The following is a 138,917-nucleotide window of genomic DNA, read 5'->3' on the forward strand; positions in this document are numbered from 1 at the left end:
AGCGGTTCTTTTGTATAGCATCCTCAATAGACATCCATATGTTGTTTTTTGCTGTTGTTGTTTGGTGCATTGGCAGCCATAAAAGCAAAGGATAAAGTCCATGCAGACCTGCCAAAGGCTGGTTCAGGGCTGCAGTGTACAGTACATTACGTCACCTGTTTTTCTCTCAAGCATTACATCAGAATTTTTTATCTGACCCGCAGCGATGCAAACACGCAATAAGCTGCAAGATATAAATGTGAACATACATTAAAAGTAACACATTAAAGAGGTCAGAGTTATTCACCTCATCAGTAAGCATTATATTTATTCTCATACTAAAGTGTTGATGATATTTTGACACACTGGTTTCAGATCTTCAAACCAATAAGACAAAGGGAACCAATGTAAGTATAAAAGGTAGTTTTCAAATTGACTTTATTTATGAAGGGGAAAACTATCCAACCTGGCTCAGTGTCAAAAGGTGATTATTTTTCTTTCTGAAGTCATAAATTAACTATGATTACCACTAAGGCATAATTACTAGTAGATCTGCATAGTGCAGATATAACTTTTAGATGCTAACAACATGAAGTAGGTTTAAAGGTCTCAAAAAGCAGCATATCATGCCTCAATATGCTGGTAACCAGGCTCCCAGTTTGCATCAACGACTGAGTCAGGAGCCGATACAAAAAACCCAAAACATCCAAAGCAAATCTCACTTGTGTTAGTAAGTGTTCATCGTTAAACAGTAAAAAGAAACTGTGCAAAAATGGCAGTGTGACAATCAGGGGCTGCTTTGTCGCTTCAGACCTTGGACAGTTTGCCATAATTAATGGAGCCAGGATACTCCGTAACACCACAAAGTCCCAAGGGAGAATTTCTATCAATCAGTTTGTGATCTTAAAGTCGAACGTACATTGGATAGAATTCAAAGCATGGGCGTAGGTTTGGGTATGGACGGTCGTGACATGTCACGACCAATATTCAAGGGATATAAAATAGTCCCGACCAATTTTTGCCATATAAATTAAAAAAAAAAAAACATATGTATTTTTTAACAAAAACAAAATAAATAAACGAAAATCTACATTGATTAGTTTAATATTTCAATATACTACGCAGTGGTAGCATTCATTTTAAATGCTGGTGAGTTGGTGAGTAAGTTGTAAGGTCCCACCAAAACTTAGACCAAACCTACGCCCTTGATTCAAAGCACAATAACAAGCCCACCTCTGAACGAGTCACAAATGATAACCTCAAAATTAAAGGTTTGGTATGCTCTAGTCAATGTGTAAACTTATTTTTATGGAGATACTGTGCCTATTCTGCACAGGTCATTCATGCTCAAATACATCCTAATGTTTGAATTAAAACTATTCTGCCAAGAGAATTATACCAAAGATCTTCCAAAAGAGTATAAAAAACTGTTTTAAAACTCAGTAACAACCAGGTTCATGGGACAATTACTTTGTCACATATAGCTTCATTCCCCTCAGTGGATATCATAATCACTTGAAAATTGCCATTTGCTCAGGTTAGCTGTGATATTAAACGTTCTTTGACGGTTCTGAACATTTAAGTGCAACAAAAGAAGCGAAAACAGAAGAAATCTGGAGGAGTGAAACCCCCACAATACTGTAGGACCAGATCATAAAAAGATGAAATGTGGGGAAATGGATGTGGGTGCAGAAATGTGTGCATGAACACATACAAGCAACACAGAATAAGAATTAGGTGTTAAAAAGAAGCTGTGTAGCCTCAGTGCAAAAATAATTGCAGTTGTGTCACTCCCGGGTCAGCAAGCTGCGCATATGCAGTACAGTTAGATCATAAAATTCTGGATAACCGCCAGACCTATGCTATGCTGTTTCACGTGCGTAGGCGTGGAATAATGTGTACTTTGCAAGAGAGGAAGTGAAAGTCACATGTAGGCATATGGTGTTCCGAAATAGATGTTTTGAATTATGCTAATAAAGCCAAAAATTTACACACAAAAAAAGTTACGTTTTCATACTTGAATAACGTGAAATGTATAAAAAGACAAAGAAAACTATCCAGACAACAACTGTGAGTGCGCTCTGGATCAAGCTCCTTGTAGATAAAATCTAACCACCAGCTGGAGGCGTGTCCTGCACTGGCCAGGGCCGGGCCAAAGGACAGTATGTTCTGTGCATTCCCGGCCTTCATTTGGATAAAAACAACCGCTTGGAGTGATCTGCGTGTGCTTTCTCGCTGTAAACACAGAAAGCTTCACAAAAACAACAGCGGTGCTGTACGTCAAACTTTGGCACGTTCGTGAAGCAGGAAATCACAAGGAAATAAGTTACCAGTTGAGGTAGAGCTTAAAACTCAGTGACAAGTATTAATAAGAACAAACTACAAAACACCAAGCATGTCAAGAATCACTTTTATTAGTATATTTGAGATGAAAGACCTATTATGACTATTAAATAATATTACAAGTTGAGTAGCTATAAGATTAAGCTGAAAGATATTTTAGTTTAGGTGGTACACATTATTGAAAATAGGTTTAAAAAAGGTAAACACAAAATTGTGCAAAATATAAAACAAAAGCATCTTACGTTCAACATGTTGAAATAACCTTTAGTTCTGTGTTACAGTGTAAACTCTTACAGAAAAAAAAGATCACATGTGAGACAGAATAAAACATTTCCTTTTGTCTTCATTCTGTTTGGCTGATTTATTCCACAAAATGCATCCGAATGCCTTTGACTAGGACGGTGTGAATCCTAGTAGCTGCTCTATTGGTTTGTAACGCCATTCGTCTGCTTCTAGCTCTTCCACAAGGCTCGCAAGTTTCTCCATTCTAGATGCTTGTTGATCTGAAAGAACAAACAGGTTACTTTATTACCATATCAAGTTTTATTAGGTTAATCTGAAAGAAACCCAAAAGTAGTATGTGAAACCAGTGGAAAATAGTGCTGTTGCCACATTAAACCAAATGTTAAGACTTGAAAATTCGATGCCCACTGTATTGACTCATGTTGGTTGAATACAAATATACGTCACATTTTTCAAAGTTCTACTTGTACAAGAAAGTAGAAAAAGAACAGGTTAAACATTTTCTTCCATTTCATAATTGTGCACACTAGTTTGAGACAGACATAACCAAACAGGAACACAGATGTTTGTGGTTTTAATAAGTCAAAATACGGAAATATGAAAACGTTTAAGGAGTATGAGCCAGGGCACAGACTTACCTTGTTTGACCTGCTTTAGTGTGGAGGCAACTTGGTAGCTGAACACAGACTCGCATAAAAATCTGTCAGAGCCATCTGAAAAAAGAAATAACTTTAAAAAGGGGCAGCATGATCAAAATTTATATTTTAAGGGCTTTGTGATAAATGAGAATCTGGACTGCAGTCAGTTCAGATTATTTATTTAGCACCATTTTATTTATGTATATATTTTTTACTTTTGTTTATTATTGAAAAATGCAAGCTCTGTAATCTTTAAGGCTGTATAGATTTTCAAAATCTTGGGGGGGGGGGGGGGGGGGTTAGGCGAACGAACAAACCTAATGTGTGTGTGTGGTTGGGGGGGGAGGGGGGGGGCTATGTACCATCACAAAACGGTACATAACCTTTGCCCATGGCACTGATGCGATTCTAAAACCCTGAGAGCTTTGCTTTTGGACGCTTTTCTGATAATGGTCAAGCTGATCTGTTTTGTATTTGGTCCAGAGAAAACTATGTCTATTTCTTCAAAAGAATTGTTGCTCTGATACGAAGATGTCTTTATTATGCAATTTTCAATCCAAGATAAGCTTAGAGAGACTGATAACTTATCTGGACAGGGTTAATGTAAAGCTTTTTGGCCGAGTAAACTTTAAAAGTAAATTTGGTCACTTTGCAACCACAAAGCATGCCTCTACCAGGTTTGCATACCTGGAGACTGTCAATTTGGTTAATTCTTCTTTGCAAAACAGATGAAGCTCAGTCAGAGAGTGTCTGTTAACATCAATCTTTAAGTCTTGCTACAGATTCTTAGTTGGATTTAGAGTTTTTACGAAGCCATTCAAGGGGCTGTTCCCTCCATATGGCTTGAGGCAAACTTTCAACAAAGTTTCTAGTGGCTTACTTCTTACCACTGCTCTGGATAGGCCAGAATTGTGAGGTGCATGACTAATAGTTGTCCTGTTGACAGATTCTCCCACTTTGCAGCTCTTTCAGGGTGACCTTGGGTCTCCTTGCTGTTTCTCACATTATTGTGCCCTATCCAGTCAGATTTGCAGCTGTGATACACTTTTTTTTTTTTCATTTGATGGATTTAACAGTGCTCTCTATGAGAAGCTTAGAATTTGCATGCGTTCTTTTAATTGCAAATAAATGAATTCCTGTATCATGTTCCTTGTTCTATCACATATAGACAACTTTGTGTTGAGGAAATACCCACTTTGGCTTAAAATGTGGAAAAGTGCAAGGGGGTGTTGTTTCAGGGACGGCAAATCAAGCAGGTCTTTGTTTATGAATGCAACTTTCTCCTCTGCAAATAATCAGTTGGAAATCATTGAATTGTTATTATTTTCCCAGTAGAAAGAATCTATCTCCCTGATTATATGAAAATATATTTCCCAAAACAGTGCTTATTTTCCATCAGGATCAGTCCATGCTATCATACAGCTAAAAAAAAACCCCAACAACATACCTTCCATCATTTCCCCTGCTCCTTTAGGATAAGTGTAGAGAACTTTCCTGGGAGGGATGAGCTCTGAAGCGCTGAATCCAGAGCCTGTAACCGAGCTACCGCTTACACCTCCCGCAGAGGAGGACGAAGAAGACGCTGCCATTGCCTTAGGAAGCTACCAAACACATACCAAAACGTCAGTGACAACTTTTTTCATCACGGCTTATGCTAAAGTGTATGCAGAGAAACAAGGAATAAATCACAGAGTAAGCTAAAATCAGTTGAACCATCTTTATTATGTCTATGAGTCTAACCACATCACAAACGTAAAACCGTTTCCTGTTTTAGTTTAAAAAATGTATTCCGATTCAGCTATCAGAACAGCTGGTAGGAAAGCTAACTGTAGCAATGGAGCGAATGACCACTCGACCTAGGTATTTCTCCACACTATACAATCAGCTCAGATGTTCTAAATAGTAAAACCCTACCGTAATTTTCCAGATTGTTCGGCTTTATTCATACGCAGTTTAGCCCTCGGTGTTTGTTTAGCCGTCTGTAATGTACGTCAAAAAGAGGGTTGCCATTTTGAAAGATGTCACAACAATCTGAATGGTTCATGTCTATAACGTTCCAAGGAGCTCGTTCCGCTTACATGTTATGTAGATCTGTACACAGGTTACCGTAAATTAACGGAAAGTGTCGTAACGCGATTGGCCAGCTAGCATACGTGCATGACTTGCTACTTTGAAGCTGTAAACAAAATTTTAAGGTGACTCTCACGAAATTTTACTTGTTTTCTGTCACTTTATGTTGGTATTTTAACAGTTTTAATTTAGGTTTGGTAGCAACCAATGGATGTTCTACGCCCAACGCTTATCAACATAAACGGCAGAATATATCGAAGAAACATAGTTAAAGAAGAACACTATGAAGAAGAAGAAGATTTCTCGTACATGGGGCCATCTGGTTAGTAAGCATTTGACAGGTTTAATTATTTTGTCGTGCTTCACCCACAAACAAACGTGTATTTTATTGGGATTTTATGTGATAGACCACCAGAAGCAGAAAGTACTTTTAGACAAGTACTTTAAGTATTCTCCAGCTGTAATTGCAGCACAAGTTTCTTATACATAGTATTAACTCAGGAAGACCAAATACAAATACGTGCCTCAGCTTTATTGTCTTGAATACTATATTTTGTGTTGGTCCCCACATGAATATCAAAAAAGTACGTGAGTGATTTTAACTAGAACAAATGTGAAAAAAGTTACCCATGTATACATATGGGTTTTGCAAGGAACTTCACATTTCTACTGTTGCCACTAGTTTGTTTTGCAAAAACCAACTCCATGTTTGTATGATTGAAGAGAGTGAAGCTCTGGAAGAGGATGAAACCTGTGACAGCCACTTCATTGAACAAACCGATAAGGGATACCGCTGTGCCATTGATGTCCCAAGTGTTCTTTACAAGTAAGCTGTGAACAAAATAGTTTCCCCCGTCCCTAAACTTGAAAAGAATGACATTTTTGTGTAAGCATTGGTGTACTGTGCGTATGGTGAGCATGTTTTAATTTTGTTGTTGTTATATAGATATATCATTGGGAAAAAAGGAGAAACTCGAAGACGTCTTGAGTTTGACACCAAAGCCTCAATCAGCATCCCGAAACAAGGAATAGAAGGACAAATCGGTGAGGATAAATGTCAAATCAGGTCATTCTGAAACTAATTTACCTGCAAAATATTTCCTTCTTATGCATTTCTTTTGCTTTTAGTTATCACTGCTGCCCAAAAAGCTGCAGTTTCCTCTGCGGTCACTCGAGTAGAAGTCCTTGTGGAGAGTTTCCGAAAGAAACAGCCCTTCACTCACTTTCTGTCTTTGCCTTTGAATGACTCCAAAGTTCAAGAAGGATTCCAGACATTTAAAGATGAGGTGTTGCGACAATGTTCACAGGTGCTCTTGACAAATGCAAACAAGATTGGGGACCAGTTGAAGTAGTTTTAAATTATTGCATTGTATAATAACGAATAAATCATGTGTCACCTACTTTGCAGGATCATGGAGTGGACGAAAGCATCTTTCAAAACCCTGCAAAGCTTCATTTGACAATTGGCACTCTGGCTCTGTTAAATGACACAGAAGTGAGAAAAGCATGTGCACACCTCCAAGAATGCCAAAGTTTTATCAGGTAGAAGCTTAAAAAATTACTTCATCATGTGAGGCTTGACACTGTGATGAATTTGGAAACACAAACACATTTCATATAACAGTGAAATTACTCTTTAAAAGATTAATTCGATTTTTATCACTGATTTAAAGCTCAGAAAAATGAGTTCAGATTTAATCTTAAATCTGAAAGTTGCTCTATAGCATGTGTAAATCATGCCATGATTTATTTGTGCTGTAGAAATTTGTTTTTCCAAATAATGCTTAAAAACGGACTAACAGGCATTGGCTGGTATGAACTCTTGGTATGAAAACATTAAAGAAAATGTAAAAACCAAGTTGCATATAGTGAACTAATTGGCTTTATTGCAACTAGAAAAGCAAGAGTTAAAATGAAATCATACAATATATTGATTATTGTAGCTATATTTGTTGTGTATACATTTATTTCTTGTTATTCTGAGTTTAATACATAGACTTAGGCAAAATATAGTATAAACACACAGGAAATTCAGTGGTTTTGGTCACTACAACATGTTCTTTGGCATCTAATTAAAAGGTATCTAAAGAGGTGAAATGACTTGACAGAAAATGTAATCTCTTTTGAAACTAATGCCTTAAAGCTTTTTATAGATGTTGATTTTGGAAACTTTATTAATTCATTTTTGCATTTCATCAGGGACATCACTGAAGGAAAGGCTCTGCCGTTGGAAGTGACCGGTATAGAGTACATGAATGATGATCCAGCCATGGTGGACGTCTTATATGCCAAAGTCAGTGTTAAAGATGGATCTGACAGGTTGGTGTTCGAAAGAAAAAGTGCTTTCAGTGACCTTCTGGTTTTATTTATTTATTTAAAGTTTTACCTTTACTTTTTCCTCTCCATAGGTTGCAGATGATTGCAGACCGGCTGGTGGAGCATTTTGTCTCTGTGGGGCTGATGGTCAGGGAGTGGGACAGAGTGAAGCTGCACGGTACTGTCATGAACACACTGTTCAGAAAGGACACCACAGGTAAATATGAGCACCATTTGGTGACAGCTTGATTCTCTCTTGGTCATACAGTGCTCTCCATGAGTAAAACGGTTTTAGAGTGTGTAAATGTGCAAAAAGGTTTGAAATTCATTCTTCTTTCTGTGCATAACTTTTTGCCACCAGTTTGAAATTTGCCATGGTTCAGCTGAGATTTTCTTTTGCTTTCTTGTTAAAAGTTTCGTCAGAATCTGTTTGATTGGCATCTGGGAAGTTTGGAGACTTCTTTCTTTATTTTATCCACATTTTAAACTTCTCTCGTCCACTATATTTTTACCTCAATGTTAGCAAAGTATGTTGGATACATCTGGGTGAGGTGGATATTAAAGCTCTGAATTCAGCCATAGTACACACTTTGTGAATGTACCCCAACAATTTCTTAAATGGGTGCGTAGTCAGGTATGTGCACGTTTTGTTACCACACTTTGACCTTCCTCTCAATTTTCCAGAGATGTAGTTGGATACGAGTCTCAGAACATCAGGCTTTTTTTTTTACAAAGTCTTTCCCAGAATTAGTTATAACATGTCCATAACATTCAATTTCTATATTTAAAATTATTTTTCTATTAGTCTCATGTAATATAAAATTTTCTAAGAAACTTAATTTGGGGTTTTCATTAGGTGTAAGCATTAATCACCAAAATAACAGAAACATTTTTAAATAATCCATTTATCTGCAATGAATCTATAAATGATCTTGACTTGTTGAACTGAATTACTGAAATAAATTAAATCTTTTTTTAAAGATAATCTAATTTATTCAGATGCTCCTGCATGTAGTTTGTTATTTTAGCTTGATGTGAATCTTAATTCATAAAGACATGTGATTAAAAAAGTGTTTGTTCAAGAGTTATTTTAAGATTTTTGTGTGATTTTTGTTGCCCCAGGCTTTGTGAAAAGCAGTGTTTCAGGAGATAATGTCCTCAGGATGTAGATCACATTTTCTCTACTTGATAACAGCTGTGCAGAGGCTTAATAAAATTGGTCATGAATAGAACAGCATCTTTTCAATAAGCTCAGATGTGTAGAAATAAAATGGTATTTTTAGGTCCCACATGAGGTTTTCTACTTTATCAGTTAGTGTTACAGATATATCCAAATAAAATTGTGAGAACATTCACGAGAAAGTGACCAAAAATGTTTAGCCACCTTTGATTCATAAAAAGCATATTTGTGATTCATCTTTTGTCTTAAGAGGCATCGGCTAACCATGAACAGGAAAAAGGAGAACTGCTGGGATCGTTATATTTGTCCTTTTTTCCGGAACATACTTTTCCAATGTTCCCTTATTATCTTTTAGCTCAGATTGGAGCTGCAGTGACCACAAAGCTGAGCCTCAAAACAATTAGAACAGCTAAATTGCCCAGAGAGGAATCAGGGAGGTACTTCTCTGTTTGGCCTCAGAGCTGTGTACGTGCACAGAACAGTGTGCTGTTTTCCAGCTACTCTCACAATGCCTTCATTCATTTTGCTGATGGATCCCGTCCAGCAGCGGTTCTCACATTCGCACCGGACTGACCGACAACAACACCGCACAAGCAAAGTGGTATGCCACTGCTGATCATGTTTACAGCCACAATGTACAAAGCTCAATGGCTGTGCTCTCCTCAGTCCTCAGTTTCGCAATATCATTTAACAAACGAAGTTACCTTGACATTTGCTGGGTACTGTTGGAGCTGCAAGTAAACATGTTTATTGCTTCTCTGAGATAACTTATCAAAGTGTTTTTCCTTTTATTGTGTGTTGGTCTGTGGTGTGTTTCCAGTTGAGAACAGGGGTGGAGCAGGAAAACCAGCCACAAGTGAAAGAGAGGCTTTTGATGCCAGGAGCATATTAAAGGTTAGACCCCTTTTACATCCAGATTAATAGACACATGCTTGTAATGTAATATCGGATTTTCTTGAAGTTATACTAAGTCATGTGAGTGATTGCATAAATTCCTGTTTTAAAACCTATAAAGACATGAACCACATACGAATGCTATATTTCAGCACCTGCAGATGTGTGACACTTTAATGTATTTGGATTCAAAGCATTAATGGGATTGACATTTTCAGAGTCCCATACCTAGCTTCATAAGAGCTAGGTAATGAACAGCTCTATAAAACCTGATTTTGTTGTTTTGGCAGAGCAGCTCGTTGCCCTGCCTCACTTCTGTCAACTATTTCAAAATGTTCTCTGATTTAAGGCTCTGAGTGAAATAATACTCCCAGATGTTTGATCGCTTTAAAGGTCACAGTGTACAGTTGATTTATTACCACATTTTTCCTTCTTGTACCGTTTTCGATGGTGTGGAGAAGTATACAGACCCCTTTTACTCTGATTCTCCTGAAAAAAATAAAATTTAATCAAGTTTGTTAAAACATAAATGAATAACGGCATCATGAAGACTAAAGGACATGGCAGACTGGTCAGGTATAAAGACGTGGAAATGTTTAAAGCAGGATTAGATTCTAAAATAATAATTCAAGCTTTTAATGGTCTAAAAGAGCACTGTTCAATTCAGGTTTGTGTCTGTCATATAAAATGTAAATAAATCCATTGTAACACAATGAACTATGAAAAAGCTTAAGGAATACTTTTGCTAAGCACTGTAGATGGCAAGAAATATTTTTGTTTGACCTCTAACAAGTCTGTTAAAATAATTGTTTTAAACTGAAAATAATGATTTTTAAATTCTGAAAACATGTTTTTTTGTGTTTCAGAAATTTGGTAATTACGGTTTTGGAGAGTTTGAGCTGAACACTGTCCAGCTGTCACAGAGGTACTCAACAGACTGTACCGGATACTACTCATCTGCTGGGAGCATAAGCTTCTCGTGACCTTTATCCCAGCTGAGGCGTAATATTCTGAGGTGGGTGAGAAAATAGTTCTGGAGCAGCAGAAAAGTGCAGTTAACGACTCTGACCGCTAGGTGGCAGCATGTATTTGCTGTTATTGAGCCCAGCTTTTCAGGCATAAATTTGTCAAACGTATCAAATGTAAAATATTATATTTTTAAATAAAACTCAATCAGAAGAAAACATGTGAAAAGCATCTACATAAAATATGTACTTTTGTATTAATCATATTTTTTGTTGTGATCTTCAAGATAGAAAAGATGAATTTTTGCAGAATTAGGGTTGTTGTTGACAGTAAAGTGATTTTATCCTGAATGGGCCCCATCTTTGTTGTTTTACATTGTGACACATTGCCCTAAACAGAATGAAATAAATACTCAAGCATTTTGTAGTCAATGAAGGTGACACACTGAATAGTTAGAAGAAAAATAAACATCCTGAGTCGTGGCAGAAAGCTGTTTATAGTCGTTGAAACAGTCTGACTCAGTATAATGTCATCCTCACACCACTGAATGTCATAACCCCTTGTAACAAAACATCCTTTCACCTAACTGAATGTGTTAATGCTTCACACATGACTTATTACACTAGCCAGTCTTTCTTTTTATACCCCATCTTTCTTTTTAAGGAGCCCTACCCACACAAGCTGCTGCAACTTTGCTCCCTGTTACTTCTGTCGAATGTGTCATTGAATACCAACGTCAGACAAAGAGCAGGGCTTCTTGTTCGTTCCATTTTTTTCCTCTCGCCTTCCCCTCAGCTGGTGGTTCTCTCTGTTTAGCATGCAGGAGCGTGATCGCCAAGCGGGCAAAAGTTACACCAGTAAAGTCTGAGGGCTCTCTTTGTTCACTATGCCATCCTGTGCTGCCCATTTTAGCAGTGGTTTGACTAGTTTACCTTCTCTTCTTCTGTTCTTCTGTCCACAGTCATGGTCATTTTGTCTCTTTTTTTTGTTTGTTCAGTGGTGTAAAATAAAACATATTTATTCAGACCAACAACGAGACCTAATTATGCACACTTACTTTCCAGACAGGATGCTTGTTTCTGGTTCAAGAGTGCATATCTAGTGTAGCACCACTTCCAGGTAACACATTCATAAAGGTTTTTTCACCTAGGGCTGAGTAAATAGAGCTCAGCTGTACACAAAGGGAAAAGAGGAGCGACACGTGATTTGCAATTTGATTAAATGTTTGAGGACTGTGTATTCTTGTCTGTTTTGGCAGGAACATGATTAAAGATGAGTTGTACAGATGTCTGCACCAACGCCGTATAAGGGATTGTGTTGTGCTTATGTAATGAGGCAGGAGATGTTACTATTTTATTAAAAATATCTGTTATGTACCGAATTTGTAAGGACTGTAAGGATCTTAATCTACTATTTTTGAGCAAAAGCTACAAAGTTTTTCTAAATGCCTGCCTCATCTAGATGTGCAGTAGTGCTAGCATGAACTTGTACATAAATTTCCCTTACTACCCCCTTTCATATTAGGGCTATAGTTAACCTTGCATATACAGTATTTGATTTTGATATATTTATATATACATATATATATATATATATATATATATATATATATATATATATATATATATATATATATATATATATATATATATATATATAATTGTCACAATATGGAGTTAGACAGCAATAAACTGCAATTGAAGTAGTACTCACTTTGCTGAAGGTCAATGGGTACTGACCTTCAGTGCTCACTGAATATATTTTTTTCTGTTTTATTAAGTAGCTGTACCCACCAGGCACCACAAACATGTTATTCCCTCTTATTTTTACACTAGTGGTAGTTTCTGTATACAACTCATGTATTTGCAGTACTGTAAATAATTAAGGTGCTGTGAGTACATTTCGTTTTACTAATGTACATTTTACAACGGGTGATTATTAAATGGAGAAATAGAAAATTTGGCTTTTCAGATAATGTTGTAATTTTATTTCCTAGATACTTCTTTATTAACTTATTTAGAACACCAACAATTTTTAGGCATCTGTGAGTTCATTTTCTCTCATTACTGCAGATATTATGTAGGTGGGATGGTTACCAAAGGGAATGACAGCAATTCAGGGTTTTCAGGAAGTACTGGCCAAATAATTGTTTTGCACCAAATTAGGTCTTGTTTTCGTCCTTGTGAGGATTGTAAGTGAAAAGTACTCGTTCCTGTGCATACATTTATACAAGTACGCACTCAGACATAATGACCAGCTCCTTAACATGTCATTATTCCTTTATTTGTCACCAGTGCAGATGGTCGTGCCAAGAATATTACAGTGCAGTATGTTAAGCCTCATGTCTGATCTATTACAGCAGGCACTCACTCACCAGTGTTGACAACACAAGTCTTGCTGTTTCTGGAAAGCTCTGACTCAGTAGACTGTAACGCGTTCTTCACGCTTTTCATGTTTTAATACATTCAGCACACTGATCTGAACTAGTCATTACGTATATAATATATTTAATCCTTCAGTGTGATTTCTGTCAAACATGAACAGTGATATCACTTTATCTGTGAGTTTTTGGAATATTTTGTCTCATCTGCGAATCTGTTAAAATGACTAAATCTTGTCATCGGCATCTGTGTGATTGCGCTTGCTTGTGCACCAGCCAAGATGCGTAATTTCTGTCCCTGACACGTCTCACCCTAATTAGTCAGTTTTGTTCTTCCTGCAGTGTGAAGCTCCACTAAGACCTACAAAATCTGAGGACAAGCTTGAACAGCTTTCAAAAAGCTGTATAAATTAGATCTCTGTGTACTGTGCTTGTTCCTTTTGATCTACATCCCTTTTTTCTGAAGTTTTAATGAGGTGGAAGATGTATCTTTTAATAAAATATTTGTTTGTGTGGGAATATGTGCAAAAGCTACTGTACAAACTCCTTATGCCTTTTGAACTTTTCTATTTTTTTTCTCTTACAGTCACAGTGATTTGAAAAATGTAAGTAAAGCAATTTAACAAAATAGGATTACTTAAACTATTTACATTTTTCTGCTTATTTTCATAGCTATGCTTTTATATCAGTTACTTTGAGAGGAAACGCTGTGTTCTGTTCTTAAGGCATGTTTCACATAGGAAGATTATTAGTGGCACACCACCTCCAACCTTTATTTCCTGTCTAAACATTCATCAGCTTCTGTGTAAATTAAAGAAACTGTATAAATGTACTGAAAAAGCTGCGCTACATAATTCCCAACCTGGCAAAAATGATTGCAAATCTAAAATTCAAAAACACAAATGTTCATAAACTTAGATGTGATCAGAAAGCTGAAGTTCACTTTGGTCTTGGTTAAATCCTGAAATATCCCTTTCACTGATTCATTGCAACAGAATCAAAGGTTTTCCAATTTGGATGCAACAAAAATACAACAGTGCTTCATTTTTAACAGCTTACTTTATTTTTTAGATTTTATTCTCTTGTCATCTTTTTCTACCATTTGAAATTCACGCTAACCGCTGTGTCAGTAACCGGTGTTACAGCCTTGATTGACAGAGAAGGCGAGAGGGGTGAGAGGGCAGGTGATTCATGCAGCAGCTTATCATTCAGAGTGCTGAATCTGAATTTCATGCAGAGGCCTCCTGCAGCTGTCCGCATGCGTTTTATGCTGCAGTCATGTTTACTGGAAAGTGTTTAAACACAAAGTGCAGTAGCTTTGCTATAATTCATTCTTCACAATAAGAGTCGAAAGCAATCAATTTGCAACTAAAACCAGATTCCAGCTTCAAGGTTTAAACATTTCTCTAAAAATGTTCTTACATCTCACAGTGAAAAGTCTTTGTTAAAGAGTAAAGTTAATCATACCTGATTAACTTTTCTTGAAAACAAAGGACATTTTGTTACTTTTAGCCAGCAAGCTGAAGAGCATTACCTCAAAATTCTTATCTAGCCTTGAAGTTTAAAGACATACCATGTAAATGTTTTTTTTTACATGGTAAAAAACTGCAAACTGCTTCACATTTGAACCAGTTGGCTTCAAATGTGAAGCCAACTGGCTCCCTATCATAGTTTGTTACTTCTGGGTTAAGCGTTTATGCTTTGAAATGTTTGCAGTTCTGAAGATAAATCAGCATTTTGCATCAGTTTTGGTTCAGAATAGAGAAATCTACTTTTCCTCCTGCAAACTCTCAGATCAGACGCTGTAAAGTTATACACATTTTATTTCCTTTTACATACTTTTTATTTATTTTATCATGAAAACGTTTCACACAACACCTAAAATCGTTCACCATCATTACAATGGTGATAGCTGGTATCAGGTGCTGATGCAGAGAACAGCCCACTCATCAATTCTGAGCTTGTTTCGGACTGCTGGGAGTGTTCTCTAACGGGAAAGCTATAAAAACACTTCAGTGCAGGAGTTACAGGGCTGTTACTGGAAAAGAAGCAGTGCCTCGTGAGGATCGTCGTTTTTATCCTTCAGTTGAATTTTCTTTTTACTCTTTCTGGCAATATGCTTCAATGGTGTCCTCGGCTCTGCAGTTCACCATCAAATAAAAACAAAAATGTTACTCCAGCAGGTATTCCCACAAGATCAGCAGTTGTGTTTTTACTCTCACAAGCAAAGTACTAAACCGCATGGCAAGGAGGGGAAACAATCCGAATCTGTTGTTGAATATGTTGACGTATTTGCATTATGGTAATTAAGCTCAGGCTTGAAGCACAGTTTTGTTTCTTTGTAATCCTAAAGTAAAAGTGCTGTGGCTTTGTCACACGTAATGCAAAAGAACATTTCCCAGAGGTGATCATGTTTAGCAGTTCAAGTGTAAGCGAGCTTCTGTTTACTCTGCGTTTAATTGGGGAAACTGCTGCACTTTCTCCCACATCTGCTGCTGTAAGCTGCCTGCAGTGCGAAAAACAGCCGCTTCAGTGCTCAACCAACAGTGGCAAACTGCTGTCACACTCCTCTCAACTAACTTTGCAGTCTTAATAGCTGTGTGACCCAGTTTGAATCCTATTGAATCGAATCCATATGCATTTCTAGCAGCTTCATTTACAGTTCTAAGTCACTTGAGATTACTTATTAAATGCCTCCAGATGTGGCTTATTCACTCCCCTACATTCGGAATAACCTCTGATGGGATTTTGGATTGGGGATTTTCATCTCAGGCTGGTCTGACTTTTTTTCATGCAGACATTTTTGGTGTTTGGGTTCAATTATCAGAATGCAACTTCCTCAAATTGAGAGAGAAATGAGCACTCAAACTTAGTACGTCGTAATTGAATATGTACCTTCATCCTGCATTCTGCAAAAGTATTCCTACCCCTTCAACTTTCATTTCATGACATTATGAAACAACCTTTAATGAATTTTAGTTGATATATCAGTAAGGAATCACAATGAAAAACTGAGATTACTTGTAGATTAGTGCAAATCAATAGCTTTAAAGTGCAAACGTTGATGATTTTTTTTTTGTGTTCCAGGTCTTTGCTGGACACAGCAGGACAGAAAATGATGATGAGCAAGTCCCAACAGATCCAAGCAACAATGAAAACATGCAGCCAAACCGTTTGCTTCCCTGCATTGCATTCCCTTCTGTAATCATCTGCTGTTTACCAAGAATTCTTGAAGACATCCTCAGAGCTCTTTCATTGTGTGACAATATGAGCGGCTGTGATAAGCTGCGCAGCTCATCAGGACTCTTTAGACTCATATGTGTTGTTTACATTTGTAATACGACGGGAATATTTCCAGATAAGAAAGCCTTCAAATTGTGCTGCGTACCGCCTTGTCTGATGTTAATAAAAAAAAATATTTTCCCAGCTTCTGCTGCTTCTGTGAAAACTCAATTAGGTGGACTGGGTTTATTAATGTGCATGAGTTTGGGGAGATGAACTGGCATCAAGTCAATCTCTTTATTCTTGGAGTCTGACAAACATGACTCCTATCTGCAGATGTAAACCATGCAGTGCTTTCATGACTAAAATAAAAAGCAGCCGCAGTTCTTGTTTTGATGGATGTGAGCAAAGTTTTTGGCAAAGATGATCACAGACCAGTTTGAGACTAACATGAACATAAAAATGGTTGAAATTACAGAATTTGGACCATTAAAAAACTGATGGCTTATCCACACATATGGCTCAGTTTGATACCCATATTATCAAAGAGTAAATCTGATAGCTGCTTTTATTGCACTGATGTGCAATATCAACAAAGTTGTTCATTCACTTTGACTTGAATATATGACAGTGACATGAAAAGTATGACATTTAATAGCCATGTGGTTCTTAATCATGATCTGTTACATTTATCTTATGGATGTACTGTCGGGTCACAACAAATGTGAATTGGTTCCTATTTATAGGAATGTACAGTCAGATCAATCACATTGGCAGATTTAAATTCAATTACATAATTTATATTTAGCTCCCTATGGTATGATACAGTGCAGCCAAAATTTTGAAATTGGTAAGCAGATTTCTATCTGAGGAAGCCCAGCCAATCGCATTAAGTCTTGGTACGTAATGCGATAGGATATAGTTCTTTCAAGCAAGACTGATAAACCTATTTTTTTTTCCAGATAAAGAATTTATAAAAATGTTGCCATTTTGTTAAGACTCTGGATAGTCAATAAGGATTGCAGTGTGGAATTAACCACTGTTTTCTAGAGATTATTTTATATCTGGTTATTTAATTTGACCTGATATGAATAAATACTTTAATAACCTGAAAATTCACCTTTATTGTTGAAAGCATAATAATCTTGCAAAAGTGTTAATTAGCCAATATTAAAACATTTGCCTCTAGGGTAATATCTATATGCCTCTAAAAAATGTAATATGTTGAAACAGCGCAAAACCGAGTTACTAAATCAAACCTGTGAGTATTTTTTTAAAATTATTTTTTAAACATCTTTACCTTGCATTCAATAATGAAGTAGTGATTGCAATAACTGCATTGTTTCCAAAAATCTCTTTTTGCTGTACTCAACTGATGTGAAACTTGCAAGTGCAGCAGAAGCTATTTATTGATTAATGCAGTGAAAACCTAGTCATCACTTTACTGCATTTTGAAGTCCTTGTGACAACATTCCTCACAATATTTGCAAACTAAGCAATTAACAGTGAAAATAAAGATTTTTTAGGTTTCATACAAAATGATTTAAGAGGAGCTGCAGTATTATTTTACCCAAATGGTGCTGATTTCATTTTTGGTATCTGAAAACATTTATCATACCCCTTGAGCTTTTCCACGTTTTGTCACCTCATTAGTACCACCACTTTCTTATTTTTAAAGATTTAGGACACCCAGATCATAGTTGAACTTATGAGTCTGGGTTTAGCCTTTCTTAGAAGTCAGTCTTCAAGGAAAGTAAAAACATTCCCCTGTTGACCAAACTGGTAAACTTGTAAGAGCCCTTGGCAATATTGTGTCTTCTCATTCCTAAAACCTGCTTTGTAAGATGATTTAACAACCTAGAGTTGATCATAAAAATGTTTTCTCAGCTTTTCTTGCTCTGAAGAATTTCCCTCAGGAAACATTTATTACTACGGTCAAAACAGAGGTTTCTCGGTAACATTTAAATTCACAAAGTGTAAAAAAAAGCCCATGAAAAAGTGACCTAATTCAGATGTGTGATCATTAATCATCAACGTTTAGCATTATGCTTTGGTTAATGCACCCTTTTAACTTGTCACGTTATATTTTTCATGTACATACTGCTTTACACTTGGAGATATTTCTCCTCTTGTCCTTGCCTCCCTGTTCTGCGGCTCTACATGCTCGTATAAAAGAAGCACACATTTGCCACATCGACAACTTTGATGCAAGTGTCAAGAGTTTGTTCTGCCAGCTAAGCAGCATGACAGAAATGTGATCCTGCCCCTGGCTACTCAACCTTGGCCAATACTGGTAACCTTAAACTTAAATGAATCCGAACAGGGAGGGTGCTGGATTAGGTTTATCGTCATAGGGGATGAAACGCTGAGAAGAGGAGAGGGCTTGCAGAGTTAATAGAAGCAGCGGGAATGATGTGCAGGTACAGTAAATCTCCGTGGGTCATAAATTCTGGATAAAAAAAAACCCGGATATAATAAATTTTTTATTCGCTCAGGCCCATACTCTAAATCTCAACGCCATTTGGTACAGTGCAGTGAAATCCTAATCAAACATTGCTGTCAGACAGCAAATGCAATAAACTTTCATTCCCCTCAAAATTAACTTTCAGCATAGTGTCAGTAATGTGTATTTTAGCTGTCTTCTAGCTTGTGTCCTCAGAATTTAAATTTAAAGAGCCACACTAATAACAAAAGTAATCTCATATGTGGTTACATTTGAAAGTGTACATTCTAAATACTGATGAGATAGAGCGACCCAGATTGGGTCAAATATGGGCCGATCCAGTCCTGAACGGATTTTACACCACAAGATTAGGTTCTAGGTCTGACCCAACATACAGAACCTAAACATAGGTAAGTAAAACAAATATAATCTTCATGAGAAAAGAAGTAATATGTTGGTTAAATTAAGTTTAATTCAGTGTTATTTATTTATTTTTTTTAAGGTTTTGTTGGCTCTAGTGGCCTTTATTTGAAAGTAGTTTGACAGGAAACAGGGTAATCAGAGAAGGGGAAGACATGCGGCAAACGTCGCCAGGCCGGGAATCGAACCTACGACCACCGCTACAAGGACTAAGGCCTCAACGTGGGTCATGCTTTGCCCCTGCGCCACCACAGCACCCCCAGTGTTATTTATTTTTTAAATGAACCGTATAATGTTTTATAAGCCTTTTAAAAATAAACAGCTGAATCTGAATACCAAAATTCATCCTCGGTTTAAAATGCAGTATGACATAATGCATATTTTTGCCGTGGTAGACACATCTTTGCTTATAACTAAAAAAGTGACATTAATAAACAATGCAATGGAACTTAAATTACAATAGATATAGCTGCTTGATTTGTAAATGCTGATTTTAATTGCCAGCTGCTACCTCTTACTAATATACACAATAAGATGTTAATAAAATGTTAAGTTTAGTAAATAACATTGTTACTTTATACGTAACACTGCATAAATATTGCAGTAAATGTAGTCTATTCTGAGTGTTTGATCCATTTTATGGTCAAAGTGTGAATATTGAACAGATTTAGCCAGTTATTGAGAATGAATTTTGATTTAAAATCCAGCTGAATTGACAAACAAAGCACTAATCAGAAAAACACCCAAAGGGACCCATTGTCATTTTGGACAAGCTGCATATATTTACTGCTCTCAAATGGATGAAAGACAAATGTTAGAAGTGGACTTTACTAGATTTCTATCAGAAAGCTAGATTTTAAACAGCATGCTACCATTTTCTGGAAAAAAAAAAAAAGACATTCCCACTGTGTTTTTGTTTTCATTTGTCCTTTTAAGGCCAGTATGAACCACCACAAATAAAACATTGTATCCCAACACTGAGTGTTTGACTCAATTACTAATCTTTAAATGATAGTCAATTTATGTTATAGTAATTATGAGGTCTGAATTTCCATTCCCAAAATAGCCATATCACAAGCTTTTTCCCCAGTGCCTGTTAAAGTCCTGCTTGTCAGTATAGTTAGCACAAAAATAATGATAAGGATTACTTTGAAACCTCTGTAGAGAAGCTCTTATATTTCTTCCTCTCCTGCTAATGAACACAATTAGGAATGAAACTGAGCTCATTTTAAGCTAAATTGAACCTCATTTGCCTCTTGGCCTCAAGGGAGTCTCGCCCCTCAGCAGTGTGGAAAGACCAGTTTGGACATCACTTCCTCACTTCCCCCATATTTTCTCTGCTCTTTGGCTGAGCTATAGAAATCAATTCACCTTCACATGCATAAGGATTTTATTGAATATTCCAAAGCATTAGCAACATGTCACTCACTGTTCCATGTTAATGATTGTTTTGCAGATTAAGATTCCGCTTGTTTAAATACATTTAAATAATCAAGAAGTTCATTATTTCTGTTGTTCTTTTCAAAATGTTAAATTGACGTACAAACAACAATATTTCAAGTATTTACTTTTGTGCATTTTGACAAAACTTAAACTCAAGAACACTAGGATTATGCAGCAAGATAATAATCCAGACCTCATCAGCAAGTCTACCTTTGGGTGTTTTAGAGTAATCTAATCTGGATTAAAGCATGACTGAGTTAATGTATTGTGACATCCAATTGAGTTGATTTAAAAACAATTGTGCAAGGAAGAGTGAGCCAAAGTTCTTCCACACGTTTCTCCACACAGATTTAAGAGACTCATTGTTCATGGAAATGCTTAGTAGTAGCTGCAAAAGGTGGCACAACCAGGAATTAGGTTTAGGGGGAAATTACTTGTTTGCATGTTTTGATAGTTTTTTCCCTTAGTAAATTAAATCATCATTTGAAAACTACTTCTTGTATTCACTAGGAAAGTGTGCAATGATACAAAAAAAGTAAAAAACAAATCTTTAACGGGGCAAATACTTTTTTTCACTGTCTTGTACAAGATCGGACTTTTATTTTTTTAAATTGAACAACTGAAAAAAATCACCTGATGTTATTCAAATGGTTCAAGATCCAGTTGTGTGCTTCACATGCAGCTGAAGGTTCCGCTCGTAAATAAACCTTTGAAATAACGAAACCAGCTCAAATAAAGAATCAGTATTGGAACTCTTCGTTACTCTCCTCCCTCCCTGCCTCTCTTCCTCCTCTCTCTCCTCTCCAGTCAATGCGTTGAGGCAGCAGCAGGAATCCTGCGTGTGGTTCAGTGGCTGGAGGACAGCAGCGGCAGAAGGAGCAGGATACATCCCAAACCGAGCTGACCTGACCAACATGATGGAGACTGTGAGAACCGTGGCTTGCCTGTACCTGCTGGTGGGCGTCTCGCTCCAGGTGGACGCGAAAAGTGGGAAGGAGACGGCGAGAGTCGGGAATTTCATGGAAGATGAGCAATGGCTGTCAACCATCTCTCAGTACAGCCGTAAGACCAAACACTGGAACCGCTTCAGAGATGTGAGTGCCGTATTTTCTTCTGCCTTTATACCTCCGCACTGGCGCTTTGGATGCACCTGGTGGAGTAAAGCCGCAAAGTTAACTCTCACCCCAAACTACATACACAATGCTGCGTTTTAATCCGCATTAGTCGCTACGAAAAATGTTTTAGAGAGATTATAATTTTCATCTTTTTAGACAAGACTGCAAGTCCGAATAAGCGCGCGCTCTCATGTCCGCGCCCCTCCGAACTAATGAATGTGATGATTTTACACACTTTTACCTTTTTTGCATATATAAAAAGGCATATATATATATATATATATATATATATATATATATATATATATATATATACATACATACCCTTTTGTGTGTAGGGGTGTGTGGGTGTGTGTGTGGGTGTGTGTGTCAGGGGGGGGGGGGGGGGGGGGGGTATGTTTGCCTTTTTAAGACTGGCACAAAGTGTGATAATTGTAAACTGGAGACATCATACGCATTTTTCCTCATTTTGACATCAGAAGATGCATTCTCCCCCTTTAAACCTAGATTTTCTAGAACCACCTTTAGTCCTAAGTTGTAAAGCTGCCAGTCTTTATGTCTCTGCCAGTTAAGGCCATACACGACTGATATTTTGTTCATTCTTTGTAAAATCAGATTGAAAGATCAGTGTCTTTAAAAAGCACGTTCAGGTCTTTAAAAGATAGACCTGATTCCCAATTGAATTCCCAATTGGGTTTAGTTTCAGGCTTTTCCAACACTGATATGTGTTGGTGCTGAGGATGTGGACCCAAATGTGAACAGGACATTAACATCGCAAGGAAGCACACGAGAACCAGGACGAGAACAACAGTTCTGGGGAAAATCTAAGGAGGAAATGAAGGGAGGGATGGCTTATGGTTACAGGAGATGCTGAGTAGGGAAACAATGGATCTAACTAACCAAAACCTAGAAATTAATAACAAGATCAAAACCAACATACACAAAGAACAGAACTTCAGAAAGAGCTAAGAGCTTCCACACTAATTAATTGAATAATATGGAAATACCTTAATGACAATAATGAACAACCCAAAATAGACACAATCCAAAAACATTGAAACATAACATTTAGCGATCATGACAAACACATGAATCTGCTGTTATCTCACCACTGGCTGTTTGTTTAGGGCTGTCCTCCTACTTGAAGGTGAACCTCCTCCACATTCTTGGGTCACTTTGCAGCCACACATGTTTCTTCCAGTATTGCCCTGCATTTTGCTCCTTATGTCTTGTTATCAATTCTAAATTATTTACCTGTCCTTGCTGAAGTACAGCATTTTCGAGAAATGATGCTGCCACCACCATGTTTCTCTGTAGCTCACTGTGTCTCTATGGTATGAAAATACTCAAAATACTTTTCATGGCTTTCATTGATCAAGGACTGTCTTCTTGGGGCGTGCTGTGGTGGCGCAGGGGGTTAGCACGCCCCACGTTTGGAGGCCTTAGTCCTCGACGCGGACGTCGCGGGTTCGACTCCCGGTCCCGACGACCTTTACCGCATGTCTTCCCTCCTTCCTGTCTGCCTACTGTACAAAAAATACGAGCCAGTAGCGCCGCAAAAACTCTTTGGAGAAAAAAATGGAAAAAAAAAAGGACTGTCTTCTTGCTATTTTTCCATAAGAGCCGTATTTGTTGTCCTGTTGGTAAATTCTTCTACCTGATCAGTGGATCTACTGTAACCTTAAATGTTTTGTTTTCATAAGTGAAAAATCATCATAATAACATAAATTAAGGCTTGGAAATATAATTCTGGATGTTATTAATATATATATATATATAATGTGTTTCACTTATTTAATGGAGCTACTGAAGTAAATATACTTCTTAAGACTTTTAATTTATTGAATATGGCTGTCTTGACACAGAACATTTAAGAAAATCATGTTATTAATGTTATTGTTACATTATTAAAAAACAATGTTATTAAAAAACAATCGAAAGGTAGAAAGATTGTATATTAAATATTGAAAAGTGAATTTATGCCAGGTTAAGTTATGCTGTCACTTATTTTTACCTGAAATCTTCTAATGTAATGACTGAATTGACTTGTACATGTATGTTACTGTGTTTAAGTGTTTGACAGGAGCATATTTTTTTCTTAGGAACCATATATTAAAAACTTAACTATTTCAGGGTATATAGTCTGATGTAAGGTGACCTTAGTGTGACAAAAGACAGATAAATCCGTGGCATAAACTTCATGTTTAAGATCTCTTTGGAGAAGCTGGTGAGCAGTCTGAAATCCATGCAAGCCTCCACCTTAACATCCAGCAGCTGTTTGATCTCACTGCTGGGAAATATCAGCTCAGGCAGATAGTCTTATCAGTGTCGGCCAGAGAAAATTTCCAGCGTCTTTTACCGCCTTCGGTGCTACGTGAGGGTGCTCGCGATGTCCGCACAACTGGATCTCAAGAGAATTTGTAATTGAATCGCAAATCTCAGCCACCAAGCAAATTTACATATCACCCCTCCTGGAGCTTGAAGCGGTGTGCCTCACCTGTCTGTTTGGATGAGTGTTTGGCGAACTGAAGGGTTGAACAGATTTGGGATGAGGCCTCATGGTGGGGGCTTCTGGCAGTATGCCCACCTGCAATATCCTGAGTACATTTGTTCTTGGCTATAAAATTTACCTTCAGTCCTCTACAAATTACAAAAGACAAATAAGATTTTTTTTGGAACATTTTGGATCGAGGCTGAGTGGGTCAGACCATTTATTGTCCTTAATGAATATTGTAGGTTTAAGAGGGGATGCTTGTACAGCTGTATCTCAACAAATTACAATATTAATAAAAAGTTAATGTCTTTTAGTATTTGAGCTCAGAAAAAGTGAAACTCATCTATACACTCATTATACACTGAGGCCTATATTTCAAGTGTTTCATTTAACATTAAAATGTTGTAATGAGTTAAATTTCGAGTTTTTATTACCTTTAAGCCATAATCATTGAAATTAACTGGAATGAAGTGAAATTATGAGTTTTCTGTTTTGAATTTTGTCACTGAAATAAGTAAATATCAAATTTCTGATTATATCTTAGTTTATTGAGAAGCTCCTTTGTTTTTGAATCAGGATGTAGTTAGCAAATATCAGATATCCTGGTCAAGATATTCTTTATACATAATGTCTGGTAGGACTTTAACTTACAATTTACTTTTTAGTGTTTAAAAAAATGAGAAATATTTTAAATAGGTGTGAAATTCATCAAACTAAATGTTAAATAAAATTAATATAACACTTAAGACCATGAAAATTCTGTTTTAACCTCATGATTTTTGTGTATCTTGCTGGATAATATTACACACTCTATGGCAATTACAGAAAATCCTAACGATTTTTAAGAGGTTGTCAGATTGAATTGACTTTAGTACATCCGGAATCTAACACGCTCTCCTAAATGTCAAATAATAATGAAAAAGAAAAACCTTTGTAGATTAGGTTCATTAAAGTTTTATTAATCTACAGTGAATTTCCTTTGAAAAGTCATGGTTGTGATAGGTTTTTGAATGTCAATGTGTTTGGTAAAATGCTGCACTGTAGCATCATGACCTCTTGTTCAGGAAATGGTGGCATTTCAGTCAAGAAAAGTCAAAAAAAAAAAAAATCCATCTTCGTTATCAAACAAAACGGAAAGGAAGAAAAAAGAGAAGGATTGACTGCAGCATATGTGAAGATGTGATGCTGTGAACAGATGGGTGTGCTAGCTTGTGCTCAGACAGGACAGTAATCTGCTGTTCGGGGCATTGAAATACTCCATCTGAAATGTGAAGGTTGCATTTGTTTACCTTCTCGACAAATATGAGGTGTGAAAAACAGATGGATTTGTACCTACATGAAATAAAGACAGGATTAAAAAAAGCCTTGTTGACATGACATGATGAACAGCACATCCGGCCGTCTGTCCATCCAAAACTAGAGCTGCTCTGCCTCTCTACAATAACTCTTCACTCAATGGCAGTTACAGGGTCTCATAAGGAAGACCTTATAGCTGTCATTAAGTGCCTCGTCTTGCACAAAATATACTTGAATGCAGTCTCATTCATTTATATATATATATATATAATTTATATCAATCTGCTAAGAAGCTCATGCCATTGCTCAAATAAATTACTGTGTACTTTTTTTATTCAGCCAGATTTTCCCATCTCTCTGAGCATTGCAGATAGGGACCTCATTAAGAAGCTCTGCAGAGTCTTAGCCCACTATAGAGCACTGTTTAAGGTTTCCACCTGCCAGAGCTGAGTCCTGGCAAGTGGACTCAGCCAGCCATGGTTTTACTGATGGAAATGTATAAGATGTTTTTCAGCTGGCTACTCTGTTCTTTTAGATATTAATATTAATTACTGATGTTATTTCTTTTATTGGTGCATGGAAATAACTTGATTTGTAGTTTTATTAACTTTACTCTGGTGGTTTCGTTAGCCTCTTGGCAATGTGAATATTGTAGCATAACATATTATCTCTGCATTGTCACTTGTTCCAGGCTTATATGGATAATAATAGTGCATTGATTTTGGATTAAAACAATTTAAAGTACATAGGCTTTCATATACCTCAGCTACATGTTGAGATATTTGGAAGATGCATCAGCAAATTCAGTTTCTCTTGTCCTGTTTGGTTTTTCTACAACAGTTTAGGGCAGGGGTGTCAAACTCCAGTCCTTGAGGGCCGGTGTCCTGCAACATTTAGATGTGCCTCTGCTGCACCACACCTGAATATAATAATTAGGTCATTAGCAAAGCTCTGGAGAACTGATCTACACAAGGAGGAGGTAATTAAGCCATTTCATTCCAGTGTTTTGTACCTGTGGCACAACTAAAAACTACAGGACACCGGCCCTTGAGGACTGGAGTTTGACACCTCGATCAGAGCTGATAAACTGATTCCATTAAAACATTTTGTAACATTGAATTGCTTTTCGAGCTTGTCTCCATTCCCCTATCAACTGTTATTTCTTCTGGATCAGCAAAGACCTGGCATGGTTTTTGAGTCCTAAAGTTAATACTAGACGAAACAGATGGTTATTTTTTTCAACAGACCAGTTCCAGTTCTTTTCCAAGGCTTGCTGTGGAGCAATTTCTGAACTCTGTAGTTGAGCCTTTCTTAAGCTACTGAAGAATTCCTACCAACATCAAATTAAATTATTAAATTATCTTATTTCTATTCCATTCAAATTATGGAATGCCAGTATCTAAAGTTTAGTCACGTTGTTTTGTCTCATTTTGTTAAGTGTGTTTCAATCTTAATTTGCATATATTTGCACATGGCTTACTGCTTAGTCAGTCAATTATTTCATAATGAAGACTGTAGGGATTTTGAACTTTTGCAACAGTTAGACAGCATTGATAACCTCAATTATATAGGTTGCCTGCCTGTGTCCAATGGGATAATTTTATTTACTTTTGCCCTTGTTGCATTTTAAGGTCGAGAACAATTTGGCTTTGGGTTTTCATTGGTGCCTCCATCTCCAGATTAATGAAATCCTAAGGTTGTCCAATTTTATTATATTTTTTAGAAAATAAATATACTGTGAAATATACAGTACAGACCAAAAGTTTGGACACACCTTCTAATTCAATGGGTTTTCTTTATTTTCATGACTATTTATAAGGCAAGAAATCCCACTTATTAACCTGACAGGGCACACCTATGAAGTGAAAACCATTTCAGGTGACTACCTCTTGAAGCTCATCAAGAAAATGCAGAGTGTGTGCAAAGCAGTAATCACAGCAAAAGGTTGCTACTTTGAAGAAACTAGAATATAAGGGGTATTTTCAGTTGTTTTACACTTTTTTGTTTAGTGCATATTTCCACATGTGTTATTCATAGTTTTGATGCCTTCAGTGTGAATCTACAATGTCAATAGTCATGAAAATAAAGGAAACTCATTGAATTAAAAGGTGTGTCCAAACTTTTGGTCTGTACTGTAAATCAAGCATTAATGTTGTTTTTTAATTAAAAAAGGCTTGATTCACTAACTGATATTTAAACTTCTTAGGAAACAGAAATTACTCGTTATTATATTCATTAATGCATTCCAGTGAAAAGCCGCTTCAAAGCTAAAGTGTTGTGCCAAACATTATTCCACTGAATTCTCTCATGTCCTGTGAAAGTCACTAATTAACTTCCAATTAAACTCCCATAACCAACCTGCTTCATATACATTATTTATGGCACGCTCCTATAAATGAGACAACATCAGTGGCTTGTTCACTGACCCTTCAACAGGTCGCTCCTGATTGAAGTCTTGATAAATGGAGGACCAGGGAAGGCTCTATTTTTCAGCAAATAAGATGCTGCTGCATCTTGACAGTGAGCTCATTCAGCTCAAAGAGCCGCTGTCAGTAGAGGGTTTTCAGCTCCTGTAATCATCCTCCACCATTTATTAGCTTCCCGCAGGATTTATGCTTCAGTGCTAATGGCCACTGTAATTACAGATATGAAAAGTTAGAGCACGGAGGATGTATGCGATTATGTGAATATTATGAGGCCTCTTTCCAGTTTTGATAGAGTGCCACATCGCTGGGTGGAAATTATGTTTGGGAAAAAACCGTGACACTTAAATAAGCGGATAGTTATCTGAAAATCGACCCGTCAAATTTTCAGTTTTCACAAGCAAAAGAGAGGGAGAGGAACGGAGATGCTGTTGTCTTTCCACCACAAGTGTGGGTGGCTCTTAATTGAGTGTAAACAATGCTTTGTGTTGCTCCTGTAGAGAAGTTCCCCCCTCCAGATACTAATTTATGTCTCTCAAAATAAAAAAATAAATTAAAAAAACTTGTAAAAGTATTCATACTCCTTAAACTTTTCCAATTGCTGTCACATAACATTTCAATTTATGTATTCATCCAATTATCATAAAACTATTTGTTGTAATAGGAAAAAATGTTTGTAGATTAATATGTTTCCTAATTGAGCCTAGCCGTGCTGACATTAGTGTGGAAGCACACAAATCAGCAGCAGAAGTATCAGCAGCAGCAGTGATGGCCTGAGTTCCATCTTTTTCAGCTGTTAACTTCGATGTGAGTTTCTGAAAATGTCGGGCTGAATAATTAGCTGTTCCAAGGCTCTTCTTCTGGCTCCATTGTTCATGCATTATTTATAGTGGCATCTGCCTGAGTTGTCTCTGTACTCATGAAGCTCCCCTCTATGCCTTGCTGCAGGCAGAGTGATAAATACTGCCTCTCCGTGAATCTGTCTTCGCTTATAGCTGGCATGACGGCACACCCAAGATTCGATAGATGATCCAGAATTTTGACAAACAAACAGAACTGTTTTATTGCTTTTTCACGAGCTGGTGATGAAACAGTGGATTATTTTCCAGCCTTATTCAGGAACTTTGCAGGACTTTCTGAGGGGCAGTCAGCTGAATGCTTAGCATTGGGAATCACAGCACAGAGCTGAAAATAAAGTTTCAAAAAAATTGAAACAATGACATTTACTCTTTTCACATTTTGTTCTTATTTGTCTCTTAACTCAGTAAAACAAAATAATTACTGGAAGTAATTCTAAATGCAATATATATATATATATATATATATATATATATATAACAATAGAATCGCTCAAATACAGCAAATGAGAGCAAAATTTGTGCAAATGGAGAAACTAGGAATAAAAAATATAAATTAAGCACCACCCAGTTGTACTTGGCTAATCGCTCTGTCCCCAGGCACACTACATTTCATTCATCCACTCTCAGTCAGCTTGATCAGTTGAGCAAGTTTCTTCTCGATAAAGATGTTTATTAGTTTTCATACATCATCAAAGGTTGCTAACAGACAAAAGAATCATCCATCATACAAGAGGAAGCAAAGAAATCTAGTTAATAAAGCAATATTGGCTGCATAGGATGGACATGTAATCTGAAATAATATTCTTTGACATAATACATAATTTTAGAGCCATTAATATGACCCCAATGCATCATAAGAATGAGGTAAAATGAAACATACAGATTTGCATAAAAGGTCTCACAGTTTATCCTCAGGTGAACGTGGATGATTGTTATTAAAGGTCAGTGCAGTCCTCCGGTAGGCTGTTCCCTGTATTTCAGGAGTTTTTATTATTAGCTTTCTGATTTGAAGGTGCCCTGCACATATCTATGTTCTGATGAATTCCCCTTGGGTGAATGTAATTTAGAGCAGCACAGTTGTACCTCCTTGGAAAAAGGAGATTTGTAGGAATTGTGGTCTGTGTAACTGTTCTGTCTGGGTGCAGTCCACATGCGTATGACTTTAATGTAACGACACAGAGGAACATCACCTTTAGAACTTCTAAAAAAGCTGAATTTTGTTTGCGTAAGCATACAAAAATTATTATATCTACTGCATTCTGATGCAGATTCTCTGGTGTGACCTTAAACAGGCCTCATCTGTGCCTGATTTAAAACAAATCTTCAAAGAAGACTGGGCCATAATTCATCCACAGCTAACCATAAATCATTGCCAGTCTATGCAAATGCTTGATAGCAGTTGTTGCTGCCAGGGGAGGTACAGCCTGTAATAAGCTTTAGGAGGATTTAACTTCTTTACATAGAGACAGATTGACTTAGACTGCTTGTTTTTGTTAATAAATGAAATCATCATTTCAAACAGATTTTCTTATTTAATCAGATTATCTTTTTTTGTTTGTCAAATTTGTTTAATGATTTGAAAAGTGTTGATTATGTAAAACAGAATATATTTATATATATATCAGACTTTTATGACACTAGTATTGTCATGAAGTGCGGTGGTGAAGGTGGTGAGGCAGATGCTGTAGACCCAGGTTGAAGTGAAAGATGGTAATTTTAATAATAAGTCATGCTCCAAACAGTCCACAAAGTTCTGGCAGTACAACTGAGCAGAAGCCAGGGCTCACACCGGTAGCAACAGAAATATACTTGGCAAATAAACAGGCAGACAGAAATGACGCGACAAACGACGAGGACCCGACAAAACACAGAGCCACAGGTGAGACTAAATACACAGGAGGTAATTAGGGAACGAGAAACACCTGGGAGTAATCAAAGGGAGACAGGACAACACGGAGACTCAGAGACACAGGAAACTCAAAATAAACACACAGAAAAACACGGAACATGACAAGTATGGATATTTTAATACCTAAATACCAACATTGTAAATTTCAGCTTAATGATTCAGAACAAAAACGGCCAAAATAGGATCAGCAGCACAGTGCCTAGGAGTATGGATTTGTGGATGAATTGATGACTTTAGCCTGAGATCCAATTTAAAAAAAATATCTATATGGGATAGAATGCTGATATTGGTTTAAAGTGGTCCCACATCTACTTAAAATGTGTGGATTACTTCTAGGGAGGATTACCCAGCACAGAATAGATAACATGTCAGGCAAGGGAACACTAATAACTTCATAAGTGTCTTAGTCATATAATTACATCTCTGCAGAAGCAGAAATCTGGTGTCAAAACATTTAAACCACGTACAAACAATTAAACATCAAAAGCCATTTTCTCACAATGTGAGCGATTGTCACGGAAATATGTGGTCAGCTTAATTTGGCTTGCACTGTCCTGTCTGGCTGACAATATGCAGCTGCAGAAAGGCTCTTGGTGTGAAATGAAGCGCGTTTAGGATGGCAAAAAGCTGTGTCACAGTTGGACCCTGGAACAAGCATTACCAGCAGGAGTAAGCACTAACATTTAGCTGCTGAATCAAGCAATCAAGGCAGAGTAAAGGCAACAGTCATAACAAAATGCTGTTAATTGTCGACTGACTCTACCAAGATTGCTGTGTAATACAGTGAATATGACAAAGTTATTTGAAATCAAACTATAAATTATTCAGCTTTGCACTTTAGGTTGTTTGCTAGAAGTGTTTAATTACACCTACAGTACAATGCAAAAATGTCAAACCGTTAGATGAGCAGCATCTATAAGTGAAGTATTTCAAAAAGATGACAGAAATCCAATTAAGATAACAGACACAGGACCAGAGGGCTGAGCATTTTCTGTAGCGTATGCCAAGTTTTTAGCTTAGAGCTATTTAGAATTCATCTTGTTGGTGCTAAATACAATTTTCTGTCTGTCAGGCTGTGTTATCTTTAGTGTTTTTCATAGATTTCATAGAAGGAAATAGGAACAAATTGTGTCTTTACCACAGGCTGAAAGCAACAGTTTGTCTAAAGAGGCGATTTAAAATTGATTCTTTGTTCTGTTGCAGATGTAGGGATGCAGCCAAGATTCAATTTAATTTAGAAAAGGTACAGGAACGGAGTCAAAAATCTGCAAAGAAGCAGTTAAAGTGTAGATTAATAAAGAGAAGATCCTTCAGAGAGCCAAAAGAAATATTGCTCAACACTATTCTAATGGAAAGTGAAATATAAAGGCAGTTAGAGATGGCTTGCAACTTTTTGATGCTTTTGAGCAGTAAACTCTGGTACTTTGTGAAAATCTACCTGAAAATGTTTAATTTTAATTTGTTTAATAATAAAAAAAATAATTAATTTGTTTAATTAAAATGTAATTAACCAAAAGTTATTTTAGTTTTCAGAATTTAGAACAACATACATTGTCAAATTTTTACAAAGTTTATAGAAAGGCCAGGTTGGTGAGCCTTTCCATAAATATGGAAAATAAAGAAAGAGAGATAGCCCACTTAGAAATAAAAAGGACATAATTTGAATAAAAAGAGAGAAAAAAACATAAACTGCTCTTAAAGGCCTTGTACCATTGGAGCCCTTCTGTTTTAGAAGTACTTCCTCCCAGCAACAGTCTATAACCATCACTGCTCCCTACATTCTCAGTTGGTTTTAATATTTCTCTTGTTATTTGCACAGTTTTTCTCATTTCAAATAACATTTCTGCTATTTGCACATCTCTGTTGTTTGCACGGTTTTATCTTCACTTCTGGTAAATAGACTGCTGAGTTTTTAATGCACAGACGCATTTTGCACAATTGGATATTTTTTTTGACTAGTATGCTATTTTTAATAACAGCACAATACTTTATGTTATAATTTTTCCAAACTGTGCAATTCTTATTATTCTTAGTCCTGTTTTTTTTTTATTTTATTTTTTATCTTTGTGTGAATCTAGATTTTTCGATTGTCTGCCACTTTTTCCCACTGTGGAACAATAAAAGGATATTTCGTCTTGAAACATTGATAAGAACTTTTGAAACTGCTCTTTCTTAATATGTTTATGTTTAAAAATATTTCTACTTTGCTTTTGAAAGAGCCATAGTGAAGGGGCCAAACTGTTCTATTTTCAAATGATGGATTAGATGAGCGCTCTTTGAGATGTACAAAGCTTTGGATATTGTTTTCTAACCTATACAGAACAGCTGAATTTATACTGAGACCTTATTATGCAGAGATGGAGTTATTAACTAATTAAACTTCTGAAGGCAATTGGTTGCATGAGATTTTATTCATGGGTTTTAATGTATAGATGCTGAAGAAAATTGTTGGACACTTTCAAATCTTTTTTGAAAACCATGAGCCATTTTTCTTCCACTTAAAATTGCTTTGTCCAGAAATTGCTTTAAAGCTGTTCCAGTAAATACATTCACAATTTGTGCTCCTACAGCAATATGTTTTATCAGCTAGTTAGCATAAAATAAAGCAAAGATCTGTCCAGACAAAAGACACATGAAGATAAGAAGCCATATTTTTGTTCCCTCGACATATATGTGTCTCTGAAGCACAATGAAATTATGATCAGATGACTGCAGTGACCTTTCTTGTCATCAGTCACAAACAGAAAGGATAGATGCAGTTTTTACATCAGTAGGCAAACACTACAGCGATAGCTTTGCATTCTAAAAATTCTCTGCACAGAGAGAGTTAGTGAATGGGAGCGATTATCTCAGTGGAGATTATTAAACCTGGAAAACAGCCTGCAAACATAGCTGTTTATACATTAGCCAGGTGGATTTGTATTGAGTCTGCCGAGCAAGGTTGTCCTAAATATAATCATGTTTGCCTTGGGTGGTGTAGTATTTTTGATGTATGTCTTTTTGCTGTTGCCATTATTGCCATGAACTGTCAGGGGTGGAGCTGCACTAAGTGAACAGCTAATCTAAGCGGCGCAGCTATATGACTTGTTCTGCGTAAAAATAGATATAATAATATAAGGTGCTTGGGTTCAACCTGGCATTGATACATTCTTTGCTCTAGGCCACAAATCACTCACTGTTGAAACAGGATGACAGGTACCTTACAATTAGGCCAGGCAGCTACAAAAGCTGAGGACATGCTCTTGCCTGGGGAGAAACAGGCTCATTCACCATCTTCTGTGTGCTCACTCCGGACAAGAGGGGCTTGTCTGCCCCAAAGCTGCGTATGGAAGAACTGAGCCTCCTCTTTGTATTAACTGTGCAATGCAAGGAGGTGTCAAGGACACACATAGAAAGGACTCTGATCCTGTCAGCGTACAAGTATGTTAGGTGTTTGGAGGATGTATTTGTTTGTGTCTATGTCAGAGAAACTTGTAGTTTGCTGAGCTGACAGAGTAATGGATACAAACTGCAAAGGGAGATCAGAATGACCGTAATCATGCAAATCTTATGGCGAGGATACAGAGCAGAGCTAAAGTGTTAATAGTTTTTTTTCCCTCAGTTGAAATAACCCACAAGAATCTCATTTCTCCATGATAGAGCCTTTCCTGGAGCCATAATGTGGCATCTCAGTGTGCATCCGTGTTTTACTGTAATTTCCCCCTGCCGCTGCAGGAGATTAGCATTATCAGCAGCCACAACAACCCAATTTGTCCTCATTGCTATGGCAGGCGCGCAGAATTAAATGTAATCAGCCGGCTAGCATATTTAACTTAGATGGCCCTGTGAGGACCCTTATTGAGAACCCTGTGCCAATTCAAATGGTCCGCTTCTCATCAAAATGTTCTTTTAACTGAGCTGCTGATGTTCAAACTTCTGTCTGACAGTTTGAAAGGGGCTTCAGTGGACCTGTCAGTCAGCGGACATGTTTAAACAGCTTGCACATTTGTTCAAATAGGCCTCCTAACAACTAAACCCATGATTACAAGGATTGATAAATGGCTGTAGTGTTTCATAACATGCTTGTTGACAATACTAATGAGTGCAGTAATTACAACTGCACAGTTGCACCGTAGACACTCTTTTTACACATTTGTCATGACAAAATGCCAAACTTTTTCAGATGCAAATTTGCAGGATTGCTAGTATTTTTCAACCAAGTTTAAAAGATTAATACAAAAGTTCACGATGACTTTATAGGCAGATATTCTTTTATGTCAAAATAAGAAATTTAGCTTTATTCTCCAAGTTTGGGCTCCGGTACTTCTTTGCTCGCAATAAATGTAAATGTAAATAAAGATTTAAAATATAAATATATATAAAAAACAAAATATAACAAATACACAATTGTCTTGTAAATTTGTATATATAAAGTTTTTTTTGTTTGTTTTTTTTTTACAAAAGAAGAAGACAATATTCAGTTAGTGAAATATGGTATTGATCTGATAATTCTTAAGTGGTTTACACAAAGTAGTACCTATCGTGGATGGCTGGATGGATGGATATTTTAGACAATGTGATTGGTTTATATCTGTAGATATTTGATCCAGAGAAGTTAAATATATATATATATATATATATACAGTATATAAAAAATTTGAAATATTTCTACTTAATTGATCAGTAATTTTAACAATAAAATAAGTTACATTAAAACTCAAAGATATACTTAAAATATTCACATTATGCAGTAGCTTGTCTTAGTATAAGCAGTCATTTTTTGAATAGTGCTCACCGTATTCAATAAATCCTGTTGCATTCAGTGCACAGAAAGATGGCTTTGCTGGCTTTCAAAGGTTGCCAGATAGGTTTCGGAATACAGTGTTCAGTTTAAAATGTGAAACTTACAAAGTTTGTTTTTCTTCCTTCAGGCGAAAAAGTCTGTTTGTTCAAATTTATTGAAGCAGATTTTATTTTCCCAGCCTCTTGTCGCCACATTCAATATTGATTGAAAATCCTCTGAGTGAGGTCAGTGTGCCAAGACCAAACATGATTTAAGTTCATTCAACTGTTTGTGTATGCTGAGAACTTTTTTTGTGTGTGTTTGCAAATCAATACTGATGAGTCGAGTTTCTACAAAGCGAAAATAGCCCACTTGCCAGATTTTGTGTTAGAAGAAGAGTCTCCAAGAAGACTAACACTGTATGCAGAAGCACTGAGGTTCCGCACGTTAAAGACAGTTGAGCATAAGCTCTGAGGTCCCCGGGGCATCTGTGCAGAGCTCAACCTGGAGTCTCGCCTCCTCTCTTTCTGCCTCTTTGTTTTGCAAATGGATTGTGGGGGGAGGAAGCAATAAGATGCTGCAGAGACTCTGTTGTTCCAGGGTTCTGCTTTGCTCAGCAGTGTGATCCGACCGAATCCATTTATTTTTTTCTGTGCCGCTATATTCTCCAATTACTGCATCTCGCTGAGTATCCAGCGCCTCAATTTGGCTGTGAAGCCTGCAGCAGCAAAGTGAACTGGGCCGCCGTTTGATCACTTCATCTGTGATATGAGACCGCAGCTGAAGGACTCCTGAGAAGAGAACGTTATAATATTTTTTATTGTGACGCAACGTCTTGAAATCTGCTGTTATTAGCTGATGGAATCTCCTTTTATGAAGAAAGCATTGTTGTTTCCAGCCTTTTTTATGTAGCCTGGGCATGAAGCATCTTGTGCTTTCACCAGAATTTAGTTTACCTAGCTGCTTTTGTTTGCAGAAACTCAGCCAGCCTTAGTGTTTTCTGCATTTTAGCAAATGTTTTGGATGGATGCATGCTTTTGCAGCTGGCCACTTTGTTGCTCAACTAAAAAGATATGCCCTTCACTGTGCAGATATGACTGCTGATTGTGCTTGCACCGCACTGCATTGCAGGCAGGCATCTTACCTTGTGAAACAACATGTGTCCTTTGCCTGCAAACCCCCGAGCGGTCCAGCACAGATGATCAATTTTATCCAGTTCTGTGTTGCTCAGCAGCAACTTAATCCTATAATACTCGGGTATTTGTTGCAACTGAGGCTATGCCATATTTCTCTGTGGGTTTCTTCTGTCATCTTTGAAATGTGATGGGAAAATCTCTGACTTTATATCTGTGGTACACAGTTATCTTAAAAACAACGCAATTCAACCACAGAGCCAGTCTACCTCTGCTGCAGCAGAACTTTTACAACTGTCACATTATCTGTAGTGCAAAAGCTATGATGTGCGAGCACATCTAAAGTTGTTGCTGTGGTTTCTGTTTCTTCTATAAGTGAAAACACAATTGCTTTTTTCTAACTGTCTCTTGCAAAAGTATCATAATCAATGCAACCACAAACTTCCATATTTTACTCAAACTATGTGACTGACAAATACATAGTATCATATATCTGCAAAGTGACAGGAAAATATTCTTTTTTTAACACATAAAATTCTGAAGTGTTCATTTATATTCATCCCCTTTACTTTGATAACCATAAATACTGTAAAACCTACTGCCACAAGTCGTCTTTAGAAGTTTATATCAATATAAATAAAACTGTTCTGTGAAGGCTCAAAGGTTTGTTAAAGAAGTTTATTGAACAAATAACATCTTGAAGACCAAGAAACATGGTAGATACATCAGAGATAAAGTTGTGATGCAGCTAAAGCAGGTTGAGGTAAAAAAAAATCTTTAAACATTTCCCTAATAACTGTTTGTTACACAATATAATCAGCTTGACTACAAACCTACCCAGACTTAGCTGTCCAATTAAACTGACAGACTAGTCAAGATGAGCAGTTATCTGACTGTCACCAAACAAGCCATTTAAATTTCTATTTTCAAAAACATTCACAAACCACACATTATTTTTCCTACTTCACAATTTTGTACAACACTGAATACATTTTTTGGGTTGCAGTGTCACAGAATGTGAAAATGTAAATGGTTCAGATTAAAACAGTGAGCAGCGTCATTTCAAAAACTCTGCAATGCATTTACGATTGTTTGAATCTCTGGTTGGTCTGCGCCTTCTTCTGTTTGCCAAGTTCTCTGCGATTTTCCGAGACTGCAAGCCACAAACAGAACCAGATATTACCTCCACCACTCAGACCCCAGCATGCTGAATCACAGAGACATAATGACACGGTAAAGCAAAGATGCACTCCCACTGCTCCACGGCAACTACAGAAAGGATGGATTTAAGACAGCATCCGAACAGTGTGCCCTTTGCAGCAATTTAAAGTACGGGCTGGGAGTACGCAACTAATTCAGCTGCATTAATCAGGCAAAACACATTACCGGGCAAATCACGGCTGAGCGAAATGATGAGCTGACATTGTTCTGCCAGTCAAACAGTCTGATGCACATCAGTGATCCAATCGTACGACACAAACCAAGCACAGAGTGGAGCAATCAGTGGAGAAAAAGCCTCTGCTGGTTCTTTTCTTTCATTACAGACATGACCCAGAACACTGGTCTATCCATCAGCCTGTGTTTATCCAGTCACTGGCAGACTAAATGACTTCAAGAGGCTGGATAAATGACAACTAGTGGGGGGGATGCAAAATGTCCAGATCATCATTTAACCTCCATCTCATATCCGGCAGCTTAAGAGATGTTCTCACGGCAAATATTGACCTCAGAAAATCAATAAGGAATATTGCAGAGGATGAGGCAAGCTGTTATTGCACAGAGAGTGGGGGATTTCTTCTGAAAAGTTTCTCTACCTTTGTGTATGTGATTGAATTGGTTCATGGGACAGTTGCAAGAAATATACCAAGGAATCAGCATCATGATTTCAGACACTTCCAGCCTACATTCTCATCCAGGTTCCCATAGTTCCTGGTGCCAGTAATTTTGTTAGTTTGAAAAGAAAATGACCAGAAGATGAGGCCACGTGAAATTCTGGATAATTTTAGTTTTAATCTTTCAAATTGTTGGAACGGTTTTTGCTAATTCTGATGCTTTATTTAAAAAATTTATTGAGCCTCGCAAAAGCAAGTCGTAGCACTTTTGTTTAAAAGAATTACATGTTTATAAAGAAACATTAAATGTCTATCAAAGCTGTTTAGCTTTTCTTTTCTGCATTTCATGGAGTTCTGGAAGAATTATATCGCTCCAAAACATAACATTGTCTATTTTCCACTATGTCATTACTTTTCGTTTATTTTGAGCTTTGAAGTTTATATCTTTCTTCATTTTGCCTTTGAAAATATTGGCTTATATGTTCTGATGCTATTTTTTGATGCTTTTTGGCAATTTATGACAGATTCTCTTTGTTCAGTAGTTTATTATACTGTCAAATGGTCCAGAGCTAATCTCTGGGCTTGCAGAAACGTTCTGTCAGCTTAAACAACTTGTAAAATAGATGTCATTATTTTAGACATTATTATATGGCACCAAATCCAGTGTGTCACAGTGAGTAACTGGAGCACTGCGAGCCAAATCCCATTACAAACGGCATTGAACTTCATATCTTTCAATGAGACAGACATGCAGTTAAACGGTTTAGGAGCAGCCCTGCTGCAATCATGCTGAGCTGGAATCCAATGTGCACAAACATTTTTGATGTCACTGCTCGTGATTAGAATGTTTTTTTTTTTCTGTGCTGCAGCACTGGCTGAGGTTTGCGGCTGGCAGGTTGAGGGGTTTTTAGTGGTATTTATGTCTCCAGCAGACAAGGCCCTGGCAAGGTGAGCTAGACGTTAACTCAGAGGAGTGCAGTCAGGCTTGCGGCCAAACGTTGTCAGCCTAATGCCGGCAAGCAGTCCAGGAGGAGCAGTCGCAGCATCTGGATAGTCAAGCTCCATTAGGCTCCTGGCTCTGTTTTACACCGGCTTGCGTTACAGCCTTGTTGACAAATGGCAGGAGAGGTGGTGTGTGTGATATGAATCAGCTCAGGGGACCTCCAGCATGAATATCATTCCCCCTCCGTTGCTCCCTGATCTTTCCTCTCCCTCCTTAGCTGTTGTCGAGAAACTCTTGCAGCTGCCTTCCTGGGATTCATGGGGACAGCATTAACTCTCAACCTTGGTGAAGGACTAAACACAGCCTCTGTCCTTGCCATCACACTGCTGCTGACAAAAGAAAAGGACCTCTGCATTTAAACCCTTTCTTGGTCTTATGTCAGTCCAGGCAACTGCAAAATCCTTGCAGCTAATTAACTTAGTACATCTGAAGTAAGGGTTGAGCATCTTTGATGTAGTCTTATTTTCTGCCTTATTGCTGAAACATTCCATTATTGCTAGTGCTCTATAATGGTATGTTTATGGGAAATTTCAGTATTTGAGCTTTTAATATTAATTTCAATGTCAAGATGCACATCTGACAATGAAAGGTTGTTTTCTATGATGTTGTAGGTGCCACTGTTACAACAGCTTTTCTGTATAATATTTTGGCTTTTACCAATTATAAATAGATTATTTTCCAGGAAACTTTATGTCAGATTCAATGTAGAAAGCACATTTTAAGTCAACACAAAGAAAGTGAGGAAGACCATGTATGACTAAAGAAAAGAGTAGGGAGGCAAGGCAATAAAAATGGCAGGTAACTGTATGTATATATCTATAATATACAAATACATAATATGTGTATATTTTTTTATACCTTTTTGGTCGCTTCACTGCAACTGCTGTATTTATTGCAAGCTGATATATACAGTATATATTTTTTTAAAAAAGAATAAATTGCTCCCACATGCTTGAGTTGATGAATGTGTTTCCATTGTGTTTGTGAATGCAGAGCAGAAGTAAAACAGATAAAGCAGTGAAAAACAGCTAAAAAAACGGAGCAGACTGCACTGCTTCATCACTTCCCTCCTCAAAGTTACTACCAAATAAAAAAATGTTGGAAACCAAATGTCAAGTTTTGATTCAAAACAAACAAACAATCAAACAAAAAACCCTTCTGACTTGTTAAATTAGTAATACATTTCACAACTAGTTGTAAGTTTGGTCTCTGGGAAGCAGCAGCAGCAAACCTCAAAGTTTACGATAACTCCTTATGTAGAATCAGAATCAATGACATACCCACTCTCTTTATTTTATGGCTTGAGGCAAAGTTGCATTTGTTCTCTACTCTTATTCATGCCGATTACAGAGCCACACAATTCTAAATCCCAAGATTTTAACAGAGTGTAGCATAAAATTACGCTCTATGTGGACAATGTTGTTCTTTATTTGAATGATGCTGAGCTGACACTTTCAAAAGTGATCAGTTTCTTTTGCAAAGGGTAATTGTTAGAATACAAGTCACTTATTGAAAAACCAAAAGCTCTTACATATTATTCAGTCTGTCAGAGATTTAGTCAATCTGAATGAGATAGAAAAGGAATCGGTTATAACTTACACTTTCACCATGTATTAGTGCATATACTGTATGTCAAAGAACGTGCTATTTATAGGGTTGTTTAATGAAGCAAACCTTACAATGTTGTGTTTCTCTTAAACACACTGCTTTTCTGGAGGATAAAACATGCAGAGAGAGGCTGAGGTGGGTATTGATGTGTAATGCCCTTGGACTGAAGCCAGGGAGGTGAAATGGGATAAAAGGGAAACCGTCACTGATATGTTGACTCAAGGTTATCCTTTAAAGAAGCTGCATCTCTCTGTCGTCAGTTTTTTGTTTAGTTTGTTCTTGCTGCTACGATAGAAAAACATCCCAGCTTCCCATTGAATTTAAAGATTCCTATCCATTCATCCCTGTGTTCTCACAAAGCTTACAGTAGTTACACCTAAAACACAACTTCTGAGTTGGAAGAGAGAGACTGTTGCCTTCTGGGATGCAATCACAGACAGAATGGAGCCCACCCTGTCTTCAGGACTCCTACCAGCTAATAGAAGTGGCAGCTGATCATTTTTAGTTAATAGGTTCAAATAATCCCCTGTGAATGTCTTGTGCGATCCCTGGACACTACATGTATTTGCAATCAGTGTGTTATGGTCTGACAGCTTAACTCCTGCTATGGCCAAATGGCTCTCTACATGCTAAACAGTAGCAACAATAAATCTGATATAAATTTTAACACGATATATATTTTTTTCTTTCTCCATTCCCTCCATGCTGCTGGTTTCTACCACAGGAAGTTGAGGTTAGTCTCTCCTTGTCCTTTGTTTTGTGTTGTGTTGTTCAGTGCTTTGGAAAAGTATTAATATGCCCAGAACTTTTTCTCCTAACGCTAAAACAATAAATGTTAATGTATTTTTTTTTTCCAATATAAAGTGACAAACTACCACCAAAGGGAATAACTGAGAAGTGGAAAGAAAATGTTGACATGGTTTTTACATTTTTACAAATGTGTACAAAAAGCCGTCTTTACTTTAATGTCACTAAATAATATCCAAGATATTCAAGACAACAACCCTATGCAACCAAAGCTACAATAAACTGATTTAGGTAAAAGATAGAGTCCATAGAGTGGCATTGGCAAAGTCCAGACCAAAATGTAGCTGAGAATCTGTGCTTTAAAATTAATGTTCACAGATACTCTATGTCCCACCTGACTGAGGTTGAGCTGTTTTGTAAAGATGAATGAACAATTTTTTTTAATAAATAGATGTGCAAAGCTGGTAGAAACATATCCCAGCTGCTGTAATTGTTGAAAAAAAAAAAATAGGTTACATGAAGTACTCAAGCATTTCTACTGTATATACACACATCAGAGCTTCCAGATTTTCATAATTCATAAAAATCCTGCATCACTTTCCTTCATCTCCACAATTATGCATTGCTTTGTGTTGGTCTATAACACAAAATCCAATAAAGACCATTGATGTTCATGATTATACCACAACAAATTTTTAAAAAACAGTTCAAAGATAAATATGATTGCAGGGCACGGTATGTGTTTGTTCAGTCACGTCTCGCAGGCTGCCTGATGGGTGAGAGATAATTCTTTTTAAAGCACAAACACACACCCAAATCAATATAATACAGCATATATTTCTGCCGCAGTGGAGTGCAGCCTTTGACTCCAATTCAGCTGCAACACAAACACATTCAGAGTTAGGCGCATTAACATGCAAAACACAAACAGCTAAAAAACTTACAGCCAAAGTCAAACTCACAGATGCTTCACTAATGATGAAATAATACGAAACACAACTCATGAATAAGAATGTATTCTTTCTGAGATGAAAACTGTAATATCAGGGATGAAAAAAAAGAGGTAAAAACTCAAAGCGCATTCTTTTTATCTCTCACTCTGTTCACAGTATTTGGAGCTGCCTTTTGGGTGTTCTTGTTCAGCTTGACTTGAGAGCTCAGTCTCCGTATCCCCTCACCAGAATAAGTCTGAGCTAAAATGATCAGACCTGATCCTCGGGGTCCTTGCTAGGACTTGTGCCAAATAGTAAGCAGTTGATCCTCGCTGTCCTGACAGAAGGAGAAATGGGTCAGAGTGGATGAAAACGGGGGAAACAGAATTTATCATTCCAGCACAACGCCTTCAGGGACAACTTAAAAAAATGTGTTCGTTTGCAAATATTCCCTTAGCAAATATTCCCTGTTCACGGAGCAGGAGTGGTGATGTATTTAAAGTTCAGAGTCTGGCTTTGTGAAGATTACTTTAGTTTAGAAACTATGTCTGCATGATTCAAAATGTGTTTAGATCTTCCCTCTTTACTGGGGAATGTAAAACAAACCTCTTGCTAAAGATCCTCAAGATCCCTCATGTTTGCTCAGTTTTCCCAGAACTATAGAAGTGTAAATTATTTTTGATCTGAACTATTCTCTGATGTGTTGCCAAGTCAACGAGTCAAGGAGGGAAGCGCTTCAACATGTTAGTCAACACAATACATACTTGCAAAGGTGTGTAACAACTGAAGCTTTTCACGTTTGTTTTATTTGAGTCTTACTATATACTGTGATGTAGCAGAAAAATAGTAGGAAATGGCAAATGATTGTCCATTTTTTGCAAGTTTAATCTGTAAAGTGTGACATTTGTTCTCCTGAGTTAAAACATTATAGATTATCTTCTTTCCCATTGAAATCCAAGGCAGTTGTGCGATAGCGGGATGTAGTTTGGAAGGGAACAGCATGCTGTGTCTGTTAATTGCTGCTTGTTTGCATATAAGACCAGCTTTACCTACTCCGCTGCACACTAGGGTACGATTAGTTGTAGCTTCATGTCAAGTCGATATTAAAACACCAGGAGGAAATTCAGCTTAGAAAGTTTGCTAAGGTTTGTTGCTCCAGCTGCAGCTTCTGTTGTTGTATCATTACGGACAATAACAGGCAAGGTTTTATTAGTTTTCTTGTCTTGTGTCCATACCCCAGCCTTCCTCAAAGATGTATGGTTTTCAAGACTTCTTCAAATAGAAATCTGACAAGGATAGCAGGCATTTATGTTCAACTCCACCCCAAAGTCATTACTTTGTAAGAGCAAAATAGCACAAACCCACTTAGAAGAGCTGGAGATCTCAAGTTTCTCTACAAATTCTCAATTTAATTTAGGTCTGGACTTTGAATAGGCCATTCTAATGCCTGAATATGATATGATCCTTTGTAACTTCACCACAGTCATTTAGGGTCTACCATACTGTTGTAAGGTAAACCTTTGCAGTATGATACCATCATCCTTCGAGGTGAGGACTGCATATTTAAGGTGTTAGTTTTCAGCCACATACAGTGTTTTAAGCATCCATCCACGCTAATACCTTGAGAAAATCTATACATTCAGTAGGAAACATACAAACTCCCTTCTGCATAATAACTTCAGCAAATGAAGTCAGTTCTGAATGTTATTTATAGCATATGGCTCACTTCTTATATATTCTTTAATTATGTATGCTTATCTGGATTTTCATTATTGCATGAGTGAACTTCCCTGTTGTTTCTTTTCTGGCATAAATAATTAAATCGAATAATGCAAATATTTTTGTTTTACAGGACGACTACATCAGAAATGCAGAGGAGACCACCGGCTCTGATGAAAGTGAGTAGCAAAAATAAAAGTTCTTTTTTTAATAAAGAGCAAATAAGTCTAAGCTTTCATTTGAAGTGTTCTTTTACAGAGAATGTAAAAAGCATTTTACAATAATACACACTATTATCAAGACAATCATGTTATAAAAAAAGGAAAATATAACTTGCCATTATGCATAATTTCTAGGCAATAAAATGGCATGGCACCTATTATGAAAGCATTGACTTCTTTTAGTACTTGCTGAGGTCAGACAGCTGGATTGGAGCACTTGGCTATGGTGTCTGAGCTTTGTTGAGGGTGAGAACACAGCTGTGATTCAGAAAAGTAGAGGTTGTGCCTTCAGTTGGATCCATTAGTTAGAAAAAAGCCAGCTATAATTACTTTTGTTGCTGAGAGCTCAAGTCAGAACTCCCACCAGGCATCATTTTCATCCACAGGGGTCGGTTCCTTGCTGAGAAAAAGAAAATCTCACCTTTCGAAATTCAGCTGCGGAGGAGGAACAGAGAACATGTGAATGTGAGGTTTAGCTACCAGAAAAATATTGTTATTTACCTTGGGCATTTAGAAAATTTACTTATGGAGAAAATGCTTTCACAGATTTCCTACTTTCACAAATAATCCTTTAAAGACACTTAAGGACCTCCATATGCGGAAAAAAGTAATTATTCTCCAAGTGAATGACATTTCAATCACCTCCAAACCTCATTAACGTTCCCTTTTTTTCTGATACGTAAAAGAGATTTCAAATAATTAAATTGTTATTTAAAGGGCACCAATGCAACAAGTGGTTACATTTTTGGAAGTTTTCAGCAAATCTGAAGTTACTTAAGACATTTCTGAAAAACATCAGTATTGATGCGCAAGAATTTAATTGCAAAATACAAAATAGAAGTATTATGCAATATTAATAGATTTCAATGATGTTGCTAAAAGGAATATTTCAGACAAAATGTAATATAAAAAGTTGTTACACAGTCAATTCAATCTGGAGAGACTCAGACGGAAAAACAGCGATTAAAAAGGTTTATTGACATGCATGAATTTAAAGTTCTTTGGCGCTCGGGCCCCGGCTGAGGACATTGAGCTGTGAATTGCGATCAGCTCGGATGAGCATTCCCGATGTAGGTTAGGAATGTCATCCCCCGGGACCCGACACTGGTGGTGGGGGTCGGTGAAGGATGGGAGCCTGAAGAGTGGAGGTGGAGAAGGGGTGGAGGAGGGTTGAGCGCAGCTGGAAAGCGGAAGATGCCATGGATGGAGGTCCTTATCAACTGGGCCTTGGTCGGTGATTGGACGTGACGTGGCTTGGTCCAGCGTTGATAGGTCGGTGGTGATGAGCGGGACGCGCCGACTGGATGATGCAGGTGGGGCTAAAGAGTCTTCCAGTTTGAATTTGCGCCTAGGCTTCATATTAATCACCAAATAATAATAATAAAAAAACTTTTTGAAAAAAATCAAAAATCCCCGATGGGTGCATAGGGGTTAGATAAATCTGTGGACCTTTGATGTCAAATCAGCAGCTGCAGTGTGTTATGTAAAATGTTTTTAAACAGATTTCTGATCCACTACTACCCAGGAATATTCATGCTCTGCCAGGTCTAACGGGTCAGACTTTCCCAAGCAGAACATTGCCCTCAAGCATTGCCGTGTTTTTGCCAAAATGCCTGCCGCAACAGTTTGTAGTTTATGCTGTAGTACAGTAGGTCACACTGGAGACAAACCTTTATAAAGCAGACTTCACTGTCCATGTTTTGTTAAATATGTTCTGTGTTCCATTCTATTTCCTGCTTCCAACCTATCAATGTCAGAAATGACTCAAATAAATCAATAACTAAAATATTTTGCTTTAAATCTTTTTAGCTGTTTCACATGTTGTGATCACAGTCATTCAAATCTATATTTTCCTTCTGCTGGTCACTCTGGTTTGAACAGAATGTCTAAGCTGATCTCTAGAGGGTTTAATGAGGTTGAGATCAGAACTGCTGGCAGGTTAGCACATCCTCACCACTCCTTCCATTCTGGATGAAATCTCCAATAAGCTTTTGAAGGATTTCATCTCAATATTTCAATGTCACCATCACACTATCTGCACCATAAGCTAAAAAATGCATGATCAGTACATAAATATTCATAAATACCCAGAGTCATGTAAAATCTAATTGCTTCTTTACCATTTGTATCCCAAGATTTTTCACTAAGGAGGAATTCATTTGTTTTTCTGAACTGAAATTATGAGACTGAAACTTATTGCATCCATTAATATAGTTTGAAGAACCAGTTAAAGGAGCTATGGTTCTTTTAGAAATCAACAAAAGGTGATTTCTAAAAGAAGACATCACAAAGAGATGATCATGTTCAAATTCCATGTTATGCAGTCTGAAAAAAGACATCTCACACATGTATCTATGTTGCTGGTTTCAGCTGCAGTGTTTCCAGTTAGTAAGATGTTGGGTGGTTGCTTTGCTTATGCAACTGTTCAGTTTTACTCTCCATCCAGCTTTGGGCTCACTCTTTGAAAGGTCAGAATCATAAACTGTGTCATCAATCATTTCACCCCCCCCCCCCCCCCCCCTCCCCACACACACACACACCTTTATGTGTGCTGCTCACATTGCAGCTAATTAGCAGACCTTTTGCAGTAAGACTGCTGAATGGGGAGTGGTGGGGTCAGACTTAACACCCCACCCGCGCTGCCTTAAGCTGGAATTTTTCCCACTCATCTCTGAAAACAACAAGAGGAATAACTTGTGTAATCCTGTAAAAAAAAAAGCTTTGCTTGCTGGAGTGTGGGTGGCGTTCATTTGAATACGATTGATTTCATCCCCCATCATAGCTCCCTCTGGAACTAATTCTGCAGATCTAATTGATCAAAGACGTCTTCTTTGAAAATTTCCCAAGACAGGAAAGACTCCTGGAAGGTGTAGTAGCAGACCTGCAACAAAAGACACATCAGAAAATTTTAGCCTCTGACTGCCTTTCAAGTGAGCTGATTGAGACATCAGCTCAACAGATTGCATTTAAGGAAAGCTCTAAAAGCCTGATGCTTTGACTTAACAGAGGAGCTGCCATACTTAACCCTGATGTCTTTTGTGTGAACTAATTTTACTTCTTTTGCTTTCTGAATATTTTAATAAAAATGTTCTGCTCTAGTTTCTATAACTTTCACAAATCGGAGAACATATCTCATGAGCTGACAGTCTAATGGGCCTGTCTTCCTTAGACTTTAATATTTTAGAAGTACAATGAGTGACCAAACGTCTTTCCAAAGTAGGTTTTATTTTAGCCCACTGTGCTTTAGTAAATGGAAAACAAATGGATGTTCAGTGGGTCCACCGATGAGCCCAGCTGCCATGTTGATATTTGGGGATTCTGATGGGAAAACATGTCAGAAATATGAAATGCAAAAGCTGATGGATTTCTGTGGAAGCATGAGTATAATGAGAGAAACTGGATGCAGTGTTCAAGTGCGATTAAAAAGTATTGACTCCCTTGTAGATTTAATATCTTTTTTGTCACTTAAATGTTTCAGATCATCAAACACACTTTGAAATCAGTCATTTGTCAGGTCCTATCTATTTCAGTGAATTCTTGATTTTACTAGTTTAAAAGCCAGACCCAGGCCTAATTGCTACCAAAAGGGAACTTTGCTTTCAAAAACGTGTGGCCAAACAGTGGACCAGCTATGCAAGGATTCCTTAATAAAGCAGTTTGTGAGATTAGATCAAATCTGTCTGTCTTTGAGTTTCATTTTTTCATGTGGAATAACAATACATAAATTATGTTTATAGTATGAAGCTACACATTGCTATTGGAATCTATAATAATAATAATAAAAACCATAAAACTTTTTTCACACAAACAAACTGCAATATTGTGAGGAATTATGACAAAAACAGTGAAGTCAAAGTTCTTTCTGTTAGAAGAAAATGTTATGTTGCAATCAACTAAACAAAAATAATAATGGATTTAGGATTAACATGGGCAAAAAGTGTATTTTATACTTATTATTTATTATCACTTAAATAAAATTTTCTGCACAGTTAAAAACATAAATACCCTGCAGTGAAACTGCAAATTAAAAAATTAACCTCTTTAAAGCTTCTGACTGATGTTTTGCACCACCTAAAAGCACTAGGTAAAATTTTAAACACCATGATGCATCTAAAATATCTGCCTCTGTATTATATCATCTAGGTGCTGCATTCGACACACATGAGAGCATACCAATTGATACTAAAAGACGGAAAAGAAAAAGAGACAGCATTATTAAAGGCTGGTTCAAATATTTTGGGAAAGACTGGACATATTTTGTGTCATTGGGTAATTATAAACCAGAATAACCAGATATCACGTGTTGTTCTTCATGGTTTTATTATTTGGACAATTTTATTCTCTGCTTCCCCTAGTTCAGATTATGAAGTACTACAAAGTCTTTCACAACACATATTCTGATGATACACAAGTCTACGTATATGACTGTGTTACCACATGAGCCCGGTCCACTACAGTTAAAACTGAACATATTAGGATTTATGGTAGTTTTCTCATGAAGCTAAAAAATACATGTATCAATTTTTTTGTTTTTTGTCCTTCCTGTCCTTTTTGAAAATTCCATTTTTAAAGCTTGTGCTTTATGAATAATATCTGCCATGAATTCATAATGAGCTTTTGTATATAACAAAAAACCCCTTTTAATATTTTTATAGATTTGTTTTATTTGGCAGTATTTTATGTTGGAGAGGTTACTGGCAGCGCCTTAATTAACATGGTCCATGGGCCAAATTTGCTAATATGTGCAATGAAATCTGTTTATTGTTCCTCTGCTGGGACAAATCAAAGTGTATTGGTCACAAAATCTTTTATATGAAATGTTTTTTTTACTTCAAATTTTATGAGCTATGAGCACTGCTCGACTCTGAGCCCTGTTTGGCAGAGCCTTCATGGCACAATTTCTCTTTGGGGCTTAATAACGTTGTTCTGAAATAGTTTTTTTTTTAAAACCTCAGTAGGAAGTAGAGCTAACTTATATGGGTCTTCAATTTAATTTGGAGCAACATTGTAAAAAACATACTTATCCAATCTCACTCATTATTTTCTGTCTAGATCTTTTTTATGTTTTCATAGCAACAATTTAACTTTAAGAAGCAGTTGGGTAATTTAGCCGTTAGCTATTCGAAGAGGTGTAAGCATATTGCCAGAACACCAGGCCTTTCAAAGAAATTTAAAAAGCTGATACTAGAGACTGGGATTGGCTGTGCTGTTTCTCAGCACATCCAGTTTATCTAAACTGGATGCTTTAGATAAATTCCAGTTACACATAATAAATGTGGTATTAGCAGGCTCTTGCAGCAAATGGTGACATAGAGGTAAATCAGCTATTTGATCACTAATAAGAAAACTAGTGAGTCTTTGTAGCCTCTCGCATAATATTATCTGGCACTAGACAACTAGACAGATCTAGAGCAAATACCCGTTTCCTGTGTTGCTTCAGCTACTGATTCTTTAACTTGCACCTGTTTTTTTTCTTTCTGTTTAAGAAAAATGAACAAGATAGCAAAATGAAACAATGTTTTTTTCTTGAAATATCCCAGCTACAGAACCAAACACACTACAGTCTTCTCTTGGGAAAACTGAATATGTACACCGTATCATAATATCAGTACAAAGATAAATAACTCACCTTTGTCCAACATCATAAAGTAAAAAAAACACAGTTTTACATAAGATAGTTTATTAAATTAGTGGACCTGTGAAGTAGCCATAAGATTAGATAGAGAGATCAAATGTGTATGCTATGGAGAATGTAGATACTTAACTTTGAAATGTCCAAAAGATTGCCAACATTTTATAATCCAATGTTTTACATGAGAAATAGAACCAATGAATGAATGCCTTCAGCTTGCTGTTATTTGCTTAAATCACGTCTTTTGTTCAAAAGTTCCAGGCGAAATAAACAGCTGATACTCCTCAGTACTTCCCACAGTAACAACTTCCACACTGAAGCGTGTTGCCGTGTAACAGAATGGGCTTATATGAAAATAACTGATGATAGCATGCGCCCCCACAGTACTGTCATACTAACATGCTACGACCCTCACTGTATGTTTTTTTCTCTCCTAACATACATGTTTAATGTTAGAAGAACTCAGCAACAGTAAGTTTTCTGGAACTCGGCTAGAGTTGAGACCTCATTTCTCTGTATATTACACAAGGATTTCATCAGCTGCCATCCCCCAAAGCAATAAAAGTATTATTTTTACTATACTTAAAATCCGACTCTGGATTAAGTCTTGCATGATTTACAAAAAAAATCTCTAATTAAAGCTTTTAAAAAGGCTACTAGTGACCTAAATATAGCTTTTAAACATTTATTAAAGGAGGTCTGGAAGTATTAGTGAAAAAATTGATAACTGGAATGAAAAGAATTCTTTGAAGGGTTTTCAAAAATGACCACAGTTCCTTAAACAGTTCCCATTTGTTTAAAAGAGGATGAATCAAAAGCACTTTCTCTGAATGCATCTACATAATTTTGTCTTGAAGTTTGCTTAGAATTGATGCAATAATTATCACTGTTAAAATGCACCAGGTAGAGAAGCATGTATAAGAACAAGACGAACAAACGCTCATTGTTAAGCAGCGCACTATGAAAGGGTAATCATGCAAAAACACTATGAACAATTTATGTTTTCTTATTATCTCAAATAATGCGTGGGTTCTTTAGAAAGTCTTCAATTTCATTCTACCCTGCTCCTTAACGTGGTACCTAGACACCAGATCTGCAGAAATCTGGCTTTCCGCCACTTGTTTAATGTCCAAGTTGACTAAAACAGCTGCTTGAAGCTGACTCAGGATTTCACAGCTTAAATTTCTCTGAGCGACTGCCTCCCTGCCAGTCACTTTTAATTTGATCTAGAGCCTCTGAGTTTTCTGAGGCGACAAATGGACTGCGAAGGTGCGACATCCACTTTCCAGTGGCATTGACCGTTGGCTGAGGCAGGTGGAGGATGCTGTGCTATTTCCGTCTCGGTCTATCAGTGGAAAAGAGGCTGGCATTGAACCGCTTGACTCTCTGAAGAGATGGGGGGAAAGAAAGATGTAGAGAACAGAGGGTGGGGGTCTGTAGGGAAGAAAAAAGGGAATGCTTGAGACATAGATGGGAGTGTTTGTTTCTGTACGAGAGAGAGGAGGCAAGATGGGGAAAGACAGTGACGAGTTGACATGGGGGAAGTGAGATGTGGCAAGCCGAGAGGAGAAGATGCTCAATCAGTGCTGTCAGGTTTCCTTGCAGTCAGAGACAACTGCCTGAGACTGCAGGCATTGCTACAGATGATGTGCCGCCTCACTAATGACAACCGGGCGTCAATGTTTTTGGCAGTGCAGACAATTGGCTCATTTGTGAGCACTGCTGGAATTATTTTTCACCGCGCACCTCCTGATTTCCATTGCATTTGCTTGCTTGTATAAAACATTGTTTTATATTACTTCCTGATTTCCAGTGGACTTGCTTGCTTGTATAAACATAGTTTAGTGAGAATGAAAGATAATTTCAGGCGGTGTATTGAATAAACTGAAATTGATAATGCTGCACGAAGAAATGGCAGCTCTCCTTGTTATGCGCATTCTCAATCATTTTCTTGAACACATGCTCCTTGTCAAAAAGAACAAACAGCAACAACATGTCTCTCTATTTCAGAAGATAAAAACAGAGATTTCAAACTTTTTAGCTGTGACTGACAACTCCGTATCTACAATGTTGATTTTTGTTATGCATTCACAGCTGTCGACACCACTAAGGACCCCTGCCAGAATGTGAAGTGCAGTCGGCATAAGGTGTGCGTTGCTCAGGGCTACCAGAGGGCCACATGCATCAATCGCAAGAAACTGGAGCAGAGGTAGGAAAGGTTTCAATCCTTGAATAAGAATGGGTCTCGGTTTATGTCTGCAAAAGATGATGCATAATCTGAGTGGACCAGCAGTGCATTGCCAAAGTATTAATCTCCTTTTATAACATCCTCCACATCGTAACAACTATAAGCCTCAGTGTGTTTTCTTGGGATTTTATGTAACAGACCAAAACAATATATATAAACCATTCTATTGTACAATGTACATACTGTATACTGCTGTTTCATTTGGTGGACAGCTTAAGAAAACTGCACAATGTCTCTGGTTTAAAAGAGGCTGAAACTGCAGAAACTTTTTTCCTGTGAGGGGGAAAAAAGTAAAGCTTCTGAAACTGTGACATTTTAAAATCATGATAAACCAACCCTATACTGAATCATTTATTCTTAGGACTATTGCCAAAGCGGAGCAGTGCTGAAAAAAAGAAGAAGAAAAAAGAACAAAGCACTGAGTTTTGATTTGGTTCTTCTGTTTGTGTAGATTTATATTCTTGGATTAAAGAATATTTGGAGATATGCATGACATTACATGAGGAAATGTTATAATTAGTAGTCATGTTAACTACAAATTGAGCTTGAATAATCAAAACTTACCAAATACCACAACTCAAAAAAAAAAGATCCCAAACTCCCAGAAAAATTTTCTTTTACAATCAATATGCACAGTAATATTAAGTTTCATAAATGGTACTGACCTCAACCCCATTAAAATTTCATAAACATTGCTTGAAGGCTGAGTCAAGCCAAGACATGAACAGATTTAAATGAGCCCTGCAAGAAGAGCAGCCAAATATTTAAGTCAGAATTATTCCAGCAGCTTCTTAATGCTTTTAAAGAAGCATTTGGGTTTTCTGCAGCTTGTTAATCTAGCTAGATATATATCCTGATATATATCAGGATATATCAGGGTTTATACATAATTTTGAAACAGTTTGATTTAGAGAAAAATCCACAATACATTCCATACTCACATACTTATTTTTATTCAGCGATTCCACCTTGAAAATATAACATCCATCTATTATCTATACTCTAGTGTTGCTGGGGAGCTGGTGCCTTTCTCCAGCAGCCATTGGGCAAGAAGCGGGGTCAACCCTGGACAGGTCATTAGTCCTGTCACAGGACAAGTAACCATGCACACACACACACTCACACCTAAGGGTGATTTAGATTTTGAACCATCTGCTCTACCATGCAGCCCTTGAAAAAACATAAAATCCCACAATTAATCGCATCAAAATTGACAATAGGAAGTTTATGCTAAAGATGATTGCATGTAAACCTTTGCGCCTGCATGTAGGTTTCTCTCTTCACAAAGAATCTTTCCCGTTCAGTTGTAGACATCTTTTTCAAAGCATTTATCTTCCCCTGAGCTCATTTGTTCCACTTTGATTGAAAAGCAAATGAGCAGTGTTGCCGCCTGAAACGAATTAATGGAGTGAATTATTACTACCTGAGAAATCTATCTGCAGCGACAGGCGTTTATATTTTTCAATAAAGTGCATCATGTACAGACTCGCTGCTGAGCGGAGGGTAGGGGTGCGTGGGGGAGATGTGTGTCGAACGGTGGGTAATGAGTGAGAATGTAGCTGCACCAAATCATCGCAGCACCAGTGAACGATAGTGACGATAGCAGCTGAGCCTGATGCTGTTACCTGGTAAACATGAGGACTCTCAGTTTGTTGGCTGCTGTAAAAACCAGAAAAATTACAAGCTGTTGAATATTGGATCTGTTCAAGCAAACTACAAAAATATTTTCTCACTTGTGTCTGATTTAATTTCACACTCCTAAGAAATATATCTGCCTTGGAGGTTTGTGGAATGGAATTATATCTCACTGACAAAAACAGTTGAGGAAACAATGATAAACACAAAAAGAATTTGGTCGCAGTCAGGGGAACAATCAAACCAACAACTGCAATATAAATAGTTCTGTTGTCAAGGAGTTTACTCACTGACTTGATAGGATAGCATCATGAAGCAGTGTTGTGTAATCTGGCAGTCCAGTTATGATTTTGCATGATGCTGGTTCATCATATGGAACCAGTTTGTTCATCAGGACACTCACACCTGTCATCCCACTCCATATCCTAAAAAAGTCTCATTAATTATTTTTGTTTTGAATGTTAGAGATGTAAAAAGTCTGCACACCTCTGTTAAAATTAATTTTCTTTTGTAATTTGGAATGTAAAAAAACAGCAACCTCCAATTATAGAAAATGTGATTAGAGTAAGTTTTTTAAAATTAATTCTGATTGAATATTTGACAACTCTTCTTAGTAGAATTGGTAGAGAACAACCCGAAAACCACTAAGCCTCAGGCTTACCATAAACTGGGACGTTCTGGAGCAACTGTGCACAGTGAAGTGAATTTAAGATTAGCAGAGTGTGTGAAGGCATAAACCAAACAGGAAGCGCTTCCTATGAAAACTGAGAACATTATTCCATCAAACATGGTGTTGGCAGCATTGTGCTGAGGTTAATTTAACTAACAGCAGTAATGGTGCACTGCACAAAATGGATGAAATGGTGAAGAACAATAAAGAGCAAATTTAAATGAGCTAGAAGGTTTGTGTTGAGAAAATTGGTCTGAAATTTAATTAAATTTTTGCCTAAAGCTACAATGTGTGTGGTTTCTCCACAACTTGCTTAGGGATATTTAACCAAGTATTGTTACATTTATTTATTGAATATATTGTATAATTGTCATCCTGTGTCAATAGGAGAAAATTTACAAGTGTAACATTTAGAAACAGTTTCCACACCAGAAGAAGAAAGACCAAAATAAATACTTAAAAGCCCAAACAGTGGATATTCTAGTCAGCTTGGAGTGTTTGTAACCTTTTGACCCAGACTGTATTTTGCAGATGTGAATGCTAGAAAGAGTATCTTTTTTGTCCCTCTCATCCTCAGAGTTAAACAGTCAGGACAACAAGAGCTACATGAAAGCAGCTGCAAGCCTTGCCCTGTTGCTGCATCTTCACCAGTATGTGGCTCCGATGGACACAACTATGCTTCAGAGGTAAGAAAACACACACACCCACACACGCCCGCATACGCGCACACACACACATACTATATATATATATAAGATAAAAGGGATGGCGGCTGTGTCATCCTATAATGACACCTTAAATAATGACATGAGGACCAGTCAAGTGCAGTTTCCTGCTACGCTGACACGCACCAAGGCGGCAGTTCATCACTCCTCACGGGAAGACATGTGAAGCTGGCTGAGCGAGGCCTTATGATTAATGGGAGGCGTTGTTTTAGAACAGCATCACCGTGGACCGTCCGCCAGCAGGACTCTATTGATTTACTGTGCACTTTTTAATTTTGACCTTGCATGAGAAAGACAGCAGAAAATGACAGCTCATTCTTGCTGCCTTTCCTTTAAGTGCAGTGTCTCGTCTGAATGAACAATCTCGCTTTCCTGCGGTCAGCCTCATAAATATTTTATCTCCATTCTCGCCCTCCCTCTCTCGCAGTGTAAGTTGGAGCAGCAGGCTTGCCTCACAGGTAAAGACCTGAGGATCATGTGTTCCGGATTTTGCCCCTGCGCCACTGCTCCTGCTGCAAACACTGACATAAGACATGGCAAGTACCTTTCTGTTACCTGCTGCATTTTGATGCATCTCAGTTTGGGGAGTCTTTTGAACCAATATCTACCCTTAAAAATGTGTCTCTTTGTACACGTGCACACATTTTACACTCTGACCAAGATTTTTGCAGGACACCAAAATGTTGTGACATTAGATTAAGCTGAAATAATCTTTTCTATCTTCTGCAGAAAATCTTCCTTGAGATATTAAGATCATATTTATGACTCTCATTCTGCTGGTTTAAAGCTCAGTAAGCCTTTGTAATGAACAATAACTGAGAATGACTAAGTTATAACTTTGATAGTGTCAAAGTGAAAGTTGTGGGCCACAAAAATGTGTTTTTCAAGATTATTCACTCAACAATAAAATAAATATACAATATTTGAACAAAACAAATGAAGCAGTCTGGTGAATGTACAAACAATTGTAAAAAATTGCAGATCTGAAACGTGAAAATGGTATCGCATACTTTTTTGTGTATTTTCAGTAACAAAAATAAGATATGGGACACTCAGTCTTATTTATTTATCCAAGTTTAATAGATGGGCTCACCCAACTCTGATATTGAGCAAAAAAAGTCAATGGATGTTAGAGTCTTATTTACACTTAAATTTCACTGGAAGCATAAAATGGGGTTAGAAAAAGGTGAATAGCTTTTTCTTTTCAGTTTAGGAAGATTGTAATGCTTTTTAAAAGGCTTAGCTTCAGAGAAACTTTCATCCAAATTCTTTTTTTTAAAAAAAGCTGCCTGGGCTTATGAACCCAAATTTGGCCCATTTTCAAATTGTGGACCAGGCGCCGCAGAACATCGTTCTACGGGATACAAATGGCTCCCGCTCTGCCTTTGACATCTCTGACCCAGTGTTTTGTTCAGACCCAGCACCAAAAGCTTCTGTTTTTTCCCCCCCTTTTTTAAAGATTTGTGTCACCTGGGACAACTGAGATTATCATTACAGCCATTCTATATGATGTGCCAGCTTTACCACTGATCCCCCACAACTCCATAGTTAATAAGAAAATCTTCAGAGTTATTAACAATTAACAGAAATCAATTTTATTTTATGAGAATGAAAATATTTTTTGATACATAGATCAACTTCAGTAACCTGATCAAATTCTGTACTTTTTAGGGAGGGGGAAAAAAAGAAATATATTTCATCTCCTTTTCTCACTGGACAAATCCACTCAACTCTTGTTCCCAATGTGGGATCAATACTCACCAATACTTAGGGATTATCGTTAGCCAAAAGTTCCTCTTGTGGATTCCTGTTCTTTCAATCAGGTAGTAATTAATTATTTAGAGTGTACACAATCTATCAACGGACCCAAACACCATTGATTTGCCGAGGCTCAGGGGCATGTAAAAATGCCAATTGGCCAAACATATGAAATGTTACTTGATCTGCAGCCTGGAAGAAGTGTGTCTTGAAAATGAAAGTGGATTTTGATTGGGTGAAAGTGATTTCCTATCTCAGTGTTAGTTGTAAAAATAATGTCTTGTCTGATTGGCAGATCAGTGGTCTGAATCAATCAAAGAACTACCATATGACAGTGCAGATGGAAAGCTTTTCTGTGTAATAAAATTGGTGTCTTTCATGTGGAGTTCCTGTCTGCCTTTAAGGGATGTAGCTAAATCATTTTGCTTTGGAGAATCTGCCAGACTTTTGATTCTTGAGATTTCCGTATTTGTTCCCCCAGAGAGCTGCACCGGCCAGGATCTGGCTGACTTGGGCGACCGTCTCAGGGACTGGTTCCAGCTCCTTCATGGAAATGCGAAGCAGAACAACTCTGGCAAGCCGGGAGCTGGTGCCACCTCAGGTTAGAGAAGCTCAGAACTTGCAACTCCGTTTAACTCTGCCATGAAAACCGAGACAAAAAGTGCATCGCAGTGCACTTTTTCTTCTAAACAGTGCTGGAAAAAAGCCTGGTAGCCAGCTGCAAGGACTCCATCGGCTGGATGTTCTCTAAGCTGGACACCAACGGCGACCTGTATCTGGACCAGACGGAGCTGGCTGCCATTAACCTGGACAAGTATGAGATCTGCATCCGGCCCTTCTTCAACTCCTGTGATAGCTACAAGGATGGGAAGGTCTCCACGGCAGAGTGGTGCCTCTGCTTCTGGAGAGAAAGTGAGTAAAAGTTTTGCAAGAGGGGAGATGAGAGTAGGCATCTTCATCTTCCTCCGAGTTGCAGAGCCCACTTTACAGTATGGCTGTAAAGTGGGTGAAACAAATGAGTGAAAACTGATTTCTTACACAAATCCATTGTAGGCATTAAAATATGACCACAGACTGGACAGGATTAAAGAAAACATGGTTTAAAGAAAGTTTAAGTTACAGAGCATTGCAAAAGTGTTCATATCGTTTGAGTTTTTCCTATTTTACCACAAACATATTGTAGTATGAATATGTTTATATTTCAATTTGTGTGTGGAATTAAGCAGGTAAATTCCACTGTTTGCTAACCTAACCTACAGCCATTCTAGGAGTTTGCTGATTTGCGTCACCTCTCTATTAATTCATTCTCCCACAAGTCTAACAAACGAACTCAGCATGATTAGAGGTTCAAATCCAAACGACAGCTCTCCTGATTGATTTTCTCCACTAACAAGTCCCCGAGGGCTTTCTTCATCTTCTTCCTTCAACTTTCACATGCATCAGAACCTTGGACTGAACAAATCAGTCCCTTTTTGATTGGAATGTAACACAAGGCTGCAAGCTTAAGAGCATTATCTGCATTAAGTTATGATGCTCCATGATAATCTTCAGTCATGTCATCACACAAAATGAGGAATGTTTGCCTGTTATGACCTTTAATTTAGCAGCTGACGTAGTTTGTCTCCATTGATCAGGTATTTAATGAGAAATAGATTTAGTTGACTACCTAATCGACTCTCAGAAACTATTTACATAGATGGAAACGTATAGAAAGTTCTGTTTAGAGACGCTCCAATAAGGTTTTTTTTTTTTTTTGCCTGATTTCTGGTAATCAGATTTTGTAACGCTTTGACCTTGAGATTCCATTTTTGTCGATTGAGATGAATCTTTAAAAGGAACAAACATAAAAAATATTTCTAATTTCTGAATAAACTGAAAATGTAACTGCGTTATGATATAACAATTATATTTTAGAAGCAGAAAGGTTGTCTTTTTCTGTACACCTAAATGAAATTTACTGATACAGTAAAATCCTGCAGACTGTGGAACAGAGCTCTCTAGAATTTAAAACCAATTTGAAAAGAAGTATAGCACAGTTTATTTATTAATGCCTGAATATGACTCAGTATTTGCTTCTACTTGAAAATTTCAAAATGCTGAAGTGCCCTTTTGTGACAGTATATTGAAATTTTTTATGGACAGTAATTTTTAAGAAAACAAGACAAAATCTCTGGTTTACAGTCTTGTCACTGTGTGTGTGTGTGTGCGGGTGTGTGTGCGTGGGTGTGTGTGTGTGTGTGACAAGATTTACATAGCTCTGCAGTTAAACAGGATTAAACTTTTTCTCTTTCTGTAAATTTCCTCAAATGCTTGCAAAGATTTGCTACCTTGGTGGTTTTGACACAAAGTGTCCTCTTTGTTTCTACTTTCATCTAGAAGTGCACCTTGTTTCCTTATCCTACGTCTCTACCCGCATCCATATGTTCTTTCAGCTGAACCCTCCTCGATCAATCACGCTCAGGGATTGAAATACAAGACTTCTTAAGCAAATCGATACGGGCAAAACGTGTAATTATGAAGAGCATTGATTGAGATAAAGTTTGAGGAGAGCACTTTCGGGTTTTTGTCTGTCATCACTTTTCGTTTTGATTCTCGCAGAGCCGCCGTGCCTTGCCGAGCTGGAGAGGATCCAAGTGCAGCAGGCAGCCAAGAAGAAGCCCGGTAAATGCATTATTTCTGCATGACGCTGTGAAGTTTGAGATGTGTGTTAAATCCTAAGCTTACATTTTGGACATAAGCTCATTGGGTAGTCATCTGAAATCCCTTCTAGGGCATGCCACCGCTATGCAAATGTGTTGAAGTCACACCATTCAGCTGTGTTTGCCATCACACTCTCTGCAGATTTCCAGGTAAAATTGTGAAATAAAGAGGCTAAAGACACAGACAACAAGCTGTAGGGGGCTAATTAAAGAGATCACAAGCACACAGCAAGGATTAGGTCCTGATCAGGCTGGAGGGGATTAGAGGGCAGTGCTGGCTTTAGGAAAGACCAAGGTTAATGTAGACACTTGACTCCGGTAGAAACCCCACACTGCAGCATTTGCAGCAAATAACACTGCAGGAGCTTTTGTTTTCATCTCAAAACTCGGGCAACTTATCCTGTGTCTGTTTTCTTACTTATTTTTGCTGTTGTGGGTCAGAGAGGATCGGTGCCACTAAGAAAACTTTGCTCTGAGTTTGACAAGATTGTCCTGGGGGAGGCTGAAGAAGCGGAGCTCTGTCACAGAGGCTGTCACTACGTTTTAACATGCCACTCTCATAGCATAAGAAAACACAAACAATAAAGACTTGCTGTGTGAGATGACGTCCAACAGCATATCCATGCATGTGCAAAATAAACAGAAAGCTTTCGCTTCCTCTGTGGTATTTTATGTAAGTAAAACAAACAAAAAAAACAACAAACTGATCTGATATTTTTTAGCCTGGGTCACCAAAGTACACAGGAAATGTCTGAACCTTTAATCATCAATGTGAGTCAGCTACAGTGGAGATCATCAGCATGCTTTTCATGATTTATCTTGAACCTGGTAATAATAATAATAATAATAATAATAATAATAATAATAATGTAACGTAATAATGTTTTTAGGCACCTATATTCCCAGTTGTGATGAGGATGGCTACTACAGGAAAGTGCAGTGTGATCAGAGCCGAGGGGAATGCTGGTGTGTCGACCTGCATGGAGAGATGATGGGCTCCAGAGTTCATGGAAACCCAGACTGTGGTAAGGCTATGGCAATTTGGAAGGTTTACTTCTTTTATTTTTATTTGTTACTCCTAACCCTAAATTACTTTTTTTTTAAAACTGATATTATAATTTATTGCCAAATCATTTGTACTCAATAATTTGCAAACATTACAGTTCATGTCTGTATCCAATTTTTCTTCCAATATTTCTAAGAAGTTATGTCATGATCTTTGTGTGTTTGTCTTTTGGTTTTCTCTTGTGTTTCTTGACATTTCATTTGAGTAATACTAGTGTCTATCCATATTTGTTCAGTCATTTGTATTGAGTTTTATAGTTTATTCTTTTGTGCAATTGAATTCATTTCGCTTAGATCTGTGTTAGTCTTGTCTGCTTGGTTTATAGTTCCTTTGAATTCTTAGTTCACCTCCTTTTCTGTAAATTGTTTCCCTGCCTCAGTTTCCCCTGTGTTCTTTCTGCTGCAGCTGATTTGGTTTGTATTATTTTTTGTAGCTTCTCCCTTTTACAGAATCAGGGTGCAGAAACAGTATGTCGCCTGTTGCATAAGTTTTGGTAGTTGGGCATCAGCTTCATATTGTTGAAGTGTCACTTAGATAACCAGCAGTCCTTTCCTTTAAGCAACATTTAAAATACAAAAACTTGCTTTTAGAAAATGAAACGCACATATTTATTTAATCTCTTCCAGATGAAGTAACTGGATATTCTGGAGACTTTGGTAGTGGAGTCGGATGGGAAGATGAAGAGGAGAAGGAGGCAGATGATAACGGGGAGGAAGCAGAGGAGGAGGAAGAGGAAGAGGGCGAGGCAGATGATGGAGGGTACATCTGGTAGAAGTGTCTGACCCTGAACAGAGAGCACAGCAGCTGACCTAAAAGTCAACAGGCATGGCTCTCACCTTAAAGAGTGGATATTGGGGGAAAAAAAAAAAAACTGGAGAGGAATGAAGTTATTATTGATCTTAAGGTGCCAGACAGGTTCAATAAGAAGACAATGACCAGTTATTTTCCTTTCTTAGATACGTGTAATTGCTTCAACCTTTACTCTGTTTTTGAGTAACAGAGCTTTGTGTTTTTCTGTCCTGAAAAAGGGGTAGCCACTGACTGTCGCGCCATTGGTAAGTAAAGTCCGTAAAAATTTGTATCTTGTACTATCACCATCTATGCATAGAGAGATTACAAGTATTTTGTATTGTGTAAACAGTTGCTTAAGTATTAAAGTTGCCATCTCACTGGAAATATTAGAGACTGGGCATGAAACAAACAGTTTGACACTTTGGGAGATACGCTTATTTGTTTTCTTTAAAATAGTTAGATGAGATGATCAATACCACTATAAACAAACAATAAAATCGGTAGTTTTAGTGCAAAATCCCATTTTGAAGTGTTATATGCCAGACTTTGCAGAAAGTTACAACACCAAAATTGAAAATGTTCTAGCAAACATAGCTAATCAAAATCTGAGGGGTTTTTTAACACTACACATCGAACAAGAACAATATATTGCAGTATTTACTAGACTTTTAAAGAGCGGAAAGTAAGTAAAATTAATTTTCCTTCAATTATAGGTCAAACCAATTCAGCACAACAACTACAGCTTGTGAATAACATTGATTATCCCATATTCTCTAGTAATTGATTGCACTGGGTTTTACTTAGGGGTACCAGAGTAAACAGGGCTAAACATAAATGCACACCCCAATTTTCATATTTGTATTTGACAAATATTAACAGTTATTATTGATAAAGTACATACAGAGTCAGTTACATCAACAGATACAGTGAGTATATTCATATATCATCTAACTATATAGCTTCATAGCTGATCTGTGGAAAAGGATCAGTGTGGTGTAGAAAGTTAAACTCCAAAACCTTTTTTGGGACATTTGAAACATTTTTGGGTGAAGTCCTTCAGCTGCCCCCATGTTCCAGACAGAAACTTCATAATACCAGCAACAATTTTTTTAAGAAGCAGAGACGCAAACTAAAATCTTGCGAGCTTCAGCGATGTGTTAGTGTGCAAAAGTAGCTACTAACAGACAGAACTGAATTTTAGTGATGCAGCACAGCAAAGTTGAAACTGGAAGATAGAAAATCAGCATTTTAACACAATTTTTAAAGATATTTTTCCTAGCAATTGTGTTTCGCAATTTTGGGTATTCAAGATTAGCAACCAGAACACAGATTCATCCGGCAGTCCCTGAAATCCCACCAGTGTTTGCAGGATGACTCGGCTGAGAAAAGCTGTGGCTGTGCCTCTCTTCTATTGAAGCGTTGGATGCCAGAAGTTATTTCCCTTCGGAAAAGTTGTCATTTTGTGTGTGGATCTTACAAAAGTGGCACTTTGTAAAAACGGCACACATTCTGCATCTGATAATACACAAGGAAACAAAAAATACAGTCTCAGGACCCAGTAGATTTCATATAATCCCCAAAACATTGGTTTTAAATTTCAAAATATCTAAAAAAAAAGAAAAAGAAAAGAAAAGACAAATAAAAATGTTTAAATCTACAATGACAAAAACAGAAGAGGAGGCAATGTCAACAACTTCACTATATGTCCTTTAATTGGTGCTTGTGAACCTTGTTTTCACCACCAAATTAAAAAGTAATCAGCGGTTTATTAATCCCTGATTATTGAGCAAATAATCATATTTACTAAATTGTCAAACTGTTTCTTTAAAGATATTCAGTTGTTATGTACTTTAAAAATCAACATGTATATAATCCAGTGTACAAGTTTAGAGGATTTCAGGTTGCTTTGACTTTAAGCTACCTTCAGTGACTGAGATGCACCACAAACCAACACAGTTTTAAGTGTATGTTTTCTGAATTAAAATGGATGCACACAGCTTTACATGGCCTACTGTACATTTCCAGTTTGGGGACTCAAACCGCAAACACAATAGAAGCTGCTGTCCTTTGCTAACTCTGACACCATGTTGAAGAATGTGCCACAACTGCTATTTTTCTGGGTTTGCGACTTGAAATACTGGATTTTGTGTTTGTAAAGAAAAAAATGTGCATTACTTGAAGTTCTGTGTGTATACTTGAATTCACACTGGTTTTGTTTTCTATGAGGATATTGTTGCCATGTCTTTGCTCATGCTATCAACAGGGCAGATGTTTGTTTTTAGTATTGCATGTTAGTAAGAATGTACTTCTATGCTGAGCACTTTACAAATAAAGGCACTGGGGCCAAGCTGTGTTGTGGTGTCAAGTCTTTTATCACTGTGTAAGACGAAGAAACAAACAGTGGAGTAAGAACTTTGTAATGAAAACAACAAAATATATCATAACCTCACTTAATAAGGAGAGTAACTTTCAATAAGACAGAATATAAAATCACAACAAACTCTTTGGATATAAAAATCTAATTTTATTATTATTTAAATTACTTACATGAACTAGACTTCTATCTTATTCTGCTGGATGCAACTTCACTTTAAATTCACTGAACATCCTTTTTTTCCCCCTCAAAAATATTTATTATAATACAAACAACATTCTCCCTTTGTAGTGCCTGCTCAAAGGTGGCAACTGTACAAGAATTTATATCTGTATTTTACATAATTTATGGAAGTTCAGCAACTGGTAGAGTAAGGTTTTGAAATGAAAAACAGATGGAAGCAAACACATTTTAACCTGTAGAAAATATGAATAAATGATTCATTTCTTATTTGCATCATTATTACACCAAATTTTTTGGTGTAATAATGATAAACAAGGTAAACTTTTATTAAAAGTTTACCCTGTTAATAAAAGATGCAGAAATCTGTTATATTCAAATGTCACATAATATTCGTCCTTTAGGTTTTTAAAGACAAAAACTGAAACCTTCCTATCAATGGAAAACACAGACAAAATGATACTTTTAGAAACGGACCACAACCGACATTTTTATTAATCTCCTAAAGTGCACTCTCATATCTTTTCAGATAATCAAAAAGTACATTAGAAGCACTTAAAGCTAAATACTAATTAGACATCAAAATATTACTAACCATTAATTTTCAGCTCTTGTTTAAATTTTCGCCTCTTTAAATTGGACTTAAATCAGAGCTTAATTAAAGAAAGACCATAACTAACAGGAAGTGGCAGAATGGGGAGGCTGCATTTAATGCCACACTTAATACTAACAAATTGAAAAGACGAACAGGCGGAGAACTAATTACAGTCTTTGATTTTCACATCCAGAGGAGTACACTCGTCTGGATGCTATATTACCGCTGGCTATTCTTCTTTATTACTTCCTTATATTTTTAGAGGAAATCATTATTACTGCCATCATTTATTCATTCTCAATAAATAAATAAATAATAATAAAAATAAATAAATAATTTCTCCAAGACATTAATTGCAAGCTACACATTAATGGTACTATGCTCATTACTCATGACACTAATACTGGTTTGAGTGATTGGGCTTAGAAGTTACCTTTCGGGTATAAGAGATGAACATGAGTCCAGTTTTCTAAAGACACTGAAAGGGGAACTCCAGGGTTAAGTTTTAGGCCCCATCTCATTTTCCATATTTGTTAATAACATTGGGAAGACTATGTCTACAGCTAAAGTTCACCTTTATGTTGGATTTTTATTTGGATCTACTCTGAGACAAACAGATGGTGAGCTTCAAATTGTCTTCTAGCTGCTACAGGTATTAATATTTGGCTTAAAGCCAGTTCTTTGTGTAAAGAAAACCTAATGTTTTTTTTTCTGAAACTCATTGCCAAATTTAAAATAATGTTGGTACTTCTGCCCAAGTGGGGGACTATGGTAAAAGACTACCTTCCTACAAATACTTGTCTGGATGATAGGGCGCATATTGAACATTCAGTAAACATGTTTTAATGCATCTGGCTTTTTTTTTTTTTTTTTTTTTTTTGCTTTATTGCTTTTGCACATGTAAAAAGAAAGCCATTATTACTATCATTGTGCTGTAGACAGAATGCTGGATTTTGTCTTCAAATTACTAAACGAATAGAAATTTGGTCAGGCAACATTTAATAAATGCAGAGATGCTTCTTTTGAACTTTGCTCTTTAGATTTTGCGCGTCACTGCGATTTATATTAATATCACATTCATTGAACAGAATGCATCATTTGACAACACTTTATTTTGCAACACTTTATAACCCCCTTTATAACCTTTTTAAGACTAAGGCAAAAATATCACTGATGTATTTTTATATAGGAAGCTATTCTGGCTAATCTCTGTGGGAACGTTTAAAACCCATTTAAAGACTTCTGCAACCAAAAAGTGCAACTGATATTCTTAGAATAGATCTTGTACCTATGCTATTGTCTCTGAGCAACATATTGGAGAAATAAAACCTTAATAAATGGCAGAATAAATTCAAACGTCTGCCATTAATGAGATGTTTAACTTGAATATATCAGGCGTGCCCTTACCTTTTTGGTTTGTTAAGGGGATTTGGTGTCATTCTGGTTTAGTGCTCAGCAAAGATGATATTTTCGCTGAACCCCAATCTATCGCCTTGTTAATCCCCAGGAAATTACCATACATATTTGGCTTTATGCTTTGGAGGTAGAGGTTGCGTATCATCAGATTAATTCAGATCAATATTAATCCTCTGTATTTCTTTATTTGTTCATGGAACGGTTCCAAAAATCTAATCTAAATCCCTGCTATCTCTGTTAGAAATCAGACAGGCTTTAAGCCACTCAGCGCAATATAAGCGAGACTTTAGGCTTCATCACACACCTATTAATAAATATAAAATCAAGTAGCTGATGTTTTAAACAATAAATAATTCAGGAGAGTGGAACACAAATCTACACTCCTGCAGCTTATCTGGCTCTTCATATGTTATAATTAGGTATTAAACATGCTGTGCAACTTTCTCACATTAATAAACCAGTTCTTTGTTTGCATAGAGACATTTAAATGATGAAAGTTAATGTTTTAAAATGTGAAAATTTGATTAAAATATGATTACAATTGTCGCTTCTTGATAGTCTTCATCAAGTTTCATGTGAACGTGTCAGTTAGATCCTCTCTGATTTTTCCTTTGTGTCAGTCGATGTATTGCGACAACCATCTAAAGCCTTCCCCGTAGCCTTGTTTCTTCAAAACGCTGCACATGAAAATCTCCAGCGGGCGAACGTTCTGCTCTTTCACAGAAATGTTTCCCTGTTGATAAGAATTAGGATAAATGGATGTGATGATTCAAAGGTAATGAGACTCTTAGCATATGCCTACCTTTCCTGTGACCTGACCATCAAGACAAAAAGCTCCTCTCAGTGCTCCTTCACTGATGGCCTCCGGACGGTCAATTTTGTTCCCCAACACCAACACTGGGACGCTGGCTATGGTTTCATCTGAAAGGAGAGCCTAGAGGACCACAACATCAGCAGTGTGGTTATTAGTTTTAATTCAAATTGACAGAAACATCCTGGAGCCGCCATGTTTGAACTTACATCAAGCTCAGTCTTTGATTCTGCAAGTCTTTCATGATCAGCAGCGTCGACAAGAAAGACAATGCCATTCACAGCTGGCAGGTAGTTCTTCCAAACTCTGCGAGCTGCAAATGAAGAAGAAATTCTTTTTAATTTGACTGTCGTTGCAGCAATTCAACGCAAAAGTGAAATTAACTATCTGTCACAAAGAGAGTTCATCTTTTAACACTTCTGAAAAATAATTCTTATTCCTTCGAGTGGCGCTCTCATGATTGCCACTCTAAAGTTTGCGATCTGAAAAGTGTTCATCAAAATAAATAGCTCTTTTGGCCAGTCGAAAAGAAAAATATATTTTCATTTAAGCCCTTCCTTTATAGCTCTGGCTGTATATTTAGAGTTGTTGTCCTACTGGAAGGTGGGCATCCTGCCCAGTCTTGCCTTCTGCAACATCTAAAATATTTTCTTTCACGATTGTCCCTGTACTTAACTCCATCCATCTTAACATCAGCTCTAACCAGCTTTCCATATTCCTGGTGAAGAAAAGCAGCACCACAACATCATCCACGAACCACCATAGTCTTACCTCCACACATAGCAGTTAACCATAATTAGACAGCTGATCTGGCTAATTATGCCTCACTATCTGATGTTTTATGATGTAAAGCACTTTGAACTGCCTTGTTGCTGAAATGTGCTATACAAATAAACTTGACTTGACTAAAATGGTTGGATACTTGCTGGGACTTAAAATTACTAATAGTTTTTTTTCTCAAAAAAAAAATACAAAAAAATGTTTGTTGTTTATTGTAAAGGTCTAATCAAGGCACAAACATTAGCCCACTATGCTGGAGATGCTACTACATAAAAATAGAGGATTTTAGGGCATGCAGAGACACCAAGTGGTGGCAATAAGTACTGCAGAAACTGTCAAGCCTTTTAAGAAACCTTTTTTAACATAAAAAAATATTGCCTTGGTTTGTGTAGTGAAAACACTAAGTGAGTAGCTTTCTATACCTGATGAGACCTGAGAGCTACATTTCCACTGATGATCTTGTTTTTCCTTCAGTAATGCACTTTGACGCTGTCTAATAATAATGATGACGAACATCCATACATGTCTTTGAGATATAGAAATCACAATACTGATCTATAATGTCCTGACTGCAGAATAGAAAAATAAGTGTTTTGGCTTAGAGCTCACCTTGTACATGTCCTCCCAAATCAAATGTCGTAAATGTCATCCCACCAATTGTCAGCTCCTCTGAGGCTGTTTGAAGACAATGAAACACACATCAAATTAAAAAGGAAATAAATGACCATGACTCACATAACAATAGAGACCATGAGGAAAAAAAATCCTACAGCCACAGTAAAGTTATAAGTTGTTTGATTACAAAATAATAAGGTGTTTGTTCTAAGCAAAGATTTAGTTTTTCCTATTTGGCAAAATATGCAAAGTAGAGAAATGGCCATTATTAGATTTCAAAACAGCAATGAAATATGTCAACTAACTATTGAAATTGCTTTTATTTTGATAACCTATTCATAAAAATCCTGAGATATAATTCTGTGGTATGATGTTCCTTCTTCTTGACAGTGACCACAATTTGTATTTCAAAAAGGAACACTTATGTGCATTTAATAATTGTACAATATTAACAGATTTTAGACACAAAAGACCAAACTAGCAAAATAGGAAAAAAGAAGCATCGGGTCAGCCTTATATGGCACACTGCCCTCAAATCATGTCCTTACTTGGATGAAGTGTTGGTACGTGCTGTCCAAGTCTGTCATCTTTCAACATGTGCAGGAGTGTTGTTTTACCAGCATTATCTAGACCCAAGAATACCAGCTTCCCGGTCTTTCTATACAAACCTAAAATGGGGCCACAAAAAAAAGATTTGTTACTAACTTTATGCTTCTTAAAAGGAACATATGTTACTGCAGTTTGCGTTGTGCTCACAAATCGATGATGCATAAGAATTGTAAAGATATTTGGGCCTAATACCAACTATGTTACAACTTGAGCAACAACCTTTGAACAAATATGAGCATCCAGTACCACAATTTGTCCTGTTAAGCCCACAAACTGGATTTATTAGGATTTGATGTGGTAGACAAAAAATGGGAGAAAAATGATGGTTTTAAATTTGAAGAACTCAGTGTGGTGTAGATTTGTGTTCAGTCCTGTTTACTCTTATACCCTTAAATAAAATAAACTGCAAAAACCATCATCATAAAATTATCCAATCATTAATGATTGGGTGATGAATGATTTATTTCTCTGTAATTCAGTTGCTGTGTTCCCAGAAGTTGGGAAAAAAAAAGGGAAGGTACTCACCTAAAAACTGTAAAACACTGCTAATTCCTCTGTAGATCCAGTCAAACAAAAACGACATTCTGATGGTGCCTGTATGAATGAGAACACCTTATTTGCACTGCATGTAAAACGTTTTTGGTTCAAAATGCATGACGTTGATCACAGAATATGTCTTGTGGCCTGTATTGATATTAAGAGCTCTATCAAATTGGTGCATACCGTAAAATAACACAGATGTGTTTATCTCAAGGTATGCCTTTGACAAAACACTGTCCACATGCAGGTGTAGTGGGAGGCTAACAGCGACTAATCTCTAACTTGTTAAAATAACAAAAGAAATTCATGAACTACTACGAATAGGTCTTTACATGTTCTGCTTGTAATATGGTACTTGTAGGGCTGAATTTATGTAGGTTAGCGTTAACATGGTAGCCTGCATAAAGCCTTTTATGTACGTGACGACACACTGACAGATAAGATACTAATAGCGAACTAATTGTCAGTATTAGCATAATTCATCACACTAAACTACATAAATAAAACAAGCGTACCTTCCTAGAGTACCGAGCCTTATCCCAGTTCTCGGCAGTGTCAGCGGTCTCCTTGGAAACAGTCAATCAGAGAGGCTCCTTTTCTTATTCGTGTTTTAAGAACGGCAACAGGGTTTCCCGTTACATTTGTCACAGCGCCCCCTTTTGTTCAATGGGGAAAAAACAAACTCAAAGAGTTCATTTTTAGAATAGTTCTACATATGGAAAGTAAATAAATATTTTACTTAGGATGAAGTGGAAATGGTTTTTGGGTTATTGGGCCAATTTTACAAGTAAATTATTTAAGTTGTGTTGTGTAATAATATACATACAATCATTTTTACACTCTAGTAAAACAAACACATTACTGTGATGGCATCTGTTGTTCTCTTAAGCAGTCAAGTCAAATTAGCTACAATGCCTTTGCGAAATAATCATACCAAGTTTAGTTGGCAGAAAACAGAAAGTAGGGAAGGATTGTGAAGTGAAAGGAAAGGGATACGTTACTCCTAAAAGGCTTTCTTCCAAAATTACCCAGCATTTACAACTATTGTCCCATTAACTCTCATGATGTTTCTTATACTCTCTACTGAAGAAAAGAATCCCCACACCATGATGCTTTCACCGCCATGTTTCATTGAAGAAATTAGGTGTTCATTGTGATGGGCAGAGTTAGTTATCTGCCGAAAGTTTTGTATTTAGATCTGACAGTTCACTATTGGCTCATAAAAAATCTACTGGTTTATCCCATCAGCAGAGTCTTGGTTTGCAATTGCTGTATAGTAGTGGATTGAACAGTTCCCCTTAATATGTTTAAACATCGGGGAAATTGTTTTACAACCTAACCATGCTTTAAACTACTCCACAACTTTCTGTAAACACATTCCACAGGGTCTTCTCTTTTACAGTCACATCATATAACCTTCATATTTAATAGAAATGGAACGACAACAACAAAATAATTTATAAGGACTTCAAAGATTACAAACTGGCAAAAAAAAATTTTGGATATAGCCTTTGAATGAATAGACGTATATCTTTTCCCATATCTCCCATAATTTTATAATTCTATTATAAAATAATTTTATAATTCTATTATAAAATTATGGCATTAGATCCATGTTCAGTGCATTAGAACACATCAAGACTTCAATAACCTTACAAAATAAGCATGGTATATAAATAAATACATATACAAAGAGATACTGTTGTTTATTAGGGAATTTGTCATGTCTGTTTCAAGGACTGTTGTTCACAAAAATGAAAGAAGTATGAGGGTGTTTCAGAAGAATATAATTTTACTCAGCTGGGAATAACATTCACAAAACATGGTGGAACAAAGAGCTTCAAAGTTAGTTTAGATTTAATGTTCCAAACTTGATAATGAATTTATGGAGGAAGAAGGATTCTCTTCAAGTTCCTGGCATGGGTTCACATTCTTACTTTTCGTAGTAGAACCATTTATCAACTGAAAAAGCAAAAACATAATCACAATTAGTACAATCTCTGAGAATTTTAAATTGGCGATAACACAGTTTTGTTGCACCAAAAAAAAAGCAAACATCTACCTGAGTTTGGAATGGGTTCCTCAGTTCCAAAAGCACATGCCTGTGAAAGTTATTTTTAAAAAATTTGAATTTTCAACTGAGATTTTTTAGCATACAGTTTTCTTGCAAAAGTATACATACTTGAAAAATCTCAAACTTTTCTCTCCAATTAAACCTCTACTACACATCTCAATCAATTTAAACTATATTCAGCTCCATCCATTTTCACATCAACTCTCACAAACTTCTCATTCGATAGTGAATGAAAAAAAACGTTCCCACAGCATGATGCTGCCACCACCATGTTTTACTGTTGACATTGGGGTGTTTGTGGTGTTGTGGGTCATTTGTTTTCCACACGACATAGTACTTCGTATATAGGCCTTAATGCTTAGTGTTGGTCTAGTTTTATCTGACCAGAGCACCCTCTGCGGCACTGACCACTACTGGGACATTTTCAAGAAGCTGAAAACATCTATGTCTCCTGGATACTTTTAAAGGAGCAGCAAATGTTTCATGCCTATTAAACAAAGATGGGAATGGATTTTTTATTTCATAAAACTTTGGAAAGGATTATAAATGCTACATCTGAAAAAAAGGCACTCTTCTACTCCCAAAGCAGTGAAAGGAAAGCTTCTTCAGTCATATTTCTTTTTCTTTGCCGACTTATAATAAGCCTCTGATTTTGCACTCTGACCTATGCACTGCCTTTTTGTCATCTTTGCTAGGCTTAAGGAAGGAACTGTAATAACTCTCTAAGCTGGGATATTGGAAAGTTAGATGAACTTACAGACTTAACAACAGCTTCAGCATCTGTAGCAGAGCAGCAGAAGGGACTGTCAGAAACACTGGTGTTCATGCTTTGTAAACGCAGAGGAAGAAATCAAATCAGTATCAACATATGTAATAACAGAAAATACATTATTTACTGTTTGCATTAAGGAACACAAATGAAATGACAGTACAAGCATTTACCAGTTTAACTCGCCAGCGTTGCTCTTCTTAGATATCAGTGCTTTCCAAAATTCATGTGTGCTCTTCACAGTTTGTATTGCAAAGTCCTAAAAACAAGACTCTTCTATAAACCTTACAAGAAATTGACAGCCAAATAGCCAAAAATACAAACATAGCATAACATAGAATTCCAAATTACTTGTCTGCTATCTTCAACAGAGTGAGACACAGAAGCTAAACTGCATACCCTGTCTTTGAAGTCGCCATTGAAAGCAAACTGATTTTCAGGTTTGCCATCAGGAACCTTGTATCGTCTGAACCAATCAACAGTAGCTTCCAGGTAACCCGGCTTAAGCCGCTTTACATCATCAATATCTGCAACCCATCAAAAAAGAGAAAACGTGCTATATGTATTATATTACAGTAAATATCTAAAGCAGGTTACTCCTACTGTTAAAGTCGTCGGCTTCTGGGTCCTCAGTATTGATCACAATGACCTTCCAGTCGGTTTCACCCTCATCGATCAAAGCCAGGGTTCCCAACACCTTCACTTTGATTACTTCTCCCCGAGAGCACACCTGAAAGTACCACTCACATTTCTAAGAAAGGCTGCTAACTATTGGATCTATATGAGCCTCTTCAGCAGCTTTCACTACCTTGTTTCCAATGTCACAGATGTCAATCGGATCGTTGTCTCCACAGCATCCTGTGTCACTGTCCTTGTGGCCAGGATCCTCCCATGTCTGACAAAAAAGATGCAGGAAATTGAAACAGATTTTCTGTTGTTTAAATACATGAAGGTAGATAAAGGCTTGCCTGTGGAATAGCCCCATAATTCCAGATATAGCCTTTGTGAGGAAACACATTGGCTACATAACGAAGATTCCCCTTCTTCAAATCCTGCTTTAGTGGATTAAGAGGATCCTTTGTGGCTATCTGAAAAATATAAGCACAAAGAGCAAAAAAACAGAGCAAATGACTGCATTAATTAAAAAAATGTAATAATTGTCCCAGTAAGCATAAACAATGACTTTTCTTTTTGTTCCTTCTTTCTATAGAAGATATGTCTGGCCTGGTGTTTTGCTCTGCCTCTTTACTGGACAGAGTCATGAATGGAGATTATATTGCCATTGACTTTGTGCATGCAGTTTTTCTTTCCCCAGGTTCAATGCCTCTGGTTTTAGCTATATCTCTTACCTGAATTCAGGTATTTACAAATCTATTCCTGCCATTAATTATGTATAATCTTATTTTCCTTTCCCACGGAAGGCATATCTTGCCCAGTGATTCTTTGTTCAATTGTGTGTCTTTCTTGCTTGGTGCTAATAACTTGCACGCTTTTATTATTTATCTTTCTCATAGAATGCTTTCCTGGATTAGAGCATTTATATTTAGTATAGTCTCTTTCCTAGATGAAGTCATTAGCCAGTCTGGGCCAGTGCTATTTTATTTTCTGTTTCCTTCATGTTCTGTCTCCCAGTCACTGGCATTAGAGACATGCTAAGAATTTATTTTATATTGCATATAGTATTTGTAATTTGGATTGAGCTGAACTATATGCAGTTGTTCAGCTCAATTGCTCAGTTAAATTAGATTAATTTTAACTGAATTGGACATACCTGGGAAAGCAGTTAACTGGGAAAACATAAATAAGTTAACTAAAGTGGAAAAACTATACAAAAATAAAGCAATATATACCTCCATCTTTGCATTTGTCCATCTTGGAACTTCCACAATGGCATGAAAAATGTTCTGTAAAGGAATGTGAGAACAATTTTGTTAACTAGATGAAATCTCTCACTTTAATTGGGACAATTATAATATCAAACCTACATAACATTTCCTAAAAAAAATGTGCATCTAAAATATATGAAGTCCTACTGGGGTTTATTTGGGAAAATGTATCACTTGGAAAGTGAAATAAACTGCATATATAAGCAGTTTTTGGTTTAAAGAAATGTTTTGCATGTTATTAAACCCACTTTTTCCTAAAAAACTTGAGTTATTGCTACGATTTTAGCTGATATGACAGTAACTATGTACCCTTTAAGTTAGTAAAGTACTTGGTGGTTTTAAACCAACACAATACTCACGTCTGCTTCATTTGCATAAATGGGCACGTCATGAAAGGGAGAGATGTATTTGCCGTCTGCGTTTTCTATAAAATGAGCAATAAAAATTTAGCTCTTATATTTGTGAGAAACAAAAAAACAAAGGGATCTTTCCACAGCTCTTAAAGATAAAGCTCAAGTTAAAAACAGGTTTGGTTTAATCTATAGGTTGAAATAGATTAAACCAAAAAAGCTAAGCTTACTGAAAAAGACTCTGTAGTCCTGGGTATTCGGCCTCCCCCTCTCTTCGATGGTAAAGCTCATGTTGGTTTAAATCTCTCCCTCTGTGCTCTGTCCACTTGTTCAGCAAGATTAAGCAGCTTCAGCTTCACAGAGGCAGGGGAGTGGACATGCGCAATGATTAGTAGCACCCACAGTTACCTGCAAGAGGGTTCTTGTATGAAAGGTTCAAAAGCCAAATATCTAAGCTACAATAAAACATTTTTTTGTATGGTCCTGCTTTTAAGCCTGTCATTGTGCAGCACCCATCTAACTGTGAGAGTCAGAGTTGTGAATAATAATCAGGAGTTAATCCTCCTCTACGGCTGACGTGTGCATTCTGAGACATTACAGCAAAGATTCAACTTTCTTTGCCAGAAATCTGTTTGCCATGCATTTCATTCTTTCAAGCTGTGACTCTTAATAACTATTTACAGAAAGACACAGATGGAGCCAACTGGCGTAAGCTATAAACCGATTAACAAGACAGGAATAGGTGCTGTTACCACGGCGACTTCTTACCTTTTTAGTTTTAGTGAAACACCTTCATGGGGGACAAAGCAAATTTTTCTTGAAATAAGCCCTGTATAATGACTAGTAGTTTTTTTTACCAGGTAAGTCACTTACGCAAAAGGTTTTTCTGCTTAAAATGTATCTAATTTATTAAATAGATAAACATTACATATAGTAATATAGACACTATTCGACTTCACTGCTGTGTAAGTAGCATGAAGTAAACTGTGATTCGTGTGGTGAAATTCTGTTAATGCAGATGTACTTTTTCCTCGGCATTCATTTTGCAATAGTTTGTGAAATTGTTGCTGTGAGTGCTTCATTATGGGATATTCCTTTTATAAATTACAAAAATAAATACTGAACAACGATGAAGTGCATTTAGTAATAGCATCCATGCAGTTGCATTATTTAACAATATTGACATCTAGCCTGAGTCTAGCTTTTTACATTGATGGTTGTAAAAAGCTGCTTAATAATTTGCAACACATTATCAAGCAGCTACTCACTAGAGAATTAGAGAAATGAAAGAAAATTACATGCCAAACCTCTACATTTTAATAAGTAAAATCTAGTCACTTTAAAGTCTCCAAGGTTTTCCTGATGGAAAACTAAACCTCTATCCCAGTCCCAAGTATTTTGCCACATTTAACAGGTTTTCTCCTGGGATTGTCATGTATTTTTCTCTGCCCATCTTTACATCAACTCTGACCAGCTTCCTTGTTCATGTTGAAGAAAGCCTCCTCATTGCCTGATGCCACCAAAATCATTTGTGCAATCAGAGTAGAAAGGTGACATTCACAAATATAAGAAAAATAATCATTTCATAAAGTTGTATTTTTACATTACAAATGTAATAAATAAGCAAAAACCAAGTTTTTACAAATCTAAGAGTTAGCCTCCATATCAAGACAGAGCTCGTGGTGTATTCTGTCAGTGTCTTCAAGATGCTGGTGTGATGATGCTTCAGGAATAAGACTCTGCAGGCTGGACTTTGGTTGAACAGCAAAGTTTTATTACAAACTGCAGCACCATCGAATCACGAGGAAATCTTGGCCCAAGAATAATCATGTCCAGCGACTAGCCCAATCACTGGACAGCACCCCTTTCATAGGGTTCTGGCCAACTTATACTCCCCAAAGTAAACATTATCACATATCTATGTTCCAGATATAGGCAGGTCTTGGCGGCAGTGTATCTGCTAATGCATCTGGAGTCCATAGAACAGTTCCAAAAAAGTCCTCCTGTATGATCAGACACTACACTCTCCAAAAGTAGAGGTTGCAGAGTTCAAAACTCGTCTTTATAGATGTGTCTTTTTCTCGTGAAACCCAATTCTATCTCGAAAATTTTTTAAAGGGGCAGTATTATCTATTTTCCAGAGACATAGTGCTAATTTATAGCACAATCAAATAATTATGTTGCTATCAGTTGTTTTAATCAAACATGACTTAGAAATTTGACTTTGCAATTTAACACCTTGAAATTGGCCTCTGTCTCTTTAAGAAGCTCCTGCTCTTTCCGACATCCTGCCATCACAACATTCCTCCATTAAGCCTTTAAGAAGGCTTTTACCAGCATTTCACTGAGAAGTAGCTTTTATAATAAGCTCAGCAGATGCACAGTTCCAACAAGGGTTTGCTAATTTCTGCTGCTGCTAGACTGGAGGAGCTGAGTGGCGGTGCTCTGTGAGGTGGAAGCCTGACTTGGAAACCACTGCTCTGAGGAGGAGATCCATGGAAAAGGAAGCTTGGTGAGACCAAATGTTTCTACACCCATAATGGCTGCCATGGGAGATGAAACGGTTTCCTCAACATGCATGAAAGAATCAAAGTAACATTCCAGTTATGTTTTTGATGAGGGAATAACATAATGTACAACTCAAAAAAGTTGATTTTACATAATACTGCCCCTTTAAGGTTCTCAAATGTATTCATCTTTATTAGTTAAAGGCACACAACAAACAGTCTGTAAGAATATATGTGACATATTCCATTATTCTGTTGTTAATAAAATCTCAAAATTGTAAGGAGATTGGAGAGCAGACTGAATGCTGGAGCTCAAAGGATTTGACTTTATATTGAGCCACTTGAGAGCTGGCATGGCAGACAACTTTTCCAAAGGCAATTCTGTTGGGGAAAATTTTTAGAAAACAAAGAATAGGTTTAAAATTAACAATACCGCAAAAGAACAGTCATTTTTTCCACACAACATGCTTAAACATGTTATTACCAGTGATGCTGTTGCCCTCAAGGTCAATCCTCTCCAGTGTGGCTATTTCAGTGAGCTTCTCAGGGAAGATGGAAAAGCTGTTATTAGCTAAATTGATGCTGGTCAAATGTTCCATTTCTCCAACCTCATCTGGCAGCTTGGTGAAAATGTTGCCCTGCAGGTCAAGTTCTACAAGGCATTTCAAAATACGAATAAATGGAGAGATGTTGTCTGTATTTCTGCCAAAGTGTAAAAACCTTTAGTGGACATTTGTGGTGCAAACAACATGAAAACAAAAGCCTCATCTTTGATACTGTATAAATGACAAAAAGAGCAGGGTGATGTTTGTTTGTCTCTACCTCTGAGCTGGGTAAAAGTTGAAAAGAATTTGCTTGAAATGGCCTTCATTTTATTATCAGCTAAAGTGACAATGCTGATGTTTTCTGAGACAGTCCTGAGGACCTTGAACACACCATCTGGGAAGGAAATGAGCTGGCAGTTTGATAGGTCTGTAGTGAAGGAGAACATAAGCAAAAGATTATTAAGGACTAACAGATAAAAAACACTATATATCTAACAGTAAAGACACTATGCGATCTAAGGAACACTAAACTCAAGCCTCTGCCTCCATCTATTGGTAAAACTAGAAATAGCTTCAAGAACAAATCTGTTATTCACTAACATGTTTCCAAATTGAAAAGTTGAGAAAAATAAAGAAGAGACAGAGAATTCATAAGGTTTGCCTTACCCAGGCTGTCTTTGCCTTCCTCTACTGTTGCATTAATCCTCCGGGCCACATTTGCGACTGCCTCTGCCATTTTCAATTCAATCTTAAGACCGAAGCAATATCTTTGTTATTATTGATGAACATGAAAATGCATACAATGATCAGACCTAAAGAAATATTGTGAGGCTTCTTAAAGTACTCTCTACAATATAGTGTACAGTATATTATATTGTACTCAAATGGAAGAAACCTATATCAAATTTCTCATGTCACAGATTTATCTGACTACCAGAAGTGAGATCACACACAGTAAACCTCAGTTACAGCATATACAGCAGAGAATTTCAGTGCAACCAAGTGTTTGTATTTGTAACAATTCTGAAAATGATTTGTGTTTTATTTTGCTTTTAGGTTTTAAGGCAACAATACCCGTGATTCTGCACTGCTTGTTCTTTTCAAATACACAACTAACTACTCAATAAATACCATAAAGTCACCTGAGCAGTGTTGTCATGGTGTTTGCTTTGCACTTCTGGTCATAAAATTTCAACCAGTGACTGCAAAATCTCTATGACACACATAAAAATACAGCACTTTAGCCACACTAGAGACTAAGTTCTCTTCTTTGTTTAATAATCCAAACACTTTATGTCAACCACAAATCTGCTCTTTTAAATAGATCTGCATTCAATCTATTGAAAGAGATTATTTCAGGGCTAAAATACAAATAGGAAGCTACTCACCCAACCAACCAGCCAGTATGTGTAACAGGAATTGTCAGCTGTCACTGGTGGCTAACATTAGCTACGGCCAGGTATATTTTTAGCTCAACAGAATAAGCTAGTTGGCATGAATAAATGACTGTTTATTATAAAAAAACTATTACAAAGATCTTAGAGCGTTAGTAATTTTCTCAGTAGGTGATATAAGCAGATAAACGGAAGCTGTTTTAGTTGTGAGCTAAAGCTAAGAGCTAACAGCTAATGAACCAGGATGTTCATGAGTGTCGATATTGCGCTGCACTTTTACGCAACTGCACAAAGTAAAGTAAGTGAAACTTAATTTTTTAATTTGTTTAAAAATATTATGAATATTATTCGCCTGTATTTTGTAACCTGTAATTCTGTATTAATCAAATTTTATTAAATATGATTAATTTAATTTAAACGATAATAATATTAGTATGCAGGCGATAATTTTCACTTTTACACTGGATGTAAGCTTCCCAAGTCACAGATGAGAATATCAAAAAAGATATTTGGAATTTACAAAACAGATTTTTTTTTTTTTAGTGTATTTTAGTGTGTCTTGTTTCGTACATCGCCTCACCGCATGTCAATATTTTAGGGTAACGTGCTATCCTTAATCTGCTAACTATTCCACATATGAGTATCTGAAAACTTATATTCGTTTTTATTCTTTAAAGTTTAAAAGTTACAAGTTTAACTTTAAAAATGTAACTCTTATTACTGAAAAACACAAATGCAAAACTCTGGATTATTTTCTTCACATTTTGTGTGAAATCAAAAAGTGAAATGTTGACTTACCTCTGAGTCCAGGCCAACTACTGCCAGTTTACCAGCAAGTTTCCTGTCACTTTGTTTACTTTTCAAAGGATTTGAAAACAATGAGTTCCCTGGCTGTAAAAGAATAGATTTCTAGTTTGGCGTCATGACATCTACTTTACAGGATTGCTGGATTCTCCTCTCATACACACAAATATACAATGGTTCATTTTGCAGGCTGCTGGAATGTACTCAGTGTGAGTCAGTGGATGGCTGAAGCTCTCTAAAACTAGAGACATCCAGTTTGGAGAGTCAGCTCTTTCTGTGGCTTGCACATTCGCTCCAAATAAAACACTAATATGAGCAAGATGTACAGGTGCATCTAAAACACTGAATATCATCAGAAAGTTGAACAGATTATCTATGAATATCTATTAGTGATTCATTATTTGTTTTCTGCCACTTTACTTTGTAGAGGGGCAGAAAACGAATAACAAAATTCTGCCCCTCTACTTTTTTTTAACTCAGTCCTCTTGGGTTGGTTTTTGCTTTGTGATGTTTTAAAGGCTTTCTACAATAAAAGTATTTGTACGTAAAAAGAAAAGCTGACTTTCAGAGAAAAAGAAAGAAGCATCAAACTGAATTACACAGAAACATTTTATATCATGAGACTGTAAAGATATGTCTGATATTAATAAGCGAAACAAAACCTATTCAAAATACAAAATCAACATAAATAAATTTGTAATATTTACAATAAATATACATTAATTTACAGCAACAGCAACGAATAATACAAGCAGTGCAGGAATATTTAATAATGCAATTTCATATTTACATTACTGATAGGTTGTGAGGTAATAACAAACAACATTTAGAGTATGCATTCAGTACTTCTTAAAATAACATTGTCCTCCTTAAAAACTGGCACCCACATCATAAATTTAGGTCACAATTACGAAGATGGATAAGATGCAGTCTTAACAGTACACAGTCACAAATATCGAAGAGCTTTTCCTCCCCTAAGGCTAAGTGTTTTCTTTTTTGTTTTCCAGGAATCGTTTTGTGTCTTTACAACATGTCTGTGCCGTCCTGCCACTCTGCAAACCAATTGAGTCCTTGGCTGTGGTGTTCACTGGCAGCCGCACTCATCCACAATCATGTCTTCGTGGTGTCGAAGGAGCATCTCTCCGTTCTCGTAGTACAGCATGCTCAGAGGGCTCATTTTGATTGGTGCGCAACACGGTAGCACCGCTCGTTCGGGATGGTAATGTTTCAGGAGACTCTTAGAGAAAAACACAGCATAGGGAGTTCAAGTTAAGATTTTGCAGATGATTTCCATAACCACAATTTCTTCACTTTTTTTTTTTTTTACACATTTTTTGCAAACAACCTACTCAAGATAGATTTTCTCTCTAGCACTTGATCAGAGGCCCAAAACACAATATGCAAAAATATTCAACCTTTGAACTGTTTACTAGTTTGTCACATTTGCGTTTTGAGCTTTTCTGTACTGTTCTATATCATAAAGTCCCAATAAATTTCAATACATATTTTTGGCTTTAACATGGCAAATTGTAAAAAGAAGTTACAAAAAAGATATTCTATGTTCACATCTTTTCAGGTTTACATTTAATGCAACATTTAAGAGAATTGAAACTACTCTACTACAATCCACCCCACTGTCTATAATATCTCCTTATCCAAGTGAAGTTACAGGGGGCTGGTGCCTATCACCAGCTACAATGTGTCAGTGATTAGTTGTAATCTCATTTTCACAGACAAGTTGGTGAAAGAACAAGTTTACTGTGAATGTACTTCTAATAATAGATTGATTAGGTTTGGGTAAACTGATTGAGTTTATATTGATTTGTGTAGCTCAGCAAGCAAAACCAAACTTTTTAAAATGTCTTAATGCAAAAAACAAACAGTGGTAGATAAAAGAAAAAAAAACTGTGGTGCCACTTACCTGCATGTAAGCATGATTTGTTGGATTCAGTCCCTCTCCCAAAGGACCAGGACAGGAACCTTCACATCGGTAGGCATTGTATCTTTTGGGAAAGACGATCCAGGAACCCCAGCCGATTTGATTGAAGTCGATGTGCAGGTCCACTCTGTGGCAGAGGGATTTTTCGCCCCCTCTCATGAACACCTGCGGGCTTCTCGCTGTTTGTTCTCTCTGGCCCCGTTTGCTCCTACGCCTCTTCGGCCAGGAGACCCTTTTGATTTCAGCAGGGGACAAGAACTTGGATTGCTCAGCTGTATGCAACAGACTGGCTTTAGCCCTCGAGCTTTCATCAAACCCTGTGTGGGAAAAGACGACCAGCAAGGCCTGACCACTCATCTCGAAAACAGGCTGAATAGGGAGACATCTCTTCTTCTCTAAGGTTTTCATACGCCTTGATATTCTTTTGCTTCGGCTTTTTGCAGCTGCTTTCTGCCTCAGCCAGCCCAACAGGGGGCTTGTCATGTTGTACACCTTCCAGCTGTGTGACGAAGTGACCAGTGACGATTCATTGAGCAGTCCCACTGGCTCATGATGCAGGTGATACACTTCCACAGAGATGTTGGGAGAATTTTGTGGTGGAGGAAGTCGAACTCTCAGTTCTGCAGCCTGGATGTGCTTGTCAGTCTGTAACACGTGTAGGTCAAAGGTTGCCACCCAACGTCCATGTCTGTAAGTCAGACCTGAAAAACAACAAAGTAACAAAGCAATAAGTTTGCTTTGTTATTTATTGCTTAAGTGTAAGTTTAACTTTCTAGTTAAACTTAACTTAAACAATAAGTATGATAACATAGTTATCATATGTTATGATCAGAATATAAAATCATTTATGTAATATCAGATGTGTAAGTTAGCATCAGTAGGAGATAAAAGGCTGTAATTTTAAAAATGTACAAAAACTGAACAAATAAGGGAAGAACAGCCAACACAACAACTTTGCGGTTTTATAGCTAACTGCTATTAGCTTTAAAAACCAGTCTCTTTGATCACATTTTATGAATTCAAACACATTAATCAACATGGTTTGTGCATTGCTACTTGTGTGGCTAATTTAATGAGACACAAACAGTTAAAAGTGCAAATAATTTTTTTTCACCACATTGAAAAGATTCAGCAGCCATTTTGGATTTTGAGGTTACAATTGGTGAGAAAACCTTTAAATTTCCCAGTAGGAATTGTTGATGTTTGAAAAACACATTTTGAAGTGTGCAAGACAAAACTGCCTTTTGTGTTATTTCCTAATGGGTTTTTTAAAATTTTTTGAATATGTCAAGGAAAGCAAACATAATTAAAAAATTTTTCATAAATTTTTCTGGGTTCAAAAAGAAGACTGGACTGACCATAATAAATCATTTTAAAGTTAGTTTAACATATATTACAACATATATTATGCAAATCAAGAAAGAAAGATAACATATATTAATGTAATAGTACAATATACTATATAACAGTCACAATACCAATCAGTTTAAGACTGTGCACACTGGACCGATGCACCTTGTTCTACTATTTATTGCTTTCCTGCCTCCTTCCTATATTTGTTGCTTTTGACTTGAATTGTACTAAGTGGGCGTTACATTATTTGTGGAATAAGTTTTAAAATGATTTATCATTGCCTAATTTTTCAACAAAAACAAAATGGCATTTTAAAAGTATAATATTTTGTATTCTAAAACAAAAAACACAATCCCTTCCTAGGGTTTGTTTCTATTTTTCCACAGTATTTTATAGTTATCAACTATTTGATGTATAATTAAATTACAATAAATAGATTTGAATACATTGAATTTCATTCTGAAATATTTGTTATATATTGTTATGTTATATAATATGTATTTTTCAATAAGTATATATTATGTATTGAGAGTCAGTATGATCCAATGAACACCTCTGATTACAAGATTAAGGCCTTCAAAAAAAGAAAAGATGTTTAATCTTTCCATTTTAATTGCATTGCTCTCCATTGAATGTGACTCTTGATCAAAAGTCCAATCCATGTTTGCTATTAATCCACTCAAAGCAAACGAGCAGCTGAAACCAATCATTTAGCACGTCCGTGCTCGTCCTCTGGCTCCTTGCATATCCTCAGTCAAGCAAATATAGTAGAGCTGTGAAATTGGATTCAGCAGCTGGGCTTCTGGAGCCACACCATTAAATCCCGAGTTCTAATCTAATCAGACCAAGTGTGAAAAAAGAACTAAGGGAAGTTGTTGATTTGACCTTAACAAGAGATTTGTATAGGGGGATGTCTGGCGAGGTACCAAATCAACATCACCTATTTAAAGAAAAAGAAAAAAGAGGTTTGCTTTGAGAATTAAGAAGAAAACCGGCCTTTTCACACGCTTATCCTTGCTTGGTTATTCACCCCCTGAGCGAGAATGTGGATTGAAGCCTCTGAGGTCGTCTGGCAAGAAGAAAAGAAAAAAACCTAACATCTCAGAGGGTCTTTAAGTGCCACAGGAGGCCAGACAAATTAAATGCATGCAGACATTTTCACCTATTTGTTTATAATAGTGTAAATTTCCCAGCTCAAACTGGTCTAATTTAATCTAAATCAAAGCAATAAACCAGATCTTACTTTTCGATATCAAGCTCTTCACTGTGTCCGCTCGCTTCGCCGCGTCCTGCTCCATGTTATCCAAAGGCCCAGAGAAGTTCGATCTGAAATTCCTGTATAGATGCATCATATAGGTTGGCAGGTGGTGTCCCGTGGATCTTTCCGTCAGAGAGTACCGCTGCAGAGACCTCATAATGAGTCCATCTCTGGATTTATGGGTACCGTGTGCCAGCAACACCAGAAGCGATGCGTGCAGCGCGACGCCCAGTGCTTCCAATGAGCGCATGATGTCGGTCAGTCTGAGGCAAGCGAGATTCCTCCACACCGAGCAGATTAGGGGTGTCTTATATACGGTCACCCACCCACTTTCATGTTTAACAAGTTGCTGAGAACATTAAAGGAAATTGACATGCGTCCTCAAGACTTGTTACCTGACAGCTCATCAGCCATTCAGTTGGTAATGAGGCGGCTGGGGTTGCGCAGTTTACGCGATACGCATCGGTTTTGTTTGTGTCAGGCCTCGGCAGCCTGACTCCCCATCCTAGAACTAATTCTTTTGGCTATTTGTTGTGGAAAGCTGACTTTGCACATCACCCTTAATGGTAATGGTGATAGATGGATCATGGTGGTGAGATGTCTTTCTTCAGCAGGTTCAGGGATGATGAGAAAATAGGAGATTTATTTTTCTAAATGTAGGCGGCAATCGTGGAAGAAAACCAGTTAGAGGCTGCAAAAATATTTGAAACTAGGGTGTAGATTTACATTACAGCAGGATGGCAACCCAACTCCCCATTCATGAACTATGTGTTCCAGTTATTTGTTTTCAGCTAAGCTTAGCTGTCCCCATGATGCTAGAGTCTATTAAATAGCATCTGAGAACAATCAGGTCACTGTGCATATTATACACTGGGTAATGACTCATTTAATAGCTAACTTTTTTTTTTTTTTACTATAGGAATGGCCAACATTTGTTAACTCAGATTAAATATTCCTGACCTAGTAGATTTTAAGCATACTTACAGAGGTTTTAAAAAGTTCAAGCACCCTTTTGAAACTGTTATGATAGATCATTTCAGAACACTGCCTTCACAAAGTTGCCCACAATAATGCAACCATAGTTTTGTGACTTTCTAGTTCTATTTCTGAACAAACAACACTGAAGATATGTCACATTCAAGGTGGAAAAGGTTTTGAAATGATTCATTATGGTCTCAGTTTTTTTATGCAGGGGTATAGACATTTATCAGCTGTGAAATCAGTCCTAATAAAAATAAAGTTAGTTAGAATATTACAATACAATAATACAATATAACTGATAATCTATTAGAAATTCAAATTAGCTGTTTATATTTTCAATCCAACATCTAGAAACGGTAAGAATATGGTACAACTACCCACCTGGGTGTAAGTGCTTAGGTCACATGAGACCAAAACTGAACATTTGGCTAGCACGGACATTACTGAAAACATCCTCCCCACAGTGTGACATAGCAGATAGCCCATAGCATGGCTGAATCATGCTATGGGGAAATCTGGTCGGAACTGTCAAAAGACTTTGAGACTGGAATGATGGGGACTTTGAGACTCCCCATCATCAAATATGTAATGTGTTTGCATTATGCTAATTATTAGCTTTTCCCCATAGTGCTAAGTAAACCAATAAATGACAGCTGAGAACAATCAGGCCACTGTATATGTCAGGTGTGGTAACAGTTTTCAAACTTTATGTAATAAAACAAATTGAATACATGAAAAGTTATTAGTTTTTCTGGGTTGGTACAATCTAAGTATACGTATTATAATCAATGGCAGTGAAAAATATTTATATATTCACATTTTAATGTGCTTTTTAGATGCTCTATTCTTATTTAAAGTGATAGTATTGCTTTGTGTGTCATTGCTATCATTTGCTACTTGCTGTGTTATAGTTTATTATTGTCATTAATCAAATCGTGATAGATTTAGCTTAAAGATCTGTTGAAAGATATCTTTAACAGCTGGTAGAGAAATCTACTACGATTCAAATAGATAAATAATAGAGTCGAAGCAGAAAGTAGCAAAAAAAATAAGCATTGAGTCAGACAGTAATCTAACTCTAATCTAATCAGTATATTTTAATGTCATTTTTCAGTAAAAAGCCTATGTAAAAAAGAGAGTGTCTTCCTTGGAGCTGTAGCATATTAATGTAAAAACATTTATTTGATAGGGACATTTGAATTATTTTTCTAGCTCCCCTGACTAACTGGAATACACATTACAAGGTAGCTGGTCTGGGGACACACTTCCTGTAAAGTCTCGCAGCTACTTTTACCACTGACCTACCTTATCATTATCAGCTTTGAATCTTGCAAAGCACAACTTATTTTATAGTTAACCAGTAGGACAATACTGCAATAAACTGCATGTTACTATTGTATGTTTTGCCTGACTACAATATCAGTCACTTCACACTATTTGTTAAATTCATAACATTTATAAAAAAGCTAATTTCAAACATTTTTATTTAATTTAAATTTCAATAGAAATTCAGTAAAGCTTTCTTGAGCTCAGAAGCCAATGCAGGGTGGGAACAACCAGAGAGAGTTGCCGCTTATTTCCAACTTGTTCTTTACATAAATTATGAGTTGAAGATATTTTCTAGTCTCAAACTGTTCTAAGCTGTAAAAGCAGCAGCAGAAAGTAACACATTATCTTTCAAGTTAGGAATCTTTTAAAGTAACATTAAATGTTTTCAGGTTCATACCCGTGGCCCCATTTTTGCCAATGTATTGTGTTACATCTACGTTGTTTTGGAGACCCCTGACCAATGAGGAGCCCTGATTGGCTGCACACTGTTTGCTTATTTCCTTGGCTCACCCTGAAATTATGGGAGTCATGTCCTGGTGTTTATATTGAGGAGTCACTGTAAAGGTTCCAGTCGAGTTTGTTTAAACACCACAGGCTGCCTGAGGATTGTTGGTGACCATACCCATCCTTTAACAAACACAGTGTTCTCATTACTACTTCAAGGAGGATAATGAATGTTGTCACAGAGCTCAAAACATCTCAAAATGAACATGACAATGAGTTAACTGTTCCCTAGAGCCTCCAAAGTAGCCAAATCTCAGTCCAATAACATGGCTTGGGATGTGGTGAAATTGTGGATTTGCACATGGATGTACAGCCTAGAAATCCATACTAACTGTGAGATGCTACTGTGTCAATATGGATCAAAATCTGTCTGTGATATTTCCAACTCCTTGCTGAATATGTGCTCTGAGGAATTAATTGCTTTTACAACAGGAAGCAGCCAGTTAGAATCTCAAAAGCTAAAAAAATAAGTAATCTACGACAGTAATGTACTCCTGTTTCTGCGGCCTGAAAATTGAGCTGTTAGCATGATCATGAAACAAACAGCAAACTACTTCAGAAACGATGTAATGCTGACTGCTGCTTGAGATCCTTAGTCCACAGCAGCAATGACTCTTTGAAAATACATGCATGATATGAGTTACAACAACATTTATTTTCCCTTTGGTGTAAATAAAATCATTTTGAATTTAATTAACCCATCTATGAAGATAAAGAGGGTTCTACAAGGTGTACCCAATAAAGTGGCCAGTGAGAGTACCTGATAAATTTGTCTTTATGTGGGAGTACAAAAATAACTAAAGTAGTATTAATATATGCATGCAGATCATGTGAACGCCATATGTTAGCTTGAAAGACAAGTGTCCATATTAAGATAGGAGATGAAAACAAGAGATAGGAGATATAAAATAAGTGGAACACTCTGTCGTCCCCAAACACTTCAGTGGGAGTGTAATCAAACAGGAAACAACTAACGTAATCTGCTTTTAATATCAGACTCCACGTTTCTCATTTTTCTGTGCCTCTCTATGCAAGGTTTCTGTGTTCTTATTTTGACTCGCTGATGAAGCATCTGTGGATAACCACTACCCGCGCATGCGCTGTGTGTCAGAGTTGGCAAGCAAAATCTTTTCCGTGAAATTCTCAAGATAGGACAGAAAAAAAACTTAATAAGCCGTTGTTTGTTTATCTTTTGCTGGTAAAAAAGTAAAAGCTGTATATTTTTACAAGCTTCGGAAGAGACTATGGTTCGTCTGGACGCTTTCCCACCGACTAAGGGCTGCTGAAATGGTGAGTCGCTTTAAAGTTTACCGTGCTCTTGTTGCAATGGCAGCCTTAAAAGTTGAGATTTTTTCACTCTTTTTTGATGCTTGGACTTAAAAACAATCACCGTAACTTCTACGCTTATACACGTTGCTTGTGTTTCATAAATACTACAGTTCTTCAGCGTGCTTTTCATTCTACGAAGAATTTCTTTTCAGGCTGATGGAAGCATGTGCTTGGCATCCCCCACTCTGCTCTCAATGCTTTAACTGTATTGTGCTTTGCATCTGGGCATCTGAGCATTTTAGAGCCATGATGAAAGTTTGAGTTGGAAATGCTTGGACATTTTGTCAGAGCTCATTCATGTGCAAATGGTTTATAGATAATTAGGAGCTTTTGTTTTCATCAAACAGGGAGACAACTTGCAATGATTTTCATAACCATGTAGACCAGTGAATTACACAAAAGTAGTAAAATATTAATTAATTCTTAATTTGGTGCAATAAACCATTGCACTAAATTAATTATCTGAAAGTAACTAGAACCTTAAAAAATATATTTTTGGTTTCAGAGCACACAAAATAAATTTTTTATATAACAGTGTCTTTATTAGCTTAAAGATTGGAAAGATATTCATCAAATATGACACTGTAGGTATGAGAAAGACCCCAGTTCAAGTAAGACAAAGCACATGATGCTCTTTGATGTATTGTACTGGGGGCCCCATCCAGCTGGGACCGTTCTCTGTCTCTGAGATCTGGGCATATCACTTTACCCTCTGTCCCTGGGGGCAGAAGACAGAAACTGGCGCTTGTCAGTGTGTGAGCCCAGATCAAACCGTGAACATCACCATTAATCAAAATTCAGCGCACAAAACTCACCAGAGAGTGAACAGCTGGGGAATAAATGATTGGACTCAAAAACATTTCGTTTATCTTGATAAGAGGCCTACAAGATGAAATGTAGTTCTCACAGATGGAGCACAAAAAAACTGGAACATTTTTATTTGGAAAATGCTGCCATAGCTTCCTTGTTAATGGCAATTATAGTGGCTTGAAAAAGTATTTATACCCCTTGAACATGCTTTTCAAAATTTTTTCCAAATAAGAGCCTGAAAAAGTCTTGCTCGCATTCAGATCTCTTTACCCTGACAGTAGAATCCAGTGTAGCGTATTGATTTCTGAATGAAATAGAGTCCACCGTGTGCAATTTAATCTCAGTATAAATAAAGCTGTGCTGTAAAGGACTTATAGGTTTGTTAGAGAACAAACAGCATCAAGAAAATCCAGGAACACACCAGACGGGTCAACAATAAAGCGGGGGAGAAGTTTAAATCAAAGTTTGGGATGCTCTCTTGCAGCACATGAAATGAAAAAAAAAAAACTAAAACACAGCTGTAACCGACTGGAGACTGGGTTGGATGTATTGGGTTCTGTCCCAGAAATGTTTGTTTGAACTGGTCCATTTTCCTTTCTGTATGCTAAGCTATACCTAATTGAATTTAAAAATCCTTGATTGGACAAAAATAAATTTGCCAGAACAATTATCCAAGTAGCAAGCATTGTGCAATGCAGTGGGTGAATTCCACCACAAGGTGTCATATTTCATACAAGCACGTGGGAGAACAGTTTATTTCCCATCAACATGTACTTTTGCATCTCTGTGATTCTCATTCGCTCCTCTCTGGAGCTGCAAAGTGATTTTGTGTTTTGACTCCTTTGACCTTGAAGAATAATGATGCAACCGTGAAACCATCAGTGGTATAATATTTTGTTTGGCAGCTGAGAGCTGAACTTTTGTAACAGGTGAAAACACTTTCCTGTGTTATTGTCTCCTTTTCCTGTTACACCGTGGCCTACTAAATACACTTTTTTTTTTTAGTATGACACAGACCAGGACGGCGAGATATTTAGCTCATGTCAGATGATATGTAGGGCTTGTGCAGTCTTTCCGTTTGGGACATTAAACAGAGAGGATGTTTTACTTAATCTGTCAAAGAACATCCGTCTTTTATTTCATCTTTTTTTCTAGTGAGGAAGGAAGTGAAGCTGTCAGAACACTCATTTCATGCAGCTATATTTCATTACATTCAGTTTATTTTTGCAACGCCTTTGCTTTTCAGTTTTGCTATTATATAACCCTTCACAAGAATGAAACTGTGCTAATCAATTCTCCTTCCTCCAACAGATTCATTCTGGTACTGAGGTCTTTTTCAGGCAATGGGAGGGCCTGGTTTCACTTTTAATGGTGTTGCAAGAACTTCAGAGTCTTGGCTCGCAACTCTTGCAGGAAGGAAGGAACAGGTGTGGCAGCAGTAGATTTCTGCATCCATATCTCAAAAAGGACTCCTGCGATCTATCTTTTGATAGATTGTGGATTGTGGGTTGTGTTTGTATGAATATATTCTGACAGGCTGCCTGTTAGTAGAGAAATATGATGTTGTCTTGCGAAAGCATCCATGCCTTTTTATTTTCTCTTCTTCACTTTTTTGTTTCACAGTCTCAAACTTCAACGTATTTAATTTGGTTTAAATACAATTTTCAGTGAATAATTGTGAGTTGGAAGGAAAAGGATACATGGTATTCAAATTGACAAAAATCTGAAAAGTTTGGTGTGCATTTGAATGAAACCTTTCTTTGATCTCATTCCCCAAAATGAAATCCATAGAGCTACAAATTGTATCCAGTGGTTATCCTTCATATATATTGCAGTTGCATATTAATGCTTGGATGGAATTTTTTAGTAGGTTTTTAGAACTCAACCGCAATGGAGTCATGCTCTTCATGCCCATAATATGGCCAGCTAAATACTATTTCTGGATTTTAGTAATGGAGAGAAAGTTGTGGAGACATTGTGATGAAGGATAAAAATAAGAAATGCGAAGACAAGAATGGTTCAGAAGTCCAGACCCAAATGCTGTTGAAAATTGTTCCCAAGACATAAAAAAGGCTGTGCTTACAGGCTCTCCAGTAATCTGTTGAATGGGCAAAACGTTTTGTCTCTAGATGTTCAAATATGATAGATACATTTACCAAAAGAGTTAAAGAAGATTCTACAAATCATTGCCATGGGGGAGCTATAGTCATAAGCTTTATAAACCACATCTTACAGATTTTTATTTGTAAGCAAAACTGAAATCATGGATCTTTTTTTTCCCCCCTTTGCAATTATGCAACACTGTGTCGGTTTGTCACATACAATCCCAATAGAACCACTTTTGTTTGTGGTTATAATCTAGGAAAATGTGGAAAAGTTGTGCAAGGCACTGCATTTCGTCCAGTGTGTGGTTTTCGTCTGCGTATTTGCATGGAGAAGTGGTCTGAGATGTTAAGGTTATAATTACAGGCACTACGTCAGACAGCCGTTTGCAGCTGAAGCTCAGGCTTTAATCCAAGTATTTGCCCAGCTGTTTGCCTGTTTGCCTTCAGCATGCCGTGTGTTAACTGCTAATGAATGGAGTAATTAGAGCTTTGTAGTGAATCAGGCTTGTGTGATGTCATCTGTGTGCAGTTGTTAGGAATTTATCAGAGCTTATGCTACGCTGGGTCAGTGAGGGTCAACTGTAACAGTTACGATTCATTCCTATATGAAAAGATCAGCCATGTGTTTGAAAGGTGCAGCGCTGCCAGGCGGGGGCTCCGGTGGTGAACTGGATGATGAGTAAGCCTCTCTGGACCCGCCTCCACATCCTCTCCTTACACATACACACAGATGCACACGCATGCACACATAAACCCGGTCATACACGAGCAGCTTTGCACCTCGTACATATGGGATGCATTCAAAAAAGTAACAGACAACCAACAAGCAGAGCATACCTTTGCACACCTAAACCTCTAAACACTTCCTGCTGGGATCTGTCCTGAGTGAAGGACACGCTAACAATGCAGAGACTGCCACCTGCTGTAGTTTGATCGGCAGGCAGAGACGGATTGCCTCACAGATCATCAGAGAGAGATGCCAGAGAGGACGTGTGACTGAGACCGGTCGTCCGCTGCCTGGAGAGCTGTCAGTTTGTTTTCAACCTGCTGTTTTCCACTTGTGAGCCTCTCAGAGGGTGGAGCGAACAGCTGAATGTCAGGTACAGTTGGGAGACTTCTCTGTTATAATGCCTGACCTCTCCTGTAGAGTTCTGTTGGCTGTAAGGAAAATTTCAGATTGTTAGTTTGATAGTGCTCTACTGCAACCTTAGATGAATTGATAATTTCTTGTAGACAAAATGGGTTTTTGCAGTTGCACAGGTCTGAGCTGCGAGTGAGAGTAACAAATCTCAGTAAAATCTCACCGATGCAGGCAGAAGGCAGATTTTTTAGGCGAGCGACAGACTGAAAGCCCTGTCAGTTGGTCCTGCAGCGCTGACAGAATGTTGCGGTCGGACACTTTGGTTTGAAGGAGAAAATAAAACCGTATTTTACTGCAGCCTTGAAATCAGAGCGCTGAAATTGCCAGCCTGACATAGAATCAATTACAGGCTGGGATTTTAAAAATAGAATCACTTACTCTTTTTTTTTCTATGTTTTTCCTTTTTTTTTTTTAGCAAAATGCAGATTTATGCAAGTTATTCATGTGATTTATGTCACATGTCTAAACTGAAAGGCACCTTTCCCTTTAGTTTTTGTATTGGTTTGATCTCGCAGTGGAAAATGAGTTTCACGTCTTTTGATCAGATTTGCAAGCAGAACAATAGCACTGCTTGGTTTCCTCTTTACAAGCTGTTTTTTTCTCGTTTTCTTTTTAGAAACAAAGACAAACATTGCTTCTGCAAGTTGACATGAATGCACAATGAGTTGTGTTAGTTAAAGGAAAAACAAAATGAAAGAAACAAATATTTTTGCAGAGGAAGCACTGAGCTCATTTCCAGGCAGATCTCTGATATTTCAGCTCAGGAACTTGCCGTGTCCTGTAGAGCCACGCTTGTGCCTAACCCTTAACCTCATTGGGTGTACATGCATACAGCTGTAGAGTGGAAGCTTCAGAGAATACTGCTGAGCGTTTCCTATGAGCTAGCGCCCCCCTCTCGCTTTGCCATGCAACTGAGTTACAGTTCCTGTTGTATACAGTAATGAGATTATTATGAGTTTTTCATTTCTTTTCATGTCGGGATGGAATCATACAACATGTGATCTGATTAAATGTTTGGTTTTTTTTTGCTCCTGTTTGTTCGGCCTCTCAAACTTAACATTGGCAGACTGAATAAGTCGCCTCCATGGAGACAAACGGGGTCCCTTAATGTAATGACCAATGTTGCACAACAAGTGAATTGAATTTGACATCTTTTGTGGGTTGTGCAACCACGCTTGTGGCGTTGTGCTCAACCTTGGTATGGGATGTGGTGTTGAAAGCCCTCTGTATGTGTCACAGAGTGTATCTCTCTCTTGAACCAATGTATGTCTTCTGAATGAAGCGTGCTCCGCATCCTTCCTCTAGGCCAACAACAGATGCATCCTGCAGCTGCAAGCTCCTTCCTGTCTGCAAGGGGACCCTTTTGTGTTAAGATGCAGCTACAACGAAGTTGGGACACCGTATGAATTTAAATGGAGCAGGCCTGAATGGAGCGATGCTAGTTGGCTGGCAGGCGGTTCTGTTTTCCATGGTTTTACTCTTGAGTGTGTCATCACTACATCTAAGCGCCTGCGGTAGATAGTTTCAAAGTAAACAGGGATAATCATGCAAACATGTTCATGCTTCTTGAATTTCCACATTTTATGATATTACAACCACAAATCTTTATGTGATTTTTTTGTGTAAATCTGATGATAAAAATGATAAAAAATATATAATAAAATACTATTATTTTATTTTTAGTTAACTGTATGGCTTTACTTCATGCTACAGCATTCACAAATACTGTTCTTGAAAACATTCCCATTTTAAAAAGGCGTCTTTAGGACGCCATAAAGAAATTTGATTTGTATTAGTAAACCTCACACAATCACTGCATTTAATCCTAGTTTTAAATTTACTGATATTTATTGATGGTCTTGTGGTACAAACAGTAAAAATAATATTTTACTAATCCCTGCCTTAGTTTATTTAGTATCATTAATTGAAAATTACTAAGACAACAATAAATCAAATTCTCATTATAACAATTTTTTAAATGCCCAGTCTTAATATCAGCTCTGACCTGTTTATTTTTATTTTTTGTAAAAGCTGAAGAAAAGTATCTCCATAGTATGATGCTGCCTCCACCATGTTTCTTTGTGGGCATCATTTTCTGTGAGATGTCAAAAGCTTCAGGTATTGTTTTAAACTCTGACTTGTTCCTCTGCCGCTTGGCCTACATGATCCAGTTTGTTCATTAGTGATAACACAATTTACATTCCACTTGATAATTATGCAGTACTTTTTGTTAGTCTATACCTTAAAATTTAATTAAAATACATTGAAGTTTGTGGTTGTAACATAAGATAAAATAACTCTTTATTAGTCGCACAATTGGGAAACATAAGTTGACATGACAGAAAGTGGACAGTAAAAAATAAGAGTAACAGAAGCAGAAAAACAACAGAATGAAACGGTACAATGTAGAAAACACCATACAAGCTAACAATATAAATTTAGAAAATATAAATATGGAAATAAGAAATAACAAAAGATAGAAAAGTTAAATAGACATGAATATTTTTGCAAGGCACTTTAAATTAGGACTTAAAAAACTTTTTATTATAACTGTTTGCATTGGTAAAGAAAATATTTACAATGTAAGCGTGGCACGTCTGTAGCCGACATGAGGGATTAACAGCCTCTCTGATGAGCTGCCATTATTGGCCCTTCAGGAGGATGTTTATGACGGAGGGCTATTTCTACTCAGGCCTCCGCCCGACTCTGCCTGCTTTGGAAGTCTGGGTTTGCCTTAGCTGAAATCACTAGTTGCTTTGGAGTCGGTGGCGCTTGTGTGTGTCAGGGACTTCCGTGCTGAAAAAACGTGAACTCTTTAGTCTTGCGGTGGCAGAGCTGACGGAGAGGAGGCTCTCTGATGCACCAAATTCAGTCTGAAACTTGTTCTGCAGCAGCAGTAATGTGACATTTCCTCAGCAGGCCTTTGAAAATAAAGTATTTTGAAGTTATCAGGCAGCTTGTTGTTGGACAAACTACAAAGAACAGGCTTTAGGAAGGCCATTAAGTGTTTGAAGGATACCTACTAATTAAATGGTGCAAAGTAAGTGACTGAAGAAATTTTGGGTTTTTTTTAGTACTCTTTGATGTTGAAAACCCCTTCATCATCATTTTTACAATCTTTTCCCCTGGGTTTAGGCTCGATGCCAACAGTAGCTTTTCCATGTCCAAAATGACAAAATGTGTATAAAAAAAGTCGAGCAAAAATGCAACCAAAGATGGTGTTATATTTGGAACACAGAACTTAAACAATGACACAAAACAACATGGTGATTCAAGACGAATGTAGGTGTGGGAAAATCTTCTGCTTGAATGTAAGTTCATGAGTTGAAGATTTATGTTGTGTTTTATCCAATGATGAGGAGAAATGTTGCGCAGTTGCTTGGAGACCTTGGAGACTGGCATTGTACCCAGGGATTTAAAAGCGCTTTGAGTCTGCCTGAAAATTACCATAGTAGGGAATGACTGTTTGTGACAAAAATGTGGCTATAAAATACTAAAATTCTGTCCATATTCAGATGGTTTAAGAATTCTTTCATCTTCACCCATTTCTATAAGTAACTGTCTCAAGAGAAAACTTTGCATTAGCGAGTCATGCACTCTCTCTGTGACACTATTCACACGTTAACACTCTATATGCTAGTAGTTTACCCATAAGAACATGCTACTTAGGCCCTAAAATGTCACTTTCATCTAATGCTACATATGATACATACATCATGATAGAAGGGAAGTTAAAATACAGAGACGATATCTACAAATATTCTTCTTAGCTTGGCTCAGACACAGAGAAAAGTATGATGCTGATAAAGCTATGACATGACAGTACTTACTTGATAAACAAGTTGCCATGTCAGGTTGCCATGGCGATCTGGCTGTTGACTCTATATATATCTAAGTTGTGGCATTACTTGTGTTGCGTGATTATCTCTCAGCTTTGGGTTCTTGCTTCCCTTAAAGTCAAGCTAAACAAGTTTACCTCCTCACCGACCTGAAGGTTAGTTCCTCAAATGTTACCTTTCTTTCATGAACTTTATAGCAAAAGTTCTTACTCAGTCATTTTTCTTTGTCTCCAGTTAGTGTGCAACTGGATATATTTCCCCAAAAAAAAAAATTTTCTTGTCATGAAAACCGATCCTATTTCCATCTAGTGTGATTTCAGACAGGACGTCACTATTCATATATGGTAGTGAACTCCTCTTATAGAGGATATGACTCAAAAGGCACCGTTTGTTTCACAAAAACAGGTTTTAATTCTAATTGTGTGCTTTCAAAAAAATTTTAAACTTCTAGCTATAATTAGTTATGTTTGATACTTTTGAAATTATAGGGTTTTCTGCCTTCAAAGTATGATGCAATATGCCTTCTATAATAACTCAGATTTATTAGGTAACATCTTAGTGGCTTAATTAAAAATTTTAGATTTGTTTGCATGTATTTTTAGTCTATTCACTGTTGGTTTCTAACTGACTAATACTAACTTTGTTTAATTAATAATGACATAACAAATCAAAATAGTTGTATAAAAATTACATGTTTTTGCCAATATATTTGCTAATATTTACAGCTTATAATATTGTGTTTCTCTCTGAGAAGTCCTTATTTTGCATGCCCCCTATGAGAAGAGAGCTAAACTTTAGCCATCTGGCCACCAGATGTACGACAACTTCCTCCACTCCCCTCCGTAGAGACTCAATTCTTCTGCCTAAATCCATTTCCCAACTTCAGACAGGAGATAGCACGCAGCAGAGCAAGACGTTGTCTGAAAACTTTGAGTTTTCTTTCTTCCTCTCTTCTTTTTTCTTCATTGAATGCCAAGCTGTCAGGGACTCTGATTTCCCGTGAGGGGTGTTTCCCACTGTCTGAGGGGGGCGGGCGACGGGATTCCAGAGAGGAATATATTTCTTCTTTAGATGGGATGCCAAGTTCTCACACTCTTTTCGGACCATGGCGGAAAACAAGCAGCAGAGAAAAAGTCCTGGAAGTGGAGATCGCTCCTCGTCTCATTTGTAAGATATCAGATTTTAGTGGAGCGTTGTGCCGTAAAGGGTTGTTATTTTGTTTTAGTTTTTTGTCTGTTTTTCTAGTGGCTGCCGCAGATCTTTGGCAGCTTTTGGTATGTGGCAAAGACTGAAATAGAAGTGGGCAGATGGAGCAAACTGCTCTTTTAAAAGATTGCTTGCTTTTGTGGCGGCTGGGTTGGGAGTTTACTTTTCTGTTTTTCATTTATATTGCCTAAAAGCTGCAAAATGATTTTAAACTGTCTGAAAAGGAAAAGAAAAAAAAAATCAGTTTGTTGTTTTAACAGTTTGCGCTTCAGAGAAGTGAATCTTTTTATTGGCTTGAAAGCTTTTCTGAGTACAAGGTTGATCTACCCACTCACCTCCAGACACAACAACGAGGAGAGTGGCTGTGACTCATCCGGCATCTCTCTCTGCACAGCCAGAGACGAATTGTATTCGAAGCTGGAGATCGCACAGAGATGCTTTGAGCTTAAATGCTTAAATTCATCTGAACTGTGTGGCAACAAGTTTGTTTTTATTTTGAATGAAACATGTTTGGGTTATGATGAGGATGGTTTACACTCAGGATCTAGTTCTTTTTTATTTGTAGCTTCCTAAATTAGGGCTGATGTTTTGCTCCTGACTCTGAGGGTTTGTTTATCTGCAGAGTGTCCTGAAAAAAACTGTTTTATTCAAACGGAAGGAGATTAATGTGGAACTCGTGGCAGGCTCGTGTGAGCCTCTATTTTAAGTTGCATGGGTGTAATAGAAATATTTTTACACTTTTCTCTAATGTCCCATGTTTGTAATCCAGATGAAGGCAAGTTGTCGTAAAGTTAATTTAGGGCTGGCCAGTAAATCAATAACAATATATATTGCGATAGACGCATGATCATTATAAATACCTAATACATTTGATACAATGTTTAATAGTTTCACTAAACTCTGAAACGATCCTGAACCACACAGCTTTCTGGGGGATGTAGGCAGATAAAAAGGCGTTAAGCCACTCAACCTCTCACGGTCTAGCTAACTCACTCATTCATTCTTTGGTTACCTAGCAACAACCCATAGACTAACTTGCGCAGCAGCAGTTTCAGGTTTTGCCAGGAGCCTCAGTGTCACTGAAAAAGTCTGGGATTTGATTTCAGTATTGTCCAGGTCTTGATAAGTGTGTATAAAGAAAGTAGTATGGAAAATACTATGTATTCTCAGGCTTTTTGTGCCCTGCCCCTTTAAAATTATACCCATTAATACATCTAGCTGATCAGTTAGATGTTTTGATGGGCATGTAACTGTTATTTTAACAATAATTTTAGTTATTGTTAAAATAATTAAAATTATTTGAACTATTATTAACATTTTCTAGTATAATTTTATCAATTATATTGTTAAAATTGTTATATTTTAACAATATAAAATATAATAATAATTATACCTGCTATCTAGTATAACAATAATCATACCAGATAATTAATGTTAAAATGATCTAGTATAATTTTAACAATAATACTAGATAATGGTATTGTTAAAAACAAAACTGTCAATTTTGTGCATATAATTTTTAACGAGTTATAGCATTTACTAACTAATTAAAAATATCCAGTGATATTGCAATAACTAAGGAAATAAATGTCTCAGTGATGATTTTTCCTTTGAAAGAGGCACAGGTTTATTGAAATGAGCTAACCAACAGCCAGTGTATTGTATGTGTGTAGGAGATAATATTTTGGTTTAAAATACAACAATAAAATGCGTAGATGTGGTGGACTCACCAACTGTCAACAAAATCTTTTTTAATTTGAAAAATGCCCTCCAAATAACTGTAAAATTCACATTTTCTTGTTAAGTTCATTTAAATTTAATGTGACAGACTACCACTGTCTTCTACATCTCCTTGCTGAAGTGTGAGATATTCTCTTCACACCTTAAACCTCTTTTTAAGTGATGTTAGGCCTCATTGCCGTCGCTCTCGCATACGTTCAGGAGTCTTTTCTTCCTATCTCTGAGTCTCAAATTGATATAATTCGCAGCAGCTTGTGGAGCATGGGTACAACTGCCAGCGCTGCCCCACAGCCTGTTTATGTAGCGCCGCCGCTTGACAACGTCCACGCCAACGGGATGGCCCATAGCAGCATGAGTCCAGTCCACATGGTCAACATCCACAACAGCAGAGCCAAGTCCATTATCACCAACAAGGTTGCACCGGTCGTCATCACGTAAGTCCCTCCTGCTGACCTGCGTTCTCACAGTTGGGTGTTAATCCTGTTTGATCACTGTAGTGACATCCCGCCCATCTACAACCTCCAGGCGAAACGTTTGCTCCCGTTATCATCTCGTTTGTCTGCTTCGACCGAGCAAACAGTAGTTGATAATTAAACATGCCTATTTTTTATTTTTTACACAGCTATAACTGCAGACAAGAGTTTCAAATTCATGACAACTTCCTTAAAGCCGACTACAAGGTTGGTCGGATATCGGAATCCTTGCCTGAGCATTACTTGGTTAAGGTAAGGACTAGTCAAGCTTCAAGCTTTATTAAGTCACAACAAGGTGCCGCCTTATCTCCGAAAGCTGTGGAGGAATCTCACCTGTTTCTTTGTCTGCTGTTTTCACATCTTCATGTTCAAATTGCAGTGCTGTGTTGGAACATTGTCATTCGTTTTTTTTATGATCAGAGGCAGTCATTGAAACAGAACTGTTGGCACCCCTATAACAAGGCTTTGATGTACTCTATGACCTCTGCTGCATTAACTTTTTTGTTAGGGTTTAACCCACAACTTCTGTTCACAAGTGGGAGAAAATCAGGGTATGTTTCCTCAAAAAAGTATAAAAAGCACGTTTTACTTTTTGTTTTGAAGATCAAATATTCAGCGGTTTCCCAATTTTTTCCCCCTCCATGTAGAATCCCCATAAAGGACTTTGGATGTCGTTGAGAATGTTCTTTTGAAAAGCTTCTCACATCTCTGTGCATTCTCTGACCTCACTTTAAACATCTCTCTAATACTGAAAATAGCTGAGAGCTGATTGGGGGAAAAAAAATCAGATTTTGATCAACTGGATCAATTGGATTTCCCAATACATCTAATTTTTTCCTGAATTTACATCTTTTACTTTTAAATTTTACTCTTTGTTTGGTAACATTTTTTTGTTTAGATTTTTGATTGTTTTTGGTATTGATTATATTGATTATGGTATTGGTTGTGACTAAACCAACAATGCAGTGGTTTAGTCACTGCATTGTTGATTACCTTCACACTATTTAAACAAGAAGATTTTGTTGTAGCAGTATCTCACATGTAGACACACTTACATATGTGTATGGAGTGTTTAAGGGTACTCTTTGTTCAGGAGAGTGTACAGAGCAGAGCAGAGATTTAAACTGTTGAGACAACAAACTAGCCAGACTGTGTCAGCTGTGCTGTTTTTTGCTAACAGAATAGGTCAAGAACTTGTAAAATGAGTAAAAAGAAGGAAAACAAGAAAACTTTTATCAGGGTTAAGCTCCCAGACCGATTCAGATTAATGTTGTTTCCAGGGTGAATACTTCATGGTGCAGGATGTGTACAGCAAGGCAGATGTTCTAAACACAACGAGCAGCTATGGAGCCCCCAACTTCCGCCAGGTGAAGGGAACCTACCCGCTGTATGGAATGGGTCAGCCAACCTTGAATGGCTACAAACAGGTTCTCCAGAGACTTCAAGCCCAAGGACAGCAGGTGATCTCTTGCTCTCTCTTCTTTTTTTTTTGTTTATTTTTAAACTTGACTCTGGCTTGAACTGAGGACTCTTTGTCTTCCTTTGACACAAATGGTTAGCAAATGATCGGAAAGAACTTACCGTGTTGGAATGTGTGGAGTTCTTTCTCAGTGTTGTCAGTAAATATTTGAGTCCTCAGAGGAAGCTGTGGCTCAGCTGAAGAATTGAGCAAACATTAAGCTCAATTTTTATGTTGAATTGAGCTTAATGTGTCCACTAAGACATTCTGGTTATTATTACAGAAGACTTATTTATACTTGTGCTAAATTGCATGCATGAATATGTAGTCCTGCTAGTTTCCCCAAGACACTTGGATGTTGTTTTTACGTTTCTATTTCCAAGTAGGAGATTATCTTCTTCTGCATACGAGAGGAGCCAGTGGTGTTCCTTCATAAGGACGATGACTTTGTGCCGTACACCCCGCGTAGGAAAGAAAACCTACATGAGAACCTTCAAGGACTGCAAGGAGAGGAAACAGTAGAGAGCCTCGAGCTGAGCATCAGAAACGAGGTAGCAAACATATTCAGTTTTTATGTAGGAGAATAAAAATATTTGAGACGTGACTGAGTGAAGGTTTTTCCTTTACAGCTCCATGACTTTGCAAAGCTCAGCAAAAACATCTTGTATGTCTACAACGACATTGAGTACTTCAAAGACGAGCCGCAGAAGATGTCCATAACGTGCGAGGAGGACATCCACGTGACGGAGGAGGTCTATAAGAGGCCGATGTTCACCATGCAAGGCTACAGGTTGGTTGTCGCTTTTCACACATCATGGCTTTCTGTTTTTTGTTTCAATTTTTCTTTCTTAGATTAAAAATGTAATCTAAAAAATGTAATTATAAAAACAAAGCTTTTTCTATTGAGCATATTATATATCTACAGGTGACATCATCCACATAACGGGGAGACATTTCAACAAATAAGTTCAGAGTGAAAATAAACTATAATTATTTCATTAAATTTACTGGACAGTTTGTCTACATTTTAATGTTTCCTTAATCTTTTTAGTCTTCTTCAGTCATTAAAAATGTGGTATTGCTGCAACAAACAGGCTGCTTTGCTATGGTGCTTGACAGGAAAAATAATTTAGACTTTTAAGTATTTGAGTGAGTGTTCAGCTGTTAAAATGGCCGAGCTGTAAACAAGCTAGTACCAGTCAGTAGTTGATCGATTGGTGTGTGCCTACTGAAGATGGGGGCATCCTGTTTGTTGATTTATTGACATGATCTCCTCACTTCCGTTTAAGGGACAGAAGGTTGTTCAGAGAAGCAAAATGCTTTGATATACAGTACTTTGCTTCTCTTCATGCTTCTTGAACTTGTTTGTATTTCATCATGATCACAAACCTCAGTGTGTTTTATACTTCGTAGAACTACCTTCTTCTGCAGACCAGTTTTGCACATTTAGAGCTTAACATTTGTGTCCATTCTTCTTAAAATAACTTGAGTTCAATCAAATTGAGTGCAAGGCGATTTTGCCTTTGAGTGCATCGCACTCCCTTCCCCCGCCCACCCCGTCACCTCTGACCAGCTTTTCTCTTCCTGCTAAAGAAGAGCATACCTACAGCAGTGGTATGCTGTATCAGGTTTCCACCACATCACTGTTTTGAAAGTAGGACAAAAAGTTCACTTTTGGTCTTACCTGAGCAAAGCACCCTCATCTTGCACATGTTGGTTGTTTACCCCCATATTGTTTGTTACTAACTGAAAACAGAACTTCTTTAGCATTTTTTTTTTATGGTGACAATTTTTTCCATTGTGAAAAAAATAGAGATGTACTGATAAATCCATCCATTCAAAAACAACAAACTCCCTTTCGAAATCTAATAGTAAAATATTTTTGCCACTTTTAATAAATACAGTTTATGGAATGCGTGATTAATGGTTCCTAAATAAATATATATGGTTGTCCTAAATAAATAAATATATCTATTTTTTGTAAATTAAAATGTTAAATGAAGGATTTATGTTGAACCTTGTATCCTTTTTCTAATGTACATAACTTGGTATTGTTCTGTCATATAAAATCTCATTAGAATTTAAATTGACAAAATGTGGCTAAAGTTAAGGGGTGTGAATACTTTTGTAATGCACTGAAGTTCCATTTATCCAGTGATTCTGATCCTATGTCTTCCATAACTCCTTGTTTACTGCCTACCTGCTTTTCACCCTCATAAGTTAAGTGAAAACTTGAGGAAGTTCATCTGCCTTTAAATGTTTGCTTACATGCTACATAATAATGTTATTGACACAACAAAGGCTGCAGGTTTCCCTCTGGGTAACTGTCTGTTACACTGCAGGTACTTCAGATTACCACTACCAATGGAGGGAGCGCCATTGGAAGAAGATTTTGATGCATTTGTTAACATACTCAGGGTAAGCATGTGTAAAAATCTCAGTCTGACAATTAAGTCTACCTTTTTTGGTTGTGCTCTTCTTGCTAAATCTCGTTCCCGTTGGAGTTATTAATGACTAGAATACTGCAAAGAGTCTGCACTCTGTCACAAAGGTGGTGAAAAGGTCACGCTGGCTTTTATTTAATCTCCGTTTAAATCTGTCTTGCATGTGCAATCAATTACGTTATAAATATGATTAAAATTTGAAGAAAGAGAGTCTGCAGTCACTTTATGTCCGCTCTTCAGTCATCTGCGTGGCCTGCTTTCTGTCCTGCCCTTCAGGATGTTCTCTTCTTCTCATTTTACCCTTTTTTGGAGTGACGTGCAGCTGCTGATTGAGTTCCATGTGGTTGGAAAGTGGCTTGTACTTCTTTTTTTAAACAGATTTTTAATGCAGTGCTCTTTCTTCTTAGTCAGCCTTTTTGTAAATCTCACTCACTTATTATTTCCAAGATGTTAACATAATGACTCATGTAGAAGTAGTTTCAGATTGCTAAATCCTTCCCACTGATAGTGTTTGACTTCTTAAAACTGGGAAAACTACATGATTTTTATGCAGAATGTTACTTTTCCATCACTATCGTTTTGGTTTTATTCTGCGCAGTCCCACTTTTATTATTATAGACCGATTGCTGTCACTGCATCTCTCTTCTCTGATGTGTTCTGCTTTGCAGGAGAGTCCCAGCCTGTGTCTGGGCCGCAACGCGTCCAGACTGCCGCCTACCCTGGTCTTCAGCTGCCAGGTGGGCGTCGGTCGCACCAACCTAGCCATGATTCTGGGCACGTTAGTCATGAAAAGACTCAAAGGGGACTCACAACTGCCACCACAGTAAGAGTTTAAACACTCACCCACGCCTACAAATTGTTTAATAGTACAGTGCCAAAAGAGATTTTTATTGAAGTATTTATGGAATAAAATGTTAAATATTTGCTTTTTGTTGCAGAGTTGTGGAGCCAGGTACTTCAAAGCCAAGACCACTATTCCAAGTTATCCAGAGTCTGATCAAAAAGTTGCCTAATGGACAGCAGCTTATGGAAGAGGTAATAATGTACACAAATTGGAAAAAGCATGCAGAATATGCAGCATCTGAAAGATCTGCATATCTGAGATGTGTCCTGCTTTGCACATCTAAAGACTGAATGTTTTTGTTGTCCTTTTGTTTTTTTTTCTTTTGCAAAATTTGATGGATAATGTCTGTAACATAAATTGTTGAGGCTTGCAACTGATTATCAATTTGATTTTAGTCTGGGCCATTGTAACAAATAATATTGCTTTGACCTACAGTAAATCATACCATTTTAGCAGGCTGTATGTTTAATGTTTTGGTCCTGGTTGACGGCAAACGTCTGCGCCCTTTTCAAGTCTTTTTCAGTTTTATAGTCTTTATAGTTCTCACCAACTTTCCCACAGCATAATGCTGCCACCAGTGGGGTTTTATGATTGGGTTAGTTTTTCTCCAGCATAGTGTCCAATCATTTGAGATGCAATAATGTGTGGAGTTGCAAAAATATAAAAATATCAATGGAAAAAAAGACTTTCTAGCACAAAACTGTGATTACTCACAGAGATGGACTTGTGAGAATTGCCTTTTGGGGAATCTCGCTCTGTGCGACATTAACAGTTGGTTTTCCATAATGATATCAGTGGACTTCATTTACCTGTTTTTCTCCATGCATTTTTAAAGAAACAAATGTGTAGAGGAGATGTGTTTTTAGCATGCATATCTGACTGGTTCTGGAGTGACCAGCTGTGATTAGATCTCGGTTACCCACACAATGTGCAAATAAATGCGAATGCTTTGCTCCGTGTCAGGCGTTAGCTGCACAGTGAGCAGATTTCCCGAGATCTGTGCATGTTACATAACATCACGCCTTATTTATTAACACCAAGTTGAGCACACTTTTGATTTGTCTTAGAAACCCAAGTTATTGTAGCGACATAATTTTTGTGGAGGACCCAGATCAGCAGATTTGAATTAAACGTTTAGTGCATAAACGTTTAAAACTACTGCCAGAACTGATGAAATCCAGAGCATTGGTGCAATATTCAGATGTGATTGTCTTCTCGGTGGCCCCGGATGTTAACATGAGAGGTGCAGAGAGATTCCTCTGAATGATGAATATTGTTTTATTTCAATGCTGGTTTTTAAGAATTTTAGTTATTACCCAGAGATCAGAAGGAATTTGTGCTTCTTCTTTGGAAAATTGTTAAGAAGTATCCCAGAGCTGCTTTGATGTGGCCTGGGAGATCAAATCTGATTAATTTGTTCATACTGCCAACTCACCTAGGAAGCCTTGTAGGACATTTAAAGAATTTTCAGTTAGAAATAAATCTTCCAGTATTGCATTTTGGTTTTATAAATGTTTTTTAAACATGTTTTTGTGACGTCTTTAATTGAAATTGCCTTAAAGAGGCCATAACGAGTATTTTTGTTTACTTTTCAGGTGGACCACGCTATTACCTTGTGCTCAGAGATGCACAACATAAAAGAAGCAATATATGAGAATGCAAGTAAATTGGAAGGGATTGGAGAAGATTACCAGACTCAAGTAAGTCATTACTTTTTTTTGCTGATTTTAAGTTTCTCTTCAAAGTCCACCACCTTGTACCAGATATCACTCAATTAAACAGAAAATAAAACTTTATTTTTTATCTTTTAGGGAAGCACTACCAAAGCCAATTAAACAGAAAATAAAACTTTATTTTTTATCTTTTAGGGAAGCACTACCAAAGAGTACTTTCTCAACAGAACAAAGCAGAGCTTGGAGCGCTACTTCTACTTGATCGTATTTAATGCTTACCTTCATGAACAGGTAATGTTTGTTTCAACTTTATTAATACGATTCGCAGTCTTGCGATAAATCAGCTGTGACTCTGCTGTGTTTTCCAGTATCCCCTTGCCTTTGTGTCCAACTTCAGTCAGTGGATGTGCTGCCATGCCTGGTTGTACAGGTTGCTGGCCTGCATGGATGTGTCAGAGCTGTCTGCTCCTGCCGAGCTGCTCACCAAAGGAGCCCGCGTCCTGGTGAGGAACCGAGCAGGCGGCAAAACATGCACCAAATTTTACTTGCATTTTCTCGTGTTGTTGAAGTTCTTGGGATTTTGGCTTTAGATTCTACATTTTGTGTTGAAGAACATACTTACATTGCAATAAATTGATACATTAAGCTAAAAATGATTCAATTTGCTTTTTTAATTTAAAACCATAAACAGTGGTTGTAAACTATACATGTTGTGTTGGATCAAATCATTCTTGTCTTTAGAATCAAGTATCCTATTTTTGTTTTTGTAGTTTTTTATTTTTTAATGAGTCAATATATTTACATTGTTCTCCATGAGTGTGAAATTATATTAGAACAGAAGAATAAATTAAAGATTGTTTACCAAGTTATTCTTCTGAACAATCCTTTAGTCTTTTCTTTGTCCCAATGCTGTCCTTTCTTTTTGTCTTTCTTTTTCCCTTGTGTCCTTCCTTACTTCACAGTTCCTTGTTTCCATTCATCCTTGTTGAATGGAGTACAGTAATTTCTGTACTCCCATCCTTGTTTTATCCTTTCTTCCTTCTTTTCCTGTGTTTTTGGTACTCCACTCACCTTGGAAATGGGATTCTGGAGAAGTTTGGGATGTTAACATGGGAAAATGTTTAGGAATCCTGACAATTATTTTAGCTACAGAAAATAAGAGCACTGCTGCAGCATCTATCCTCATGATGAAATTGTTAAGCTCCTAAACACGTCTAAATGTATTCAAATCTGAATAATCTTTTGCCTTTTTTTTTTTTAAATCAATCATTTTCTTACGGTGAGATAAATTTCAATTCAGATGAGGTACTGGTGTGCCCCACGCCACCCACCGCCTCCTAAGCTCTCATTTGTATCTTCACGCGCACTCTGCGTTTGTTGGTGCTGTGATTAATGCGTGACTGCTTGTGTCTGAGCAGGTTGCTGATGAGTACTTGGCCCTCGATGTGCTCAGCACAATCAAAGAGATGAAGGTGGCCAACTTCAGACGAGTGCCCAAGATGCCTGTTTATGGAGTGGCTCAGCCGACGTCAGAGGTGAAGTGCAGCTGCTGATTCTGTCATCAAATTAGAACCAGTGGTTTTAATCATCTGTCTGTGAGATGAAAGTCAAGCATCTTGAGATGTTTCTGTCTAATCAATGATCTGCTGCTGCTTACATTTTGAGAGGATGCAAGGAAAATGATTAGACATGATCAGTTCATATACTCTTATCAACAGCTTGAAATGTGGATTAATTTAAAATTTTCAATGATGCATTGGATCTTTTTTTGGGGGTTTTCAGAGGTAATAGTATTACAACAAACAAATAAATTTAATTGAAAAAATTCAGCACAATTCAAACAAGCTGAAAATTATACATGCATACTGAAATATATACCGTAAATTCCGGACTATAAGCCGCTACTTTTTTCCCACACTTTGAACACTGCGGCCTATACTAAGATGCGGCTAATGTGTTTGTTTTCCTGCCGACAAAAACATTTCGCCTCGTAACGGAAGACCAATCAATTGATGAGTAGTTTGCAGAGATCCAATGAAATTGTGCGTTAAATCAAGAGCACTTTCACAATTCAACGACTGGTATTGTAAATCCAGTAGCGTCTGCGGCTGTACGGCTGTATGCACTGTGCGTACCTTGAGATATTTCTTTAAGTTACAAAAAAAAATAGTTACTGGATTTTTTATTATCTGACCGTCTTTGCTATTAACAACATTGTGGATAAAAAAAAAGATATTTTGTGTCAAAACATCTTGTATGTAGCCCACATCTATGTGAGTATGTGGAGATGCCACATGACCGTCCAAACCAAAATGCTTGGACGGTCAGCTTTGGCAGCTTGGTGCTTTTTCTGTAAGCTAAATGTGACTATGGAGTGAAGCTAAAAACAAATAAACGGAGTCTCAACCCTCCCACAGTGGGGGTGTCGAGTGGAAATCTCAGACACATCACCTGAACCTGGGAATCTCCATCCTCCACTTCCCATGGACCACAGGGGCAGGCTTTGCTTTCCTCTCTTTGTTATTTAGTATAATGTGTTAAAAAGAAAAAGACAAAAAAAGTTAGATCCGCTGTTTCTTTTTAACCATGCACACATGGACAGTATTTGTGTGGTCTAGGTTTGTGCTGTTTTTATGCAACAGCGATGCTCGTAAAGCATTGGGGATTTGGTTGTGCTCATGTGGGTCAGGTGCATTGGTGGGTTCGCCCTGAGAGAGGGGCCCGTGCCCTAGATAGCGTTGGTTTCCGGTGAACATAAGCAACGTGTGTTACTGATAAGTACTTATATTTAAAGGTAGCCGTGTTACAGGCACTGATCAAAAAAAAGCATTTGCAATATGTATTTGTTTATGTTCCGTCTGTTTGCCAAAATCCTGACCGTTCTTTCTGCAGGCCATCGGAGCAGTTCTCGCCCACCTGATGGATGAGAAGAGGAAGCACAACCACATTTTGTGGATCAACGTGCAGGAAGAATTGGTGCTCGAAGGAAATGGACAAATCTTCATTCCCAGGGAACCCTCCTGTCTGGACCAGCACATCTCCGTCCCAACGAGTGATCCGCAGTTGCTACAGGTAAAAGAGGAAAGAAAAAGAAAACAAATGCATATGAAAGAATTTACTTAAGTTTTTCAAATTACAATGAGTGCCTGTCCCCACTCGTCCTGCAGAAATTGGAAACCTCACTGAAGGAAGAGATTCTGCAAGCTCAGAAGTGGCTGGAGGTGATTCTGGAGCAGGAGAAAAAGATGACGATGTTTAAAACCTGCCTGACCATTCAGGAGCTCTTCAACCAGCACAAAAGCTCCCACCCAGGCCTCGTGTACAAACGAATCCCTCTGCCGGACTGCAGCTCACCACGGGAAGAAGTAAGCATCCACCATCACTGACCTACCATTGGGTGTATTTTTTTATTTATTTATTTTTTAACAATGCAGAGAAAAAAGCAAATGGAGTACTAAGTATGACACAGACATCTTATTTAAAAATAAGTAGATTTGGGTGAAGAAAATCAGATTCAGGGCATCTAGTCTGGATAGGATAAAAAATAAGTTTAAGGCTCCCTCTGGTGGTTAGAAATGTAGCTACATTTGAGTGACTAACTCTTCATATTAAGCAAATTTCATCATGTTATTTCTCAACCTCTTAACTGTCATGAAGACATCAGTGTCCTAATAAAACCATGGTCTGTCATCATCTATAGAGGTGACAGTTAAAAGGTTTATGTGAAGCCAAGATATCTTGTAGTAATTTCAGACATTTTTATTCCCAGGATTTTGATAAGCTTCATGAGGCCATGAGGAATGCGTTAGCTGAAGATTCCCACTCAGCTTTTGTCTTTAATTGCGCCAACGGCAAAAGCAGGACTACAACCGCCATGGTCGTTGCTGTGCTCACTCTCTGGCATTTTAAGGTAAGCAGCAGAATTATAAAAGTTCTCATTTTGGGTTTTAAAAACAGCATTATTCAGGCCTTTTTTTTTTTACTAAACTTGACCTGGCTTTGCAGGGTTTCCCAGAGTGCACAGATGATGAAATTGTCAGTGTTCCTGATGCCAAGTACACAAAGGGAGAGTTTGAGGTGTGTATGCTCAATATAAATATATTTATTTCTACAGAAAATGAACAAGTGCACTTAAGACAAGTTTGCACATTTAACCATTTGTTAAAGTCTTTATGCTCTTTATCCATGGTAAGATTCAGATCTTGGATGAATTGATTGTAATCATCTGTTGTAAAAGTTTGTTACATATTTTCTAACATTTTTACAGTGCTGGCCACATTTATTATCATTCCTGGTAAAGATTGTTAAAATACTTTAAAATTATTCTTATAGTTTTATTTATGTAATTAAAAACATTTTTGCAGTAACAAAATTTCACCCATTAGTTTACATGTATTTATAGAATCTTGAAAAAATCCAGGTTTAACTAATTTTACTACTAATGACTTTTGCAAACAACATATGTAGTGGGTTAGGATTAATGAGGCATATTTTTGGGAATTCATGAAACTGCGATATTATTAATTGTTATATTTTCCAGTTAAACAAAATATTTGTCACTTTTCTATTTCACTTCCATCACCACTCTGAGTTTTTGTATCTTGGTTAGTAAACTCTGTCAGGTGTAGGCATGAAGGGCAGTGGAAGTCGTTCCCTGAAGGTGGTGTTTTGTTGACATTTTATTGAGTGCAAGACACAACTTAATCCATTTCAAGACAAATAATCTAGAAACACCTTGTTGTGCGGTTTTTCCACTGGGTTTACAGTCAGTGCTTCAAATTGAAAGCAGCGATGAAGTCTTGTTAGAAGCTCCTCTGGTCTGTTAATTAGAGGCAGTGTTTTATATATATATATTTTTTTTCCCCTCTTGGTTCAGCATCGTGACAATGAGTCAATGGTTGGAACCTGCTGGTTGGGTCCTCTGCACAGGAGGCCACACTCTGCAGCTACACAATACTACATGTCAATCACAGCAGTGTGTCCATTGGATTTTCTCAGAGGCACAGAACGGTCACCACGGAAACCTTGTCAGCCTCCAATTCAACCTCCTACAAAAATAGGATGTCGTAATCCCCTTTGAATTAACTGCTAAAAAAATGCTGTGATGGCTGCTAAGTCTTGACACATTATTAAGTGGAAGAAAAGAAGCAGTTTTAAATAACCTCTACTTTCACCTAGTTTTGCCTTCTGGATTTCTGTCATGGACGTTTTGTTGCATATAAAATGCGCTTCATGCTAGAGCCTTTTAACCTCAGCAGGCAAATTCTTTTAACTTTAACTTGCTGCTGCTTGCCTCACATTCAGCAGTACTCTACAAAGATTTTTTTATTAATAATTTGGTAAACATGGTCGACAAATTTAGCCATTTAAAAGCATAGGGTATCATCCAGAATTGTTAGAAACCTAAACTTTAAGGTTCAGATAACCTCAAGCTGGACTCTTTGTGAGTATTATGGAATTTGTAGGTGATGTATATATGAGGAAATGTGCCAACTGTAAATGAAGATACATTGATGTGGTTATTGTTTACCACTGACAAAAAGAAATGTAGCTGCTTTTTAAAACCTTTCAAACTATAATATATACCCACGTTAAAAATAATGCTGCCCAGTATTTCACAAACATATTGTAATTACAATGTCAATATTCAGATCTAGAGTCTGTTTGATAGAGTCTAACTGCAGTGGATACCCACATCCAACACAGATTATAGTGCCTGAAGGTTACAGAGCGTCAGCAGCACAGTCGAAAATAATAAAGTCAATGGACAATTTCAATTGTCCTGCATAGTTAGCAAATGGCATGCTTAAATTTGGTCTGTTTTCTTATGCTCTGTTGGCTTATTTTCACTAATAGTCTTTAGTTTGGGTAAAGTGACTGAAAATTAAAAGTTCTTAAACAATTAGATTCTGAAGTAGTCTCCAATACTACTGAAATCTCTGAAATCTCCCATGTCACTTTGAATTGCCCTGTTGCTTAAAATGTGCTGTATAAATAAAATTACCTTATTTACCTACTTTACCATATCAGTTTTCATTTAGATAAATATTCTGAATAGCTGCAAATCCAGGTTCAGGACTGACAGCGGGAGATATAACAGCCAAGAAAACATTAATTTTAAGACAAAGATTTTTAAATGTACAGTGAAGTTTAATCAAACTGGGATAAATTTTGAGATGATTTTTGAGTCAAAGACACTAAGAAGAAAATTTTCTGCCTGCAATGTTGCTCTTCTTCTCTCCCCTTTTTGACTTTTCAATTTCTGCCACCAAGGGAGAATAAAAAAAATAATTTAGTGACCGCTTTCTGTGACACTGTTTTCATGGTTTAACGTCATGTGCATGTGTTGCTGGACACACTCCCTTTCTCTGCAGGGTCAACACTATAAATGAACACGACACACATTTGCACCAGTGCGCTAATTGGGTCAGGACAGACGAGCTGTGTTCTTTACAATTGACCTAAGTTTCAAACCCAAGCCAAGAGAAATGTCTCCTGTTTTGTAAGCATGCTTTTGAAATATTTATGCAACATCAGATGAATCAAAACGTACCTCAAAATAAATGGGTTTGTATCCAATAGGTGTGTTTTCTGTAAAGAGTAAAAAAAGAAACACACACACTTATAATTTTCTTCCTCTTCACAGCTTTGCACTACTTTTTATTGGGCCAAAGAAAATATATTAAAGTTTGTGGAGGAGTTGTGGAAAAATGTTGAAAAGGTTTATGATTAAAGTTCATAAATATCAGTTCATGAATATCAATCATGAAGTTTATTTGTATAGCACATTTCAGCAACATGGCAGTTCAAAGTGCTTTTCACAGTTCAAAGTTAAAACATAAATATACAAACACATTATATAGTCAACAATATAAATCCCTTTAGAAGGTTCTGCATAAAGTTCACGTGTATTGTTTCTTCCAATCTGCAGGTTGTTATGCGAGTGGTTCGTCTTCTCCCCGACGGCCACAAGAGGAAGAAAGAGGTAGACCTGGCACTGGATTCTATCAGTGAGACCATGACCCCCATGCACTATCATCTGAGAGAGATGATCATCTCCACTTACAGACAGGTACACCCCAAAACATCCATTTTTACTTGAAATGTTACTAAAGTAGAAAGGAAATGGACTTGTAAGTTAGACATGGGTTTCAACAAAGGTTTAAACTGAGGATTAGGGTTTTTGCAAAGAGTTATCTCAGAAGATAGTCATATGTGAAAACACATACATTGTATTTTAATGTAGATTCCTTTTGCTCTTAGTGACAAGCAACAGTTTAGATGATTTATGTGCAGTTTCACAAGAAGACCTGTAGATGGCCTCAGGGCTACAAATTTATGTGTCCGCTGCTTTTTGTGGAAAATAGTAGTGACCCAACGCATCTCATCTCTGAAGCTAAATGGAATTCCCTTGGGTTAATGGAAAACAGTAGAAGGGGAGTTGTGCAGGAAAAGATGAGGATTTTGGAGGTTAATCTGTTGGAAGTATTTTATTTTCAAGCTGATCATAGTTTAAACATTGTTACAGACCACATCATATCAGTGTCAGCTGCTTCCTTTGCCATAAACCCTGAATGTGTTTTAATACAACAAAGACATGCAAGAACAGCCAAGAGAGAGAATAATTTAAAGATTCTGATCATGAAAACATTCCTGGAAGCTGTTTCAAGGAGCTTTCATCTTGTGTTTTAATTATAAGAGTACAAAGAGAGCGAAAGCAGTTGAGGTTTCAATTTCTCTCAGATTTTTTTTTTTTTGTACCTTCACGTCTACAGCTCTGTTTAAGCCATTTGTAATGCAGACTAATCATGGTGCCTCTGTGCACCGTCAGCTGCCCTCGGCACACGGGAGGCGCCCGGTCCTGTCTCCACCGTATCAATGGGCCTCATTGTCCCATGAACTCTGTCGTTTTCTCTGCCTGTCACTTTCAGATACCAGGCTCCAGGAAAAAAGGGCGCCCTGTAAACTCTCGTTACAATTATTGGGACACTAATTACTTACTTCATTTTTTTTAACTTACATGTTTTTATTATATAATGAAAAGCTGATAGAGCTTAAAAATGGCTTTTTTGTAGATATAATGATTAGTTTTAGACTTTAATGTCATTAAAAAATTCTCCAAATTAAAGCCGTTAAATCTCATATTTTTATGCCTTTTGAGTGTCAGGCTGTTTTGGTTAATTAGTAAACATCTCATGACTGATGACCCAAGACTTGAATCCAACAAGATGTAAATATTCCATTGCATTTTTTTCTAGATGTCCTACAATGAAATGTCAGTAATTATTGATAGGCTATGTCTGTGAGAGAGCAGTCGACAAAAAGACGATTGTATCTGTTCTTTAAAACAAAAACTAATTGATAAAGAAGTTTAAAAGATTAGTGGTAAGCTTGGGAAGCAGAGCTAGTATTGTTAAAATGGCATAAAACTGCCAATTTTTCCCAATCCCATAACAGAAAGAAAGTGAAAGCGCAAAAAGATAAAACAGAAAAGCTATGCTGTACTTTGTTCAGCTTACCTATGCTGAAAGTGTTGCCCTCTCTATCTCTCATGCAGCCTGAAGGAACCGCAGATCTGTCACAATATTTTCCCAAAGGACATATCCCTGAAGTTTTACAGACTTACCAAATGTGGGTTTTCTCCCTAGTTTTCAGAAAGTGTTTTCATCCTTTACAATGATATTGACAGCAGAAGAGCGACTGCATTGGTTGTTGTCCCTTCCCCAAACAGTTGTCTGTGTTAATAAGACCTGTCAATAAACTCTATGGTGTTCCAGGAAAGTCACTAAGTTTATGAAGCAGGAGAACAATTTTTTTCTGTACGTTTTGTCTGTACAATTCACTACAATCGCATTGAAACATGCTAAACTGTCATTTTAGCACAAAAACAATGTGAAGTCAATTGATAAATTGAATGTGTTGAGTGGGACATGTACAGTACAGACCAAAAGTTTGGACACACCTTTTAAGTCAACAAGTTTCCTTTATTTTCATGACTATTGACATTGTAGATTCACACTGAAGGCATCAAAACTATGAATAACACATGTGGAAATATGCACTAAACAAAAAAGTGTAAAACAACTGAAAATACCCCTTATATTCTAGTTTCTTCAAAGTAGCAACCTTTTGCTGTGATTACTGCTTTGCACACACTCTGCATTTTCTTGATGAGCTTCAAGAGGTAGTCACCTGAAATGGTTTAGGTGTGCCCTGTCAGGTTAATAAGTGGGATTTCTTGCCTTATAAATAGTCATGAAAATAAAGAAAACCCATTGAATTAGAAGGTGTGTCCAAACTTTTGGTCTGTACTGTATGTATCGTTAACCTGTGTTAATGTGCCTTTTTAAGGCTGCCTGCAGAAACTCCAGTTGGGAGAAAATGTTTGTCGGTTTTCAGACAAGCACGGTTGCTTCTGGAACACCTTCCAGTTTCAAGATTATTTTTAATTGTCACAGTACAGATATTTAAATATTTTCAGTGCCCAAGGTAATACTGATTAAATGTATAGTGGACCCTCGCCTATTCATAGTTCAGTATCTGTATTTGTATTTCTCCAGTCTGAGCTATCAGCCTAGGCGATAAACAGTGCCAGATGTTGATAGAACTGGCAGGCAATAGCAGAACAAAAACGGGGGAGAAATGAGGGGAAAAAAGTCGTATCCCCACCATAAACCCTCCCCCATCTAAAACTACCATCTTCTCCCAGTATGACATTGGCTTAAGAGCCTTAAAATCCCTGCTGCCAACCAGACATGAGACCACAACTCAGATACAAAATCTAACAGTTAAGTTAATGCAATAAAGGAACAGTTCACAGTTTCTGCACATGCAGTTGTTTTTTTATTTATTTTTTATTGTTGTCAGGCTTTTTAAAGCTTTGTTGAGGTATGGTTATAGGTTTGGCATGGAATCTTAATTTAAGAATGACTAGGATAATTTCCTCACCAACGCTCAGCTATCTTTCCGATTTGTTCGAGTCGGCCACTCCTCTCCAATCTTCTTGTTATATCATCAGCCATCACCTTGTGTTTCTTATTGCAATACCACATTTCAACAAACAGTTATATTTCTGCTACTTTTCCAGGACATCATTTTGCCCAGTGTTACCTTTCATTCCAATAAGCTGCGGTCTCTGTAGCCTTGACTGATTTATTTCCGAGCAGCATACACTCTCTGACCCGAGAATGTGATCGCTGAAGATCGTTGGCTTCTGCCCAGACCATCAAGAAGCTATTGAAAGCAAAAGTGAGCTGCGCTTCAGAATTGGCCAGTCTCATCAACCTGAACACTAATCCTTTGCTGCTGGGTAACAGCGGCTCCTAAAATCTTTTTTTGTTTGTTTTTTTTGTTGCCTTTTGTCAAAAATGTGATGCTTTTCCACACAGGTGGTGAAAAACATACAGAATGAGAAAAGAGTGAGTGGTACTAGCCTTGCTTCTCTTCTGTGTGTCCAAAGAAAGGTGCTCATGGTTTGGATGGGGCAATGGAAAAATATTTTAAGATATGGAAGAATGATGTGTGCAGATTTTCTTGCATAAAGTTGATGAAAATATTTAGACTAGAAAGACAGAGGAGCAACTAGGACCTCCAAGTTCACTGATGATCAGGATTAGAAAGCAAAAACAATGAAATAGATGCACTATAACTATATATTAGGACCCTAGACATTGTCCAACCTTTATGCTTTAGAATCATCCTGATTCCTTGTCTTTCCTTGATGCAACTTGTAATATTTTTGGCACAAAGGTGTTGATGCAAACATATTTTCAAATCAAGCAAAATACAAATATGTAAAAGCAAGATAATTCGGTTATTTTCCACACACAACAACTTCCAAATGAAAGATCTTAAGGTATTTTTTCTCTAAACTTGATGATTTATTTTTATCTCTGGATGTATGTATTATCTTGTCATTTTTTTTTGTTGCAAACAACAGCCCAAATCACTTTGAATAATCTACAAGTAATTTGTCTCCTTGGGAGCGTTCTGAGAAAACTCTCACCTTATTTTGCATAATGACCTTATTGGATTTCTCATTTCATACATTTGTTGGTAGAATTTTTGTTTCCTTCAGTTTTTTGTCTTTAGACAGTAAATCTGAGTAAATTAGACATTTCATTAGACATGTAATTTTTAAGTACTTTGCTGTCTACAGTTATCACATGTAACCTGCAGAAATGCAATTTTTCCAGTTATTGACAGATAGAATAATAAAGATGAATTTAATATCAAAAATGGAAAAGGCATTTTAGCTGCCTTACAGTTATTTTCAACACCTAAAAAAGCACTTTGTGGATTCATCCCAAGATTATCCCTTGCTGCACAAGTTTAGAGCATCAGGTTTTCAAAGTTATTGCTGTACTCTTTTCATTAGTTTTCCCTGTTCTGTTTTTTAGAACTATATATTTGCTCATTGAATCCTCATTGCATCAGTATATTTGACCTTAATCAAGATCCATTTATACTTGTATATAAGTATATTTAAAATTTAAAGGCTCTCTTCTGCTGTTTGAGTGTGCCAGTAAATGACACTGTACGGTAGATCTGTCCACAAACTCTTGCATTAACCTTGCACCTTCTCTCTCTCAAAAAAGTTGTCTTTCTCTCTCTCATTTTAAAATGAGAAACTTTGTCTCCAAAGCAGTAACTGGCTGGTTGTATTCAAATGCTAATTTTGTCTAGTTACACAGTCTGTGTAGACAATTATGGTAATGTGCTTATTTGAGTTACTCACTGTGAGGTTCCTCGTTGTCTTAAAAAGGGTTTATTTCACTTGAGCTTTTCCATATGTTTGAACTTTACAGCTCTGAAGCACTCAATATGTTTAAAGATGCCTTTCTGCTAATGGTTTCTGCAGAAAGTAGAGCTTTATTCTAAAGTAAAAGAAAATTGAAACGTGGTTTCAGAATCTTCAGATTAGATGGAGACTGTCCGATTAGTCTGTAAACTCACTTGGGTTTAGGTCTGGACTTTGGTCAAACAGACGGGACAGACATGAATGCTTTGTTAAACCATCGTAGTGCTGGTTGCTTGTTTAGGCGAAAGGTAAACCTCCGGTCCAGTCTCAAGACGTCTGCTGCCCCTAACAAGTTTCTTTTAGGATTGCTTTGTTTTTAGCACCATTCATCTTCCTTTTCTTTCTGACCAACTTCCTTTTCTCTGTTAAAGGAAATCATCCCCCACATCATGATGCTGCTCTTGCCATTTTGAGATGGTATGCTTGAGGTGATGTGCAGTGTAGCTTCCATCACACATTGTGTTTTGCATGCAGGTCAAAAAGTTCAAATTTTGTGTAATTTTATCAAATTATCTTTATATATTTTCTACTCTCCTTTTACATCCACAAGGCACTTTAAGTTCCAGTGTCTACTTTCTCTTTTTTTCACAATTCATTTTACAATGACTAGTTTACTTTCTTCACCAGCCTTCTGCTTTTAGGTTTTCTTTTACAATCCTACAACACCATTTCTCAGAATGGTGGTTCAAATTCATGTCAGCTAAAAAATTACCATAGATATCTCTTTCCAAAGACATGAAAGAGCATGCCACCCAGACTAGCTTTGGTTCTGTTATCTGTCAAATCCTATTGAGTCCTAAATCATTTCACTGAGAAAGTGTCACCTTTTTCTGCACCAGCTAGTCTGCTACCTTTGAATACATTGAATCAGTAAAATTTTAGAGCAAAATTGTACTGATCAAGTGACTTAATGCCAACCATAAGGGATATGCAAAATTTATGACCATCAGGAGTTGCACTAGGAATTGCATTTACATGGTGTCAAAGCTGAGAAACTGTATTCTATATGCAAGGTCAGTTGTGCAGCAGATGATGATTGCATTAGTGTTGTCCTCACTGCTCTCTTATAGCCAGCGTAGTCAAACTAATGCTAACAAATCAATTTTTCTCTTCACACTTTTAGTATTTAGAATTACTTTATCATTTGAAGTCATTCTGGTAGAAGAACTGGGTTGGAGAAACAATGTAGAATATTTATGCTGTATGTGTAAATAATATCATTATGTGGAGAGAGACCTAGCTACGTTATTAACAGAAAATCCTCAGTAAGACAAATGTATGTGTGTAGAGTATATATGATCACATGTACAGTACAGACCAAAAGTTTGGACACACCTTTCTAATTCAATGGGTTTTCTTTGTTTTCATGACTATTTATAAGGCAAGAAATCCCACTTATTAACCTGACAGGGCACACCTATGAAGTGAAAACCATTTCAGGTGACTACCTCTTGAAGCTCATCAAGAAAATGCAGAGTGTGTGCAAAGCAGTAATCACAGCAAAAGGTTGCTACTTTGAAGAAACTAGAATATAAGGGGTATTTTCAGTTGTTTTACACTTTTTTGTTTAGTGCATATTTCCACATGTGTTATTCATAGTTTTGATGCCTTCAGTGTGAATCTACAATGTCAATAGTCATGAAAATAAAGGAAACTTGTTGACTTAAAAGGTGTGTCCAAACTTTTGGTCTGTACTGTACATACTGTTGAGGATAAATAATTCTGTGTTTTCTTCCTATCTCTTTTAGCTAGTTGTGCTCACCACGCTCTCATGTTCGAGGAGAAATGTTATCACTCTTCTTTGTGAACCAGATTGTGATGTAAAAAAAAACAAAAAACTTATGTCTGAAGGTTCTTAAGAAGTTAATATCACCCATGAGAGTACTCAATTCACTGTGTTTACGCACAACAGTGATCCTAACAGCAACTCTTAAAACACCAATAGGCAACAAGAGAACTCTGTTTGATAATGACAGACAAATACAAAAACAAATAATTGCTCAATAGAAAACCAACTTTACCCTAGTCTAATAAAAAATACCAATGAGTCAAATTGTTTTACCTAACCATAGAGTTGCTAAGAAACAGAAAATAAAGGTTTGTCACAAAGGCGAGTCAAGGTTCACATTAAGATCTAAAACATTAACTATCTAATTGGCTGTAGTTGTCTTTCATGCCATTTTTCTGTCTGCTTAGGGTTGGCATTCCCCAAATAATTTGTTTCTTGATAGTTTACTGAATGATTGATTAGAAAATGGAGTCTCTAAGAGTTATTTTGCCAGGCATACGTTTGTACAAAATGTACCATAATTTGTGAGGTTAATGTGGGCAGATATTCCAGTCTGTGTAGGCAAAGTTGATTTGCCCCGTCTGCTTCTGTGGCGTTTGTAATCTCTGCTCACCAGACATGCCATGTATTCACGTTTGTTTTCTGCTTTCAATCGGTCTTTTGAACCCAAAGTGTATCAAGCTTTTGTTGGGTTATTTCTTTCTCATTTGCCAAGCCTTTGGTCATTTGAATGCTTGACTTTTGTCCCATTGTTAATAGTTTACTTAAATGTTACAGGAATATTGGATTGGTTTCCTGGCACAGATTAATGAAACTTATGTGAGAGGGCTTCAGGATTGTGCCTAGATGAACTGCCTGTATTGAGCACTTTATGTACAATGTTTGGATTTAGATGGCTTGCCTCTAAAATCTACCTCAGCTTTAACGTCATGATTTAATCAGCACAGTGCGGCTGGAAAAAGACAGAGGCTTGGAATCTGCAGAAACCATTAGCAGAAAGGCATCTTCATCTCTTTCTTTCACCGGCTGCTTCATGGCTTCTCTGGGCCTTTAAAAAGGAGTTTTGGGCACCATTTTCATCCATAAAGATCAGTTTTTGAAATTAAGGCCAGATGATGAATAACTTAGCTTTTCATCAAATCTCGAGGGTAAAATTTGGTGGCTTGCTTTGTGTCAAAATTTTAAAAACATTAATTAATTAATGTGTAAAAATCTATTCTCAGAAAATATATGTAAACAAATATAATATTAACTAACTTGATCTTAACATCTGAGAACTAAAAAAAAAGTTTGAATGTTGCAAAAGAAAGGCTATAATATAAAATTATTTTCAGTGACTTTTGCTGTGGAGAGTAATATTTGCTGGATTAAAAAAATAACATGGGGAAAAAATTACCAAACGTTTGGTGCTCCTTGTATTAAAGGCTGGGAATACACTGCAACACTAAATGATGCTGCTCAGATAATGACTAAATGATAAGATAATACAGAAAATTTCTATTTTTTCCACTATTCTTCGTTGTTCACAGTGTTGCAAGACAAATACATTATTTCTACTACCTGACCTAAATGAACTGATGTATTAAAAATGACAAATTTTGTGTTTTGAATTACGAAATATTTTAATCCTTTAAATTGAAACTGTCAGTGAGATGTTCTAATCTGTAGTATGTTGCTTTTCCTAAAATCCATGTAGTTATACTTTAAGACTATGTTCTGAAACTAAATGCCAAACATAGAGGGATGGATGAATGAGTACAGTTTACAATAAAGACTTGAAATAAAAATAGTTTTCCATATCTATTTGGATATTCTTATTCAGGCATGGAAAATACTCACATTCCAGAATTGTTCACACTTCTATATGGATTCTGTATTCTTGTCAATGAAAAAAAAATATAAATAAAGCAAGCAAAGTTTAAATAAACTATTGACAGTTTTTGCATTAGATTCACTTAATGAAATTACATGAAAAGCATAGTGAGATGTCTGTACGTTTTCTTGAGAAGCAATGTATAGCTGCCTGTCCACCCTCAGCAAGCTTTAGTTTGGTTTAGGATTTGAGTAGGAGCTGTTCTTGTTGAATCTGATGAATAGGTGTTTGTGCAAAGCTGTGTGGGAAGGGCCAATATAGGTTGGCCTTTTTACCTCTGCAAGCAAATCAGCTGGTAATTGACACCATATGTCAAACAGACAGAGAACTTCATAATATGCACCTCTTATTTTAGCGCTCAGCCTCTTGTATAGTCAAGTAGGAATGACACATTCAAGTTGGAAATATCAACAGAATAATTTTAAATGAGAAAACAAAAGCTAAAGGAAATTGCATCACAATTAAATGAAATAAGTACAACTTACCATTAAACTTGTCATCTTACTGTAGTATTTACAGAAAGCTGAGAGAAAAGTCTGTAGGTTTTACAGAAGTTCACTTTGCAGAATCAGAGCTTTCTTAGTTTATAAATTGCAGGATTTTATTTACCCAGATAAATGAAACAATCACATCCCCCGGGGATGTTATGTAGAGGGTACTCTGGGAAATGTGGGGTTTCAGGCTCTTTTCTCAGAGCATAAATGTCAAACTCATTTACACTATGCACTGAACTCTGTTGTCAGATTTTGTTCATTGCTATTATGAGCAGGGTTTTTTTTTTGGATCCAACAGCATAATAAAATTGTGGATTAAACGTGAAAATATAAAGAGGTCTGTTGATGTCTAAATGTGGTTGAATTGTGGTTTGGTTTGATCAAATGGACTAGACGTTCAAAGTGTGTTTGAAAGTCATGCTTTGTTGCTGAAAGAAATTACAAGTTTTAACCAATTTTTCTGAACTGGCCAACCATAGATTTGAAAACAAAAAACAAAAAAAACCCCAGCATATCCATAGATACAAAGTGCTTGGAGTTTATGGATACTATTCCTACTTTTTAAGATAGGGTTAAATATGTCAGATTGCAAGCCCACATGCTGTGCACCACCGTATTTTCAATCAGATTCACGTCTGGGCTCTGCATGGGCCATTCCAACACTTCCTCTAGTAAAGTCATTCTTTTGTTAACATTGATGTAGTTTTTGGTTGTAGTGATACTGAAAGAAGTTCTTCTCCAGTTTTCTTTCAGAAGCCTCAAGGTTTTATTTCAGCATTCACTGGTATTTGGAGGAAGTTATTTCAATCAGCTTCCAGAAAAGTAATTCTTCTCTGCATACTTGACACCCTCTGTTCAAATTTCTGTATCGTTTTGCAAATTCAGATCACTTTTTGTTGCATCATACAGTTAATGTACCGACTTCTCACAACAACTCCACTTGACCCTCTCATTTTACCACTTTCCCATTGTAATTGATTGTATGTCTGCTTTGCCAGCAAGCATTCCTGAATTCTCTAAAATAGAACGTGATTGGTCTGGCTTCTCTCTCAGCTAAGGCTGGGGAAATCTCAGGATGTTCATTATCACACCTCAGAGGCTGCTCCTTTTGTTCTTGAAGGCCAGATGAGACGAGAGGACGCTGACCTTTTCTATCCTTTCATGTATTTTAGCACATGAGGAGAAATTTGTCTTTTTTTTTACCAATAAGGCTTTACAGGAGTGATAACAACTAACTCCCTCTCTGCTTGGTTTTCAACTGTAACATATGGAAGTGAGGTTATATACATTGCACCTAGTGTAAGACTGCCCCAGTACTTCAGAAATGTAGAACATCTTTCCTGACATACTTTTCTAAAGGAATTTCTAAAAATGCTCAGGAGAGTACTCACCCTCACATGTGGCTCTCTCTTCTTGTAGGCGGACAGATGGTCGCTTTCAGATTTAGAGTTCAACAGATTTCTGGAGGTGATCTGGAGGTGTGAATTATGTAATCTCTTCAAGCTAATCACTTTCATTTGTTTCTTAAGTGTTTGTGTAAAAAAATAAAATATGCACTGCCTAACTGCTTTGCTTTTTTTTTAAAAGGGCTAAACATTAAAAATGTCCAAAAAACAGTAGGGGTGCAAGGTGCCCATGGTAATCAGGTTCACCAGTGTTCACTGTTTCCTTTTTAGTTGTAACTTTGAGAAATGTGGAATAACTACCTAAGTGTGCAACATCTCTTTTCCTCTTTTTCCTTAATAAAAGATCAAGAACTTTAGACAGTGCACACATTGTTTGCCTGGGAGAAGTTTCTACTCCTCTCTAACACATGCTTTGGAATCTGGGAATGGAAAGGAAACTCTTCATACTCCCACTTCCTCTGCTGTCATTTAACTCTGGAATGATAGTATTATGATGTTCTGTGGACATTTAAAATTGGTTCTCAGCCCAATTTCTATGTGGCACTCATTCTATTCACTGCTAGAGGACTGAACTGAATACTCTCAAAAAGAGTTTTTTCCTATGATATTCACTGAACATGGACTTTGTAAGGTGAAACTATTAGTTCTTGAGAAATTTTATAGGTTTCATTCTTAGTGTGTCGTACACTTTTGTCCCTTTGCATTTTTTTAATCCAAACCGATACTAACAGTATCACCACTTGGCAATGTAATGACACAATTACTGCTTCTCCCATTTAAATGTTTCACATCATTAGACAAATGTTAAGATAAGACAAAAATAACCTGAGTAAATGCTAAACATAGTTTTTATATTTTATTTATTAAGCGAACAAAATCTATCCAAATCACCCTAGATCCATTTGAAAATATATTGGCTTCCCTTGTGAAAGGATGAATTAACTGTGATCAACTGCATTTTCTGGTTAATTTCATGTCTACCCTACAGAATGAAGAAATTAGCAAAAAATACTCTCAGAAAACATGAATTAGACTATATTGTCAAAAAGAAACACATTTTAACAGGTGAAAAACAAAATATCTATCACTTTGAAGTGAAAAGTGGGTGCCCTGTTACCCAGTTCAGATGTGGCATGATCTTACATGGATGTTTATGCTTACAATACTCACTTCTCAGAGGAATTTAGACCAATTAATTCATTGTGAATAAGTTAGGATTGTTACTCGGTGAGTAACCCACGCATGTGCTGGGAGAATATGCTAACTCCATGCTGAACCTCCCCAGGCTGAGATTCGAACCCAGGATTTGTTTGCTGCCAAGCAGCATTGCTAACAACTGCTCCACTGTGCAGCCTTTTTTTCCCTACGGAGTAACAAAGCCAGTAAGTCGTCTGGCCTTTTAATATCTATGTTCTAACACAAAGAGGGATGATGGACCCTTTAACTCTAGGCCTCAGATTTCTCAAGGCTTCAATCAGTATGAAAAAAAAGGGGAGGGAAAAAAAGAACGTGTCACTGACTCAACAAACTAATGAAGACTTGCCTTCAGCTTCTAACAACCTGTAATCAACGAGCAGCCCAGTTGCTGACCTTGCTTTTTTTCAAATTGGCATGTATGCAGTTCAGTGAAGTCTCAGAGAATTACGAACAGAAAGGCTTAAGAATATTCATTGTTGCATTTTGTTTCAGGAAACAGATTTTTAGATCATATATTTGTTTTATACTCTCAGACTTTATAGATGTTATTCAGTCATGAGTTTGAAGGATTTTTCTCTCACCTGTCTAGGCTCTGGCCTATTCACATAAAAGTGTTATTATCCTGTCTTTTAAATAACAATCAAGGGAATTATTGGAGGATCATGTACTTTGGATAATTGCACTGTTGTGCTGCTGATCGTAGGGTTATGAAGTGAAAATTTTGATTAGCATTTATGCCAAGAGCGTCCTTGTATCTATGTTTATTTTAAAACACTGAAGTATTATGAACAGTGGTTTGTTCTGCTGGTTACCTTGTCTGTTTGCTGTCTGTTTTACTAGACAGCTTATATTTTGAGCTAGATGTTTGCTTTGTTGGCAAAGCACATCAGTGAAACTGTGACTGCAATCTATTTACTCTTTTTACTACAAATTTCATCCTGCTTCCAAATGTTTGACCTAGACACAAATTCTGAGTTTTTCATGTTTTGTTTTTTCTATTCATGGCTTCCCGTTGGTCCATAATGTTCATTTGAGAGACTTGTTCACTTTTATTCCAAAATAGACAAAATAGACGTGGCTACTTGACACACTGTGGAAAAAAATTAATTGAAACCTGCAAAGCTAATGAAAGGAAAATGGCCTTGTTTGATCTTCTTGTTAAAATACTTTTAACAAGAAAACATGATTGGTATTAAAGGGTGAAAGTGTCTATATTATCATAAAACTAGCAAAAGACGAGTTGTTTACTTAAATAAAACCAGTGTGGGTCACCCTCTTGTTTTATCTCAAGTAAGTATTTCCAAAACATTTTGTAGGTCAAGTATGTTTTGCTCGACACAGGTCCTTCACAGGAGCTCTTAGCTTTAATTTCACTAGATTGTGCTCACAATAAACTCTTAGAAAGAGACTTTCAAGATGGTGACCTCTAGAAGCCAGCCTAAATGCCTAAAAAGCTTCAAACAAATTGTACACCTTGAGGCTGTGACAGAAGTATGTACAACCACTTATATATAACACTTGTATATAAACAGTGCTTCACTGTCTGTTTTTTTTATTATTTTATTTTTTTTAGATCAAACCTGAGAAGACAGAAAAGGAGTGTAAGCAGCAGCTGCTCATGAGCCTGCAGTTTCTGGAGCGTTACATTTACCTCATCCTCTTTAATACATACCTGCATCTGGAGAAGAAGAACTCCTGGCATCGCTCCTTCTCCGTCTGGATGGAACAGGTAAATCAGCCTCTTACAGTGAACTTTCATTTGTGTGAATAAAAAGACATACATTATCCTCGTGTATAATAGGAGAGCACAATGGCTGCCTTTTATTTTATCCAAGATTTTTGCTAAAATATTGCAATAGTCACCATCAACATCAGTAGATGTTTTATGCTTGGAATGAAGAGAGAATGATTTTACAAGCAGACAAAATTACGTTCAACACGATCAAAGTCTTCCTTGGGGTCAAAGTTTTTCTTACTCCTTCAGGGGGTCTTTTGTGGGCTCTAGTGTCCCTTATATGAAAGTAGGCTGACAAGAATGGGGGAAAGAGAGAGGGGAAGACATGCGGGAAATGTCGCCGGGTCCTGGAATCGAACCCGCTACGGCCGCGTCGAGGATTCAAGGCCTCCAAACGTGGGTCGCGCTATCCCCTACGCCACCACAGCACGCCTGTTTTTCTTTTTCTGAAACACTTTTGTTATTATTCATGGTGAGAATGGCTGTAGAAACATGCCCCTGAAGCCCTGGAATTTTAAAAAATCGCCCAGCAGAAGTCTTCCTATGTTTTTTTCTTTTTCCTTTTCTTTTTAAAAGATGGATTAAAAAACAGGAATCCAAAATAGAATGGAATGACTGCTGTGAAAACAACTTCCACAGAAATAGTCACAGTCATTCATGGCATTTTCTTCCTGTTATGAATAGCAAATATATGTGGTGCATCAGGGTGGCTGTAATTGCCCAGTTATGCCATGAAAAGAATGCAGGGTTTTGTGCAGCGAAGAGGAATATTCTGCTGGGGAAGCCAGTTACTATAATAATTTAAAAAATCATCCTCAGAACATGAATCAGAAAACCTTCCATTTTTGCAGCTGTTTCTACTTTCATGTGAATAAAGACACGAGTAATATACTACTCTTAGTTGTGTGTGAGTATCTGCACAGCTGCTTTAACAAGAGGTTAAAACAACAAACATTCATTATTCGCAGCTGTTGACTGGGAATAAAACATTGTAATAGTGCAGTATAAAATAATTTCCTCACACAGTTGTTAAACGTTTTCTGTCAATGGGCCTTTGATTTTGTTAGCGTGATATCTGTCCAATGAACCCTACTATCAGTCTGCAGGACATCTTTGCAAAACCTGTGATCAGGAGGTGAAAGACCATCTGAAACGAGTTTGCAATTTTAGTAGTCTGACATCAGTTTCAGAATAACTATTTTGTAAGGAAGAGGCATTTTTAGAACAAGATAAAGACTTTGATCACCTCAAACTGAAACCCAAGGAAGCTATTTAAAAACCTTTTATGACTTGAATAGTGGTCTGAGCTTGCTGTTCAGAAGAGCTGTTGCATTATTTAAGTCTAATTCTTATGATGGCTGGACACTGCAGCATAATTATCATGACAGATGTACAATCTGTCTCTTTTTTAATAATGGAGAAAATATGAACTTGCAGAACTTACTGTGATGATTTCTGACTTCACCTGTTTTCGACCCTGTACTCTGAGCTACTTTTAAACATTCATTGTGCATGTATTAACAGGAAAGGATGCAGAGATTGCACTTAAAAGTCATCTTTCCTTTTGAGTTGTTTCATGCTGATCTAAATGACAAAAATAAACACCATTAAGTATTTATTTCAATAATGTTTTGTTTCGTTTTATAAGTACGTAAAGTAACCCTGAATTTTAACTTCAATGCAAATCAAGAAAACCTTTCCTATTTCAGTTTGTCTCCAAAGTAACTCGTTTCTACTTTTACTGCCTGCACTTTATACTTGTGTTGGCTGTAAAAAGGATTTTCCAGGCATTAATGTGCTTAATCTGATTTAAAGTTCACCTGAGCCAAACAAGTTTGATGAATTTAATGCAACAGCTCTTCTGAACAGCAAGCTCAGACCACTATTCAAGTCATAAAAGGTTTTTAAATAGCTTCCTTGGGTTTCAGTCTGAGGTGATCAAAGTCTTTAGCTTCAATCTTTTCTATTGTAGCTACAATTGCAAAAGAGCTCATTTGAATGTGCAAAATACCCCATAACTGACAGTTTTGATTTGATGAAATGTCGTGAGTAAAACTTTCCCTCTGAAACTCTGCTGCATCAGAGAGGAACAACCCTCGGTAATTTGCAAACTTTAAGCTCCACTTTACTCTAAATATAACATGATGCAGTTCCCATGGTTCTGTTCGTCAGTTTCTGATTGGTTGAGCAACTTCGTCTGGACAGAAGTGTAAGTGTGGATAGTGGAGCAGTCCTATGTCCAAATAAAAAAGAAACAAGTATAGCAGCCAAATTTGACCAAGTCAGCAGATTGGTGAGATAGATTATTTTAATAAATAGTATTTCAAAAAATGTAAGAATTGTCAAAGGGGTACTGTTTTCCAGGCACATAGTGTCATTGTATGGCACAATCAAGCAATTATGATAACTTTAGTTCTTTGCTGAAACTGTATGATACAAAATAGATTTTTGATTGTACTTACACTCTCTCACTTAATAAGGCATCTACATGTAAAGCACAGTTATTAAATGAAATCTCATTTTTAAACTGTAAATATTTGTTTATGTCTGCAGACATTTGGACTGACAAGCAGCTTTGATTTGACTGTCATTAGTATAACGAACACTATCCTGACAAACAACATCTGTATTCTGATGCCTTTAGTGGCCCAGTTGCAGCACTCTGGCAGCCACCCAATTATTCTGACCCAGCCAACCCTGCGGCGCAATCACTAGCCTATCATCAGTGACCGTGGCTGGATCTGTAATGACAAATGGCCAACGCTGAGGGCAGCGGTCGCGGGTCGTCTCCACCGCTGGTCATGTTTTTTGAAGCCGTGGTTACACAACCTCTCAGGTCTGAACTGGCACAGTCTGTCCTTCGCTCTACATTGGCTGTGCTGTAGATGTGGGATCTAATTTGATTTTTGTGCCCACTAAAAGCAGGAGTGCAGGATTTCCAATCATGGCAGGTGATTCTAGGTTAGTGGTGTACTTGGCTATTTTTGTTTTGCTCAGAACATATCAGAGAGAGGTAGGAATCTAATAGCGGAAACACAAACATTACATTCAGTCACATTAGATATAAAAATGCACTGAAACCATTGAATGTAGCTTTTTTAAATTTTATTTTTGTGTTAACAGCAACAGCAACAAGATGTACATCAGTCTTGAAAGATTGAACGTACATATGCATATCCCCCTAATATGTTAGGGATAAATAGTTTGATATTTACCCTTGCTTTTTGAAATGACATGGAATAGCTAAAAGTGCCCGTACATCATCAGACCTTAAAGTAGAATCAGAGGAAAAATTTCTTGAAAGTTATAGATATTAACTATTTGCTAATCCAGAATGTTGGCTTTAGCACAATAGAGGGACCTGTGTACAGTGCATACCTTAGATGCCTGCATGAGGGTGCCCTATCAGTCACTCCAGCTGTTTTGATGTGTGCCACAGAGGCTTCACTGTCCCTTTGCGCAGACCTGGTATGTGCCGCCTTTGAGATCGCTGAGTGTGGGAAAGACTGGTGCCTCCCTGCCTCCCCTCCCATCAATCCACCACCACAGCTCTGGCGTCATGAGTATTGGCGTTAGTGATTGTTGCATTGCAGCACGAAAGACCTCAATCCAACTGCTTTGCTTACCGTCAATGCAACAAGATCATTACTACAAGCCGATGATTTCAAAACCATTTTACAAATATAAATCAATAGAGGGTGAGATAATTTACCACCACAGATCAGATAGTTTCTATTTTTTGTTATGTTACGCTGAGCAGGCACAATATGCTTCATTTTTAAGGCTACATGCACGCAAGCCTTAGTTTTTTATAAACCAAAATATCACCAAGAGCTTCCATGTGAACTTTCAAAGTGTCCATTGTATTTACAGGTTAAAAATAAACAGAACTCAGGCAAAATAAAACAATCAAAAAACAACATCCCAAATCATTTCTGTAAAAAGTAACTCAGTGGGATGCAGCCATAGTTTCTGGGTATCAGCATCTACATTTAGCTCCTTCAATTTTACCATTAACTTTCTCCAAACACCCCAAAGCCTGATGCTTACACTTCCATATATTACTTTGTAAGGTTGATGTCCAGTGTTTGGTTTCTGCCACACCCAACTTTTTGCATGTTTCATTTTTCTCTCATTTGAGCAGAGCACTGTCTTTGTCCTTAACTCATTAGTTAATTCCATTGAAGTACATTGATGCCAGCAGGATGCAACGTGTCAAAATATGGAAAGGCTGAATCCTTTTGGAAGACACTATTGGATTACTAAGTCATTGCTTTTTATCGTGTTTTGGAAGTCATTGTTTTATTCTGCCCTTATTTGCTCTCTTGGCATCACAATTAGTTTTGCAGTAAAATGTCAGGTTAAACTGACAAGAGTAGTTATTTTCCAAGAGGGAGTAAACCTTTCCTGCCTGATTATCTGGCACCAAGGATGTACAAAACATATTTTTCCAAACTGGGTATTCTTCTTGACAATCCTTCAGAGGATGTCAACACACTCTGCACTGATTCTCAAGAGATTGAATGTAATCACAGCTTACTGGAGCCCCTCCAACATCCTCCTTTTTTCTGGCCTCTTCCTCACAAATTACCCTCCCCGTCTTCTGATTTTTCACACATCCATTATTTAGACAGCCTGAATGTGGTGGGGATGAGTCAGGTTGCCCTGGTGAACAGCTAAACCGTGGCGTCTCAAAGGAATCACATCAACTGACTAATAGTTCAGCTGCACCAAGTCATCAAAAAGCTTGTTAAACAGACACGTCAGCTTTCCAGGAGCACATCACATGGAAGCATAGATGTCACGACAAGGAATGCTGCTGAATGGATGACTTATAAACAGTTGCTTTAAAGATGAAAAAAAAGAACTTTGTGTGAAACCCTTTATTTATACTTTTCTTTCAAGAGAGCAACAAAAGGATTGCAACTAACTCAACCTCCTTTGCAACAAAATATAAAGACAAGGCACAGTACTGTATTTTGCCTGCCTGTCCAAAATTCGACAGGCAGGCAGAGTTTCAGCCACTTTACCTCCAGAATGTCTTCATTCAATTCTGACTCCATACTGAAACAATAAATTATGCAAAGTAAAACTTGTAACAATATCTTACTTGCCCCTGCCTGTTGTTTTCCTATTTTGGTTATTGAATGTTGAATCTTCTGCTGCAGGGTAAACTTGGCAAGCTGAATCTCTTCTAATGAACCGTTCAACCTTTAAAGATGCTTCCAGGGAAGTCTGGAACTGTTGGGTCTTGGACAGATTTGGGGTTGTTGGGCTTTATGTTGCCAGATGTTTCTGGTTGGTGCTTCCCATTAATCGCAATGTGTTTGACATCCACAGCAAACCATGACTCAGGGTGACTAGTGGACTAACATGAACAGTGAACTCTCTACAGTGCACTCTCCTCATTGCATTGATAAAAACTCACATCTTACATTAAATTTAATCTACATTTATCAGGTTAAATAACAAAATTGTAAGACGTATCCTCATCTGCATTTCTGAACATAATTTCAAGTCTTGCTACAATATGTTAATTAGAACGCAGTCTGGACTATGAACAAACTGCTTAAAGTCCCAGCATAATGCTGCCACCACCGTGTCTCACCATTGGATTGGCGTTCTCAGGGTAATTCTCAGTGTTATTTTTTCTACTGGCATTCCTGTAAATTCTTTACAGGTATGCCAGAAAGCTAAAACTTCTAATTTATGCAGAGCATCGTCTTCTGTGTGTTTTCTGTGCCACTCAGATGGCTTGTAGCAAACTGCAAACAGAATTTTATACGGCTTCAGTTTTGCTAGACATGGAAGATTTTGTCGTACTACCTCTTTTTAACTGTTGATCAATTGCTAGGCTAAAAACTGCCGCCTTTGTGTCTTTGTCTCTCATTGAACACCTCAGGAGCAACAACAGACATGCAGACAGATTTCTGACCTGTTTTCTCCTGCTGCTTATGGGTCTCACACACACAATCAGAATTTTTTTCTTGCCTCATCCTGTCGCTTCTGACAACAGTCGCCTATTGTTTCAGTGTAGCAGCTACACTTGTAAGACACCAGCGGATAAAACGCTTTCGTTTTGCAATAGTATTTTTGTTTCATTTTTAAAAGAGGGAAAAAAAGGAAATATTTCCTGACTTCCTTCCTCTCCCCCTTTTTGTCATTAATTTTTGTTTTGTTTTTTGTGGTAGGTGGCTGCCAGAGCTGGAGTTTATGACATCCTCAACCAGCTGGGTTTCTCAGAGTTCGAAGACCCAAGGGAGACGCCACTGGCCAGGCTGCGCTACCGCTGGCAGCAGCAGAACATTCAGTCACTTCCTTTCCGAGGGGAATTCATCTGAAGGATGATTCCTCTGAATTCACCGCCTTCACAATGAGAGACACTTACAGTAACCTTGTTATGCCTTTACAATTAACCCCTGTGTCGTGAACGACATCAGGTCTTATTTCGGTTGTTTTATTGTTGATCATCCTAACAGCTCGTGTTAGCCTTTACTTTTATTCTATGATCTTCTCCTTTAGGTGCCTTCTTTAAATCAATAGTTAACTAATATTACTTTTTTTTTTTCTTATCGCAGATTGTTTTAGTCCTTTTTTGCATCTGAACTTTTGCATCTCCTTTGGGGAAAAAAAAAACATGTTTTGAAGGAGAGAAACAAATTCCACTGTGTGAGGTGACAATTATGGCTGCATGTCACAACTGTTTGCTGTTGTGTGCCCTGATTTTGTTTTTTCAAGCGTTGTCCTTTTCAAGGTTTTTTTTTTAAATTCATGGTGTACATATGATGGCAGTTATTTAAGTTTTAATGCATCCATGAGCTTATCTAAGAGTAAATGGTTTTTAACAGTTTCACATTATTATTTTTTCACCTTTATGATAATTGCCACACTGTGTCCCTTCGTTGTCCCCTTTTTTTTCCGCCAGATTATAAGTGCCCAGATGCAGGTACTGACATGTCAATAATTTCTATGTTAGATTGACTTTGAAGGTGTTTATGTCTTTCAAACGTTAGAGAGGTGTTGTTGAAGTTTTTACAGTGGTCTTTCAATTAAATTTTCTTGAGACATTCCCTATAAACTTCTTTTTTATAGTTCTGTAAATATAACAGCTTTGCATGGTTCACAGCAGAATAAGTAAGTTTTTTATGTAATTTGGTTCCTTAAACCAATTGGACTCTCGTCTTTTCAAGGACCCTGTTTTAAATGCCTTCAGTTTTCAGAAGCCTTGAGTTGTTCGGCCTCAGCTTCGTGGATTGTGCCTGCAACATGCGACTGTTAGCTTTTGGAAATAGACCTAAATATTTGAATATGAGTACTTAGATGCCTTTGAAAACCAAATAATTCATCATATGTGTCATTCACGCGACTGGAGACAAATCAACACCATGTTTGGAGCTGTGTTTGTGGTATCAAGCTGCTTGTTTAAAGTAGAAATGACTCGGCTTAAAAGTGAGCAGGAGATGTGCAGATCCTCTTTTCATCAGGTTGCCTCATCTTCATATCATCACTCTGTCTGCAGGACTATACCTCAAATTATTATATTTATGGCTGGAAATAACCTGCTCTGGAAATATTTGGGGTAGTTCATTTTAGTAACAAGGTTAGAAAATGTAAGTCATGTTTCTCTTTGTCAGGCCAACAATCGCACCAATGTTTCACTGAAGACTAGAGATGCATTGATCTGAATGGATCTGACATTCAGATGCCAAATATAATCTAGGAAGTGACAGATCAGAATTCAGAGTAATTTTCTAGTCTTCCTGCCAAGGGCACTCTTGGATTGTTTAAATAAACTTGGGGTGATGTCATGAGGCTATTAGATAAATCATCCATCTGTCCATCCAGGAGGAAAACTCAGACATCCCCCCCCTGCAGTGACGGTAGTCTGGGGAATCCCAAGGTGTTTGTAGGCCAGAAGGGACATATTAACTCCTTCAGGAGGTTCAGGATCTGCCCTGGAGTCCAAATGTGATTTCTTTCATAGTAGAGAAGTAGCCTTATCTTCAAGGCTGGATGTGATCAAAAAGCTCATTTTAGTCACTTGTATCCTGAATCTCTTTGTTTTGGTTGTGATCCAAGTTCCATGACACATAAGTCGGGGTTGAAGCAGACTAAGCAGAGAACCAATAGCTTCACATTTTGACCCTAAGGGGTGTACATACAAATGTTACTTTACTGAAAGAGACTGAAAATACAGAAAAAATTGAGGCAGAGACTGATGCCTGTCCTGGAAGAAACAAGCCCCTTTCTTGCATTTTTAAACAATTTCTTAGACTTTAAAGAGCTTATTCCTATCCCGCCTGGCTCATACTTTGTTACAAACTTCTCCAAGTGCATACTTGAGATCATAGCCTGAAGATGCCAAGAAACCCACATGATCTGCAAAACCTAAACGTGTCATCTGAGGTTCTTAAACCAGACTCTCTGCCCTTCATGACTATGTTTTAAGGTCTTGTCCATAGACACCAGGTGGAATCAGCAGAATCCAACCAGCAATGAGAATAAATTCAACTTTATATTGAGAATGCAAACCCACCACTTGATTTAGCTGTGTGAGGACTAGATAACCCTTAAAATCAACCCAACTGCTAACTTCTGCTCTCATCAAAATGATTTGATATGATCATATCCTTTCTCTATACATTTGTTACAGTTGCTGTAAAAAATGTTTTACTTTTTTAAAACAAAGACAATGTTTACACATTTTAGCATTATACAAGATTTTATTATGCTAACAATTGCCTCCTTTAGTTCAAGAGCTGTCATTACAATAACAGCTGCCTCGATGCAGATCCTAACCTCGACAGATTTCTAAATTTGCCAAATACTTGAAACTCAAAAGGACAAAACAAAGCAAATTTCCTGGACTCCATTCAGTGTTCATGTTATCTGCTTTTCGTTTTGCGCTCTCATGCTTTCTCACAGCTTGAATGAACCGCAGATGGTTCAAGAGGTCTTGAGTTAAGTTTGAGTTGTCTTCCTTCAGTAGCAGTGGCAGTAGCAGTCCAAATCAGCTAATTTTGGTCATCAGCTGATTTCTCTGTGCATCTTGTTAGCTACTGTTCAAACGTACAGTATATCTCCAGTGTCTTAGCACTTTTAAAAAAAATATAATTTGGTATTTTGATTTTCTTCAAAGTTGTAATTTAGCATGCTTTAACCAAGAGTCCTACCTTAAAACCAGAAAAATAAGCAAATAAAAACATCAAATATCCATCATAAAGAAGCCTTATGTTTCTCCGTTGATGTTTCAAATAAGCAGCATCACTTTTTGAGGATTAGATGGAAATTCATGTGACTTAATTAGTTGCAGAAGGTTAAACATTCTTGTGTAACTTTGCAACACAAGCATGTTTAATTGTAAGCTTTGATAACATCCTAATGACTTTTGTCTATCGCATTTATAGTATTTAATGTTTCATTGTAGAGATTATGTGTCCCCTATTTTTTATTGTATGTTCATTTTTTATTTGGAAACTAAAATAAAAATACAACTTGAACTGCAAGCCTGATTTTTGGTACATTATTAGGATGGTATTTTATCAGGGTGGAATATAAAATGCTGATCTACGTTAAAGATTCGGTGTGCTGCAGTTTTAAGTGTCCAGATACCATTTAACCCAAAAGAATTTTGCCTCTTCCCTCCTCAGCTTCCTTTCCCTTTTCCTCCTTATCTCGGCATCATCCTTTTGCACCCCATACGAAAGAAAACCTCTCGTATATCCGCGCAGCTTCCTTGGCTTGCGCCGGTGCCAACCTCGCAGAGCAGAGCAGGTTATGAGGATTGAACGGCATACATTTACAAAAAAAAAAAAAACTAAAAACAGATGATTCTTTGTTGGACTGAGATCTTAACATTTTCCATACACAGTAATAAAGAGCTTAGTCAGATCAAAGACTAATCTGAAAAGCCTTTTGATGTGGACAGGTAGGGTCTTAATTAAAAAAAAAGAAAAAAAAAAGAAGAAAACTAGGGTCACTTTCCAGAACCGAGGGTTGTGTGAGGATTAAAAGCCACCCGCGGCTGGCACATCAGTGAAGCTCACTTGGCTTTGCTGGCCTACTTTGAAAGACTAATATCTCAGATCACTTCCCTTCTTGTAAGAGCATAGCAGGCTTATCTTCTGGAATACGGAAGTTGTTAGGATTTCTGTCACACCGCTGCCTATCTGCTCTGGAGTGTTCTTGGTGTAAACCCAGTTGCCTCAAAAGTAAAACCTACCATACAGGTTGCCACATTTCTTTCCTCTTGAAATTACCTTAACTTTGAATTAAGTTGAGATAAATACACCGCAGTGTTGCAAAACAACACAAAGTATCACATAATTGCATGGAACAACAGGAAACCTTCCAAGACATGACCCACCCACCTAACCCTGTAAGCCAGGCAAGGAGAACATTAATCAGAAAACCAGCCAGGAGCGCCATAGTAAATTTGATAGAGCTTCAAAAATCCAATGTACAGGTGGGATAGCCTGACATTTCAACAACTGTCAAATATGTGGAAATATGGCAAGAAGAAGCCCATACAAAGCCCAGTTTCAGTTTTGCCAAAAGCAGAAATGGCAAAATCTGAAAATAACGGTGAAGCATGGAAGTGACAACATCAGGCTGTGGGGACATTTTTCTCCAGAGGCTACAGGGAAAATGGTCAGAGTTAGGAAGACGGACTGGGGGTGATGGTCCAGAATCCAGACACAGCAACCGTAAACATGCGCAGAGTTACAGGTTTGCATCACAGTACATTCCTGTGTTATAACGGCCTAAATTCTTTAAATCTGAAGCAAAACTTTGAAGTTGCTTTTACGACTGAGCTGGAGGTACTTTTTTAGAAGGATTCGCAAATACTTCAGTCCCTAGATGTGAAAACTGAGTGCAGACATACCACAAAAGACTTGTAGCTGTAAATGCAGTGGAAGCCACCTGTGACATGCTTTTGCAGTAAAAGCAAATGCAGGCCACACGTTTCCGAATTTTACTTGTGAAGGATGTATAAAAATGGAATGATTTTTTTTTCGCTTCACAGTCAGGCACTACATTGCATTGATCTATCACATAAAATATCGATAAAATAGTTTGAAGTTTATGGTTGTGATGTGACAAAATGTGAAAACGTTACAGGCGTATAAAATCTGATGCCAGCCACTGTATGGATAAAATACACTACAACCCTTTTGCAAAGAGCAATGTCTGTTGCTGTTTTTTCTTTACCAGCAGAGACAAATCGGTTGAAACAACCAATACGGATATGGAGAGGGCCTATTTAGTTGCAGCATGCGGCCAACTTGACTCCGGGTCAAGATAAGCCCAGGACATGAGGACCATGCTTGGATGATATAGCGGCCCCCTCGCCTTTGAAATCCCTTCCAAACTCATTGAGATACTCCCCAAAGTGAAATTCAAGCTAGTGGTTCTGAAGGATCCAGAGATTACGACGGACAAAGAGCGCCATTGAAGAGCCAAGCAGCAAAGAGGGGATGTAATGAACTTCATGTGGAAAGCTTCCCGCTGCAGATGAGAGAGCTGGTCTGGACAGGAGGCATGGCGCTGGTGTGAGGGTGCACGAGTGCATCGCCATCCGCTTTGATTGTTCTTGTGTGCATGAAGGCAGAATGACAAACACCTTGGAGACTCCAGTGTGCACCGAGCTCTCAAAGGGATTTGATCAGTAATAAGAGCATGAAGGGAAGCGTTTAATTTTGCACGTCCAAGCCTTTTTTTTTCTTCTTTTTTTTTTTACCATGGGCAATAATGCACAGTCCCTGATAGGCAATGCTTTACACACCTCACTGAGCAGGGTAATGAAAAGTCTCCATAATAAAATGAAGAAATTGACAAATAACTTTCAAAAACTCATTTCCTGTCTCATTCAATCTTTTGGCAGACATCCTGATTTTGCCATTTATAGGAACTAAATCAAGGTAGTGTGTTATCTTGTAAGCTGGACTACACTGCAGACATAAAATGCGTTTTACAAGGACACATTGATTACATAGCTATGAGTATTTGCACACAAAGGGTGGTTAAAGCTGTTTGGATTTATTTCAGTAACTCAACCACTTAGAGAAACACGTAGCGATTAATTACACAGAAACCAATGTTTTCAAGCCTTATTTCTATTAATGCAGCTT

The 138,917-nt window shown here is 37.2% G+C and overlaps 8 protein-coding genes across 17 annotated transcripts; 3 read left to right on the plus strand and 5 right to left on the minus strand.

The window, feature by feature from the left end:
* Positions 1-2,370: 2,370 nt before the first annotated feature.
* anapc16 (anaphase promoting complex subunit 16) lies at positions 2,371-5,278 on the minus strand. 2 transcript variants are annotated; one of them, XM_032574543.1, is made up of 4 exons: positions 5,118-5,278; positions 4,651-4,804; positions 3,204-3,278; positions 2,371-2,825 (listed from the first exon to the last, which is right to left on the minus strand). In XM_032574543.1, exons 2-4 carry the CDS (start codon positions 4,790-4,792, stop codon positions 2,716-2,718), a joined length of 327 nt encoding a protein of 108 aa, XP_032430434.1. In that variant the 5' UTR covers positions 4,793-4,804; positions 5,118-5,278; the 3' UTR covers positions 2,371-2,715. The 2 variants fall into 2 exon arrangements, with proteins under 2 accessions (XP_032430434.1, XP_032430435.1); XM_032574544.1 differs by having other exon boundaries at positions 4,651-4,819; positions 5,118-5,218.
* Positions 4,782-16,625, plus strand: ascc1 (activating signal cointegrator 1 complex subunit 1). 2 transcript variants are annotated; one of them, XM_032574542.1, is made up of 11 exons: positions 4,782-4,895; positions 5,455-5,595; positions 5,997-6,099; positions 6,220-6,317; positions 6,402-6,580; positions 6,682-6,815; positions 7,473-7,592; positions 7,682-7,806; positions 9,590-9,663; positions 10,530-10,678; positions 16,097-16,625. In XM_032574542.1, the coding sequence occupies exons 2-10, from the start codon at positions 5,481-5,483 to the stop codon at positions 10,644-10,646; spliced, it is 1,065 nt and encodes a 354-aa protein (XP_032430433.1). In that variant the 5' UTR covers positions 4,782-4,895; positions 5,455-5,480; the 3' UTR covers positions 10,647-10,678; positions 16,097-16,625. The 2 variants fall into 2 exon arrangements, 1 of the variants encoding a protein (XP_032430433.1); XR_004340772.1 differs by lacking the exon at positions 4,782-4,895 and adding an exon at positions 13,596-13,614 and having other exon boundaries at positions 5,354-5,595.
* A 4,712-nt stretch (positions 16,626-21,337) lies between these two features.
* Positions 21,338-64,163, plus strand: LOC116727153 (testican-2). 2 transcript variants are annotated; one of them, XM_032574367.1, is made up of 11 exons: positions 21,339-21,631; positions 41,697-41,705; positions 44,504-44,549; positions 52,318-52,432; positions 55,354-55,462; positions 55,929-56,037; positions 57,741-57,860; positions 57,953-58,171; positions 59,858-59,920; positions 60,849-60,983; positions 61,651-64,163. In XM_032574367.1, the coding sequence occupies exons 1-11, from the start codon at positions 21,452-21,454 to the stop codon at positions 61,794-61,796; spliced, it is 1,251 nt and encodes a 416-aa protein (XP_032430258.1). In that variant the 5' UTR covers positions 21,339-21,451; the 3' UTR covers positions 61,797-64,163. The 2 variants fall into 2 exon arrangements, with proteins under 2 accessions (XP_032430259.1, XP_032430258.1); XM_032574368.1 differs by lacking the exon at positions 41,697-41,705 and having other exon boundaries at positions 21,338-21,631.
* A 162-nt stretch (positions 64,164-64,325) lies between these two features.
* On the minus strand, positions 64,326-70,349 carry sar1aa (secretion associated, Ras related GTPase 1Aa). The gene is made up of 7 exons (XM_032574369.1): positions 70,252-70,349; positions 69,722-69,790; positions 69,136-69,255; positions 68,582-68,647; positions 67,402-67,505; positions 67,184-67,315; positions 64,326-67,114 (listed from the first exon to the last, which is right to left on the minus strand). Exons 2-7 carry the CDS (start codon positions 69,777-69,779, stop codon positions 66,998-67,000), a joined length of 597 nt encoding a protein of 198 aa, XP_032430260.1. The 5' UTR covers positions 69,780-69,790; positions 70,252-70,349; the 3' UTR covers positions 64,326-66,997.
* Positions 70,350-71,425: 1,076 nt separating this feature from the next.
* On the minus strand, positions 71,426-76,452 carry ppa1a (inorganic pyrophosphatase 1a). Its single transcript, XM_032575087.1, has 11 exons — positions 75,046-76,452; positions 74,825-74,889; positions 74,430-74,483; positions 73,548-73,667; positions 73,388-73,474; positions 73,183-73,309; positions 72,979-73,106; positions 72,753-72,838; positions 72,568-72,637; positions 71,799-71,838; positions 71,426-71,698 (listed from the first exon to the last, which is right to left on the minus strand). Exons 1-11 carry the CDS (start codon positions 75,104-75,106, stop codon positions 71,670-71,672), a joined length of 867 nt encoding a protein of 288 aa, XP_032430978.1. The 5' UTR covers positions 75,107-76,452; the 3' UTR covers positions 71,426-71,669.
* Positions 76,453-76,567: 115 nt separating this feature from the next.
* On the minus strand, positions 76,568-79,486 carry lrrc20 (leucine rich repeat containing 20). 2 transcript variants are annotated; one of them, XM_032575089.1, is made up of 6 exons: positions 79,256-79,486; positions 79,010-79,080; positions 78,534-78,615; positions 78,145-78,294; positions 77,807-77,974; positions 76,568-77,703 (listed from the first exon to the last, which is right to left on the minus strand). In XM_032575089.1, the coding sequence occupies exons 3-6, from the start codon at positions 78,601-78,603 to the stop codon at positions 77,570-77,572; spliced, it is 522 nt and encodes a 173-aa protein (XP_032430980.1). In that variant the 5' UTR covers positions 78,604-78,615; positions 79,010-79,080; positions 79,256-79,486; the 3' UTR covers positions 76,568-77,569. The 2 variants fall into 2 exon arrangements, with proteins under 2 accessions (XP_032430980.1, XP_032430979.1); XM_032575088.1 differs by lacking the exon at positions 79,010-79,080 and having other exon boundaries at positions 79,256-79,485.
* Positions 79,487-80,707: 1,221 nt separating this feature from the next.
* Positions 80,708-84,866, minus strand: ndr2 (nodal-related 2). Its single transcript, XM_032575086.1, has 3 exons — positions 84,601-84,866; positions 81,987-82,705; positions 80,708-81,302 (listed from the first exon to the last, which is right to left on the minus strand). Exons 1-3 carry the CDS (start codon positions 84,863-84,865, stop codon positions 81,150-81,152), a joined length of 1,137 nt encoding a protein of 378 aa, XP_032430977.1. The 5' UTR covers position 84,866; the 3' UTR covers positions 80,708-81,149.
* Positions 84,867-88,527: 3,661 nt separating this feature from the next.
* On the plus strand, positions 88,528-136,283 carry pald1a (phosphatase domain containing paladin 1a). 6 transcript variants are annotated; one of them, XM_032574355.1, is made up of 20 exons: positions 88,528-88,719; positions 99,848-100,033; positions 100,222-100,324; positions 101,353-101,532; positions 101,918-102,082; positions 102,161-102,321; positions 103,874-103,949; positions 104,644-104,798; positions 104,914-105,010; positions 106,415-106,519; positions 106,688-106,783; positions 106,861-106,995; positions 107,911-108,027; positions 109,385-109,564; positions 109,660-109,857; positions 110,262-110,402; positions 110,498-110,569; positions 113,424-113,564; positions 126,625-126,780; positions 132,978-133,127. In XM_032574355.1, the coding sequence occupies exons 2-20, from the start codon at positions 99,861-99,863 to the stop codon at positions 133,125-133,127; spliced, it is 2,601 nt and encodes an 866-aa protein (XP_032430246.1). In that variant the 5' UTR covers positions 88,528-88,719; positions 99,848-99,860. The 6 variants fall into 6 exon arrangements, with proteins under 6 accessions (XP_032430246.1, XP_032430248.1, XP_032430245.1 ...); XM_032574357.1 differs by having other exon boundaries at positions 99,851-100,033; XM_032574354.1 differs by lacking the exon at positions 88,528-88,719 and adding an exon at positions 92,414-92,773.
* The last annotated feature ends 2,634 nt before the right edge of the window (positions 136,284-138,917 follow it).

The sequence above is a fragment of the Xiphophorus hellerii genome, chromosome 10 (genome assembly GCF_003331165.1).
Source record: "Xiphophorus hellerii strain 12219 chromosome 10, Xiphophorus_hellerii-4.1, whole genome shotgun sequence".
NCBI lineage: Eukaryota > Metazoa > Chordata > Actinopteri > Cyprinodontiformes > Poeciliidae > Xiphophorus > Xiphophorus hellerii.

Coding starts and splice junctions, on each gene's coding strand:
- anapc16 (XM_032574543.1), bottom strand. CDS start 4,792: ATGGCAGCGTCTTCTTCGTCCTCCTCTGCGGGAGGTGTAAGCGGTAGC. Junction 3,279..4,650: donor AGCAGGGGAAATGATGGAAG/GTATGTTGTTGG, acceptor TTCTTTTTTCAG/ATGGCTCTGACAGATTTTTA. Junction 2,826..3,203: donor ACTAAAGCAGGTCAAACAAG/GTAAGTCTGTGC, acceptor TTGTTCTTTCAG/ATCAACAAGCATCTAGAATG.
- ascc1 (XM_032574542.1), top strand. CDS start 5,481: ATGGATGTTCTACGCCCAACGCTTATCAACATAAACGGCAGAATATAT. Junction 6,581..6,681: donor TGTTGCGACAATGTTCACAG/GTGCTCTTGACA, acceptor CCTACTTTGCAG/GATCATGGAGTGGACGAAAG. Junction 9,664..10,529: donor ATGCCAGGAGCATATTAAAG/GTTAGACCCCTT, acceptor TTTGTGTTTCAG/AAATTTGGTAATTACGGTTT.
- LOC116727153 (XM_032574367.1), top strand. CDS start 21,452: ATGATGGAGACTGTGAGAACCGTGGCTTGCCTGTACCTGCTGGTGGGC. Junction 58,172..59,857: donor CCTCTGCTTCTGGAGAGAAA/GTGAGTAAAAGT, acceptor TGATTCTCGCAG/AGCCGCCGTGCCTTGCCGAG. Junction 59,921..60,848: donor GGCAGCCAAGAAGAAGCCCG/GTAAATGCATTA, acceptor TAATGTTTTTAG/GCACCTATATTCCCAGTTGT.
- sar1aa (XM_032574369.1), bottom strand. CDS start 69,779: ATGTCGTTTTTGTTTGACTGGATCTACAGAGGAATTAGCAGTGTTTTA. Junction 69,256..69,721: donor CAGTGTTTTACAGTTTTTAG/GTGAGTACCTTC, acceptor GCCCCATTTTAG/GTTTGTATAGAAAGACCGGG. Junction 68,648..69,135: donor CGTACCAACACTTCATCCAA/GTAAGGACATGA, acceptor GTCTTCAAACAG/CCTCAGAGGAGCTGACAATT.
- ppa1a (XM_032575087.1), bottom strand. CDS start 75,106: ATGAGCTTTACCATCGAAGAGAGGGGGAGGCCGAATACCCAGGACTAC. Junction 72,839..72,978: donor ATGGCGACTTCAAAGACAGG/GTATGCAGTTTA, acceptor TCTTGTTTTTAG/GACTTTGCAATACAAACTGT. Junction 71,839..72,567: donor CTGAAGCTGTTGTTAAGTCT/GTAAGTTCATCT, acceptor TAACTTTCACAG/GCATGTGCTTTTGGAACTGA.
- lrrc20 (XM_032575089.1), bottom strand. CDS start 78,603: ATGGCAGAGGCAGTCGCAAATGTGGCCCGGAGGATTAATGCAACAGTA. Junction 78,295..78,533: donor GGAAGGCAAAGACAGCCTGG/GTAAGGCAAACC, acceptor CCTTCACTACAG/ACCTATCAAACTGCCAGCTC. Junction 77,704..77,806: donor TGAGGGCAACAGCATCACTG/GTAATAACATGT, acceptor TTTCCCCAACAG/AATTGCCTTTGGAAAAGTTG.
- ndr2 (XM_032575086.1), bottom strand. CDS start 84,865: ATGCGCTCATTGGAAGCACTGGGCGTCGCGCTGCACGCATCGCTTCTG. Junction 82,706..84,600: donor GAAGAGCTTGATATCGAAAA/GTAAGATCTGGT, acceptor GTTGTTTTTCAG/GTCTGACTTACAGACATGGA. Junction 81,303..81,986: donor CAAATCATGCTTACATGCAG/GTAAGTGGCACC, acceptor TTTTTCTCTAAG/AGTCTCCTGAAACATTACCA.
- pald1a (XM_032574352.1), top strand. CDS start 97,759: ATGGCGGAAAACAAGCAGCAGAGAAAAAGTCCTGGAAGTGGAGATCGC. Junction 106,520..106,687: donor GAGAAGATTACCAGACTCAA/GTAAGTCATTAC, acceptor TTTATCTTTTAG/GGAAGCACTACCAAAGAGTA. Junction 110,403..110,497: donor TCACTCTCTGGCATTTTAAG/GTAAGCAGCAGA, acceptor CTGGCTTTGCAG/GGTTTCCCAGAGTGCACAGA.